We start from the raw sequence: 114063 nt of genomic DNA, 5'->3' as shown, positions 1-114063 counted from the left end.
CTGTAGGGCTGTGAGGGATCCATGCCTTGGGCCACAGCTCCACCCTGGCTGTCCTCACACAGGTGGCCACGTGCGGGGTCCGAGACAGCAGCATGGCGCAACATGGCACCACCACCTGCAGTCCCTATGGATCAGGAGGGCACAGCGGCACCAAACTGACCTCCACCACCCCATAGAGGGGTGATATCCCCCAAACCCTCCTCCTCCTTGTCTCCCCCATGATTTCCACAAGCATTCTGGCCCTGATATCTCACACAGATGGCTCTGGGGCACTCCATACACCAGGGACCACCCATACTCCCACCACCCCACATTGAGGCGCAGCAACCCCAAACCCCGGGGCGGCGCCCCCTACCCCCCTTGAAAACCCCCTGAAAACCCCTTGAGCACCACCCTCGCCCACCCCCTTCCCCCCAAGCCCCCAGTCCCCTCCCCTCCATCGCCCTTTTAAGACTCAGCAGCGGGGCGGGGCCGCGCCCGTCCCCGCGGAGCTCCGCGGGCGCCCCCTGGAGGCGGCGGCGGCGCCACCACCGCCCCTTTCCCCGGCCGCGGCCCCGGTCCCGGCGGTGGCAGCGGCGGCAGCGGCGGGGGCGCGGCCGTGCGCGTGCGCGCGCGCGGTGGCGGCGGCGGGGGCGCGCGCGCGCGGCGTTCCGTCGGGGCCCCGCGCCGCCGGCCCATTCATGCGGGGCAGCGGCGGCGGCGGAGGGAGGCAGGAGGGAGGGCGGCGGGCAGCGGGAGCAGGAGGAGGAGGAGGAGGAGGAGAGGAGGAAGAAGGAGGAGGAGGAGGAGGAGGAGGAGGAGGAGGAGGGCCCCGGCTGGAATGCGGTTATGGCTGGCGGCGGGGCTGAAGCCAGCGGGGACCCGAGGCGTGAGTAACGCGGCTGGCAACTTTCCTCTTCGTTTTTTTATTTTTTAATTTGATTTATTATTATTTTGGGGTGAAATCAGGCTTTCCACAACCCCCCCAATTTTTTTTTATTTTAAAGCGAAATGGGGAGGGGGTGCGGCTCCCCCCCCCCCCCCCCCCCCCAGCCCCGCATTGCGCCCCGCGGGGCCGGCAGGGGTCGGAGCCCCCCCCCCCCCCCCTTACAGCCGCGTTTTGGGGGGCTGGGTTCGGGTTTTTGGGATCCCCAAAGCCTGGGGGTGTTGGGGGGGGGCGGGTGGTTCCCCTCCACACCCCGGTCAGGGGGTAGACCCCCCCCCCGGGGGCTGCCACCGCCGTCCCCGCTCCCCTCCGTGGCGGTGCTGCCCCCGGTGTGTCCCCCCCGGTGCTGCGCTGCGAGAAAATCCCCTAAAAAAAAAAACCCAAATCCCAGCCTGTGAGGGCTGAGAGCTGCCCCTATGGAAGCGTTAAGGGGAGGGGGGGGGGGGGCTGGGGTGTAAGCAGGGCTTTAACATGAAGGTCACCGGGTAAGGAGGAGAGGGATGGCGAGGGGAAGGGAGGGGAGGGCAGGCAGGGACCTCGCTTCTGCGCTCCCCCCCCCCCCCCTTTCCCCAGCCCGGCCGGGTTTCGGGGAGGACGGAGACAAAAGCGGGACCTGGCGAGGCTGGGATGAATATTCATGGTGCTCCGTGCGGGCTGCGGGACGCGGAGGGGAGAAAAGTTGGCCGGCTGAGCTGCATTGTCGGGCTGCCTTCCCCCGCCTCGCCGCCAGATCCCTCTCCGCCGAGCGAGGGCTGTGGCGGAGCCAATTCCCAGCCTTTCGCCGGGATTTTTTTATTATTATTTTTTTTGATTTCATTTCGTTTTTTACCCCCCCCCCCTCCTCTTTCTTTTGTGCGAGGCCGAAAATAAAAAAAAAAAGAAAAAGGAGGAGACGAAGCTATTGACTACATCAAAGGTTATCCATTTGAAAACACCATTTTCCTCCGAGCAGCGGCTAATTGCTTCCTGAACAATCTCAGGGTCTTTTGTATCCGCTCAGTGGGCAAAGCCCAAAGCCGGGCGGCTCCATGGCTCTGGCTCAACGCACCGGCGGCCGAAATGCGGTAGAAACGTGGAGGAGCAGCGGGGCAGGAGCCTCTCGGATGATGTACAGATAATTTCCGAAGTGGCTGCGAGGAGGGGAGGCGGCGGCTGCTGCTGCTCGCGGGGCGCGGGTGCGTGCCGGAGGTGGCCGTGGCTGTGCGGGTGCCGAGGAATTTCGGGCTCCGGCTCCGTGCTCGGGGGGATGCAGGGACACCGGGGGCATCCCGCTCTGAGGGGCTCGCTTCCCCGCTGGGGCTGCGGGCGGATGCTCGGTGCACGTTCGGCGGCTGGGCTTTGTGGTGCAGCTCGGAAAATCAAAGTTTTGAGGGCGTTGGGTTTGGGAGCGCGGCGGTGCCGGTACCGGAGCTCTTGTGCAGCGAGCACGGATAGCCTGGAGGGCCTCAACTTTCCCCTCTTGGCTTTGCTTTTTTTTATTTTATTTTTTTATTTTTTTTTACGGATGTGTAAGGTTTGGAGCGGAGCACAGCGATCAGCCTCGGTGCGCGCTGGGGCTGCGCATGCAGCTAGGGCAGGCAGCCCTCGCCTCCGCCCGCAGACCCAAAACGCTTCCCCTGCCGAAGGCAGCGGGCCCTGCGGCACGAACCCAAACTCCTCCGAACTCCGGCGGGGCTGGGGCTGGCTGGCGAGAGGCTGAAATGGCAGAGGGCAGCAAGAGCCGTGCTGTGCCATGCTGTGCGCCGAGGCTGCCTCCCCTCCTCCCCGCCGCAGCGCCGGCAGAGCTCGGGGCCGGCCCCAGCCCCGCTCCCGGTGCGTCAGTGTGGTGCCAGGCAGCTGGGCTCCGTGGCCGTGCTGCGCCTTCCCCACCCCGTGCATGAAGGGGAAGGATCCGGCCATCGGATCGGGCTTAACGGGGGAAAGTTGTGCCTGTTTATTCTCTGGGCTCGGTGCGGGTCAGGGCCTTTGTTGCTGCTCGGCTGGCTGGAAGCGTTATCCGCCGGCGAGAGCTTCGCTCGGCCCCGAGCTGGGGATTCCTGGGCGGAGGAGCCCGGTGCTGCAGCGCTCGTGCCGCCGGGCTGCCTGCGAGCTGGGGAGCCGTGCCTGCAGGATCCGGCTGCCGCTGGGTCCCACCGGGCTTTGTCTGCATGAAGGTTCCCCCGGTGACAGCTTTGGCACCCTGGGGGACAGCTTCGGCACCCCTGGTGTGTCGGGGGAAGGAGGGAAGGGGGCAGAGGTGCTGCAATCCCTCTGTGCTGTGGGAAGGGGGCACGGGTCAGCCCAGTGCTGGGTCCTTCCCTTGCTGCCCGCAGGTTCCAGGTTTGTGTGGGCTTGGGACTGGGGCTGGTGGGGTTGTATTCGTGGAAACCTCGAGCTGCTGCCCTGTGGTTTGCTAATGTCTCCAAATTACGTCTCCAAATTGCGTCGTTAGGCACCGGCAGTGCCGTACAGAAGAGATCCAGGTGCTCCTGGCTGGGTTTTGGCTGGTGAGCAGCCCCGTGGCTGGGCACGGCAGGGGATGGGTGAGCGTGGCTCCTTGTGGCCCCGGTCCCTTCCCTCCTGTGGCCGTGGGCCCTTCTCCCGGCGGGGCGCTGAGCGCCATGACGCCGCGTGAAGCCGGGAGGAGCGAGCGTTTGCGTCAGTGCCGGGGCGGCCGGTTTGACTTGGGGCTGGAGACAACCCCCTTCTAGGCTGGCTGCAGCCCCCGACACGCTCAGGGCCGTGCTGCTGGAGCCTCCCGCTGCAGCCGTGGGTTTGTGCAGGGCACACGTGGGCTCCGGCACCGTCGGTGGCACGCGGCTCTGGCCGTGCCCCAGCTCAGCCCCGGGGAAGGGCGCAGCCGGGAAGCACAGGCAGGTACCCCAGCGCTTTCCTGGGCTGTGCTCACAAGCCAGCTCTGAGCAAACGTCTCAAGGGAGAAGCTCAGGCTTGGTTTTCGTGCCAGCCACAGGCAGATGTGGTTCGTTTTCCCTGTTTTTTGGTGTGTTGGCAGCCCAAACGTGTGCCTTCGACCTGCCGGAGCGCAGCCGGGAGCCGGGCGGTGCCTCCCTCTGTGCCTTGCCCGAGCATCCCGCAGCTGCCTCCAGCCTTTGTTCCAGGTGGAAGCCACCATTTCAAACCCTGAATTAGAAACATCTCGGAGTTTATTTTTCCCTTTAGCCAGGGTTTGGCAAGCCTCCTCCTTGTGGCCTGTGTGTCAAGATGTTCAAGTGTGTGAGCTTCAAGTCCAGGCTGTGCAGCCCAGCACGCAAACATTTTTGCTCCTTTCTGCCCTCAGGTCTCCTTGCGTGGCACGAGGGGGATGTTTTGGGTGACCCCTCTGTCCGTGTGGGTGCGAGGCCAGGGCTTTGCCGTGCAGCTGAGCTCCCCCCTGCCCCACGTGTTGGTCTCCGTGCCAAGAAGTTTTGTTACCTCTGGGAGAAAGTGCCCGGGTGAGCACGCTGCTCGCCCCGGGGCTCTGGGTGCCTGCGCCTGCCTTCCTTCTCCTCCCGCAGCCCGCCGGCCAACTTGGCACCGAGACCCGGAGCGCTCGTAATCCAATTTGGGCAGTTTAACCGCGCTTTGCTGTCCATGCTGCTGCCCGGGAGCTTTAATCTGGCTGTTGACCCAGGTTCTGGAGGTTGAGTAACCCACAACCAGGTGGATTTTTGGAAGCTGAGGCCGGGTCCGAGCCCTGCCGGTGGCATCGGGGCTGTTTCCCCGTGGAGGTACGAGCGGTGGAGGGCAGCGGGTACGGGTGCTGCGATTCCTGCTTTCCCTGCAGGGGATCCCTCCCACCCCTTCCCATTTTCCATCCACTCCCCCTCTTTTCTCCCGTGAAGATAAACCCTTCTGCCGGGGCTGCTCTGCAATCCACCGGTATTTTCGGAAATGCTAAGCCAAGGAAAATGAAGTCTCTCTCTTCCTTTTGGTTGCCTACTGTTTAATGTACAAAATACAGGGGTGGTAATTGCATTAAAACGTATATAATTATACTGGAGGGGGGGAAAAAAAAAATCTGGTTAATTGCTCGGGTGTTTTGAGCTGATAAATGTGGAGTGATTCATGCTTGCTTCGGAGTTCGCCGGAGCAGGGCTGCGGTCCGGCGTGCGAGGGGTTAGGAGGAGCCTTGTTTTCATGCCATTAGCAGGAAGTCAGCTCGGATTCCTCGCCGCCTGAACCGGCTCCAGGCTTCAGGCTTTCTCGGATCCCTCGCGTTTTTTGGTGTCCGGGGCCACTGATCCTCAGCCGTGCGGGGCCTCTGGCCCTGCTCCAGGCGGGCCTTGCGGCGGCGGTGTGAGGGCAGCAGCTCTCCGAGCCCCTCCGCTTTCCGTGCCAAAATATTCGAGCCCTTGCAGAACGAAATCCCCTGCGAGGGGAGAGGCAGACACCAGCCGGGCTGGAGGGGGGAGATCTCCTGCACGCCGCAGCCCCGTGCCCGGGTGCTCGCTGCCTTCTGCTCCCTGGGCACGGGCACCGGGGGTGCTGCCGGTGGCACCGGGTCCCATTTTGGGGCTGGCAGGAGGGATCACCTCCCGCTGGCGGTGGCACGGGGCGATGCGAAAGCCACATTTCCTTCAGCGAACGCCGACTCTGTCGGAGCCGCAGATAACATCGGAGGTAATTGCAGTGGCAATAAGTTGTTTGCTTTGTGTGCGCGGCCGCGCTGTGTATACAGGCAGTTGTTTCGCTCTTCCTGTGCAGACCGTGAGCTTCAACAAGGGAAGAGGAAAACCCAAAAATATTTTAGGAGTTTAAAAATAAGCTCGCGGCTTGGCTGGTGTGCAGGATGTTTCGCAGGGCCCTGTGTTCCCGCTTGGTCCCAATCCAGCTTTGCGGCCCTCCGGAGGTGTTGCTGGGTGGAAGGAGGGGTTGGAGGGTCCTGGGGGGCTCCGTCCTGCTCCCAGAGCGGCCGCGTCCTGCATGGAGCCAGGGGAGCAGAGCTCCCCGTGCTCGCTCGGGGTCCTGCCCCTCCGGGACCGGGGGGGCTTTCACCACGGCAGGGGGTCCGTGGGGGGCTTCACCCCTTCCAGCGGGATGGTGGTGGGGACATGGAGCTGTCCGATGGGCTGGTCGGCAGGGGAGAACCTGCTTTTCAGGCTGATGTCATCGGGAAGAAATGGGGGAGGAGAAAGGCAGGAAGGCAGGCGAAGAGATCGGCCTCCGCGGGTCGGCGAGAGCCTCCAGCAGCCCCGGGCTCCGATTGCCACCGGCTCTCCCTCCTTGCAGCCCCTACACTGGCGGTGCCTGCAGCCCTACAGGGGGATACCCTGGGGGGCACGGCCTCATGGGGTGAGGATTGGGGGCCTTGCCCTGCCTCTCCGCCGTGCTCCGTGTGCCGCGGTGTGGAGCCACGCGGCTCCCGGCCCCTCTGCAGCCTGACGTCACCGCGGGGCCACCGTGCAGCCGCTGTGGCTTGCAGGGGGCGAGCACCCTTCTGGCAGCACCTCGATCCCTCTTCACCCCACACAGCTTGCCAAGCTTGGGCAGGAGGCTGGCACCACTCGCTTCTGTGCCCAGCCTGGGGCCCTTTCCCTCTGGTTTTTCCCCCACAGCAAGGTGAGGGGCACAGCCTGCAGCAAGGAAAGTCTTGGGAGGGCTGGGGGTAAAAGGGGAATGGGCTGCAGCGTGGGTTTTGTCTGGGGAAACCTCCTTTCCCCGCCAGCAGACGCCTTGTGGTGCCCGCTGGCTTTATCCATACCCAGCAGGGCCGAGTGTGCCCTGCACCGCCTTGGCTCACCCTGTGACCGCAGCACGGGGCCGGGTGGAAAAAGAGGAATTTCGGCCCCGCCTGGATTTGTGCTGGATTAAAGCAGCCCCAGAGCCGGGAGCAGAAATCCTCCGGCTCTGCTCCGTCGGCACAAAGCAGAAGCTCCCAGGTGGGGTTTGGGGAAAGCTGTGGTGTCCTGGGGAGCCGGGCTGTTCCCAAACCCTGCCTGCTTGGGCAGGGGAGATCCTGGTCTGAAGGTCACCAGATGAGTGTGGGTGTGGGATATGAGGCCTTGAGCTGCCCTGGGTGCTGCTGGTAGGAGCCGCAGCCCCACCACAGGCCTGCACCGGGGGTCTGGGTGTGGGGTTTTGCGGCCTGTGGTGGTCCCTGGTGTCCAGGTGCTGTGGGTTAACCAGGTTCAGGCAGGACACCGGGGCCTTCTGGTGGCCCTGTGGAGCTTGAGGGAAGCGTGGGGGCACTTGGCAATACGTGTCTGGCTCGGGGCTGTGTGGGGAAGGCCTCTTGTAGGGCCCAGGTCTGCCTTTTGGATAACCACGTGTGCTGTGGGGGGGAGGGGAAGGGCAGCGTCAGGTTGTGCCTCAGGAGAGGTGTGTGAGGGGTGTGAGGCCCTGGTTTGTGTCTGGGGCCCTCGGAAGGGGTACGTGTGCCTGGTGGGGCCTGCTGAGGCTGTCCTCCTGCCTCTCTTTGCCTTGTGCTATTGGGGCTGGGAGAAACCTGGGAGAAACCATCCCAAAAACTCTGGTGAGACAGCTTTGGGTGGCTTTGTGCAGTGTGCGGCCTCTTGGTGGTGACATGGGCCGGGTACGGGGGGCTGTGCCCTGAGAAATGCCACCTCGTTTCCTTGCTGCTTCTCCTCCTGCATGCTGAGGGTCAAACTGCTCGGTGAGACCCTCCAGCAGTGGACGGGGGGGTGGGATAGGGGAGAGATCCCTGATCCAGGTCATTGTGCTCGAGGTTGGAGAGGGAGCTTCGGTCCTGATTTCATCAGGGTTTGGCTGCAGCCAGGGGTAAGGCCTGAAGCGATGGCGCTGTGGGGAGGGGACGGACCCGGCCCAGAGCTCTGTGAGAGGAGCAGGAAGGAGTTAAGGCAGCCCTGCCGCAGATGATGGCATATGTAGCGCAGCTCCCCGCTCGGTAACACCACCAGCCTTTTCTTATTGTTGCAAGGCTTTTCCCAGGCAGACGAACCTAAAAATACACCGAGCGTATTGTGAGACCGGCTCTCCTGTGGCCTGCGGGCTTTTCTCTCCTCCGTAGCATCTCCCCTCGCTCCCTTTCGCTAATTACTGGCAGCGAGGCAGCGCGAGCGGGTGAGAACAGAGCCGTTTCCCTCGGTCTGAAAGCTGCAAGCGGCTTGGATCAAGCACAGAAAAACCCCTCAGATCCCATTCCTCCTGCCCTCCCGGGGGTGATGCAGGAGGGTTTTCCCCCCCGTCGGGTTTCTCTCCCAGCCCCTGTTTCGCAGCGCTCCTGCAGAGCCGCTTCTCCCCGAGGAGGAGGGCTGAGGGCTGTGGGATGCTGTTCCCAGCACGAGCTGCGATGGGGGCTGCAGGGGGTGCTCAGCACCAGCCCTGCTGCTGCGAGGGATGCTCTTGGACCAGCTCAGGACCACGGCCCCATTAATTTCTGCAGGGGCTGCTGTTTCGTAGTTGGCACCAGGCAGTGTGCTGGCCTTGCTCCCCGAGCGAGCAGAGCTGGTCCTCGTGCTCTGTCCAGCCCTTGCCTTTCAAGGTGTGTTTTACCCACGGCCCCTTTGAGGTGTGTGTGTGTGAGCTCGGGGCTGCAGGCAGCGCAGCCGGGTCCTGTGTGAGCAGCACCTAAAGCCACACCGGCCTCCTGGCTGCTGCCGAGGCGAGGCTGTTACCAAATTTCCTTTCCGGCGTGGGATGAAAGGGGCCGGGGTGGATTTAGCGGGTGCGCAGTTGCTTTGTCAGCTTTGTTTCTGACGGCAGGTTTCCTGCTACGTGCGTGTGAGAGAGGAGAAACCCCACGTGTGTGCGCGAGCTGCTGGCTGCTTGGGGTTTCCATGATTTGGGACCGCTGTGGCTGTGTTTGGAGGGTGGGTCTTGCTTCCCACTGCGATCCCTGAGCCGCTTCTGGGACAAGATGCTGTTGGGAACATAGAAAAGAAGAAGGCAAGCTCACCTCTCCTGTAGTTTCTCTTTTATTTTATTTTAACCACCGCCGATTGCTTTAAGCAGGTCTTACTGTACAAAACCCCTGCTGGTGTCAGGGCACTAGGACGAGAAGTTGCTGCGAATGTATATTTAGGAGCAAGAAGTCTCCGAGGAGCTCTGCAGACTGTCATCTGTCTGCTCGCAGCTCGCCCCAGCTCTCCCTTGCTTTGCTCTCCTTCCAGCTCCCGAGGAACCGTTCCCTAAATTAATTTGGGAATCTCCTGTTGGGCTTTCTAGCCCTGATTTGTCACAGCAGCCTGACCTCTGGCGCATGTACCCGCTCCCGAAAATAGAAGCAATGAATAATGAGACATGTGCTGAGAAAACGACTTCCCCGTCCCGCTTGCCCGTCCCTGCGGAGCAGCGCGGGGTTTTGGGGTTCCCACGCCACCTCCACCGCCTGTCCCCGCTCCTCTTCCTCCCAGTGGCGTGCTGCTGGTGTCTGTCGGGTTTTGGTTAGATGGAAATCTCCTTGTGACAGAGCCCGGGGTGTTATTCCTCTCCTGGTGTCGGCGCAGATGAAGCAGCAGTCGTGCTGGGGTGTGTGTTTGGTTTGGGGCACCTGCGCTTGGAGGAGAAGGGAAAGTCATGGGCACAAAAAGAAATTTCGGGACAAAGGGCGGCGCAGTGTGGGGACACCCACGTCAAGCACCCAGGAAGCTGGCACCGCTGTTACTCCTCCTACCCCATCCGCACCGCGAGGAGAGCTGCAGGGCCCCACGACGAGCACAAACCCCGTGCTGTTGGCGCAGGGCATGGCACAAGGTGCTGTGCCTGGCTGCTGGGCGCTGCCAGCGGGGTGACGGAGGCCCTGGCCGTGCCCGTGGGCAGGAACCTTCCCCTGGCACCCCGCAGCCCCGGAGGAAACCGAGCTGCTCGCCGCCTCCTGCCCCAAGCAGCAGCTCTGTGCCGGCGGCGTGGCCGCATCCTGCGCCCCGCGGTGCGGTTAGGGGCTGGCGGGCGCCGCTCTGCTGGGCTTGTGGTTGTGGCCTTGCTGATAAGGTTCCTAAAACGAAGGTGCTGGGCGCTGGGGCTGCCTCCTGTCACCTCTTCCCCAGGAGGGACAGCTCTGTCCCGGCACGCCGTGCCCTGGGGTGTGGGCGCGCGCTCCCTGCTGGGAGCCTCTTGCCCTGACACAGCACCGCAGGGCTGTGAGCTTTGGACCACGTGAGTCACTCCCAGGGCCGGTGGCTCCACGTTCCCGTTCACTCCACACCCGCAGAGCTGGCTTAGCCTCCGAGGTGCTCACCCGGCGTTGCCCAAACCTCCCTCGAGGCTATAGCCTCGGAGGCTGCTGCGTGGGGAGGAGGGAGGCGCTGGGAGCGCTGCAGGAACGGGGAGCTTTCGGAGCTGGAGAGCTTTCGGAGCTGGAACGGAGCGCTTTGGGAGCTGGGCACGTCCACGAAGGGGATTTGGAAGCGGTGCAGGGACCTGCCCGGGGGCACGGAGGAGCCAGCAAAGCGGTTGCTGCCAGCCCTTGCTGCTATCGTGTGCGCTGCCGCTGGCACGGTGCCGGCTGCCCTCCGATGACACAGGTCCTGGCACTGCAGCCACAGTTCCTACCTGTGCCACTCCCTGCCGGGCATCCTGCTGTCGTGCTGGGCCCCGAGCGGGTTCTTCCCCGCACGAGCTGAGTCAGAGATGGGCGATAAGGAGGGGGAGGCTTTCCTCCGCCCGCTTTTGGAGCGTCTTATCTGCCAGGCTGGGCTGGGAAACAAAGGGCTGAGCTCACTTCCCGGCCGGGGAGCTTCACGGCGAGGTGTCCGGGCTGCTTGCTGGGGGGGAGCTGTGCCCCATTGCCAGATGAAGCAGAGAGCTGAGGCTGCACGGAGCACGTGGGGAGATGCAGAGCTCCCCATGCTCCCCGCAGCTCCTGATGGCAGCCCTGCATTTCGGAGCCCACTCTGCGCTCTGCTTTCTCGCTCCCCCTGCCCGCAGCCCTCCTGGGTTTTGTCAGGCAGGCAGGTGGCAGGGCTGGCAGGCAGCGTGCCAGGGCTCCCCGCGCTCCCAGCTCCTTTAAAAGGCGATTTTGAGATCCTCCTTTGGGCAGGGGCTGGGGCTGTGCCTCCTGCACCCCGTCCGGGCGATGGAGGAGCCCCGTGCTGGGAGGACGCAGCCCGCCTGGGCTCGAGTCCCAGCTCCCCTCCGCAGGCTCGGTCACACGCTGCTTGAGTAGTAAATTGGTGCCATTTGTGTCTGTCTTCATTCACAAAAGCCGTGCTTTTTCCTCTGCCTCTCCCCACCCCATTTGCCTCGCCTCTATAACAGCAGTGTCCTCTCGGCGCGCGGCGTGCCAGCAGCCAGTTCCACTGGGGGCGAGGCTGGGAGGGGGCTGGATATTTCGGAGATATTTCGGAGACATTTCTCGCTCGGCCAGGCACCAAGGACACCCCCGGCCTGACAATGGGGCCGTTTTCCCTTTGTGCTCACGAGCTGGGAGCAAACCCTGATTTTTTTTTCCACGTGCCGCGGTGGAACGGTGCAGGGCTGCGCGCCGCAACGCTCGTGGCTCGTTAGCAGCCGGTCCCTGATGGATGCTGGGGGGGATTTAGGAGCAGGCTGGGGCCAGCTACGCCCCGCTGGGCCATTTGTATGCGGGAGGTGTGCCGGAGCGCATCGCGAGGCCGCTGCCTGCCGGGGATGTGTCCGCCCTGCTCTGCTCTGCTGTGCCGCAGGCGTGCGGCCACCGCGCCTCCCGAGGGGGCTCGGTGAGGGGAGGCAGGGGCTGGCCCCTCTCCGGGGGCTTTGGGGCTCCCCGCATGGCAAGGCTTGTGCTTGGGGCCGGGATGGGGAGAATGAAGCACGTGGCTGCTCACGGGAAGGGATTTGTGGTGTGGAGCAGCGTGGGGAGGTTTCGGCATCCTGAGGGTCCTGGCACTTGGGGTCCCTGCTGGTTTTCCTCTGGGATGGGAGGTGGTGGGGTGATTTATGTTATCCTGCTAGGAGGATGTGAAGCAGCAAAGCCTTGCGGGGTGGGGTGGAGCAGGCTTGGTACCGCTGCAGGGAAGCCTCCTAACCCCGGTGTTCTCCTTTTCTCCTCTAGGGCTGAGCAGAGCGGTGGTGCCCGTGATGCCCTGAACGCCGAGTGCGGAGGAAGCAGAGGAGACTGTGTCCCGTTAGCTCCTCTTCCTTCCCTCACCCCCTTCGTTTGGGTTTGTTTCTATTTATTTTGCGGCCGGGCTTTGGGGGCATGGCCTCGGCCGGCCGCGGCACCGCCGCCATGCGGCTCCTTTGGCTCAAGCCCCGCTCGCCCCTCCACCTTTGGACCCTGCTGCTTTTGGGGAGCACCTGGCTACCGCTGGCGGAAGGCAGCCCCAAGCCTCCCTTTAGGACTTTCCCGGTTTCAGACTGGAGCTTGACGCACCTGGTGGTCCACAACAAGACCGGGGAGGTGTACGTGGGGGCCGTCAATCGGATCTACAAGCTCTCCAACAACCTGACGCTCCTGCGGACGCACGTGACGGGGCCGGTGGAGGACAACGAGAAGTGTTACCCCCCGCCCAGCGTCCAGTCGTGCCCGCACGGCCTGGTCAGCACCAACAACGTGAACAAGCTGCTGCTGGTGGACTACTCGGGGAACCGGCTCATCGCCTGCGGCAGCGCCTCGCAGGGGATCTGCCAGTTCCTGCGGCTCGACGACCTCTTCAAGCTGGGCGAGCCCCACCACCGCAAGGAGCACTACCTCTCCAGCGTCAACGAGTCCGGGACCATGTCCGGGGTCATCATCGAGGTGCTGAACGGGCAGAACAAGCTCTTCATCGGGACGCCCATCGACGGCAAGTCGGAGTACTTCCCCACGCTGTCCAGCCGCAAGCTGATGGCCAACGAGGAGAACGCGGAGATGTTCGGCTTCGTCTACCAGGACGAGTTCGTCTCGTCCCAGCTGAAGATCCCCTCGGACACGCTCTCCAAGTTCCCCACCTTCGACATCTACTACATCTACAGCTTCAGCAGCGAGCAGTTCGTCTACTACCTGACCCTGCAGCTGGACACCCAGCTCACCTCGCCTGACTCCACCGGGGAGCAGTTCTTCACCTCCAAAATCGTCCGCCTCTGCGTGGACGACCCCAAGTTCTACTCCTACGTGGAGTTCCCCATCGGCTGCGTGCAGGACGGCATCGAGTACCGCCTGATCCAGGACGCGTACCTCACCAAGCCCGGCAAGGCTCTGGCCAAGTACCTGGGCATCTCGGAGCAGGAGGATATCCTCTTCACCATCTTCTCCCAGGGCCAGAAAAACAGGGTGAAGCCTCCCAAGGAGTCTGTGCTCTGCCTCTTCACGTTGAAGAAGATCAAGGATAAGATCAAGGAGCGCATCCAGTCGTGCTACAGAGGGGAAGGGAAGCTCTCGCTGCCCTGGCTCTTGAACAAGGAGCTGGGCTGCATCAACTCGGTGAGTTGGCGCTCGGTTTTTGGCTGCTGGCCGTGCCCTGGGCCCCGTCCTGGTTACCTGCCCTGCCTCGTGCCCCCCCCTGGGGGGAGGATCCGTGCTCGCTCGGGGGCCCTGGTATGGCTGGGGCCGAGCGCTCGGCTTGCTGGGTCGCATTCCTTGTGGAGGCTGCGGCTTTGGTGTGGGAAGGCTGTGTCTGGGCTGGGGCTGAATCAGTGTCTGCCGAGAGCGGCTGGCCCCGAGCTGAGGCCGTGTGCTGGCATGGGGTGCTGGCGCCCCTGTGGGGTGCAGGAATAAAAAGGGAGGTGGTTTGGAGGGGCAGGACCTGGTTTCTCAGAGGGACAGAGGTTTGTCTGCTGCGTCTGTGCTGGGGGGACCTATGTAGGTGGCACATGTGAACCGGGGGGGCTGGCAGAGCTGCGGGGGCAGGAGGTGTGGGGAAGGGGGCGGACAGGTCGGTGCTCCCAGCAGGTCCCGTGGCGTGCAGGTAGGAGGAGAGGGGATCCAGGAGCACCTGGCTCCTTTTTCTTCCCGTCCCCGCAGTGCCAGCACCTGGCTGTGCTTGTTCCAGGCTGCGGGGCAGAGCCAGCAGCCAGCTCCCTGCCCATTTGGGGTCCCTTTGGGGGCTTTGGTTCCCTCCTGCTCACCACCTCCCCGCTCCCTGGGTGTGCTCGGGGGGCACCTCGCCAAACAGCAAGCAGGGTGCAGGTGCCGGATTGATTTTCTCCAGGCAAGAGGAGGCAGGAGGGGAGGGCGTGGGCACGGAGCCCACCGTGTCCTGGGTTTTGGGGTCAGCCCTGCTGCCGGGGGTGCCCGTGGAGCAGCCCAGCCTTCCTTCCCCGCCGCGCCGGAGGAGCCAGCTAACAGCTGCCTGACAAAGTAAAGGGTTTGCTGTCAAGAGCGCTGGGCTCGCAAATCAGATTTTGGCTTTGAACTAATTCAATTTTGGTGGAAAATGATGAAATCGTTACACTGCTGCCTGGTGGGTCGCGCAGCTGCTGGCTCAGGCGCAGGAGATGCCGGCTGCTTCCTCCCCGGGCACTCCCAGCTCCTCTCCCCCTGTGTTTGGGGAGGGGGCTCTGCCCAGTGTTTCCCCCCGTGCCCCATCCGAGGCTGGGCAGGCCGTGTCCCCCTGGGTTTTATTTTCTGCTCTATTTTCCCTGATGGGGAAATCGAGGCTGTTTGTGGCACCGCTGGGTGCTCAGCGGCTTCTCCGCGCGCCTCAGCTGCAAAAGGTGGGTTTTTGCAGGGAAACCAGGAAAAAAAGTTCTTGCATCCCACCGGGGGAAGGTGCTGGGATGGGGAGGGAAGTGCTGGCTCGGCAGCTGGTGCTGTGCCACGGGGACAGCGAGGGCTTGGCCGCGGTGCTGTGGTTACACGTGCGGTGACCTTGGGTTTTCCAACCTCACACCACGGTTGCTCAGCTGGAGGGAACGTCCTGGCCATGGAGGATTTGGGATCTAGCTGGAACATTCCCCTTTTGGGGACATCGTTCCCTCCTTGTTACCATTCCTCGTGAGTGCTGGAGCCCTTGGGGTGGGAAAAATGTGCAGGGTGCTGGCAGCTGCCTCCTGGGGGCTCGGAGCCCCTGAGGAAGATACGAGCAGGGCTGTGGGGCAGCTGAAGGATCTCAGGGTGATGGATGCTGGCCAGAAAACCAAGGGCATGGTGGGCTCTGTAAGGAGGCAGGACGGAATTGCTAGGTCAGGGCTTGCTCGGGATTTACGCCCGGTCTGTGTGGAAGACGTCCCGGGAGCTCTCCTCCTGCTCCTGCTCAGGATTTATGGCTTGAAGGCTCCCGGGAAGTGGAAGCCCGGCCCTTGGTGCTTCAGCACGGCCGTGGGAGTGCTCTGAGGGATGAGCTGTGCCAGCACGACGTGGGCATCACCCTCCGGAGCTCGGCTGGGAGGCTGAAATGAAATTTGGGGCGAGGAGCCCTGCTGCTGCCTGCTGCTTCCCCCAGCCCCGGAGCTTTGGGGTGCTCGTCCCCGGGTGCTTCCCCAGCAGGTGGGTGAAGGGTGTGGGAGGCCAGGGGTGCATGTGCTGCCATGAACTGCCCAATTACCAGCTAATTAATAACGCTGAGTGGCACAAGCTCGCCTCTGCTCCCCCATTGCCTCCCTAAGTGGGCCTGAAGAGAGGCAACGAGACAAGGCGGGTCGTGGAGACAGACGGCTCCTGGCTGGCTCTGTCTGCGCCCTGTCCTGCCTCTTTTGGGTGGGTTTCTGGGGAAAATGGGAGCTTTGTGCCCCGGCTCTGTGCCGGAGGAGGGGAGGAAGCTGCCTCGTGGGGTCCTGGGGGTGGCTGCAGTGGTGCCGGGGGTGCCCCAGCCCTCGCAGCGCCCGCTCGGCCCGACCTCGCCGCCGTGGTGCCTGCCTGCGCTTCCCTAACGAGGCAGCTTGCTGTTAATGAGCTAATTGTCGGCGTAATTATTTATCGAGGTGGTGGCGGCATCTTGGTGGCGGGCGGGTGCTCCTTGCGGCCCTGGAGTGCAGCTGTATTTGTCGTTTCCCAGAGAGTTTGTTGAGACAAAGCAGAGAGGAGTAAACACCATCAACATTTATCCTCTTGCATATTCAGCAGCTGATGAGGTTGGGGAAGCTGCAAATTGGAGTGCGGAGGGAACGGGAATTGCCTGGGCTGCCAGGGGCTGCCGGGGCTCAAATCCCTTCCTTGGGGCTCAAATCCCTTCATCGGTTGTGCTCGGGGTCGTGTTGGCCCCTCTGCTGCTGCTCGCCGGGCTCCGGCTTGCTCGAGGCTGTCGGGACCGAGGGGTGCGTTCCTCGTGTCTCATCTGAGGAGGGGGTTTTTGGGTGTCTGTGCCATGGGGATGTGGCCATCCAGGCCCTCCTGGGGTGCAGCCGGGAGGTTTGTGGCCGGTGCAAGGCAGGAGGAGGAGGCACGAGGTCTGACAGAGGTCCTCAAAGTCAGCCCAGCGTTGCTGGGAAGAGACCTTGCTCGGAGCCGCTCTTCTGCAGCCTGCACCTGGCACTGCGGGAGGGTCCCCAGTGAGGCTGACGGGCTGGAGAGCTGCAGATTCCCCTTCCCACATCCTTCTGGACAGAGAAGAGCGCGGTGCCCCTCATTCTTGATTTTGGGAATCTCCCCTGCCTGGCTGCACCCAAATGTTGCCCAGTTTGGGGAAGGCTGAGCAGGGGCCGGGCGCGGAAGGCAGTCGGTCTGCGCTCACATCCCAGCTCAGGCACCCCACAAAAACAGAAGTTAAAGAACTGAGCCAGCAAAACCCCATTTCCACACCACTTCGGGGGCTGAGCGTGGCCGGCTGGAGCCGTTCCCGTGGCTCAGCTGCAGAAGGGCTGGCACGGTGCTGGTGGCACCGCAGCCGGGAGCGGCACCGCTGGCTTTGGGTCAGTGGAGCGAGCCTGGGGGGTGACAGCGTGGCCATGTCCTTGTTCAACAGCCCCGTGGCTTTTCCTTGAGGGTTTTGGATGCTCAGGGCTGTGCTGGCCTCTGGTTTTGGGGCTGTTGTTGTCCCTGTTTGGGGTGGTGATGGCGGGGATGTTGTTTGCAGCCAGAGCCACTGGGTGCGGGTGCGCAGTGCACGGCGTTCCCCATGTTATGTGTGCATGGACCTCAACCCCCTTGGGGACTGGCACGCATTTGGAGGTGGTGGTTTGCCAAAAACCTCTCCCCTTTGAATTCCGAGTTACAGAAAGAACCTCATGGAGCAGAAAACCCCCTGGCCTGAGCAGGCTGCCTCTCCGGGCCTCCTCCCCAAACCACATCCCGGAGCGAGGTGTCTCGCTGCCAAAGGGAGATGTGAAATCATCACCTCCTCAGCTCCATCCTCCCATGGGGTGGGAGGTCGGCGTGATCCTTCCTTGTCCCTGGCTCTCACCAGAGCTCACCTCTCCCCTCTTTCCTTCCCGCAGCCCCTGCAGATCGACGACAATTTCTGCGGGCAGGATTTTAACCAGCCGCTGGGCGGGACCGTCACCATCGAGGGGACGCCGCTGTTCGTGGACAAGGAGGATGGGATGACCTCGGTGGCCGCCTACGACTACAGGGGCCAGACCGTCGTCTTCGCGGGCACGCGGAGTGGGAAGATCAAAAAGGTAGGGATGGAGCTGGCGGGGCCGGTGCCGTGCTGCTGGGGGGGATTTCTGCGCCTCCCCCGGCGGGATTTGGTGTGGTGTGGGGAGTGTGTGTCCCCGTTGTCGTTCTGTGCCAAAGAAATGCACAAAACCTCCGTGTCGGAGGGGTGTAACACAAAGGGATTGAGTATTTGGCTGCTGGTGGGTCAGAGTCCACCCTGTTGTCTCCCAGGGCTGCTGTTTTGCCCCATAGCCGTGATGGGGCAGGTTCTGCCTCCCCGTGTCCGTGTTGCTTGGTTATTGACGTGGAAAGGGCCCGGGAGGTGGGTGCTGGTGGCTTGGTGCTGGTGCTGCTGTTGGGGGAAGCTCCAGCTGGGGTGGCAGCGCTGCGTTGTGTGGAGTGGGCAGGACGGAGCCTCGCTGCTCCCCTTGGCTCTTTTTGGGATCGGAGATCCTGCATTCATTCCCTGCAGATCCTGGATCTGGCTGAAATGGGAGAGGTAGGGTCTGAAGCTGGTGTTTGTGCCAGGCAATGCTGTGCTCCTGCTGCCCTGGTGGGGATTTGGGATTTGTGGCCCATTTGGGGCTCGCCTCACACCTCCTGTCCCTTTGTGTGGGCACTGAGGTGCCGTGGCACGCAGGGCCCCATCCCGTATTTATCTCAAGGAGAGCATGGGAGCTGCCTTTACATGGAAGATTTGTTGCTTTCCCCTTTTTTCATTTTTTTTCCTAGCTCTTCTCAGTTTTTTTGGCACCGTCAGAGACACTCGCAGGTTGCTGAGGGCGCAGGCTGAGCTCTGGGTGCCCTGCGGAGCAAGGCTGGGGGTGCTGGAGACCCCAATTTTAGGGGAACCATCCCCTGCTGTGCCTTTGGGGGGTGCTCAGCCCTAATATCCTGCCCCCAGGGCTGCCCGGCGCACCGTCTGGGCCGGGGTGAGGTCAGGGCAGGGTCCTGGCGTCTGGATTTGCCTTGGATGGCAGCTCCCGTGCCCAGCACTTGGCCAGGCTGCTGCGTGCGCACAGAGCCTGCCTTTGTCCCCCGAAAAAGCCCCGCGGCCCTGCTGCCAGCAGGAGCGGCTGGGAGGCTGCCGGGCAGCACCTGCTGTACCCCACAGCTGTCCCCTGTCCCCCCCGTGTCCCCTCTGTCCCCCACTGGAGGGGTCGTGGTGCTGGGGACCGATGCAGATGGCATTTGGGGAGGGGACACGGTTATTCCAGGGGGAAAAATGGTATCAGGAGTGAAGGCAGGCGGGTCTCCTTGGCTGGCTGCCTGCTGCCAGCAGTCACGGGGCTGTGGGACGGGGTTTTGGGGATTTCTGCCCTGCCACAGGGTGAGTAAGGCGGGGGTGACTCTCACCGTGCTGCCGGCCCCGGGTGTGAGCCACGTCCGCGTGCTGCCTGTGGGCACCTCGGGGACCTCTCCTTCAGCCCCGGGGATGGGGAAGTGACACGGGGCTGTGGGCACGCTGCCGTGGGGACTGCCAGGGGGAAAATCTGTGCTCCCCGTGCCCGGCTGACACCGGGGAGGTCCCTTGGGTGATGGGGTTTTGAGCAGCCTCACAGGGAGGTGGCTTGGAGGAGCTGGGTGTGCCTGCAGCCCCTGCGTGCCCCTCGCAGCCAGCTGGGTCCTCACTTTCGGAGGCTGTCCCCGCAGCTCTGGCTGTCCCCGTGCCCCCGGAATCCCTTCAGCTCCGTCCCCAAAGCAGATGGCCTTGGGTGCGAGTGCTTCGGGGCGCGGCCCGGCCGGGAATCCGCTCCCCCTCTGCAGTTTGTGCTCTCCCTGGGCTTGTTTATCCTCTCCCACGGAAGGCCCAGCTCAGCCGGCCCCTTGTTTGGTTTCCTTGGCTCCTCCGCTCGGAGGATGATGATAATAATAAAAAAACTAAAACAAACTCTGCGTGCTAAGTGGGCTGGCCCTGGCCGGGCGCAAACACCGGGACCTCGCCGCTCCTCCTGGGGAGCATCGCGTGCAGAGGGAAGGCGAATTCCCAGCTCCTGTGTGACCCTAAAACGGGGCTGTGGGGCTGGTGCTGAGCTCCGTGCAGGGCTGTGTGCAGCAGGAGGAGGCCACGGCTGGCCGGGGTTTTGCAGGAATTTCCCCGTTCCCTGCTGGCCCCCGGCTGGGAGCTCGCCGGGACCTCGTTGTCTTGCCTGGGGCAGCACCGGTGCTTTCTGTGCTGCTTCATTTCCTTCCAAGGAACGATTTATTTTTATTTTTTTCCCCTCTCTGGGTGTTTTAACAGCCAAATCTCTTCCCCTCGTAAAAAGCCCCCTGCTTTCTTCCTCTCCCCCTTCCCCCAGCTGTGCAGTGAGTCAGGAATTCTCCCCTGCGGGCGGCAGGGAGCGGGGGCTCTGCCGGGCACGTGCTGGGGCTGCACCCCGCTGCGGGCAGGGCTGGGGCAGGGCATTGGGGTGTCTGTGCTCTGCTCTCAGGGCAGGATTGGGTGCAGGGGGAGGTTTTCCTGGCCTCCAGGAGCCCAGCTGGGGGTTGGAGACCTCCCTGCTGGCTTTTTGGGGAGGCTTCGCAGCCCTGCATGGGGCTGGCGTCCTCCCGGCGCTCCCCAGCGTGGTTCAGTGGTGTTGCTGTTTGTGCATGAAAGCAAAACTCGCCCAAACTGGCTTTCCAGCCCACAAATCCACTCCTCAGCCTCTCGGGTACGGGCTGGCATCACCCGGTGGAGGTCGGGGTCCACGTGAGCCTGGGAGGGGGAGGCACGAGGCCCCCGGCCCCCCGGCCACGCGGCTCCTTCCACACCGCCTCCGCTTAGCGCTAAGGCAGCTTTAAGCAGCTCTGGCTGAGAAGGGGCCCATTGTGTCTGCCCGAAATCCGGCTCCTGGGGAACAGGGAGGGCTCAGAACCCTCGTGACCCCCCCCTGTCCTCCCCCCTCCTTGCACGGAGCTCACCCCTTGTAGGGCAAGGTGCCCTCGCCCCGCTCCCGGGGGCAGCTTTGGTGCTCGTGGCCCAATTTGGGGACGGTGCCATGGGGCCGTGTGTGTGTTCAGCCACCTGGGGCAGATCCTGCAGCATCTCTGCCACAGCCCACCTGCCTCCCCTTGCACCATACAGTGGGGCAGCCTTCTATAGGGCACAGGGCATTTTAGGGGTGCTACGGGGCAGGACCTGTAGCCCCCAAGCCCTGCTGGATGGGCGAGCGTGATGGAGCCGGGGAAGGCAGCTGGCGGCACTGCACAAGGGCCTTTTGTTCCTGCTGCCTCGTCCCTCTGTGTCCCTGTCCCATCCCACGGGGACCTTGCTCCCCCTGCCCACCACTTATGGGGCTCCCTGAGGGATTCAGCCCCGTTCCTAGCAGGGAGACGGGCGCCCGCATCCTCCCTGGTCAGTGGCTTGGCACAACAAGGTGCCCAGTGGCTGCCACAGCGAATCCATCAAACACCTCTCAGTGTTCCCAGCCCCCTTGAGAGCTCTTCTTAAGTGCTGGCTGCTTTAATTGAGGTGGAGACGGCCCCGGTAAGTGGATGGGGTGAGGGGAGAGGGGGCTGCGGAGCCCCCCCCCGGTGTCCCCCGCTCGTGGCGGGCAGCGCGCGGCGTCGCCCCGGCAGGCTCAGGAGGAAGGGGCCCCGCTGGCTTTTTGTCGAGCTCCGAACAGGATGTCTCATTGTTGGAGGAAACAATTAGAAATTCATCGTGAACCCACGGCCTCTGGGACCGGCTTGGGGAGGGGTGGGGGGGCTGCTGCCGGCTCCGTCCTCGGGTGACTCTGGGGAGGGACGCGCTGCGCTCGGGCTCCCCGCCTCGAGCAGGATGGGGCTGAGCCCCCGCGGCTCTCCCAGCCCCTGCAGCTCCCAGCCTGGCTGCCCCAAGCTCTTCACCTCCATAACTCTTTTTTTATTTTCCTCCCCCATCTGCTCCGCAGTCAGCACAAAGCCGGCAGGTGAGGAGCTGGCGGAGAGGAGCCGGGCTGGCTGCCAGGCGGGGACGTGGCCGCCAGGCTCAGCCCTTCCCCGCACGCAGCGCTGACTCGGCGCCTCTCCCGGCTCCCCGCAGCCCTGCCAGCGGGGGCATCGCCCTGGGCACCCTCCCCAAGGTGACTTCGGGAACCTCCAGGACGTGCCCGTCTCCGGGATGTGCCCATCTCCGGTATTTTTTGGTGCTTTCTGCGTTTCCCTTCACTCAGGACCCTGCCCGTGGCACAGGGACGTGAGGTTTGGGGATGGAGCTGCAGATGCGCACTGCAAGGAGTGAGCTTTTAGGCTTCATTGAGCTGTGAAGCTTGGAGGGTGCTGAGCACCCCTGGGTGTCCCCATGCCTCTGACCTGGTGCAGTCACAGCCCCTCCATGCACAGAGCTGGGCACGGCGCTCGCTGCGGAGCTGGCGGTGGCAGGGCAGGGTGGAAACCACCCCGCTGAGATGGAAATGAGCTGGGAGGCCCCGGCGCTGTGGAGGCCCTCCTGTCAGAGCCATTGTGCCTATTGACGGGCTGGAAAGCTGGCTAATTTTGGCTTTTCAGGTGGGAGAATAGCCCCGGCCTCCCACCAAAGGCAGCGGAGAAAAGGGAGGGCACAGGGCAGTGCTGGCATCCCGCCTGCCTTCCTGCAGCCCGGGTGAGCAGTGCCTGAGGGGTTTGTCCTGGTCTGGTGGCCCCCGGGTGGCCCTGCATTTCTCCTTTCTCCTTCCAAGGTGCTTCTGAGCTGGGCACGGCCCTGAGCTCCCACCCCATGGCCTTGGGGTTGGGACTGGAGAGGCGGAGGCGACCCCATGGAGCAAAGAGGGTTTTATTTTTGCTGCTCTTGGTGCTCTCGAGGGCAGCAGCCATCAGTCACTCTGTGCATGGCACCGGGGGTCCCGAGGAACCTGAATGCAGCAGGGGGCTGGTGCTGGGGCAGCATCTTCCCCGTGGAGATCCCCACGAGAGCAGAAAGAGCCATGGGAGGCTGAAAAACCCATGTGTTTTTTAGTAGCTCCCACTGTAATGATGTATTTTGGATCGCTCTCCTGTGTTGGTAAAATTACCAGACCTTGAACAAAGGGAAGGAAAAAAAACCACAAAACAGTCTCTCTGACCTTGGAGCTGGTGGTTCGCTCGTCTTCATTTCATCCCCCTGGCTGGGGGTGCGGGGCAGTTTTGGGTGTTATTTATAGTCCGCTGGGCTCGGCGCTTTCCTTTACCAAGCAAAAGCTTCTCACCTTTGTTCCTGATACTGCAGAGAGGAGCTGCTTACGGGAAAAGGAAGAATCAGCGAGAAATTGTTGCGTGTTCCCCATTGTGGCAAAGCTTTGCGGTCTGGAAAGCCCCAGAGCAGCGTGCACATCTCCTTGGGTGAGCGTAAGCGGGGTGGGTGCTGCCCGGAGGGGCACGGCCTGGTGCTCTGCAGGGCTGGGCAAAGTCTGAGCCCGTACTGGTGAGGCTTTCCATGTCTGGCATGCTTGGCAGTGGGAGAAATATGGTGTTACCCTAATTCTTCCCCTCTCCATCCCCCTGGGAAATAGGGGCTGCGTTCGCCCCGCTGCCGGAGCCAGGAGTGCCATCACCTGCCCGCGTCCCCCTCCTCCGGCCTCGTTTGTAACTGACAGACTCGTTGAAACAACAAATGTTGCCGTAATTTAATTTTCAGACAAACAATAGTCCGGGGACAATGTTAAATTCATGAAACTGGCTTAATGTGATGAAATTTAATGAAGCAATTTGTGTGCTATCCTGGGCGCCGGCGCTGTGCAGGCCCCTGGCTCCGTGCGGCTTCCCCCTGCTCTGCCGGCAGCTCCGAGCATCCCTCACCTCCCTTGTGGCCACGGGGGAGTGAGTGTGCTGGGACAGCTTCTTTTGGGATTTTGGGGATGTCGCTGCGTCCCGCTGAGCAGTCTCTCTTTGGGGTATGAGACAGGGGAAGGGGGATCGGGTCGGTGCCATGTGGAGAGGGGAGAGGCCTCTGGGGTACTCACCGTGGGGCCGGTAACTTCTGGTGGTGCCTCTGTAGTAAGAGCAGCGCTTCGTAGGGAGAGCACATTTTGGATTTGGGAGGGTAAAAGTGGTTTGTGAAGCAACCGAGGAGGCGGTTTGGAGGGTGGAGAGCCCCGCTGCTTGCTCCGGAGGTGGGCTGGGTTTGTGCCACCTCGCCAGAGCCCCTCGGCGCAAAAAGCCTCGGAGGCTTTGCCCCTGCTCGTGTTTTTGGGGGCACAAGGAGTGTGTTGGATCTTTCTCACCTGCCCAAATCCTCCTAGCGGCAGCCCTGCTGCCACCTGAGTTCCCCCAAACTCATATTTACCCTGAAGGATGCCGCCAAATCCTTCCGGGGGTGGATTTTTGTTCTCAGCGGGGGCACTCGCAGGCAAGGTTGCGGTCAGCAAAGCCCCTTGCAGTCCTGGGGGCTGTGGCTGCAGCAGGTCCTGTGCTGTGGGGCTCGGCCTCCTCAGGGCTGGCTCAGTGCCTGGCCTCTCCTTGGCCTTCTGGTTTCCATCGGTGGTTGAAAATCTTCAAAAATCTTCCAAAATCCAGGCCTGTGTCTCAGCCCAGCTGTGTTTCCCTGCTCCTTGGGGTCGGTGTGCTGGGGCCTGGCTGGGCTCGCCACCGGGCCTCTCGGGGACGGTGCTGCACGCGGTGGTGTTTCTTGAAAAGTAAGCAAAGACCTTAAAAAAAAACAAACCCCAAAACAAATAAAACACCACAACCCCCCAAAACAAACAAAGCCGCACCTCGTCTGCGCGGCCGGTGCCAGCTACGGGGCTGTGGGGGTGATTTCCACCCGGCTTCGGGGATGGGAACTCCCCAAATTGAATTCTCTGTTTATTTCCCCAGGGTTTCTCTGTGTTACTCTCCCTCTCTTTCTGGTATGTTTATGAGCCTCAAGGGATCTGTTTTTACGCTCGACGTTTAAAATTAAAGACGTGTTTCTCTTCCAGCAGGTGAGATAAACACTCCGTGGCTTAGCGGAGGGTTTCCTTCCTGCCTCTCCTTCCCCCTCTTAAATCCGAAAACTCGAGGGCTGGGAGCTGCCTGGGCTGGGAGAGCTGCATCGCCGGGCTCTTTGGTGTGGGATCTTCGGCTTCTTGGTCCTTCTGGTTTTAAAAGAGGGCAAAAATTACAGCCTTGGGTGCAGGGACGGAGGGAATCGAGGCAAGCACCAAGGGAAGAAGCGCGCGTGGCCAGACTTGGGGAGAAAAATGCACTCCCACCGCCGCGCATCACCAAAACCCCGTGCGTCGTGAGCTCGGTGGCTCAGCCCCTTCCTCTCTCCTCTGCTGTCCTTTTGAACCTCTCTGCCTGACATCTGCTCGCGCAGGCTGTTGAAACAAGACCTCTGCTCCGGTTTGGAAATGGAAGCGATTAAGAAGCCTGCAGAGAGCTCTGCTCTGACACCGTATCCGCCCAGGTGCCGTTTGGTGCCTGGCTCCCGGGGACGGGAGCAGCCCCGCTCCTCCCCGCCCAGCTGCTCCTCGCGCCTGTCCCACGCGCTGCGAGCCTTGAGAGCTGAGCCCAACACACCAAAAAGGTGTTTTTCTAGATGAGATTTGGTCTGTTCGTTGTTGAATCAATGCTGTGTCTGCAGATGGGGTATGGGGTGCCTGGGGAGCAGGTTTTGGGTGCCAAATGTCACCTCCCACGTCCCGGCCAGCACCACGGCGAGCAGTGGCTCTCGCTGGACAAAGCGGTCAAGGCAAAACTGTTCCTGACCCCCTCTCCTCCTTAATTCTCTTTGTTTCTGAGCAGGGAGAAGCAGAGCGAGAGAGCGAGCATTTATTGTACTCGCTGTGTGTTTCTGGAGATGTTTTTCATCAGGACGATGATAGTTGCATAGAGGCAGCTAATTGGGGGAGAAGCTGATGGCAACAAATGTCAGGAATTCTTCGGGGATGGTTTGGATGGGATGCATTTTTAAAGCCTCCCAGCAAAAAAAATATTGAAACCTTGGCCTATTTTGAGCCTTGCCAAGAGAAGAAACTTGAAAACTGGAGTTTTCACACGTGTGTGTGTGTGTGTGTGTGTGTGTGAGTTAACCCCAAGCACGTGTTTTGCGCTGCGCGGCGGGGGCTGTGGAGCCGCACGGGGGGCAGGCACAGGAGCCCTGCAGGTCCTCGAGTTTTGGCAGAGCGATTTTGGGCACGGCTCAGCTCCCTGCTGCCTGTCTCTGAGCGGGGCTGGGGTCAGCTCCTCTGGGTTTCTCCTCCCCGTGACCTGCGGCTGGCGATGCCCGCAGCCAAAAGGCGGAGCGCGGCGTAAGGGCGTGGGGAGAGCTTTGATTTGATATCTGTGGGTGATAAAGGGAAGAATGAAGGCGTAAAGGTGATGGCAGCACCTCGGCTGCCTCTGACCTGTGCTGTTTGTGGTTCGTGGCACGTGGGCTGCTCGCAGCCTGCCCGGGTCGCTGCCTCTCCAGAGGGGCAGGAGCGAGAGGAGGTTTGGGGAGGTTTGGCGTGAAAAATGGGGATTTCTGGGAGGAAGGAACCATCTCGTGATTTCCTGGGGAGGATTTCTCTCTCTGAAACTTGCCCGGGACGTTGCAGCAGTGTGAATCCATCTGGGAGCTGCGCTCACCCCCCGTGAAGCCCAGCCCTCTTGTTTTCTGCCTCCCCCCCCACCCCCAGGCGCTGCGGTACCTCCAGCCCCAGCTGCAGCGCTCGGCGCTGGTGTGTTTTTCATAAAGGCTCTTAATCACGGGCAGGATGTTTCTGTTTATTCAAGAAACGAAATCACACAAACAACCCGCCCCCAATTTGGCTTTCGCGGAGCATCAGCTGCTTGACCCAGGCTCTGGGCAGAGCCACAGAAAATCCTCCCCTGGCCTCCCGCAGCCCAGCCGCCGGGAGCACGCCTCCGTGCCCTGGAGAGGTGCCCGGTGTGCCCGGCACCGGGGTGCTTCCTGCTCACGATCAGCCTGAGGGCTCGCAGCCAGGGCTGGCTGGTCCCTGGGGCTTGTTTTGACCCTGTCAGCATCCCACAGGAGGCTCGGGGACCTGGGCACAGGGGTTGGTCCCCGTGAGCCGTGCTGGCCCCGTGTGAGCGGCGGTGCCGGCTCCGCTAACGAGAGCGTGGTTGGTTTTTGGCTGAGCTGGCTCCTGGCGAGGGCTGGAGGTGAGCTGGAGCCCGGCAGCTCATTCCTGGGCGCTGAGGTTGTGCGTCCTCGTGTTTGGGATCCCAAACAACAGCACCCCAGGGCGCTCACCCCTGGCTGTGGCTGCGCTGTAGAGCCGCCGCCAGCGCCGGTACGGTGACGTCGGCTTTTGCTTGGGGCCCTGTCCTTTGGGAAAAGAGCACAGGAATGTGTCAGGGTGGGCAGAAATACAAACCTGCCTTCTCTCCTGCCTGTTGCATGCGTCGGTCCCGTCGCTGTCGTTTCCATGGCAAAGCAGCGGGCCCGAAACCCAGCGAGAGCGGAGCCCGCGCCGTGCCCCTCCGCGTTCGGAGGAGCGGAGTCCTCGGAGACGAGGAGAATAATTTAACGAGCCATTAACGAGAGCGGGGGGTGGGGGGAAAGCAGCGGAGGAGCCGGAGCAGGGTCGGGGAGGGGGCGCGGGGAAGCGGGGCTGGTTTTTTGGCAGGGAGCGGGTCACGTTGGCAGCCCGCTCGCCTCGCCTCCGCCGTGTTGTGAAGTTTTGGAGGTTGCTTGAAAAGTGTCTGGGGAGCGGTGGCGAGCCAAGCGGGCCGCGGGCCAGCTCTCAGCTAAACATGTTGTTGTGTAAAATTGCAGTCAATTAATTTGAGACCTGCCAATTTCAACTGCAGAGCGCTAGGAGGTTCTGTCAAGTCTTCAACGGGATGAAAAGGGGAGAGGGGAGGGGGATTCGTTTCCAGCGCTTGGAAGGGCAAAGAGCGGTCCCCTGCCCGAGCGCTGCAAAATGCTGCCTCTCTCTGTGACTTTGGGGTTTGGAAAACTCGCTGCCACCGATGGTAAAGGTCCTTCTGGTGCCTGCTGAGGCCACGGGGACAGCCCCGAGGGGAGCGAGGAGGCGGTGGAGACCCCGCGGTGCGTGGTGCGGGGACCCCAGCGTGTTTGGGGGGCCCTTTGTTAGCAACTGGTTTCCTGGGTTTTGCACAGCGTGCGCTTCTGTGTGCGTCTGTAAGCTGGTTTTGTCCCCTCCCTTGTTAGTTTAGCGTTTTACAGCCCAGTGAAATCTCTGAAAAAGCTCAGCTCTGTGACTGCAGTCACGGGACCAGCGGGGCGAGCGGTCGGGTGCAGCGAGCAGCCGGGGGAAAGGCAGCTCGTGCTTGGGGCTGCTGCCTCTGGCCCTTGGCCCCCCTCATGTTCCCCCACTTTGCTTTTCCATCTCCAAAAACCCTGCAGCTTGCATGTACCTGGGTGTGTGTCTGTCCTCCTGCTGTCTCAGCCCCTGCTGGCACAGCTCTGCGCACCCTGGGCACCTTCTCTTGCTCTCATTCCCCACCAAGGGGTGCAGAGCTTGGGCTCCTCAACCCCAGGGGTCACTTTGCCCCCCAAAACAGACCCGTCCCCAACCCAGGCTGTGTCCTGGCACTCTGTGCTTTTCTGCACGAGGGCTCTGCTCCAGCACCTACGTTCAAGAGGAGCAGCTCAGCATCCCCACGGGACTGTGAGCTCGTGCTCCTGGCTGCTGCCAGCAGTGGGCCCGGGGATGTGTCTCCAGAGGTGGGTTCGGGGCCTCGTGTCGTCACCACCCAGCTCATACTTCCCCGAATACTTTATGGGCAATTTCCTCTGACTCCGCTGGGAGCTTGTTAATGTTTCACTGGGACGCGGGAGCAGCTTTTGGTTTAGCTTTTGGTTTCGCCAGCTTTTGCCATCGCTTGTTCCGTGGTTTAAAAGCACGTAAAAGCACCCAGCGGCCAAGAAAGCCCATGGGGCCGGTGGGGAGCGCTGGCACCTGCAGCTCCGGGCTGGGCTGGCTGCTTGCTCTGTGCCACGGTGCTCTCCTGGCCGGACCCCGGCTGCTCTCACCCTTCCCATTATGGCCATGTGGCCCTGAAATGGTCTGGATGGGTTGGGTGCAGCCCCGCTGTGTCCCGTCACTGCTGTCTCCACGCCCAGGAAGGGCTCGAGGGCAGCTGCAGGTGGATTTTCCTTCGGAGCCATGAGCGGCACGCTCTTTGGGACTGACTTTTTGGGGTATTTTGGGGAACTGTTTTTGCCTGATCCCGGACTCCACAAATCAGAGGTTCTGAAAGGGCCAGGATTGGCCCTTCAGGAGCAATAACAGAAGAATTACTGCATTGCATGGGCGTCTTTATGTGTTTTTTAAACCGTGCCTCCTAATTATAAATAATGGCTGTGATATGAGATATGATTATGATGAATGGTGATTCCGTATTCCGTGCGCATTAGCGGCTTTAACCTTGCCGAGGTAATTATGTCTCATTTCAAATTCTGATACTATTTATTTGAGGTAGGGGACTGGGAATTTAATTTCTACAGCTTTGTCTTTTAGTATTATTATTATTTGAAAAAGATACCTTTGCAAAATTGTTTTTTAATAATTCCCTCCAGCGGCGGCACCGGTTCGTTAATATTGGAGGGGCCTGGGCGGGACGGGGCTGGGGGTGCTGCGGAAGGGGTACGGGGAGCTCTGGTGACCTGCTGGCCACGGGGCCGTGTCCCTGCACATCCTCTTCTGCTCGAAGCCTCGTGGCACATGGGTGTCGACCCATGGAGCTTCCCCGACCCGTGCTGGGAGCTGTGTCTGGCTCCCAGGGGGCCCCCTCCCAGGTTTTGGGGTCTGGACAGGGCCGAGCCCCCATCCCGCCCCGTCCCTCTGCCGGCACGTTTAATTAAAAATCAAATCAACCCAAAGATTGCGATGCACGTGATTCTTAATCAGCTTGAAGTCTCGGTGAGAATAAAGTAATTATGCTACTCGTTTGGTTACAGTAATTAAAACTTTAATTAACATCATTTCCCACCCCTTGGCCTCCCTCTCCAGTGCGGATACTCAGGCGTGCGCACCCTTGGGCCGGGCAAAGGTTGCTGCCAGGGCCCCATCTTGACGGCAGGAACACTTTTACTCAGGGTTTGCTCATCCCATCGCCATCTCTGCTCCCTCCCTGTCCACCTCGAAGCCCCCCAGAGGCGCTGAAGCCCCCTGCCCACCGTGGGTCACTGCTCCACGAGCCCTCTCCGCCAGGAACCCTCTCCACGGGTGCTTTTGGGGTACCTGACCCCATGGATGGGCAGGAGGCAGGGACACGGTGAGGGCTGTGGGTGGTGGCAGCGTGTAAGAGGGGGACAGCACGCGTTGCCACCAGCCTTTAGGGCCACCGAGGGCCGACAGCACTCGGCGTTGGCACGTCTCTCCCCCGTGCCGAGCTGTCAGGTGCCAAGCTGCGCTCCTGGCGCCTCGCTGGAGGCAGCTCCTTGGACATCGCGCCGGCGAGCTGCAGTGAGTGGCAGCCTCCTCTTGAGATCCCCTGGCAGCCGTCGCGGCTTTGGGGAGATGGAGATGGTGGCAGGTGGTCCTAAAAGCTGTGCCGAGAATTTCCCGGAGCGAGCGCACAAAGCGGCCCCAGCTGCGCGCCCGGCCCTCCTGCGTGCCGGCGGCTTGGCGAGGGGCTGCCCGGGCTCCTCCTGTGGCCCCTCAGCATCGTACGGGTGTGCAGGAGCCCAGTGTGTGCCTGTCTGTGGTGGTCTCCTCCTGCCTGGCCCCGCTTCCCCATGAACCCCAAGAAGAAGGGAGCGGCGGAGAGGAGGGCTCTGCACCCGCACGAGCGCTGCGGAGAGAAAATCTGCGCTGCGTAAAACCTGAGCTTTTAAACATCTCGAGCAGTATCCTTAGGGAAAGCAATCTCTATATTTAAATCTGCTCAATCTCTCCTTCAAAATTGCTCCTATGCTCAGGCTGAAGAGCCTAATTTCCATCCTGTTTGCCAGCGGAGAGCCCGCTGTGGGAAGCGCTCTCCGTCGCTCCTGGGTTCGGTGGGGTGGGGAGCTGCAGCCCCGCGCCTTTTCCTTGGGGCTGTGGGGAAGGTGTGAGCCGGAGAGGGGCACGTGGGGCTGGGGGTGCTGCTGGAGAGGCTCATGTGTGGGAACCCAGCCCTGAAACGCAAACAAACAGAGCAGGGAGTTCAGCAAACACTAAACTCGGGGTGGGGAGAGCGAGAGGGGTCTGAGTGTGTGTCAGCGAGGGTTGGGTTTGAAGGGAAATATTTGCACGTGCTCTCCTTTGCTCCCAGCCCGGAGCTGGATTCAGCTGGGTGTTGTTATCAGGAGCACCTCGTGTGGGGGTGTGGGGCAGGGAGAGGTTGTCCTCCAGCCCTGGAGGTGTTTGGGGGGGAGTGCCGAGCCTGCGATGTCCATCTCGGGGTACCGATAGCAGAGATGTTGGTTTAAAAAGAGTGGAAAAAAAAAAGCGTGGTTTTAACTTTTCTCCTCCCTCCTGATCAATGGATTACTTTCTCCTGAAGCACATTATGTGGTATAAAATGTAGTCACTGAGTTCATGAGACATTCTGCGTGTCCAGTTCTGCTGCCTGGGCAAGATGTTTAATATTTCATGGTGTCAGCGTGCCGTGCGTTATTTAGACCCCGGCTGTTCAGTGCTTAGCAGCCGCTCCTGGCCGCTCAGGTGTGATTTGGCCGTCGGGATAAAACCTCGGGGCAGCCCGGGTCTGTGGTAACGAGGGGCTGTCTGCAGGACGGGGGCAGCGCTGGCGTTAAATAGGTGAGGCTGGATGCGGTCAGCATTCCCTTCTCCCTGGGTGGACGTGAATGGCAGTGGGTTTTAGTTCGTGTTAAATGCGTCTGCTGCAAATTTGTGGTACTGCAGCGAGTGGCCTCGGGATGGGGCGGTGAGGAATTGGTGGCTGCTGGACTCGTGGCAGGAGCGGAGTGGTTTGGGAGCTGCTGAGGTGGGGTTGTGTGAGGTTTTGGAGTTTGTGGGGTTGTGATGCTTGGATGCAGGGCTGCAGAGAGAAGCCTGATGGATGAGTAAACCTGCCTGCAAGCCCGGGTGCCCGGTGCAGGGCTCCTCTTTGCAGCCTAAAGCCCGGCTCTGTCGGGGCGCTGCGCGGGGCGGTGGTTTTGGAGAGCTGTTGGTGTGGGGCGACACGTGCCGATTGCGCTCTGGGGATGTAAAGTTTGGGCTCTGGAGGTTCTGCGGAGTTGTTTCTGCTCTAGTGATGGAGTTGTGTGTCTGCAGAGAGGAAAAAGAAAAAGGAAACGAAACCCGGGGGTGGCTGAATGCAGCACAAGGGGGATGCACTGAGCGCACCCTGCGGTCCCCCCGCGGCACCAGCCCGGTGCAGAGCTTTGGGCTGCAGCGTTTGGGGGAGCGTGTTTGTCCCCGTGCTTCTGGGGAAGGGCTGGGAGCCCCTGGGATGGGCAATATGGGGGTTGTGGAGCACTGGGATGAGGAGAGGAGCACTGGGCCCCGCTGTCGTGGCCAGCCGAGGGCTGGAGCTGCTGCCGCAGCCTGTCCCCAACATGCTGGGGACACCCTGGGGACGGCCACCCCGGGACCATCCCTCCGCAGCCTCCCCTGTGTGGGCTTTTCCTGCCACCCAGCCCTGTGTGTGGTGAGATTGATGGCTCCTTCCGTGTCCTCAGGCAGCTTCTCTCGTGCTGCTTTGTTGTTTTAGGGAGCAGGAAGGAAGCAGCTATTTTCCTGGGGCCGGGAGGGGAGGGAGGATCAGCTGATCTCCGGCACGCTGCAGCTCTGGGAGCCTGGGCTTCCTCCTGGCAAAGCCCCGCTGCCTCCTCCCTGACTTTTTGGGCTCCCTGACAGCGGTCTGGAAAGGGACGAGTGCCCCATGTCCTCCTTGGCCGTTGTAGGGCCGGTCCTCACTCCCGAGCAGGCCAGGGGCGGTGGGACGCGGTGGGCTGGCGTTGGTGTCGCCTTGCTCTGGCTGCTCGGGCAGGGAAGAAGGGCTGGTGCTGCCTTGCTGAGCTAGGAGGGAAATAAACAAAATTTGGGTCCGTCTCCTCGGCACACAGGTATTTTGTGGCCACTGCTTGGCCGGGAACAGCCACAGCACAGCGGGGAGGGACGCCCCTGTCCTCCGCCCGCCCTTCCCTCGGCAGCCCCGGGCGGAGGCCGCGCATCGATTCGCCTGTCGGGGCCCCCCCGCCGACCGAGTCAGCCCTGAGCGATGCTGATTGGGAAATAATTGCAATAATAATAGAGATATTTTGCTCCCGAGGAACGAGACGATGCAAGCCGGGCGCCGAGCCAGGAGAGTTTTGAAGGGCAAAGCTGAGAAATCAATGGCTCGAGACCGCCCGAGCAGCTGGCGGGCTGGGGGGCACGGGGGCTGCTGCGGGGTGAGCAGCGAGGGTGCCTCGGTGCATCCCGTGCCAGAATGAGCACGGGGCTCCCGCGGGGCTCTGCAGCTCTCACCCTGCTCCGTCACCTCCCTCAGTCCCCTCCTTCACCCACGTTTGGCTCCGGTGAAGGCGCTGCCCCAGCTGATCCCGCACCACACTGCGGCTGCGGCGCCGTGGCGCTGGGCACTTCTCTCCAACACTTCGGTTTTACTACGGGAAGGTGCAAACGATTTTGCTGACAGCTTTTTAGCTCCGTCAGAAGCAGGGAAACCCTGAGCTGGGCGTGCTTCTCCATCCCCGCTGCCGATGGAGCCGTTTTGACCGATGCAATCTGCCTGGGGCAATTTGTGCACTTGCAGGGGGCAAGGTCCAGCCGCAGGGGTGCCGGCTGAGGGTTGGGGCAGGTTTGGGTTGGTTTGCAGCCACCTCTCCTGGGGCAAAGCCCAGAGCCTGCACAGAATTGTCACCCCGAGGCAGCAGAACTGCCAGCACGTGCCCGAGGTGCCGCGGCAGCGCGCTTCGAGGCCGGTTCAATTGCCCGGTGTCGGTGCCGCTGGAATCAGGGGTTGTTGGGAGCCGTGATCTCGATTAAGCATCTCCTTTTTTTTTTGCTTTATTATACTGATATAATTAAAGTTCCAGTGTTCTCTGGCTTGAGGCAATGTAGGGCCTGGGACGAAAGCCTGGTTTGTATTAATCTTTACAAATGGGTTTCGCTGGGTGGCAGCTCGTTGCCCCCTTCCCCTCAGTGCACAATCAGCGAGGAATCAGCGTCGTGGCCCCGCGCGAGGGCTGGGTGTCGGTGTCAGGTCTGTGCTGGTAAAACCTCCCCGAGCCTCTGCTCATGGGCAGGGGGGTACACACGGCACCCCCAGCCCATCCTCCTGCCACTGGGGTGCTGGGTCAGCCACCCAGGCCCCTGCTTTGGGATTATTTGTGGGGAGGGGACGCGTTCCTGTGTGGGGCAGCTGGCGGTGGCCGGACTCCTCGGTGGTGCCGGCTGCCTGCCCGTGCTGCATAGCTGGGATTTTTTGGCTGGAAGCCCTGCCACCCCGCAGCCGTCCAGGGCAGCACGTGTGGGGCCAAAAATGCATCTCCAAAATCCCTCCCTGCTCCCTGACCGTGCCGGCGGTGCGGAGCAGCCTGGCGCTGAGCGTGCCGAGCCGTCTTGGTAGAGATTTTCCCCACGTGAACAGGAAAGCTGCATTTCCCCCGAGGCTGAGCAAAACCAGAGGCTTATCCTCGCTGGATGTGAAGGTTTGGTAACCTGAGACGTGCCCCAAGCAGCTCTCCCTGCTGCTGTCCCCCCCGGCACGCTGGTGGCCCCCTCTCCAGCAGCACCCAGCGTCCCCAACCCCACCAACTGCAGCCCCCCCGCGGCAGCTGATGCCCCAGCCCCGCAGCTGCTCCTGCATTTCTCGGGGTGGCTGAGCAGCCCCTGCACCTTTCCAGGGAGCAGCTGATGCAGGGACCCCATTTTTAAAGCTCTCTCCCTCTTTTGGAAACCAGAGAGAGGCACGTGGGTGGCAGCTGCTGGTACAGGCACGTGGAGGGGGTGCTGGGGGGCCCAGCTCCCCCCGTGTGCTGACTGCTGCCTTGGGGTGAGCCCAGGCCACGTGCAGGCTGTCCCCCCATGGGGCTCGCTGTCCCCATGGGGCCCCCAGGCTGGATATGGGATACTCCATATGCTGCCCTGAGCACGTCTGAGCGGTGTTTGGTGACGCTCCTGGCAGCTGTCACCTCCACCCCGAGGTGGCTGGGGCCGAGCAGCTCCTGCCTGGCCTCGGGGAGGTGTTTTTGCACAGCACAGAGACCCCACGGTGCAGGGACCGTGGCATCCTCCAGCATCTCTCCATCGTATCCCTGGCAGAGCAGCTGCACGGGGCTGTCTGTGCAGGGCTCGCATCTCGCTGCCTCCCCCAGCAAGCGTCCGGAGCGCCGGGAGGGAAGGGGAAGGCTTTGAAATGCACTCCCGTAAATAAGCCTGGCTTTGGCGACGCCTGTCAGCGCCGCGCGAGCCCCGTGGAACTGGAAAGGGTCCCCGTGAAAAGGCTGCGGAGTGTGTTTGAGGCAGATAAGTCCCTGCCTTTGAAGTGTGGCAGGCGGGCGAAAGCGCCCTCCTCTTGTAGCTGCTGCCAGCCACTGAGAATTAATCACAGCCGCGTGCAGATAAGAGCACAAAGCGGCGCGGAGCACTTCTCGTGCCAAGAGGAGGGGTCGGCGGGGTACCGCTCGGCACCGAGCTCAGCGCTGGGAGCCTGGGGTGGGAGAGCCCCGCTCAGGAGCTGCCTCTTCCCTCTGGGTGGAGGGCTCGTGAGTTGTCCCCATGCCAGGGCACGGGTGGCACCAGCTCATCCCTGGGTCGCCATCTCCATGCGCCCCGAGCGGGCGCTGCATCCCGCAGCGCTTCACCGCCCGCGTGGGGCTCCTGCTGCTGCTCGTTAAATCCCAAAGCAGCTTTGGCATCTTCACGGCTGCTTTCCCTGCCCGGCTGTGCATTCTCCCTCTCCACCTGGCGTTCCCGAGCTGTGGAGCCCCGTCCTGCGCCGCCGTCCCCTCCTGACCTGCTGCTGGCACCGGGCGGCCGCCAGCCGGGGCTCGGCTGCTCGCAGCTGCTGCTCTTCATCCTTCTCATCGCCCCTCTTTCCAAAACGTGGACCAGGCAGACTCTCCTCTCCTCTCACCCACTGTCGGTGCCTGTAAGCACATCAGGAGGGTTTCCCCGTGTCACTTTGACAATGTTTATGGCCACTCTTGGGGCGTATTTGCCCCAGAGGGCACCTTGCCTGGGGAGCGGATGCGCCACCGTGGGCCAAGCCATCCCTCTGCCACCGTGACTCGTCTGGGTCGTTTCACCTCCCCACTGGTTTTGGGTCTCAGCCTGCGGTCTCATGGAGTTGTGCAGGACGAGGGACAGGCCACGTGGGCTGGGAAGAGGAAAAGTGGAAACAGATGAGGAAGTTCAGGGCGTTGAAGCGCAGCGCGTTTGGCCTCCGATGCGCGTTTCTTCTGCCCACAATTGAATTTTTGGTGGTGAGTACAAGGCAGTGACCTCGTTCTCGTGGTGTCCTCCACCCTCGAGTGGCTCGTTCCATCTGTTGGTAGCGCCTCGTCGTGTCAGACAGTGCCAGCTCCGTGGGGCAGAGGCTCTTGGCTCGTGCTTGACACGGGGTGGCCCTGGCAAAAGCATTTGGGCGCTCCAGCAGCGTGGTGGCAAGGGAGAGCTGAGCTCGAGGTGCAGCTTTGGACTCAAGGCAGGAGCTGGGCTGGCCGGTGCCGCTGTCCCTGCGCCTTGTAGCCAGGCAGTGAGACCTTGGTGAGACCTTCTTGTTCCCAAGCCAGCAGCTGGGTAGGGTCAGAGCTCCCTTTTCCAGCTGAGACCACCCCAGGGAGCCCTCTCTGCGTGGGCTCTTCTTGCCTCTGTAGGGTGCCCATTGCCACGGGGACTGCAAAAATCCCAGTCTGTGCCTCCTGCATCTGCATCTTGGTGGGGGGAGGCTCCACCACGCAGATCCTTCCAGCCCCATGGGAAAGAAAAGCCCCATCCCGAAGCCTTCTCGCCGCCGGCTCGGCCGCAATCGCGTGAGGAAGCCGAGCTAGGACAGGAATCCGGAGTGAGAAATTAGTGTGGGTAATTATTAGTATTGGGTAATTATATCAGCGTCAGGATGAGGAGAAAGGTTAATAGATTTTTATTTTTTTCCCCCGGTGGCTGTGTTTTCCCCTGGGTGGGAAGGGGAGCAGGGTGGGCAGGAAGGCACGTGCTTCCGAGGGGGCTGCTCTGATTACTGCACATCCTCTCCCCCGGCCCCGCAGGTGGGCACGGGTGTGCGGGGAGGAAAGGGGAAGCCACCCCTGTGCCGGAAAGAGATGTCACTGGGAAACCACTCTATTATGGCCCAAACAGCCATGCCAACCCTCCCGAATCCCATTTTCCTGACCCTCAGAGCTGCAGCAGGTGCTGGAGGGGAGGATTCCCATGCGTGCACGTTTGGGGTGGCCGCAAGGCCCCCTCCAGAGCACCCCAATGTGTTGGCCCCAGCCCCCTTTGACTACAGTCATTATTTGTAGGTCCTTCCTGGAGCCTCAAATTAACTGGAAGTGCTTCACGTCTGTTGTTCTTTTAATGCATCCCTTTCTCTTTCCCAGCACTGCGCAGCGCAATAATGTAATGGGGAAATTACCCCGCTAGTTAAAAATTACTGCCGGCGCAACATCCCCTTGTAGATCTATTTTAGGACCAGGGTAAAACTACATCGATTCCTCCCTGCTGCAGCTCCGGCCCGTAAAAGGGCTGGAGAGGTGCCTTTGTCACCTTGCCATGGCACCGTCCCTCCGGAGAGCTCGGGCAGGGTTTTGTGGTGGGGAGGCTGAGAGCTGGGAGGGGAGCGACCCTAAAGGGGGTGTGGGATTGGTGGGAAAATGCCCAACGGGGTCATGGTCGGGGGAACAGCAAGGACTGGGGGTTTGGGGCTGTGCCAAGGGCTCCAAAAAGTTGTGTCTGCCCCTGTGAGGCTGGCACCCGGGTCCCGCGGGGCGAGGGTGGCCTCTGCGCGCCCCGCCGCGCTCCCTGGCTGCTCAGGGGTCTCTTTCTTAATTAAATACATTTGTTTTGTAAAACTGCCTAAAAATAATCCGGGGCTGGTGCGTGCAGGAGGCTGGCGGTGAATCAAAGGCGCCGCTCTAATTAAACGGGCCCCGGTTTGTTTGTGAGCCGCATACATTTCCATGCTAATCAGCTGCGCGCCGCCATCCCCATCCTGCTCGCCCGGCCCCGCAGCCTCTGGTTGGGAACCCTGCAAACACCAGTGTCTGGCCCTGCCGGGGGGCTGCGGGGTCAGGATCAGGGTGGGATGTGTTTTGGGAAGGTTTGGGGTCTCTGAAGCAGCAGAGCTTTGTCGGGGCTCGGCTCCTGCTCGGTGCGTGCTGACGGCCCCATGGTGCCTCCCAACGCGGTTAGCGCCGGTGCAGCGAGGAACCGGCCCACTTGGGAAGCTCCTTAACATGATTGCGAGCCCTAATGGGATCAGAGCCCCTGCCACGCTCCTGCTCGAGGAACAAAGGCGCTTTCTGGACCTCTGCTGACCCTCGGCTTCCTCGAGACCCTTTGGACTTCCCCAGCCACGACCCTGAGTGTTTCCTTTGGTGGATGGGGAGATGTCAGCGCTCGGTGCGGTGCTGCCTGCCAGCTGCTGGCCTTATGGCTGAGCAAGGCTGGGCTCCTCTGGGAGGGCTCTTTAGGGTGGGGAGAGCGGGGTGGTGAGGAGTTGGGTGCAGTCATGTGCAGGGCGAGGATTTTGGATGTGTGCAAACATGGTGACGGTGGCGACGTGCACAAAGGAGAGCAGAAATCTGCCAGAGACCTCCTGGAGAGGGCTGAGGTGTTTGTGCTCTGTGCTGCTTTGTGATGCTGCGGTGGTCGTGGCTCACCCCTGTTATCCCTAGGGGGATGCATTCCTTGTTTCCCCACCTTGGGGTGGGTGCGAGGCGTGCACGGGGCCGTGCTCACCCCCTCTTTGTCTCCGCAGATCCTGGTGGACTTGCCGGCTGACAGGAAGCACCAGGCGCTGCAGTACGAGAACGTGGTGGCCCACGAGGGCAGCTCCATCCTGCGAGACCTGGTGCTGAGCCCCGACCGCCAGCACCTCTACGCCATGACCGAGAAGCAGGTAAGGGGAGGGGGCTGCAGCCCCTCAGCTCGCCGGACCCCACAGCCCAGGTTGCAGCCTGCGCCTGTCTGGGGGATGTTTTGGGGCAGCTCCCTGGTGAGGATCCGGCCCTTTTTGGAGTCAGTGGCTGCCCACGAGGCACCCGGTGGGGCAAAGCGGCACGGATGAGGGTGCCCTGAGCCTCAGGCAGGTGAGCATGGGGCAGTGGGTGCTGTCCCTAAAGCCACCCCATTGCCACGTGCTCCTGTCTGTTCCCTGTGCAGGTGGCAGCCCCCAGATGCGCTGTGCGTCTCTTCCCCATGCTCCTTTTGCCCTGACGGCTGGTGCTGTGCTTCCCTCTCCGTCCTTTGGTGTGTCTCTTGGGGACAGACCCCGCCAGCCCTGCCAGAAGGTCACTTTCCTTCCATTTCTTAATGGCTCTGCTCCCCAGTGCTCCCCAGGCTCTGGCCCCAGCTGCTGCCGAGCCACCCGGTCACCTTTGTCCCCACGCCGCCTGGGGATGTGCAGCTCCTCCCTGCTCCCCTGTGCAGAAACACTGCCCGGAGGCACCAGCTCCCAGACACTGCCCTGCTGCTCCTCTCCTCCCCGTGCTCTGTGCCCCAGGCACTCATCGTTAGCAGCAGCTGCCTGATATCCCCATCCCCTGGGGACCGAGGGCTGCCCGACCCTTCCAGCGAGCTGCTGCAAGGGCTGCGTTCCCTGCTGCGAGGCCATAAACCTCCTCTGCTCCATCCCTCCCTCCCCGAGCAGGGATTTGCAGGTTTGCTCCTTGCTCTGAGCAGCTTTTTCCCTTCTGGGCTCGCTGCTTTTGCACCTCAGGGCAGGGGGGGACGTTGGCTGGAGCCAGCAGAGCTGCCGTGCCCTCAAACCTCGGTGCGCACACCTCCGTCCGTGCCTCTGCCTCCCCAAATTCGCACCCATCCAGAGGTGCAGACCCGACCCAAGCAGCACGGTCGGGGCTCGTGATGGGTTTTAGCTGGCCGTACGGGGATGGCGTGATCCCAGGCTCGCCGGGGAGCTTGCTGCTACGAGTTAATCCATCAAAGGGCTGCCAGGCGCCGGGGCGGGGGAAGCGGGATCCTGCTGCGTCAGGGCTTTGTGCCGCGCGGCAGTGGCAGGTTTTGGGGCTGTGGGGCCGGGCTGGCTGGGCGCTCACAGCCTCACCAGCCACGCTCTGGTCCCGTCTCCCTCCCACACGCTGCCTGGGTGGCAGAGGAAGAGGAGGAGGAGGATGAGGATGGAGCTGAGACCAACGCTGGCAGCTCCCTGCTTGTCCTCCAAGGATCAGGGGACCCAAGGGGCTGTGTTTGTGGTCCCATCACCAACCTGTGCTCCTCAGCCCTTTTTTTTGGGCGTCCTTGCCAAGGAATCATTGCGGATGTCCAGGTAGCCACGAGTGCCATCAGCTCCATGCCTGCCTGCCCGGAGAGGGGCACAGGGGTGGGACGGTGGCTGGAGCACGGCAGGTCTCCTGGCTGCTCGCCCGGGGGTTGGGAGGGAGAAGGATGCTGGAGAGCGGCCTCGTGTTTGTCTAGACAGCCCCGCGGGGACAGCGGAGCCTTTCCCCTCCTCCTCACAGTTCCTGTCTCTGCTTTCTGCTCTGCTGCAGGCAGCCTGGGGCTTTGCAGGTGAGGCAGGGAGGGGATTTGGGCTCCGGAATTTGAGGCTAGGGCAGTGCCGGGCCACATCACGCCGAGCCCATCCCCTGGCCTGGCAGGACAAAGGAGGGGTCCCTGGCTGAGACCGTGCCCCTTTTTGTGGGTGGCAGAGGTTGTTTTAGGAATGCCACTGAGCAAATCCTGCCCCACGGGAGCAGTGGGGAAACTGAGGCACAGAAGGGGTGTGGGCAGCTTCCCGAGCCCCCACCCCGTCCCCCCGCTTCTCCTCCCTGCTCCTTAATAAAAGCTGCTCCTTTCCCTACAACAGCGTGGCGTTATCAGAGTGCTGCTGGAAAGTAATTAAATGAACAGTTGTAACAGAGCTCGAAGGGCTCGGAGAACGAGGGGATTTTAATCAAATGTGGAGGAGCAATTAATAAAGGAGCCGTAACCCTTTCGGAGCGGGGCTGCCAGCCACGGGGGTGTGCAGGAGGAGCTGGGAGCTGGGGCTGAGCCGTTCCCTAAACTCTGCAAAGAAAAGTTTCCCCATCCTGGCCTTACTGGGCCAGCCAGGAGGTGTTGTCCGTGCAGAGCTCCCAAACCCAACGGTGTCATGTCCAAGCCTTTCCCCGCTTGGATCTGCGCCCCGTTGAGCCCGGCGAGCAGGAGGGATGCCGGGCAGCATCACCCCTTGCTGTCCCTGCTGTCCCCAGCAGCCCGTCCCCTCCTTCACTCCCTGCCTTGTCCCGCAGGTGACGCGGGTGCCGGTGGAGAGCTGCGAGCAGTACGAGAGCTGCGAGCTGTGCCTGGGCTCCCGGGACCCCCACTGCGGCTGGTGCGTCCTCCACAACATGTGAGTACCATGGGCTGCTCCTACAGCCCCAGAGATTTGTAAACCGTGTCCAGCCCCACTGCTCTCCTCCTCGGGGAGGTCTGTCCTGGTCCTCGCACCTGGCCATGGGGTCTGGAGCCCCCCGAGGGGTTTCTTGTGGCCGTGCCAGCCCCTCGCCTCCTCCCGTTTCAGCCAGCACCGTACGGCGCACGCACGGTTCGCTCTCCCCTCTCTGCTCTGCCCGTCGTTTAATTAAAACGCCTCCCGTAATGAAATAATATTGCGGAAAGCACAAAGAGCAGCAGGAGGGGGTTGTTTGCTCCGTGAGGACAGGCGAGGCGCCCGGGGTGGGAGGTGATGGAGCATCGCGGGCTGTGAACGTGTGCGCTGGGCACGGCGGCTGCAGGGCGAGATGAGAGGGGGGTGGGCACGAGTGGAAAAAAGAGCTCCTAGTCCAGCCTTGAGCAGATAAAATCCCTCACTGGGCACGCTGTCCCGCAGCAGGGTGTCTCACAGCCTGTTTGCTGTCTGCTCACCGCGTTTTGTCCCCCCACAGATGCTCGCGCAAGGACCGCTGCGAGCGGGCGGACGAGCCGCAGCGCTTCGCCTCCGACCTGCGGCAGTGCGTGCAGCTCACCGTCCAGCCCAAAAACATCTCGGTCACCATGTCGGAGGTCCCGGTAAGCACCCCTGCTGCCCAGGCAGCAATTAAAATAAATAATGAGAGTACGGCAAAGAGGGAGAAAGGGGAAGAGGGGTGCGATGCTAATAAAGTGGAGCAAAGTGCAGGGGATTGATGAGGGCTGGCCTGGCGCTGGATGGAGGTAATAGAGCGGCTGATTATCATGCAGAAAAGACATAACGGAGCAATAAATATTTCTCCGTAATATAAATAACAACATGAGAAGTGCCGTGTGTAGGCCAGGGATCCATCTAGCTCGATATCCTGTCTCTGACAGCGGCCAGCAGTGGATATTTTGGGATGAGGCTGAGATGCGCGGCCCCGTCTGTGCAGACGGAGAGGATGATGTACTTCCACCAAGGATTTTCCAGGCCATTAGCACTGTAAAGAGAACGCGAAACAGCGAATACTAGCAATAAACCCTCACAAACTGCCAGGTCTGAATGTCTGGCACTCAGGAGTCCTGAAGGAGATGGCCAGAGCATTCCTTGGCTTGCAGAAGCGGCTTTGGGATAAATCAGGGAATGCTGAGAAAAAGCCCAGGCAGCAGAGGAGGGGCTCGTTTTCCTGCCCAGGTGCAGGGAGGGTGCAGGGGATGGCCAAATGGTTAGGGTTGGCTTGGTTTGACACCGGGTTGAGGAAAAACTAGTGGGAAAAAAAAAGATGCAGGGTACGAGTGATAAAGAATCAAAGATGGGAGCGTAATTAATGCCAGTCCATGTGGTTTTCTGTCAAACAAACCACATTTTGTTCTTTGATGAAATTATGCCTCGAATTAGAAGAGGGACTGCGGGGCTGTGATGTCTTTTAGCCTTCTACAAGGCGTTTGACTCGGTGCAACACAACATCCTGATTAAAAATTAGCATTATGCAATATTGATAAAGCACGTGTTAAGTGGATTAAGAACTGGCTCCGTGACAGATCTCCAAGTCGTCGTCAGAGGGGAATTGTCACCGAGCGGCAGCGCTCTGCAAGGGCTGCCGCGGGGATTGGAGCGCGGCTCGGCCGCCCTTCGCGGTGTCATTGCTAACGTGGAAATAAATGTGGGGTCGCTGCTGATGGGGTCTGCAGGGGACACCGGGACTGGAGGGAGCCGGGGATGTGATCCCCACGCCGAGCTATGGGGTTCGAGCGGGGCTGGTGTGGCAGAGGGAGGGGGTTTGGTGCCGGTACCTCAAAACCAGAGCGAGAGCTCGAGGAGGAAGGTCGGCTTTCAAGAGATGTCCTGGAAAGCGGTGCCTTTGGACGGGATCCCGGGGCCGTGCTGTGTCAGGAAGGGCTCCTGGGGGCAGGCTGTGAGCACAGAGGGGTTTTGAGCTCGTAGCTTTTTCGCTCTCTGTGGTTATTTCTGTGCCTCCCGGCTGGGTGCAGCACAGGGGTCTGGTGCCATCGACACTGGGACGCGGCACTGGGGCCGGAGTGAGTGCTTAGAGGAGCAGGCTGAACCCTTCGGTAAACATCATGTAAATGAGCTGCCGGCTGGCGAAAATGCCTTCCAGTGCGAGGCTTCCAGAGCTCAATCTGCTTAGCTTATCAAAAAGAAGATTAAGAGGTGACTTGATTACAGAGTATAAGTGCCTTTACAAGGAGCAAATATCAGGGACTAAAGGGCTTTTTAATCTATCAAGGAAAGGCATAACAAGAACTAATGGCTGGAAGCTGAGAAAAATTCAAATGAGAAATAAGGCGAGCGTTTTGTAAAGCGAGAACTGCTGACCCCGGCGATGAATTTGCAAAGGAAGAGGTGGATTCCTCCCCTCTTGATGTCTGCAGAAGTGGATGCCTTTCTCTGAAATACGCTTTAGCCAAACACCGGGCTTGGTCTCTGCGGGGAGGTGAGGTGTAATGGTTCGTGGTGCAGGAGAGGGCAGAGGATGTCAGGCAGTGATTTGTTCGCTCTTTAACCCGCGTCATTCCGTGCTCTTGGCTTGGCTGGGGAGGTCCTGGAGGTGGATGGTGCTCCCCTGGGGCAGGTCTCCCCACCACGTGTGGCTGAGGGCGGGGGGCTGGCACCCCCGTGGTCTTTCCTGTTGGCTGTGCTTGCTCCTAGCAGCCACGAAGGAGTCCTTTTGGTAGTTTCCTGGGGCAATGCTTTGCCTTCTCTCCCCCAGCTGGTCCTGCAGGCCTGGAACGTCCCAGACCTCTCAGCAGGAGTCAACTGCTCCTTCGAAGACTTCACCGAGTCCGAGAGCCGCATTGAGGACGGGAGGATCTACTGCAGCTCTCCCTCTGCCAAGGACGTCATCCCCATCACCAGGGGCCGCGGTGAGCTCGGGTCTCTTGGGCGTGGGGTTGGAAGAAAACCCAAGGCCAACCTTGTCCTGGTGGCTGTCCCATAGCCAGGCGCCGAGGAGGGCAGCCTCCTGTGACAGAGATCCCCAGGGTCTGAGCAGGGTTCTTGGGGTGTTGGAGGAAAAGGGCTTTGCTGCTGCTTCTTCTTGAGCTCCTTGCTCTCATCCAAGCCATGGCACAGCTACATGCTGGCACTGCCACAGTCTGCATGGCAGTCCTACTAATTATGGGGCACGCTGGCCTCATTCCCCAGCTGTGGACCATTTCTGGGCAGAGCTACTGCACATATCCACAGACTTTAGGATGCTGCTGCCCCCAAAACTGTTAAGTTCCCCTCCAGCAGCACTGGCACACCCCCAGGCAGCTGCCTCCGTGCTGACAGCTGCAGTTAGCTGGAGGGGCTTGGTGCTGTGCCTGCGCCTTGCTGACCCGTTTGGTGGCTGGTTGGGTATGGATGGGCTCCCTCCTTGTATTTCCAGGTGTGGAGGTTTTGTTAGTTGGCTGGGATGAGTGGAGTTGTTGCCCAGATCCTTCCAGCCTTGTGCTGCGCGCCGTGTCCTTTCTGACGCCCTTCTCTGCCTCGCTCTCTCCCAGGGGACAAGCGAGTGGTGAAGCTCTACCTGAAATCCAAGGAGACGGGGAAGAAGTTTGCCTCGGTGGATTTTGTGTTCTACAACTGCAGCGTCCATCAGTCGTAAGTGACCTGGGCTTTGTGAGTGCGCTCTGGTTTGGGCACGTGGGAACACGCAGCATCAGGGCTGAACCTCGCTTAAGAGCGGGGGTTTTGGGTTTGAGAAAAGCTTCGGGGGAAAAAGCGAGTTTACTGCATTGCAGGCGGCAGCAGTCCATGTGACTGCAAATGCCAGGCGGCTCGTTATCCCTGCAAACAGTTAACAGGAGAGACTTGGCCATGCAAAAGGAGAGCCATGCTCTCCTGTGGGGGTACCTCCTGCCCAGCTGTGTGGGGAGGGAGCTGGGATGTCCCAGCAGAGCTGCGTGTCCTGGGGTCTTCACCCGAGCGCTGCCTCGCTGGAAGTGATTGTGAATCTGCTTTCTCGGCAGGCTGCCTTGAAACCTACTTCAAATATGTGTTTTTAGGCGGTCTGAGATGTGCATGGGATAAAGCAGAGGGGGTGTGGGTTATTGACGTGCTGTCTAAGCACGGTGGCTGGGGTTTCTAGGAGCGAGGAGCTGTGGGCAGCGTGCTCAGGGAGAGAGCTGCGCCGGGGGAACGCCGGAGGAGACGCCGGGATGTGTTTGGGCAAAGGATTTGGAGCTGGAGAATGCGAGCAATTTCCTTCTCCTGCCAGCAGCCTCCCACGGATGGTGGCACTCGGGCTGATCAGTAATTATAGATAAGCAAGCGCGGAGGGATCTCTTTGGGACAGCTTTTTGCCGTGGATCCAGCCTGGCTCGGGGGTTTGGCGAGCGAGCTGCGGTTCCTGCGTGGGTCAGGGGAAGGCAGCTGAGATGTGCAGGCACCCGGCTGGGGGCGTGCAGCGAGGGCTGCCTCCAAAAGGCCCGGGGACATCGAGGTGAGAGAGCAAAATGAAGCTGTCACCACTGCAGTGGGGCCCTGCAAGCCTTGTGCATCGCAGCCCCGGGGTTTCTGCCCTGCCTGCGCTGGCACGAGGAGCAGGATTTACTCCGGGGAGCGAGGGGGGAGGGAGTTTGCAAACTTGACTTTCGCACTCACCTTGCCTCCCGAGATGAGCTTTGTCTCCCTTCACGTCGTGCGGTTTCAATAACATGAGCTCAGCTTTGGCTCAGGGTGGCTGCATGTCATTATTTTGCAAATCAGAAAGCAGACGCGACTTTTATTTTTCTAAACGCGAGAAACGAGACTTCTAAGTACGAGGAGGATCGGATTAGCCCAACGAGGGCCACAGCGTTTTGGTCCAGCGGGAAGGGCTGGGGAGGGAATTGGCATTTTATTTTATGTGCCTGACATAGGAGCAAAAAAACCCACCCCCCTCTTCCCCAACAAACCTACAACAAAGAGCCCTGACTGATTTATTACCGCGTTGATGTTTAATTTTGGATGCATTATTTAAAAAGGCTAATTATGGATGCATTAATATTTATGGGCTCCGGTTGGAGCTGATAGAAAAGTCCACGTTCTAGGCTGGTGAACATTATTATTATTTTCTTTACGTCAAGAATTTTAGGGTTTGGAGGCAGTTCTAACGATGTGACCTGCAGCCGAATCATACCCACAGAGCACGACAATCTCGGGGGTGATGCAATACTTTTAAATACCATTTGCAGACAGGCGTCTTTAATGGATCTCCTCGGAGTTAATAGCCTTTCAGATCCAGGTTTCATATTTTGCAGAGGAAAATCTATAAGTCAGCCTGATAAATTCTGTATTAGGAGCAATGTGCTTTTCCACGAGGCTAATGTTTTTCCTGTGGAGTTCTCTGATGACCGTGCATTATGTTTTCGTTTTACATTTGGGCAGCTTGGCTTGGCTTGGGAGCCAGAGGCCGGCACGTCGACTCATTCCTCAGCCGGGGATGAAATGTTTGGGTGAGGTTTTCAAACTGCTGGGGAAAGATAGAGGAATTGCAAGGCAGCTCTTCTGCTGGAGCAGCTCCTGGGGAGCTGATGCTCCTCCACCTGCCTGGCTTTGGAGCTCTCCCCGTGTGTTTCCAAGGCAGAAAGTCCTTGGAAAGGGTTTGTTCCAGGCTCCTTCCCGCAACTCCCAGTGCCTTTCAGGCTCTCATCAGGTGCCTCTTCTTTCTCTGATTTCCCCTTTCCAACACCTGCAGCCTGAAATACTTAGTAGAGACTCAGATTCTCAGGATAGCTCTTGTTTTGGGACTGATGTGCCCCGTGGTTTTCAGGGGGTGAGCAGCGCTGTGCCCGTTTACAGGACGCTTCCAGCTGGCAGCTTGCAACAAGGGATCCCTTTGGCACCAGCCCCTTTTTGCAGGGAGATGATGCTGTGACTTTGGGCTGTTTCCAGTCCCCTTTTCCTGGCGGGCCTGCCTGATGTGGGTGATCCCCAGGTGACATAGACTGGGCGTAAATCACAATAAATGGTGTAACAGCACGGACAGGGGTGCGCTGGGGGTACCAGGCACTGCACCAGGGCTGCTCCAGCTCCTCCTGCAGAAAAACCCCGCAGCAGGGCCTCGTCCTTGCTCTGCTGGATCCGAAGGGTGAGCGGGGAGGCAGAGCCTGCCGTGATTGAAAAATGAGCGAGGTTTGTTTGCGATGAAAACAAATCGTTTCCCGTTCAGAGCGACGAGGATGAGCCCTGCGCCCGGCTCCTGCCGCAGCCTGCGAGGAGGCGGAGATGCAGCCAAGGAAGCAGGGGGGGGGTTTGTCTCACCGAGCCTTTCCTCGTAGCAGGCAGGAATTTCAGCAGGCTTTTGAGGCCACGAGGTGTTTGAGGATGGGTAAAACTGTTGTATAATGCTTCGGTGAGCTCCTCTGTCCCGGGGCTGTGTCGGTGTTTGCCGTGAGGCAGGGAGGGATCTGGTTGCAAACTGTTTGCTCCATGTGCAGGGGGTGTTCCTGGGTCAGGGGCATTGGCTGGTTGGGGTCGGATGCCTCTGAATTCCTCAACAGGGGGCTTTTTGCTAAGGGTTGGCAGGATGATGTGAAGTGCAGAGTGCTGGGTCTGCACCGAGACCCCTGTCACCAGCTCGTGCCCTACAGAGCACGTGGAGTGCTCCTGTGCATGGAAGGATGGCTCATCCTGTCCTTGGGGAGGGCTTTCCTCCTGCTCTGGGTCACCTGGAAAGCTCCTTTGGGACTCAGGATTTTTTCCAGGTTGTGGCATTTGGGGTATTTTTCTCCAGGTTTTGGGTCTTTTTCTCCTGGAGGTCTGTGGGTTGGGGAGGAGGTTGCTGGCGGAGCCACCGTCTGCATTGAGTGAAGAAGAGGAAACCTGGAGTTGGCTGCAGAAAACAGGGGTCCCTCGCAGAGAGGGATGCAGGAGGGTATCCGCCAGCTCACGGGGCTGCCCCTGTGGGCTCAGGGGATGGGGAGCACTGCGGGCTGGAGGCCTGCGTGGTTCCCTCAGGGGGTTTCCTATGGGGCATTGATCAGGCACACTCGATTGAAGACCACTTGGAGGCTTTGATAGTCTAATGAATCAGCCTGTGTCCAGAGTGCCTGTGTGCAGATGTGGAGGTTGTCTTTGTAAGCATTAAGCTCCCTCTTCAAAGCATTCTCTGGGAAATGAGTCCCCTTTCAAGATAAAGACGCGATGCCAGGCTCCCCGCCTGCCTCCAGCGCAGGGAGGTGGGTGAATGGGAAATCCCCCTGCAAAGCCAGAGAACAATGCAGGGCGAGGGTGGGGAGCACTTGGAGAGGGGAATTCCTCGGGATAGGAGAGCAGCAGAGCTGGGGGCCTGGAGAGAGCCCACGTGGGGCTGGCACAGAGCCCCCTCATCCAGTCCCTGCCTCCGACAGGCTCCAAACCCAGCTGTTCCCAAGGACAACCGAGACGTGGTTCTTCCCACTGCTCCCATGCCTGCTGCCTGGATTTCCCTTAGGGAAATTTGAGTTCTTAACCGCTGTCGGGGTTCCTCTTTTTGGTCCTGGGGGCTGGCAAGTGGAGCTGGTGAGGAGGAGGATGCGAGTGTTGGCACTTGTGTGATGCTGTGGCATGCCTGGCACATCACCAAAATGCCCCCGGCATGTGGGCAGAGGCAAAGCCGTGGCCATGAGTGGTGTGGAAGCAAAACCCAGGTGGTGGCACAGGAAAAGGAGAAAAATCCCAGGTCAGGGGGACTGATGCTGAGAGAGGGGAGCCGGGCAGACTGAAATTGGTGCCGATGGATGCCTGTGCTGTGCTCGTGCACATCCATGGGGTAATGGTGGTACCGCCCTTGTGGCTGTGCCAGTTGTGGTGCCGGGGTGCTGAACGTCCCCGAGGGTGCTGAACATCTCGAGCAGCGTGCAGGCATCTCTCCTGGCTGGAGAGATGCGACTGCTGCGTTCGAGTAGGGCAGCCCTGTCGCACAGGTCGGGCTGGCCCTATAAGTCCCCATTAGGCAAATGGGATTTTAATGCCTTGCTCAGGGGCTGGGAGCAGCGGGGCTGCTCTCCTCGCCTGCCTGCCGTGTCCCAGAGCCCGCCGGCCGCTTGCTTTGTCCCTTGGTGGCAGCGTGGGACGGTGCCAGCCTTGTTACCAGGCTCCTGTCCGGCCGGGCTGCCCGCGGCACGCTCGGTAGCAGCTTGCAAAGCCGGGGCTGCTGATTTCCAGATGCTTGCAGATGCTTTCTCCTCCACGGCACGGACAGATGGCTGCGGGCGGCTCACGAAGTGTGTCTGTGTTTTACCACCTCTGAGCTGCGAGGCGGTAACAGATCTGCGCCTGTTCCGAGCCTAGGGCAGGTGGGAAACCCTGCGGGATCGCACCAGAGGCTGCTCGGGATAACCTCTGCTAGGTCACCTCTGCTGTGAGCGAGGAGGAGGGCTGGTGCAGCCTGGCGGTGTGTTTCAAACAAATTGCTTCTGAAGAGTTTAAAACTCAGGGCCTGATTCTGCAAGCTCTAGGCAGAGAGGTGTGGACGCAGGGGGTTTTCTGTGCCCAACCCCTGTACCCGTGAGCAGGACCCCAGGAAAACCCTTCACAGCAGGGATGGAAAAGGTCCCTAAAAACGAGAGGGCAGAAAGCTGATGGTTTGAGGTAGGCAGAGAGGGCTGGAGGTAGGTGAGAGCAGATCTGCTGTGGGTGTGCCTCGTGCCAGGGGTTTGGGTAGGGGCTGGGGGCACTGCCTGCCCTCTCCCGCTGCTCTTCCAGCTTCCCCCATCCCTGGGCCAAAGCGATGGATATAGAGCCCCAAGTGCTGCAGCTCGGCCCCTCACCCCGTGCAGCTGCTGCTCCAGATGCAGGCTGTGCTGGAGCTGGCTATCCACTGAGGACACATCCTCCTTGCCAGGAGAAGGTCTGAGCAGCAGCCTGGGGGCTCGTGGGCGGTGTGCGGCGAGCGCACGCAGATGCTGTTTGCACCAGCGCCGTGTTCGTCGTTCCCCTCTCCGTGACCCTCCCTCGTTCTGCACTGGGTGTCGTTGAACTCAGCCCATCTCATTTTTCTCTCAGTTTGTGCCGTGTCCTTCCCCCAAAAACACGCTGCTCCTGTTCAGCATGGGATTATTCCCCTGCCTTGCTGCTTCTCCGAAGCCCACTCCTGGGGTGGATGGAGCTGGTGGGTTCACCTTTAGCCAGCCTCTCCTTCCCCTCTCTCCCTCCCTCTCTTGTTTGCTCACCCTGCCTTATCTCGCTCCTGCGGATGCCGGTTTTGTTTTCTGCCTTTCCCTCTCCGCTCGGAGCACTGGAGAGAGCTCTCAGCTCTTTCAGGCCGGAGATAAGAGAAGCGAGCGGCCGCGTTCCCAGGCCGCCTGGATGCCGATGCGGCGGCGAGGCACGCGTGGCACGCCTGGGGCTGGCAGCTGGGAAGGGCAGGGGGCGGTGAGCCCGCTCCCCGCTGGCTTCTCCGACCGAAAGAGAGCTGGGGCTGCCAGAGGTTGGTTTGGAAACCCGAGGGGAGCAGCACCAGGAGGCCTCGAGGCAGCCTGGCAGTGAGCCGGGGGGTGAGCACCAGCCCCCAGCCTGCCCAGAGCTGTGTCTGTCCCCATGCTGCTGGTGGGGAGCCGCCTGCCGGCTCGTTCTGGGGGCGGATTTATGGCAGGCGGCAAGCCCAGGCTTGTTTTAGGACGGGGAATGTGTGCACAGAGCGAGCCTGAAATCCTGGAGAGGTTACAGCTCCTCGTGCACAGGGGTGTCAGGAGGGAGGGGAGCACAGCCGAGGTTCCCTCCTTTTATCCTGCCCTCCCTGGAGACTTTGCCTCTCCCCAGTCCCTGTAAGGGCTCCGGGGAAGGAATTGGGGATGAGGGGAGCAAACCGAGGGTCCCCAAGGGTCCGTGTGTCGGTGCTGTGCCTGGCTGGGTTCACCCTGCCTCGCTTCTGGGAGTGGGGGGGGGCTTCAGCACAGGCGGCAGAAACTCCCCCTAATTATCAGGAGTGATGAAAGCCTCTTAGGCGAGGAGTGACGAGGGAGAAGAGCCTGACCGTGGGAAGGAGAGAGACAGCACAGATGGCACCGTGCTGCCGAGCAGCCTGCTCCTGTGTGGGGAACAGCCCGCGGGGACAAACGGCCGCCCCGGGACATCCCCGGCCCCTCCACGGGGCCCGACCTTGGAGCTCAGCCTTTCCTGCTCACAGTCCCTAAATTTTTTTTTGTTGGCTTCTGGGGTTTAATGAACCATGTGCCTGGCACCTGGGTGCTTGAGGTGAGCCTTGGTCTCCAGGCTGTGCTCCCTGGGACAGGCCTGAGGTGCTGTGGGGCCAGAGGTGTGTGTGAGCGCATTTATGGGGGCACTTTGAAAATCATCCCTGAAAATGATTGCTTTAAAAGCGACCCAGTTGGTTAAAAGCAGCCAGCAGGGAGCGAGTTAGGAGGTGGAGGTGTCCCCCATTTACCTGCCCCCCAGGTTGTGTGCTTGAGCCCTTCAGGGCGAGGACCCAGGGGTAGGAGCGGTCCTTTTGTGTCCCCTGTGCCCCCCCCTGCACCTCTCTCCATCAAAGCAACCGGAGCTCGGAGGCCTCGGCTGTGCTTTTAAGTCGAATCTCTGCAGCTGAAATAAAATCGCATATATTTGCATAAGGAGCATCTCAATTAGCATATTTGTGGGTAAAGCTAAAAGGGCTGTTCATTTGGAAGTGAAAATGTGAGCGAAACATGGAAATGACTTCCAGCCCCCTTTACAAGCAGCTTAATTAAATATTTCCTTAGCGTGTGCGCATGGATTTAGGAAGCTATCGCTGTGGATGTAACGGGGTGTGAAGCCCCCGGGCGGGGAGCTGCGGCCCCACAAAGCCCCACGGGTGCCTGGGCACCCTGAGCTGTCCCCACACCTCTGAAGGATGCAGGGGCAGGGATTTGGGGTGCCCATCCCGGGGTTTCTATGCGGGAAGAGGGAAGCATTTGGGGTGGGAGCGGGTCACACGCGGCGCATTGTGCGCGGCTGAAAGGCACCACAGTCCCCACGGGTTAATCTGCCCCAACCTTTAGCCACTTCTCATTCTCCTCTCAATGAGCGTGCCTTAAGCTGGCTCTTCCACCCCCTCTCCCCGCAGCCGAGAGCCCTTGTGCTAAGGTTGCCTTTCAGCACACCACAGCCCAGCTCCCGGAGCTGCAGCGCGGCCCCCTCCAGGGCTGGCGGGGAGGGCTGGGCTCAGCTCCTCCAAGCACGGCGAGCGTGGCGGGCGCTGGGGGAAGGACGAAGCACCCCTTTGGTGCTGCCCAGCCTGGGCAGCAAAGCCCTGGGTGCACAGCTCTGCCATCCCTTGGGGTTTTGGGGAAAGAGGCCTCGAACCCGCTCCTTTACGCACCGGGCGACCTCGTGGTGCTGTGTAGCCCCCACACAGCCCCACAGGATCGGCCCCGGTGCTGCTGTGGGGTTCGACCCCTGCTGCCAGCACCTAACGCTGCTGCTTTGCTCTCTCCACAGCTGCCTGTCCTGCGTGAACGGCTCCTTCCCCTGCCACTGGTGCAAATACCGGCACATCTGCACCCACAACGCTGCCGACTGCTCCTTCCTGGAGGGGCGCGTCAAGCTCTCTGAGGTAAGGCGAGCCACCTCTGCTCTCCTCCCCTTGTCCCATCGTGGCCCTTTGCCCCACAGGGATGGGTTTAGCCAGAGGAGAAGCGTTTTCCCAATCTTTCCCACCGCCTCATTTCCCACGCAGGCCGTGCCCGCGGTGCTGGGAAGCGAGGAGGGAGTTGTGGGAAGAGCTGGGGGGCTGCCTGCCGGCGGGGAGAGGCTGTACGAGCTGGGAAGTGTCACTGCAGAGGCTGTTTGGGAATCTGGGCTAAGTCAGAAAGCACTTTAGGCTGAATGAAGCGAAAAACAAAGGCAGAGATGCTTAAGCATTTTCCTTTGATGTTTTTGAAGGGAGCAAGCTTGAATTGTCATTGCAGAACAACTTGTTTTCAGAGAGGGGAAGGTTTAAATCCGTAAAACAAACCATCTTGCTGCACCTCACGCCTTCTTCGTCTCTAATACTTTGCAAAGAAGCATGTTACTTTGTGGGGGTTTATCCTGCACAGCATCTGTGCCACCAGCTGGGGAAATCCATGGCTCACGGGGCACCTCCAGGAGCTCCCTGCCTCTGCAACCTGCCAGGGCATCGCTGGCTGCTTGGGTTGGATCTGGCGGGGTCTGGCAAAGCAACCTGTGTCTCTGAGGGTCTTGAAGGGAGAGTTTTGGGGAGGACGGTCTCTCCTGAGGCTGCCAAACCCACAGGAGGTGTCTCAGGCTGAGCCTACCTGGGTTTCCAGTCCTGCTGCCTGAGCCGTGCTGCTGGGAGCGGGGCGGCAGTGCCCTGCTGAGCGGTGCGAGGGGATGGTGGCCTGGGGAGAGCGTTTGCTGAATTGGCTCAGAGAAACCTCCCCCACGCTGGCTGTTCGGGCTCTGAGCTCCCTCAGAGCTTGTGTGGTGGTGGCCGCCAAGCCAGGGCTGGTTCCTGGGAACAAAGAACAAAAGAGCCCTGTCTGAGGAGCCTCACAAGACTTCGCCGTCCTGGCTGGCACGAGAGCAAGCCTCCCGCTGTGTCTGTCTGCTCGGGAGGAGCAGCAGCCACATATCCGAGTGGATCTCGTGTGATTTGTGCCTTACGATGCCTCCCTTCATCCTCGGTGAGGACCTGTGGCCTCGTGGGTCCCCTTCTGGATCGGGGTTGCTGTCCTGTGTCCCCATGCTTCAGTGCTGGGCTTCGAGTTGGATGGGACCGCCTGTGGCCGAGGAGCCCTCAGCCATATTACTCACGTGCTGTCTTTCTCCTCCTGACCCTGCCTCTGGAGCTGCTCTGGGCTCCTCACTGGAACAGATCAAGCTCCCAGCAGGGAACAATCAATTTTCCCCCTTCATCCTGCCTGCCTCTGCCATTACTTGAGGAGCTCGAGCCCTCCAGGAGGGGACGGGAGAGCTGGGCCATCACTCAGCCAGTGCGTGGCCACCAGCAGCACAATTCCTCGTGTGCTGGGACCCGATGGATGGAGCAGCATCTTCACCCGTGCTGGGGCTGGCCCTGTGTGTCTTCTCCATTCCCTGTGGAAAACCAGGGTGCCTGGACCTGCTGCATCCCTGCGTGGAGCTGCTGTGTCTACAGGAGAAGATTTGGGCTCCCTGCACCTCTTCGGGCTTCAGGAGCGAAGGATGCGGGTGGCCTTCCAGCAGACGGTGGCATGACCTGCTGTGCTGGATCCAACATCATTCCTCTGGGCATGGAGCTGAGCAAAGCCTCCTGGAGAGCTGCAGGAGCCCAACCACCGCTCTCGTGTGTGGGTAGGTGGGCTCGGCACTTGCCATTTCTGCACAGCAGCAGGAGGATGTCGGAAAGGGGACGCCGCTTGTTGAACAGCCCCTTCTGTCCCCTCACTGCCCATGGGATGTCACCTCTGCGTGCCCAGCTCCTCGGACTCGCTGGGACGCGAGAACAGCGCTGGCTTTTCGCCGTCCCTTCCACCCAGACAACCCAACTCCCAAGTTTTGGCACCTTCTCTCGCTTCCCTCGTGGTTTTATCCCAGCGCCAGGGGCTTGCGTTGCGCTCATCGATGCTCGAGCGTGTCCCGCACAGCCCGCGTGATGCACGGGCCAGAAGGAGCCCAGCTCGGCAACCCCACACAAAGGGGAATTGTGTAACACGAGAAGATTAGAAAAAGCTGTTTTCTCCCAGCTTGTGCCCTGAAGAAATCTGGCGAGGGATCAGCCTGTCCTCGAGGTTGCCTTCCCAGCCAGCTTCTGCAAACAGAGGATGCTCAGCGCCAGCGGTTCCCAGCAGTGCTGGTGCGCACGGGGGGCAGTGCTGGCGCTCTTCCCCCGTCCCTTCCAAGCCAACGCAGCTGGTAACACCCCCGGTGTGCTGTCTTTGGGACACGGGCACCTTTCCCAGGGGACTCGTGTCACTTCCAGGGCAAGCTGTCCCCCAGCAGACCTCTCGGTCACCCTGGGACCTGGAGCGGCGCCTGCCTTGAGGTCTGGCGAGCCTGGCGCAGCTCGTTTGCACTTTGGTGCGGCCTCAGCAGTTCCTGGCAGGGGTGGCCGGACACCCTCGGCCCAGCCACATCTGTGGGCTGCCCGTCTGTGCTGAGATCCGAAATCCTGCCCCCATCCCCAGCCCTGCAGCCCAGCGGTGGGCAGGGGTGACTCGGTGCCAGACCGCGGCAGCGCTGCACAAACCCACGGTGGACGGTCAGCCTGAGCCTCGCCGGGAGGATGTGTAACTCCCAGAGTTATTTTAAGCAGGATTTGGTCTGTCTGCAGCTCGCTTGGTTTGAGTGTGGTGGGCACGGGTCAGGAAAGGCACGAAAATCTGTTAATAGTGGAGCTTAACCCGGGAGCTGCTGCTTCCCACTGGCAGCGTCATTCCTTTCCTTCCCGGGTGGGAGGTGGGTGTTCTGCTGGGAAATGCAAACCCGCAGCACCGTCCTGGGCATGCCTGGGACGTTCCCCTGAAAGTCTGGGGTAACTGGGCTCTTTTGGGGTGTGGGCAGGAGCCACCAGGCGTATAAATCTGCCTGGGAACGGCAGCAGCAGGAAGGATGTCCCTGCCTGCTGGCTTCTGTGGCTTCCAACCCTCAGCTCCGCAGCCTTTGATTACGTCTCCTTCCCAGAGCTCTCGGTCCTCTGCGGCTTCCTCCGGGGGGTGAAGGGGTGGGAAGGGATGATGAAGCAGCACGGGCTGCTCTTCGCTTGTCCCTGCTTGCAGCACCCGGTGGTGGCTGTGGGTGTGATCAGGGGTTGGAGCCCAATTCCCCTTTCCCCAGCAGTCGCTCTCCGGAGACGTTCCCCGGTGTCTGCCCGACATGGAGCAACCACTGGGGGCGAAAGGCTTGTGACCTGTGGGGACCGAGCGCGTTTGCTCAGGCTCGTGGTTGTTCTTCGTTCCCCTGGCTGATGGGAACGGCCGAGCACGGGAGGACTCGGCGGGGGACCCCAAAAACCTCAGAGAAAGCTGTGCCTTGTTGGGAAGAGGTCGGGTCCTCCGGGTGCTCGGGCAGCTGGAGGAGAAGGCGATGGTGGCAAGTGCCCTTCCCCACCCAGCTTCACCTCTCCGTAGCTGTCCTGCCTCACTGCTGCAGCTGATCCACGTGTGCCCAGCTCCTGGGAATGTCCCCGTGGTGCCCCTGCTGTGCCCCTGACCAACCCTGGTCACCGGGGACTTGGGCAGGGGGAAGCCAGGGTCACGGCCAGCCCCAGACTGCCCTCATCGCACCCCTGCTGGTGATACAGCCTTGCAGCTGGAGCCAGGAGCTGCCAGAGAAACTCAAACCGCAGCTTTGCAGCGTGGCTCAGTCTCAGCTCTCCAAGCAAACTTGGGCACGCTCATAATGTCCTGAACCAGCTGGGAAAACATCTTTAATGGGAGCAAATCTGCCTTGTGCAGCGCTCGGGAAGGCGGGGGCAGGGTGCCTTGCTGTCTGCTCATCCCATCATGTTGTAGCTCCCCGATCCTGGAAGCAAGGGATGTGCAGAGAGGCCTGGTTCCTGCAGGACGGGGGAGTATCGGACATTTCCAAGGGATTTAAGTGACAGGCAGTGCTGGGGCGAGCGTCGTCAGCTGCTTGAAGGGCTCGGAGGGGAAATGAGCTGTCCGAGTGCCCCCACCCCTCCTGCCACCCCGAGGGCTGGGTAGCGCTGCCCCAGCACCCACCAGCACCAGGTGCTTCCTGTTTTGGAGCCGGCTGAAATTTTTGCTGGATGAGACACTTGGCTTCAGCCGGCAGATGCAGAGCGAGTGACGTAGCCGGGGGGACTCGGCTCCGGCTCAGAGCGCCGGGCAGCAAATCCTCCCCGCGTGCCTGCATCGGGGACGGGGAGGGGGGACGCCTGTGCCTGCCCCCTTCCCTGCATCTCCCGGGGGTCTTGGGAGCAGCCGTGGTGGGCACGAGGGCGGGTGGAGGTACCCAGTACCCTGGCAGGACCGGGAACAGCAGTGATGGGGAATTGAGGAGGTGGTGGGGTCAGAGAGCAAGCCGTGTTTCTGCAATCGAGGGCACCTTCAGTGCTGCTTTGTGGAGGATCAGTCGTGACAGGGACAGTGCTGAGGGTCCCCAGCCTGGCCCTGCTTTTGTTTTGTGTAGCACGATTTGAGGACAAGTGTTTTTTCCCCTTAAAAATCATGCTTTTGGGGAATACAGGCTGGAGAGGAACAGCGAACTGGAAAAGTGAAATGAGTTGGGGTTTGCTGTCGATACTCGCCAAGCAAAACAATTGCTTTTTATTTCTCTGCCACGTTTGATGGATTTATCTCAGCCTGCGGCTCTGCGGGGTCCAGCACGGTGCCGGTGGCTGCAGGAGGCACCTGGGCAGCCTCAACCACACGTGGTTTCTGGTGGCACGGGCTGGACCTGCCCTGGGCAGCAGCAGCACTTTCTGTTTCGGGACCAGCTGATTTTAACACGAGCTGTTCCCTGTTGCCCCATTATTTAAAGCTGCCCCTTCCCGGAGTCGCTGCCATGGGTGCGAGACCTCCGCCAGGCTCTGCAAGGCCGACGTGGGATTGCATCAGGCTGTTGTTGCCGAAGTGGCATCCATCGGGGACGCGGAGCTGTTTTTTTTCTGCCTGAGCTCATTTATTTTTGCTCCCTCCTGCTCCCCTGTGCTTTGCGCACGCAGCTCGCGGCTCCCCCGGAGCAGCTGGGCGCCAGTGGCTATTAAAAGCCGAGCGCTTCGCTTTGCCCTCCCGATGGCTCCTTCCCCGGGGAGCCGGGGACCACTCCCTGCCCTCGCCTTCCTCCCTGGCTCGGAGTCATCATCGTCCCCTTGCTGTTGGCGCTGGTTTTTGGGGCCCCCCGCGGTCAGGCTGCTTGGGGTGAGGCTGCTTCGAGCTGGCCACGGTTCGAAGCGGCAGCAAAACGCAGTGCAGAGCGCTGTGTGGTGTTGCAGAGGGACAGGGGGGAAAGCCTTGTCCGTCCCTTCATGGAGAAAGGGGAGTGGAGGCTGCGTGATGTCTGAGAGGGAAGCCTGATGGGGTGTACCCAGTGGGTGTTTACCCTGAAACCTACTGACTGCAGTGCCAGCATCAAAGCCTGTCTAGTTACCAGCCATTTTGCCCCAAAACGCCCAGTTCCGTGCCGCAAGGCTCCTCTCCAGTCTCCTTTTCTGTGTCGAGGCCAGAGCAGCCACGAGGAGCCCGTTTGGGGTTGGGTGCACACGGGGTTTTGCTCGGGGTGGCCGGTCGGGGCGTTCTGGCAGCGCACGGCACTGCCTGGCCAAGGGGGGGGGTCCCGCTGCTAGGGGAGGCCGTGCAGCTTTCCCACTTCATCTCTGCCCCTCTCTTTCCTCGCAGGACTGCCCGCAGATCCTGCCCTCCACCCAGATCTACATCCCCGTGGGCGTGGTGAAGCCCATCACCCTGACGGCCAAGAACCTGCCGCAGCCGCAGTCGGGGCAGCGCAACTACGAGTGCATCTTCCACATCCCCGGCAGCACCACCCGCGTCACCGCCCTGCGCTTCAACAGCACCAGCATCCAGTGCCAGAACACCTCGGTGAGTGACCCACAGCATGAGATCCTATGGTGTTTCCTTGCCCCGTACATGCCTCGTTGGCAGGCTGCTCCCTCCGGGGTAGCTGACGGAGATTTTGGGGGCTCCAAGGGGGAGCTCGCAGCCCTTGCCGTCTGCTGCCCTGCTCCCAGGTGCGCGGGGAGGATGCTGCCTGCTGTTGGTTGTTCTATATGGGGTTGACACCCTTGCCACTGAGACCTGGGACCCGCCAGGCTTTAGGGATGCTTCCAGGGAAATTTGTTTTGGGAAGCTGAGGGAAGTTGCTTGGACCAGGGCCAGCTTTGCCTGCCCCCTTCCCTCTGCATCCCGGCTTGTTGGTGCATCGCTCGCTCCCTGCTGTTAGAGTTTGCTCCCTGATGCCTGTACAGCTTGGTTGTTGTGTCCCTAAATGAAATGGGGTTTTGCAGCCCCTCAGTGAGCACTGTGGGCATGCCCCTGCTGCGTGTTGGTCCCATTCGGGGAGCACCAAGCCCCTGGGCAAAAAGATCCGGGGTATTAATGGCTCTGCCCTCCGGGAGGTGGCATTGCTCAGTGCCCCGCTGGGCTCTGCACCGACCTTTCCTCCTCCGCGTGGAGCCAGCCCCTCCCTCCTCCCTCCGATTTAATCCCTTTAAAATTTGTTTTCCATCACTCACACTGTGAAAGCTCATTTGCAGCTTAACGCCGGCACCAATCCCCGCTCCCCTGGCCTTCGGTGGCACCGGTGACATTTCGGAGCCATCGCAGGAGCCTCCCCGGGGTGCAGCATTTGGGCATGAGGAGCATCCTGAGCCTGCTGCCTCAGCCCCATGCCCCGTGCGGTAATGCCTGGGGGGTGAAATGTCCCCACCCTGAGCTGCCAGCTGGGAATTTTGTTGGTGGATCTGCGCTCAGCCAGGAGCTGGATGCACAAAGTGCAGCCGCCTTCTCCTGGGCTAACAGGGCTGGACGTTTGACCTCAAAAATGCAGGTTAGGTCCCAAAAGCGGGGCGAAATGGCTGGAAAAAGGGGTCTGCATTATTGCAGGCTGCGTGTCCTCGTGATGGGCAGCAGCAGCTCGGCAGGGCTGAGGTCTCGGGCAGCAGGCTTTGTTTGCAGGCCCAGGGCAGCTTCACAGAAGGCAGAAAAAAAAAAAATTTAAAAAAAAGTTCTGGCTTGAAAGAAGCTGTCTTTCTTTCGGGGTCTGCCCGCCTGCTTTAATGTTTGAGGGCATTTAGCCAGGCTGCTTTATGGTGTGGGTGATTCAAATTCACACTTCTGTGAAACTCGTCTCCTCCCTGTCTTTTTTGCAGTCCATCTGGCTTGTCGATAGCGCGTCGTGCGTCGCGCGCCGTCACCCGGCGGTGACCCTCCGGAGCGGGTGGCCCTGGGGGGCTCCCTCGCCTCCAGGCTGGGAGAAACCCTGCGGGTTTCTGCCCTTTGGGATCTGGTATTCAGGCCGGGTTTTGGGTCTTGGCGTGGTGTGGAGGATGCTGGTGAGGGGAGGAATAGCGGGGCCGTGCTGTCCTCCCGGAGTGGAAGTTGAGAAATGGATGGGTGCCTTTCGGGGAGGCATTTAGGCAGGCTTTGTTTCCAGGAGTTCAATGGGTCCTAAACAAGAGGTTAATTACTTTGCTGAATTAGGGATGCTTTCCTGAATTGCGGATGAATGGAGGGGATAATAAGTCAAGTCCACTTAAAACTCTTTGTCTTTTGTTTGGTTTTAGTGCTTGTCAAACTCCAATGACTTTTTAGCACTTTGAAGAAAGGACATCTTTGTTAAATATTCAACAGTCCATTCATTAAGGTTTGAGTGCCGACTATAAACATCATTGGAGGCACCCGATAGATCTTCAGCAATCCCAAGGGGACGGGGCTTGGTGTTCCCCATACATCCCAGGTCAAAAAGTGAGCAGAAAAACCCCTTTTGTGCCTCCTCACTGCAGTCTCTTTCTCCTCTTCAAAAAGAAAGCAACCCTAAGGGTTTTCTGCGTGCACTGCAATGAAGCAGAAAGAAAAGGAAAACCCAACTAAGAAAATAAATTCTTCAGCAGCAAACCAGGTTTTTTGTTAATTGGCTGCTTTAAATCTTCCGGAGGCAGGCGCTTTCAAGTTTGCTTTCTTGCAGCGGAGGATGGGAAAAGGGCCACCTATCCCTCGGTCTGTGCAGATAACGCCGCCGAATTTCGCTTTCCAGGCAACCCTCACCTCTGCCCGTTCTTTCTGCTGTCCCTAAGCAGGCCTCGTCCTTGCAATGGTTGCATAAAATGAACAGTTGCACTGGTGGAAGAGCGCCTGAGCTGAGAATCCGTGCTACTGCCTGTAGCAGGCATTCAGTCGACTTCATCAAATTTAGCCTTGGTGTTGGCACAATGACTACAGGTGTGCTCCCTGGCAGGGATTTACCTTCCTGAGGATGTTCCTCGGAAGGCTAGCGGAGCCCCAGAGCTGCTCTTTCCCTTTAAAAGTAAAAATAGGAAGGAACCCTGCGCTCCTGTTGGAGAGGATCCGAGTTCGCTGTCTGGGCGCTTCCAGTTCAGCCTCACGCCTCACTTATTTCCCTTCCCCTTCGACAAAAGCCCCACGTGGCGCTGAGCAGCTGGGGCACCTCCGCATCTCCCTTTCGGCTCCTTCCTCGCAGTCCCCCCGGCACGTGCCGCACGCTCAGCTGTGGCTCCTGCTGTCACCCCACTGTCACCCCGGTGTCACCCCCTGGCGCAGGCACGGGTCGGGACCTTCGCCCTGGAGCTGCGTGGGGTGCTCAGAGCGACCTCGCTGCCCTTGTCCCTGTGACAAAATGACACAGCCCTGCAACATTTCTGCCACGTGCCTGCGACGAGTGATGGGAGGACGTGTGCGTGGGCGCAGAGCGAGCTGGTTCCTGCACACGGGTGGTGCCCAGCTCCAGGCACGGGTGCCGGGAGGGCAGGCAAGCCCCGCAGATTCATGCTTTTTGGGTGTTTTTTTTACCATGACGGAGCCCAGGCATTGGCCTGCTTTATTCCCAGATCTCGGGTTCTTCGGCGAATTTGGGGCAGGACAAATCCGGGGGCAGCAACTTGGGTGTGATGGGAAGGGAAGGGAGGAGACGGATGCGGGAAGAGCGAAGGGAGATCCAGAACCAGAGGGCGAGCGCTCCCGTCAAGTCATGCTCAAGTCATGCGGGTGATGGTGTTTTACTGGGCCCGGGGTGTATTTATAGAGGCTCATAAATCACACACACATGCCCCGTTTGAGCACCACGCACCTCCAGCGTGTGTCTCTCTAATTAACCAGCCGTGGAGAGAGGAGCAGGATTGGAGCCCCCAACCCCAGAACCGTTCGCCGACAAAGCCGCGCTCCCTGTCCTAGCGGTGCCTGCATTTATCTTTCCTGCAGCAGTGTTTAAAGTGAAAAGGGAGTATCAGGAGAGTTTGATAGGATCCAATTAAATTCCAGCAGATAAAATAATGATGAATTGCAGTTGAGCCCTGGCGAGACGCGATGTACATTACTGCCGTCCCCGTAGCGCGGGGAAGGAGTTGAGGTCATCAACTACAGAAAAATAGGACACAGCTGCAGCCGAGCCGCTCCTCCAGAAACGCAGCCCAGGGGGATGGTGCCTGCGAGAGGGAGGGGGGGACCTCGGGGGGAGTGGAGGAAGATTGGGATGCGTGGGTTTGCTCACAGAGCTCGCAGGGGGCAGGGGAACAACCCTTCCGATGCATGACGCCTTCCTTGGGAAGCGGTGTCCCTGTCCCTGCGGTCCTTCAAGCGTGGCTTTGCTGGGGTTGTGGCTGGAGCAGGGGGGATGCCCCATGGCAAGGGGTCCCAGGGAGCCTCTACCTGGGTGGGGAAGGGCTGGTGCCTTCAGCTAGTTGCTCTGGGGCTGGAGGTGCTGGCAGGAGCATCCTGAAGCCCATCTCGGTGCAATCATCTGCCCCTTAATTTCGGGTGCACCCTTTCTGGCTGTGGCTCCCCACAGGTACCCCCGGCAGCTCCCCAGGGGGAGCCGAGCAGCTCCCGTTGCTCATCTCCTCCAGCAGGGCTCTTACCAGGACCAAACACTTGAGCTTTTTGGGGAGGTGGCAGCAGTGTGCTGTGCCCACGGGTATCCCTTGCCTGGGGTGTGCGGTGGGGATGGGGTGAGCATGGCAAGCAGAGCTCAGGAGGTTGCAGAGCTTGCTGAGGAAGATGCCTGAGCTAAGTTCTGGGTGAAGAGCCTTGAGCAGGGCTTGGCGAGGAGTCCCGTTGACTGAGTCAGCTCCCTAAAGGAGACTGTGCTGGGAACAGCTGCATTCGGGCTGGCGCGGCCCCGTCAGCCCTTCCACGTCCCTTGGTTCCTCCAGAGGCACCAAAATGCTGCCCCGGGCTAGGTGAGGAGCCAAGTTTGTGCCACCGGCTTGGTGACGTGTTCTCCTGTCCCCTTCTGCGGGCAGTACCATGGCATATGAGCCCGCTTTTCTCTCTCTGCACCATCCCTTTACTCTCCGGGCTGTGCCTGCTGTATTTTGGCTCCCAGAGCAAGCTGCCCTCGCCCACAACCCGTCCTGGGCACGCACCGTGCTCCTGGGGACGTTGGTGCCGCAGAACGCGGTGGCACAGCGCAGGTACGTCTGACACAGCTCATCCCAGCCTCCCCTCCCGCAGCCCATCCCAGACCGCTGGCAGCCGCGGCGATTGATTAACCGGGGAGTTAATAACAGCTAAGTGCTTAATGGATGTTCAGCCCTGTGTTAGCTGGAAGCGGGGAGGAGCCGCTGTGACAGGACCTGCTGGCTGTCCCCGGGCGCTGGTTTGGATCCCGAGGCACGGGAGGGCCTTGGAGGTGTCCCCGGGGGATCTGCAGCACGTGTCCTGGGCTGAGCTTGGTACGGCAGAGGTTTCCTGGGTAGCCAGGAGAGTGCTGGAGCTGTTGGGTAACCTCTTACCAAGCCCAAAAGCAAACATTGCAGTGCGTAAAGAGGGTTAACGTGCGGCAGGGTACGCAGAGGCACAGGGGAGCGAGAGCAGGAGGGCGGTTTTGGCCGTGCCGCTAGCACGTGGCCCCAGCCCTGGCTGCTTTCCCTGCCGCCGCCTTCCCCCGCTCCCCACCCTGTCCCCGGGACTGGGGAAGCCGTTTGTGCCCTGCTTTCTCTGCGTGCCCTTCCTGGTGTTCAGGGGTGCCTCTGGAGCAGCCCCAAAGCCGGCTGGGTCCCTGCGCAAGGAGTCACGGGGAGCTGGGGTGCGTGCCAGGCCAGCTGGAGGAGAGCCGGGAAAGCAGCCCGGGGAGTGAACCTTGTGAACGTGTCCTTCAAAACAAGAGGTGCTTTGGAAATCAGAGACACACCTGGCAGACCTTGCCTTCCTAGGAGGTGGAAACCCGAGCCCCTGTGGCTGCAGCTCCTGCCCGCACCCTGGCTCCAGCATCCGATAGGGACGGGTGGCGGCATCCGAGCCGTGGGCCCGCTGCCCGTCTTTGTAGGGCAGGTGAAACGCTGCTGGTGGTGACAGGAATGCTGAGGACACGGTTTTCATCATCAGCTGTGTTCCCTCAGCTGTCCCCTGCCGTGGCTGCCAGCTGGGGCAGCGACTCCTGCTCCCTCCTGCCACTTGCAGCGACCCGCTGTTGCCCCAAACTCAGCGCGCTCGGCACAGGGGAGCCCTGGCTGTGCCCAGATGGGCAGCAGCTCCCGTGCAAACCTCCTGGGCAAACCTGTTGCTGTCTCAGGACCGGTGCACGAAGAGTTAATGCTCTCCCTCCTTCTCCTCCTATTCTTCTTCCTCCACCCTCCATCCCACCTCCCAGAAGAACTAATTTCCAAAAGCAGCCGGGGCAGGGAGATGCAAATAAGTGTTTTGGACAGCTGCAGGCTGGATGCCTTCCCGAGATGCCAGGGCCCCAAATGAGACATGTCAGAGTACAAATTGAAAATGCCAATTTCACTTACGCTGCCACGTGGCTCGTCACAGCAAAACCCTGCTCCAGCACCGCTGCCGCTGCCCTCCCCAGCACGTGCGCGCCCGCGGTGCCAGGGGACAGGGGACAGCCGCCTCTCGCCGCCCTGCTGGGACACCCTCAGCCTCTGCATGGTTAAGAGCATGGGTATGGGATAGAGGAGGGTGAATTTCGGTTCCCAACCCAGTTCTGGTGATGGGGATGTGGCGGAGAGGTGCTGGATGGCGGGGATGTTTCTGCAGCAGCGCCGTGTCCGGGAGCAGCCCGATGGAGCTGTCCCTGGGGAGGGCAGGCGGTGGTGGAGCAGCTGAGTTTGCAGCTGGATGTTTTGTGCCCTAAAAGCACTGTGTATGGGTGCCCTTGGCAGCCTTGTTCCCCAGGAGGGGCGTGTTTTGGGGGCTTCCAGCCTCCCCTTCGGTGGAATGACCCCTGGGTGTAGGACCATTGGCCAACAACTGTGGGTGCGCAGCGTGGGACCAGAGATGGCTTCTGGTTGGAGTCAGGGGGGAGGCCGGGATATGGGATTTCGGAGGCTGGGGTGGGCTGGGGAGGCCAGGGGCAGCCCCGGGCTTGCTGGAGGTGGCACGGCCGTGTCCAGCTCGCAGCCGGGTCCCCGCCTGGGCGAGCTGCTGCCCGCGTGTCCGCGGCTCCCTAACAAACTCCAGCAACCCATGAATCATTCATTTAATCTCTCCTGACACGCCTGTCATTTTCTCCAGAGAGGAGCGGGGAATCTCTTGCCGAAGGAGGTCATTAGCTGTCAGGGACGGTTCCGACTGCCTTCCTGTCTCCGTATCGATTAAAGCTCTCCGCCTGTGCGCTGGGGCTGTGCGGGGAATATTGATGGGGCTGCCGGGGCTGCGGCTCGACTGGCGAAGAGGGGGAGAGAGGCTTTGGGTGGGAGGAGGTGCCGGGCTGGGAGCTGTTATCTGCTGGCGTGCTCGCGCTCACCCGGGCTTGACGGAGCAGCGGAGGTGGGGACATCCCGGCCGGGTGCTGGAGCCTGAGTTTGGGCATCGTGCACCAGGCCCTGGGGATCTGGGAGGTTGGATCCTGCTCTGTCACGTCCCTGTGCGGGGAATCGGGGTGGCGGTGCTGGTCCTGAGGATGTAGGGAAGGGCACAGCCCCCTCGCAGCACTCGTGTTTCTGGCACGGAGAGGTGCACGTGTGCTCCAGGCACGCTGGTTGTTTCCTCCTCTCCCAGCAGCGGATTCGGACCTTTGGGTTAACGGGATTTTGGTCTGTCTAGAAACCCTCGGTTTTGCTCCTTTGTTTTTTTTTGGCAGCCCAGCCTGCTGGTTTGCCTGTGCTGTGTCCGATGCTTTGTCTGTTCTGTTAGACCTCTCTCTCCCTTCTCCATCCCTCTCCTCGTGGTCGAGGGGCAGCATCCTGGTGGTGATGCCCCGCAACTCCCGGCGTGTGTCACCTCTCCGGTAACGGCCTCTGCCTCCCTCTGTCCCCTCCTGCAGTATTTCTACGAAGGGAACGACATCAGCGACCTGCCGGTCAACTTGTCCGTGGTCTGGAACGGGAACTTTGTCATTGACAACCCCCAGAACATCCAAGGTGAGTGAGGGATGGGACCGGGGTGGGAAAACAGCCCCGTGCGCCCCCGGCCCCCATCCCACCTGGCTCCGTGCACCGCCGAGGCACCGATGCTCCCAGCCACATCCCCCAGCGGGTGCCCTTCTCCCCATGCCCCCATTTTGGGGCTGGGGGGGCCATGCTGACCCCTGTGCCCTTCCTGCCGTTGCAGCCCACCTGTACAAGTGCTCGGCCCTGCGGGAGAGCTGCGGGCTGTGCCTCAAGGCCGACCCACGCTTCGAGTGCGGCTGGTGCGTGTCAGAGAAGCGCTGCTCGCTGCGGCAGCACTGCCTGGCCCCCGAGAGCAGCTGGATGCACGCCAGCAGCGGCAACAGCCGCTGCACCGACCCCAAGATCACCAAGGTACGCGGGGACGGGATGGGAGTGGGGACGGAGCTCTCTGCTGGCACGTCGGAGCAGCCAGATCTGCTCGGGGGTTGGCTTTGGGGCCATCCCCAAGGTTCCCCTTGTTCCTTCTGCGTGTGGATGGAGGATCCGGGGAAAATCGTGGATCTGGGCTGCTCCTCCCCTTGTTGCTGGGTCTTGCAGTTCCTCATCCCCCTTCTCTGGCAGCTTTTACGGCCCTTGTTCAGTCAGATTGCAAACGTTAATGTTCACATGTCTGTAGGGCCGGGCTCCAGGCGCTTTAGGAGGGCTCGGTGCGTAATTCCATGTGCTGCTTTCTGCTTACCCACGGCTCGCGGGGCAGGCAGGCACTGCCGGTGTTAATTACTGCAGGCTTAGCACCGTATCTGATCTGTTTGGGTTTCTGTGTCTTATCTGATGGAAGCTGGAAACGAGAAGGGGCTGCCCGCGGGTCCCTTCCTTTTGGGAACGGGGCTGAATCCCAGCGCCTGCATCGAGCCCAGGGCAGCCTGGTCCTGGCTGGGGTTAACGGGGCTTCTGGAAATCACCCTGGAGGCTGCTTGCTGCTGCTGCCATCCTGCTGATGGGGCTTCCTGTGACAGCTCCAGCCCCGAGGTGTCCCGGGGCACCCCAGAAGGTGGCCGGGGCTGAGCTGTGAGCATCCTCACGCACCCTGCAGCTTCCAAGCAGCAGCTGGCTGCTGGCCTCAGCAGCGGGCTCTCCAGCCCTGCATCGTTACCCGGGTTTGCACTAATTGCAGATGGGGCATAAACGAGGCTGTTAGCAGGTGGGCTTGACCTTGGTGCTGCTCCAGGCTGTGTCCTGGGGCCGATGCGAGTTGGTGGCCGGTGCAGATGCGTGCGGCTGTTGGTGTGGTGCTCCTCCAGCAGCCTCCTCCTGCTGCTGCTGCTTTCCACAGCCTGGTTGTGGGCAGGCAGCAGCCGGGCCGGCATGGGGTGTGAGGAAATGAGAGTCCTACAGAGGTTTCGGAAGGACCTGGAGCCTGCCTCCAGCCCAGCGAGCAGGGGAGCAGCTGTGCTCACAGCTGGTGGAGCTGGGCTGGGAGACGACCGCAATTCTTCATCCGTGGTCTTGCTCATCGCTCGGTGGGAGGACGAGCAGCCCTGCAAACCTGCCTGGTGCTGGCTGTGACCCGCAGGGTGATGTCCCTTCTCAGGGCCATCCGTGTCCCCGGCTCCCCCTGTCCATGCAGCAGCTGCTCAAGCTGGGAGTGAGCAACTCGTGCCCGCTGGAGCCATTTACCTGTTGATTTAAAAGGACCCTGTGAAACCAATTAGCAGCAGAGCGGTGCTGTTTGTGGGGCTGGGGGCTTGGAGCTGGAGATGGGGACTCGGGGCAGGCTCTGCCCTCCTTGCCAGTGCCCCGCTCCCAGGCGGCTTGTTTAGCTGTGACCTTCCTGTGCTGCACAGCCAAGGGGTCATCCCTTTCCCGGGCTCGTTTCTCCCCAAACGCGTGGCCCTTGTCAGGTTTGCCGCGGAGAAAGAGGAATCTAACACGCCGGAGCAGCTTTTAACACTCGTTTAGGAATACCAAACAAACAGCCGCTCCTCGCCAGCTGCCCCGGCGGAGGAGGAAGAGTGAATCTGATCGCTGGCTGCAGCTGCTGTGCCGAGCCCTGAGCCTGGGCTTTCATGGGGGCTCTGCTGGCTTCAGGCAAACCGCAGCGCCCCAAAGCCCAGGAGGGTTTCGCCTCTGTGTAAAATGGGAGATGTGGGTGCCTTGGGTTTGCTGCGCGCCCCAGGGTGCTGCTGCCAGCTCCGCCACTGCCCTTGGACACGTCCCCACGCTGGGCTTGGTGCAGAGCAGCTTTGGGGTGTGCTGAAGGTGAGGAGCCTGGTGCAAGCCTGGAGGCGTTGGTGTGGTTAACCCCAGAAGTGATCTCTGCAGCTGAGCCCTGCAGAAGTGACCCCTGGCTCCGTGCTGCCCATCGGGGCAGGGGATGCGGATGGCGGCCGCTGCCGCACGCATCCCTCCCTCCGCTCATCCGCCTTCTCTCGCCGTGGGCTGTGTGCGAGGAGCAGGAGCATCCAGCTGGCACTGGCCTTGGGCTTGCAGCTGCCCGGAGCTGCCAGGAATGCAGCGAGCTGGTGCCTGCTTGCTTGTCGCGTGAGCGCAGCCGTAGGGTAAGGCTGGCCAGGTGCCGGCCTGAGCGCAAGCGGAGAGATTTCCCCGTGCTCAGGGAGACCTCTGCTCATGCTGTCCTCCAGCTCTGCCAGAGAAGGCATCACCCCTCCAAAGGGTCCCTTCTCCTCGATCAAAATGCACATTCCTCCTGGACCAACCCAGCCTGCATTCCTCTCTTCCTTGTCTCCTTGCTTGCAGCTGCTTTTCCCCTGCTCCCTCTCCATCTCCGTGCCACCAGCCCCATCTCCTGTCCCAGCCCGGGCACATGCAGCCGTGCCATTAATTCTGTTTAGCGCTGCAGGTGTGCGTCGGGCCCTGGGGCCAGCGAGCGCTGGTGTAAAATCGCCCATAATTGCCTTGTTGGAGGCAGCGGTGGGCTCGTGCCTCTCCGTTCATCCGTCATCCCGCTGCCTGTTGTCAGGCCACACCTGTCTGCTTTATTGGGAATCATCCTGGTAAATGAGGCATGGCATGGGGCGGAGGCTCTCCAGCAGCCAGCCAGCCTTGGCACGGGGTTTGCTGGCAGAGAGAAGCCCGACGGGGGCGAGCAGGACCTGGGTTCCCCCTTCTGCCCCCCGCCTGCTGCGTGGTGAAGGAGGAGAGGGCTTCCTGCAGGGCCACCGCTGGCTCTGCTGCTCCAGCAGGGACGTGGTGGGGATGGTTTCTCCTTTGGGGACATCTTGGGACCTTCATTGCCTTGTGTAAGAGACCTGCCCGAAGGCAAATCCACGTGTCTGTGCTGTTTGGCTTGGTTGGAGACGTGTTGGTGCTACCACGTCACCTTCCTGTCCCTGTCCTTGTCACCTGTGGGGTGGCTCCATCTGCAGCAGGGTGTCCAGGTCCTAGCCCACTGCATCTGGCACCTCCTGCCTTGTTCCTTGGTGGCTGTGTGAACACGGCTGTCATTTGGGAAGTCTCTCCTGCGGATGCTCTGCTGTTTAGCACCGCTCATCTGCTCCTCGCTGCACGTCCTGGTGCCCTGTGGCCGTAGCCGGTGGCACCTGCCAGCTCCGGTCCCTCGGCTGACGTGCTGTGCTGTCCCCTAGCTGTCACCTGAGACGGGCCCCAGGCAAGGAGGGACCCGCCTGACCATCACCGGAGAGAATCTGGGCCTCAAGTTTGAAGACGTGCGCTGGGGAGTCCGAGTGGGCAAAGTGATGTGCATCCCCATCGAGAGCGAGTACATCAGCGCTGAGCAGTAAGTGCCCAACGAGGGCTGGGCGCACTCCGCGTCACCTCGGTGCATGGGGACGGGGGTCTTGGGGTTCAAACGCTGCCCGTGCCCACAGAAAACGTGGCACTGCCAGAGGGACAAGGACCTGCTGGGCACGGTTGCTCTGGGCCGTGGCGAGGAGCCTGAAGATGCTGGGGAAGCTCTCATGGGGGCTGGCAGTAACCGACAGCCACCGCTGTGTTTTTTTAGTGACCCTGTTGGCATCTGGGACCTTTGCGTGGTGCCAGAGTGGTTCTGGTTTTGGGGCTGGTCTTCTCCTACAGCACATCGGGAGTATTTCAGTGCCAGGGCACTGGAGGTTTTTTCCCCGTGTCTTTTAGGATCGTGTGTGAAATTGGAGACGCCAGCCCGAGCAAGGTCCACGACGCGCGGGTGGAGGTGTGCATCCAGGACTGCTCCCCCAGCTACCGCGCCACCTCGCCCAAGAGCTTCACCTTTGTGGTAAGGTGTCCCCCCGTGCTGGGGACAGGGCTGGCACCGTGTGGGGGGCTGCTGTGGGATGGGGGCGATGCTGGGTGTGTGGGGGCTGCCTCTGGGCAGAAAACTGGCCCCGGTTCCCCTGGGGTGCTCTGGGCAGGAGTTAGGCCGTGCTGGTTGTGTTTCTCCATGGCTGTCCCTGCAGTCCTGCTGGCACCGTCCTCCCGTGACACCGTGCCCTATTGCTGTCCCATGGGTCCCTCTCCTTTGTGGCAAGCTGCATCCCTGTCCCCTGCTTGGGGCTGCTTTGAGAGTGGGGTTTTGGACCCGATCCTTGAGCCCCCGGGGCTGTTCCTTTCCCTCGGCAGACGCCCACCTTCTCCCGAGTGATCCCCGCCCGGGGCCCTCTCTCCGGTGGCACCTGGATCGCCATCGAAGGAAACCACCTGAACGCTGGCAGCAACGTCACTGTCACCATCGGGGGACGGCCCTGTGCCTTTTCATGGTGAGGGGGCACGCCGGGTGGAGGGGGACAGGAGGTGGGAGCTCCGGAGGCGGTGGGACCCCCAAATAAAGCAGCCACATCCCGTGGGCACCTGGAGGAGCCTCTTCCTCCGAAACCTCTTTGTGTCAGAGGCTCCAGGAAGAGCCCAAAGAACAGGGATTTTTCTCTAAAAGCACAAAGCCCTGAGGCATGAAGTGGATAATTTTTAGATTAGGGATGATAATGGAGCGGCTCTTTAAATATTTTCCTGCGGTAATTACTGGTTATCAGCCCTAATCGCTGCTGTTTGCAGCAGCCGCGCAATGGGAACACTCAGGAGCTGCTCAGCCTTTCCCGGCTGCCTTTTGTTTCATTTCTTGAGTTTCTTTTTCTCTCCTCCTTCCTTTCCCCTTCCGACACTTTCACGAGGGAGAGGGGGCTGGGGTGAGGGCACCAGGTGGGGCCTGGGCACCCCTGGGTGCCGTCACCTCCCCCCTTCCCAGTGCCTGACTCTTGCCACGTTTCTGCCCCAGGAGAAGCGCCCGCGAGATCCGCTGCAGGACGCCCCCCGGGCAAAGCCCCGGCGGGTCCCCCATCCTCATCAACATCAACCGGGCAGAGCTGAGCAACCCGGAGGTGAAGTACAACTACACCGAGGACCCCACTATCCAAAAAATTGATCCCGAGTGGAGCATCAACAGGTGAGAGGTGCCCGCGGGGAGCCTGCAGGCAGGCGGTGGGATGTGGGCAGGGCTCCGCTCTGCACGGATCCTTACTCCTGTCGGGTGTTTCTCGGTGCTGCCACAATATCCAGCTGGCCGTGCTCCAGAGATGTGGCGAGAGGAGTGCGAGGAATGGCTTGGCACCGGGTGCCTGCGAGCTTCTGGCCCGCAGCGCTCAGCCTGGCAGGGGGCAAGAGCGGAGAGCGCTTCGGATCTGCTTAATTTCAGCTTGACATTTGGCGGCAGCGAATAAAATTAAAGTATTTCCCATCGGGGGCTTTTTGAAATGTTTACATATTTTTCTAAAAGGTTTGAATTGGCTGGAGAGGAGGCAAAGGAATCCATTAAGTGCTTGCGCCGAGGGAAAGCTTCCCCAGGGTGCTGATGAGGCACGAGCTCCCCGGGGGCATGGCCGAGCTCTGCGGGACTTGTGGGGCTTTTAATTCCCAGTGGTGGAGAAAACCCCGCAGGGATCAGCCTGCCCTGGCACCCTCTCCCTGGCACCATGGAGGAAGGGGGTGGCGGAGAGGACCTCTTGCTGGTGACACTTCCCAATCGGAGATGCTTGGGTTTCTTTACTGGAAGCTGCATTCAGACTGTGACATAATGGCACAGGGGGGGATATTAGTGGTATTGAGCAGGTTTCCTATCTCTGCTTGTCCCCTGGGTCAGCTGAGTTGCTTTGGTGCTGGTAAATGCCAGATCCTGCTGGCCACGGTGGCATCTGGGTGGGATAACAGGTCCCTGGAGGGGGATAACAGGTCCCTGGAGGTAGCGCAGTGCAGGCAGGCTGCAGCAGATGGACATTTGGCTGGTGTTTCATTTGAGGGTGGGTGTTTCTCTCCCAGAAGCAGGGACCCCAGGGTCACAGTTGCTTCTCCTAACCCGCTGTCTCTGTCTCTAGTGGTGGGACGCTGCTGACTGTGACTGGCACCAACCTGGCTACCATCAAGGAGCCCAAGATCCGGGCCAAGTACTGCAGCTCTGAAAGGGAGAATGTGAGTGGTGCTGGCTGACGGGGAGGGCAGGGCACAAGGACGAGGGATGCCATCTCTGCAGCACGTGGCACGAAGCACATCCCCTCCTCTCACGTGTGATGCCATGGAAGGGGTGGTGGCCAGGGACTGCACCCACAAGAAGCACAGCGATATCTCTTCAGGGCCACAAGGGAATTGCCAGGGTGGGATATTAACATGCAGGAGTGGTGGGAGGTTTGTGGGATGTCTGCAGGACAAAGAGCCCATCCCCAGCTAGCTCCCACCCACCACCCATCACACATCGATTGCAAATGTCCCTCCCTGCCCCTGAGACGCAGCTGCTGGGGTGGCACGTGGCCCTGTCGACATTACGGCACAGGGAAGGAGAACCCAAAAATCACTCCTCTTGCCAGAGGGAAGGCAGAGCCAGTGCTTGCAGGTTTCTGAGGGGTCAGATCCTGACCTCGCTGCCAGGATCATGTCTGATCCGGGTCTGTGCCTCCCGCAGAACTGCACGGTGTACAACGACACCACCATGGTGTGCTATGCGCCCTCCATCGACAACCCCGAGCGGAGCCCTCCAGAGGTGGGCGACCGCCCGGATGAGATCGGCTTCATCATGGATAACGTCCAGGCCCTGCTGATCGTCAACACCACCAACTTCGTCTACTACCCAGACCCTGTCTTCGAACCGCTCAGCCCCACGGGGATGCTGGAGCTGAAGCCCAGCTCTCCCCTCATCCTCAAGGTAAGGCAGCGGGCACCTGGGGCGTGTTCCCCCACCTAGGGGGCTCTCGTCTCTCCTGGGGCAAAATCTTTTGCTAAAAGGACACAGATTGGCTCTGTAACGAGGCTTTGGAGCATTCCGCATTGCATGAGAGCTGACTGTGTCCTCCTTCGTTCCCTCAAAGGGCAGGAACCTGCTCCCTCCGGGTGCTGGGAACTCCCGCTTGAACTACACGGTGCTGATCGGGGACACTCCCTGCACCCTGACCGTGTCCGAGACCCAGCTCCTCTGCGAGTCACCCAACCTCACGGGCCAGCACAAAGTCACGGTAAGCAGGACCCGTCCTGGGCACCGGGCAGGAAGTGGGGAGGAGAAAACAAAGGGTTTTGCTCTGGGGATGCGGCTGTGGCTGGAAAACCGCAGGCGTTTGGGGCACTGGTGCCTTTTTTCTCCTGGCCCTGGCTGGGTGCCCCACGTGTCTGTGTCCCAGCACTGCCCACGCTGGGTGCTCGTCCTCAGGTGAGGCAGGATGCTCAGTGTGCGTGGGCACAGCCCTCGGGAGCCTTGATCCTGCTCCCCAGGCATGGCTCTCCCTCCCCAACTGTGTGTTTGATAGGACCAAATACTTCGTCCTCTCCCTGCCACGCTCAGCCAGGAATCCTGCGCCCCTGCTGGCCCTGCCAACATCCCCCATTCCTCTCTGGCTGCCAAGGCTCAGCCGGTGCCGTGCAGGGGGGGTTCCCACCCCTTCCCCAGTCCCTACCCGTGCCGTAAGGGGACTCGGTGCGTGTCAGGTTGTCGCACAGCAGTGCTGGCGCTCCAGCTCCGCGCGGCCTCTGCCTGCTTGAAAGGGACCCGGTGCCGTCCCCCCAGGCTCCCCATCCGTCAGGGAGCTCGCTTCACATCCCATCTGTTCTCCTAACGCTGGCTGAATGAGACATCAAACTCCCTGCCTGCTCCGTGTGCGCGGTGACAGCGCAGCAGCGTGCGTCCTGCATCCCATCACAGCGCGCCGTGCTGCTCCGAGCTGCCGTGTGCCCCGTGCCCCGTAGGGTTTAGGGGGATTTTCCTCATTTCCCCACACCCCCAGGCTCCTCGTGGCTCCCAAGGCAGCAAGCACGGCAGGAGGGCACGTGCACCCTTGACTCGGGGCCCTTTATCTTTTTCCCCGTGGCACAGATTAAGGCCGGGGGGTTCGAGTTCTCCCCGGGGACGCTGCAGATCTACTCGGACAGCCTGCTCACCCTGCCCGCCATCATCGGCATCGGCGGCGGGGGCGGCCTGCTGCTCCTCATCATCATCATCGTCCTCATCGCCTACAAGCGCAAATCCCGGGACGCCGACCGCACCCTGAAGCGCCTCCAGCTGCAGATGGACAACCTGGAGTCCCGGGTGGCCCTCGAGTGCAAAGAGGGTGAGCGGTCCCAGTTCTTGGGTGCAATTTGGGGATTTTTCCAGTTCAGGAGTTCCCCTTTTCCCTCATTTCTCGCATTCCCCTCCAAACACAAGAAAAGGGGAGCAGGGAAGGTAGCGGGGGCTGCCCGTGAGCAGGCAATTGGTCTCTCATTACGTGACAGACGGATGCTGAGAAATTGGACAGAATTCCCTGTATGATCCTGCTGATAAAACCTAATTGCCCATTATCCCCCTGAGCTGGCTCCCCAGGCCCCGACCTTGCCAACCGCAGCTCCAACCAGCCCAGAGGCTGCCGATGGAGCAGGCACCTAAAACAAGATGATAAAAAAAAAAGGGGAAGAAAGAAAGAAAAAAACCCTTTGCTTCCCCAAATCCCCGTCCCCAAACAGGCGTGCGGATGGCGGTGGTGACAGGGAGAGGGGAGGGAGCTGGTGGAGGGGCTGGTGTCTTGTCTTCCACAGCTGGCAGATAAAAGGATCTGCTTTTAATTAAAAGGCACAATCTCTTCCCTGCCTTTTCTCTTTTCTAGTCCCACTAGTTACAGATAAGATAGCACGCCTTTCAAGCTGACGGTTTGTTTTTTCTCATCAGGCTGACGAGCCTGCAGTCCTGTGCTGTGCTTTCAGCTCCCTTTAAAGTGCCATTAATTTGATTTTTCTGAGGGTTTTCTCCCCCCACCCCCAGCTCCCCCCCTCCACCTTCCCCCGGTGCATCTCCCGGCCTCCTCTCTGTCAGCTTTTCCCTGTAGGTGCAATTAAAGGTTCAGGACCCCCCCCTCCCGCTGCTTTCCCCTGGGAATCGGAGCTGGCTCTGCTCGGCTCGGGAGGTGCTGGGGTGGGTGTGTTCAGCTCTTCTCTCCAGTAGTATTTAGGTCAAAACAAAATGAGGACATTCTTGTGGTTTCGGCTAACGTTTCCCCCAGAAGGTCTGGCTTTCCTCAAGCCCGGGCTGCCCGCAGGATCCCTGGGAGCGAGCGAGTGCTGAGCAAGGGGGATTGGAGCCCCCTGGGGGGCCCGGTGGTCCTGATCTCAGCTCTACCACTTGATTTATTCTGGGGAGAGCATCCCCTCTGTCTCCAGCTCGGTTTCTCTTTCTCCATCTGTAAATGGGGGCAAATTTAATAGCCTTGCCCGAGGAGGGGGATGCGGATCTGACTCGAGCTGTTGGGTGTCGGGGGTGTAGCAGGGGCTGGGTGGCAAAGCCGTGTGCTGGGGCTCGGGGCCGCCTTGCTCAATTCTCCTTTTTCCCCTCCAGCTTTTGCCGAGCTGCAGACTGACATCAACGAGCTGACAAATGACCTGGACGGGGCTGGCATCCCCTTCCTGGATTACCGCACGTACGCCATGCGGGTTCTCTTCCCCGGGATTGAAGACCACCCCGTGCTGAAGGAGATGGAGGTGGGGTGCCGTGCGTCTGTCTGTCTGTCTCTGCGGTGGTTCGTGCTGGGGGATGTGCCCATAATATCCAATATCCTGGTTCCATAGCTAACCTTTGCCAGAAACAGGGATTGAGCCCACCCCGATGCAATGGAGTGGACAAGCAGCAAAGAGCAGGGAGAGCAAAGCTTTTTGGAGATGTGGGATCGGAATACCAAAGGGAGGCAATTGCTGCTGCTTCTGTGCTCGCAAGGGTGGTGGTTGCTCCTTAGGATGGGCAGAGGAAACTTTGTGGGTCAAGTATTGGGGGTGTACATCCAAAACCACCACCTGTGGGTGGTGGAGACCCACGTCCCCTTGTGTTTGGGGCTGTGCAAGCCCTGTACCAACTCGTGCTTCCCACTGACCTGGTCCCTGCAGCTCATCCACTGGTGCTGGAGCCCCGTGATAAAGCCTGAGGCTCCTGCTGGTGTGGTCACAGTGGAGCTGGAGGGCCACCCGATGGGCTTGGCCACTGCCCCAGCCTCACACGGCAAAGAACATCTCGCCACGTGGCAGCCACCGTGCGCGCAGCCCGGCCGCTGAGCGGTTACTGCACTCCCTGACATTAATATCAATATTTATTTTAATATCATTGCTGCTGTCATTTTCTACGGCACTTGCTTTATTCAGTTGGATTGGTTTGATGCCTGGCTGGCCACTCTTTGCCAACAGACTTGTCCTACATCACCTGCTGCCCTGGCTCCGTTTCCCCATGCAGGGCCCTACCCGGGTGTCCTGCCCCCGTGCCCTAACCCAGCTCCCTCTCCTCTCTCCACGCCTGGTGAATTTGGGGCACAGCACCTGGTTCTCCTTCGCAGGGCTGCTGAGGCTGCTCCTGCTTGGAGAAACGAGGGGAGTTAAACCTTAGCTTTCCCTTCCCTGGCGAGGTAATTAATGCTGACGTGGGCTTTGCGAGGTGTTTAGGAAAAGCAGCCGGCCCTGGTGCAGGATGCATGGTTACGATGCAACGCGCTCTTACCACCTGCGAGTGCACGTGCTGGTGTTGTCAGCCAGCATGGCCACGGCCTGGGGAGCTGGCCCCGTGCCTGCTCCCTAATCCCAGCTCCGGAGGCGGCGGGGACCCTGCTTCCGTGGATTTCCCCCTGCAGCTCAGGTTTCCCAGCTGCTCGGAGCCATTGCGCCCGCGGGGAGCAGCGCAGGGGGTGTGAAAGCAGCCCTCCCTCGGGCACGGCCCTTCCTGTCCATGTGGAAGCCTGGTGTTCAGCTCTGCTCTGCTCTTGCTCTGAAGGTTTTTCCCTAAAGGGTCGGGATGAGGTGGGGGCGGTGGTGCTGGGCTGTGCAGAGCCCCCGCAGCAGGCACGTGGAGGGGGCACCTCGGAGGGAGGGGGAGCAGAAACCTCTCCTGGCAGCGTCTGTCAGATGCTGCAATCCCTTCCAGAGGGGAGAGGGGTGGAAATGGTATCAAACCGGAGCTCTGGAAAGGAAATCGCAGGGGAGTAATTGTACATCAGCTGCGGGGGGGCTGGGCAGGAGTTGCTCCACTCCCAGCTCCTAATTCAAAACATCCCACCGGAGAGCATCCAGGCTCAGCATTGCCGGGGAAACAAGGGGTTAAAGTTGCATAGGAGCCAAAAAAAAAAAAAAAAGATTAAATAAAGCAACTACAGTTGTGCAAGCTTCATATAATTTAATCAGGTTTGCTTTTATTTGTCTCTTTACTCCGAGTGTAACATTAGCTGTTGCGAGTGCTGGGAGGGAGACGGCGCTTGCTCACGCACCCGCTAATCCACAGCCAAGTATTACACTGTCATTACCAGTTCCCTTTCTCTTTAGGTTTGTTGGGGGGAGGTTTGTTGCTTTGTGTGAATTTAAGCCTGATTAAATATTTAATTCGGTATTGTTCATTTATTTCTGCTAATGATCAGCAAGTTAAACACGGCAGCCCAGCCAGGCAGCGGGGCGGCGCGCGTGTGTGCAGCGCTGGGCGCGGGCTGCGTGCGATGCTGGGCTTTGCTCGTCCCCTTGTGCTCTTCCCAAAGTCCCCGTCCGATGGCTGCTGTTGGACGGGGCCCATTTCCCAGCTTGTTGAGCCCCAGCTGCTCCTCTCACGGAGATGCAGCCCTGATCGGATCTGGCTGTCTCCTGCTGGAGCGGTCGCTGCTCAGGGCACTGACGCTCCTCGTGCAGCCCTCAGCTGGCTGCTGGAGGGAGACAATCCCTCACCCTGCTGGCTCTGAGCTGGCTTTTAGGGTCACTGCCCTGAGAGACACCAGTGGGGTCTTCCTGTGCTGAGGAAGCCTTTGTGTGTGTCTGCAGGGAGCCACTGGTGCTGCTGAACCTCAGGCACCCGCCTGGGTTAGCGGTGTCGTTGCGCCGAGGTCCCTGTGTAGTCTGGAGGGAGAGGCTTGGGGAGAAGGTAAATTAAAGCACGTGTTCCTAGCGGGATATAAAGCCTCTGAGATGTGATAAAATAAGCCAAACCATGTGCTTGCTCATAGGAAGAACCCCAAGGCTTGGGGTCACTCCCCTGTCCCCATTCTGGGATGCCCAGGGACAGGCACCCCCTCACCTAGGTACTGAGGGACACGTGTCACCTGAGGGTTGTGTGACAAAAAGGCAAGGAAATGGGATTTATTTTATTTTATTTTTTTCCCTGTGGGAACGTCAGCAGTTTGGAGGGGGAAGAAGCAGCCACGAGAAGCTTCGCTGAACCAAAGAGCAGTGATCCAAAGTTGTGATTGAAGTGAAATGATTTGATGTGTCAAAACCCTCTTCTTCATTTTGAGTTGATGTTTTGAAATGAAGAGCGTTGTTTTGTCTCCAAATATCGACATGAAATGAAATTTTTCACTTATTCTCCCAATCAGGAAGACAAGGGGAAAAAAAAATCATTAAAATTGACGTTTTACCGCAGCAAGGCTTTTATTCAGAGGAAACCATCTTTTCTAATGGGAAGATGTTGTGTGTAAAAATGCTTATTTCTGATGAGAAATATGGTCGGTGCTGACCAGAGCAGCGCTAACGAAGGCAGTGTGGAGATGAAAGCAACCCAGCCCAGTCCCTGCTGGGCACTGCGGAGCCAGGAACGGCCCGAGATGCAGCTTCAAACGCTTTCAGAGCAAAGGGAATATTTCAGGCCGTGTCTGGAGAGGGGCAGACGCAGGTTTCCACTGTTTGCTTGTATGTCTGAAACCCATCCACCTAAAACCAGGCGAGTTTGCTGTCTGCAGAGCTCAGTGCCGAGGCTTTCTGTGCTTTGTGGGTGTTAGAAGGGGCAGGAACTCGTCTGTGAGATACCCACGGCACGTGCTGCAGAGGTTTGGGTGGGACCTGACCTTCTCGTTGGATGGAATTGAAATTGTGATGGGTGTTTTTGGGGTCAAGGCGAGTTTATGTGAGCGAAGTGCATGTATGTGCGTGGGGAGAGTCTTTGTGTTTGTGTACTGATGCCCCAAGATGGTGCTCCCTTGACGCGCAGCCCACCTGCCTTCCCATCGCCCTCCTTCTTGTGCCCATCTCCCAGCTTTGCTCTACCCTTGCAGGTCCAGGCGAACGTGGAGAAGTCCTTGACCCTCTTCGGGCAGCTGCTGAACAAGAAGCACTTCTTGCTGACCTTCATCCGCACCCTGGAGGCCCAGCGGAGCTTCTCCATGCGGGACCGCGGCAACGTGGCCTCCCTCATCATGACGGCGCTGCAGGGGGAGATGGAGTACGCCACGGGCGTGCTGAAGCAGCTCCTCTCCGACCTCATCGAGAAGAACCTGGAGAGTAAGAACCACCCCAAGCTGCTCTTGCGGAGGTGAGTTTCCATCCAAGAGCTGGGCGGTGGTGCCCAGGCAACTTCTGTGTGCGTGGGGACACGGGGTGGTGTCACTTAGGGGTGCCACCAGTGATGGCATTGGCTGTGCCTTGCTGTTGGTACTCCTCTTGGTGCCCCTATGTGCTGGCAGCTGGCAGGAGTCCTCCCTTGCCTGCTGCCTCTCTAGGGCTTGCCCACCTCGCCAGGCTCCTGGGGGTTTTCGGGGGAAAGCCAAGTGGATCTTCTCAAGCCAAGAGTCTTGCCCGGGGCCAGGGGAGAGCGCGAGCAGGAGGCAGCGTGCCAAGCCCTGCTGTGAGTCTGCCTGGCCCATCAATATTTAATGATAGCTCTGAGCTCTCCTTCATCACGGGCTGATGAATATTGAAAGATACACCAAGTGTGGAACAAAAACAATTAATAAGCTCCACCAGCCCACCTCGAGGCCCTCCGTGCCAACCCTCCCTCTGCACGCTGTGCCGCGCCTCCCCATCTCCGCGTGAGCCCGCAGCAGAGATGGAGCAGAACCTGCAGACTTTCTCCCTCCAGGAGGGACAGCTGTGGGGTTGGCAGGTTACCAGAAGGGCTGGAGGAAACCAGAGCATCTTCCAGACATCAGCCAATGTTCATGGTGTGGCCAGGCTGGGCAGCTCGTTGGGCTGCGTGTGCCTGGCCATGGGGAGGTGCCTGGAGCAGAGGCAAGCTGGTCCCAGCTGCATCCCACCTACCTTCCCGTGGCTGGTCTCTCTACTTCACTTCTCGCCTCCAAGTGAAATACAGGGAGCCTGTAATTTCTCCAAAGACCTCATAAAAAATGTGCCAGAGAGGGAGTGGTGCAGACGTGTGGCTGGCTGGGAGAGGTGGGTCACGAAGGTGCCACCCCGCGTGTCCCCCGTCCCTGAGCGCGTCCTTGGGCTCTCTCCTTGCTGTCCCTCCCCAGCATCAGGCTTCACTGAAATATTTAAACTGCGTTTCCAGCTCGTGGTTCACTCAGGGCATCTCGAAGCTGCTGCCATCGGAGCAAAGCTCCGGAAGGAAGTAGATCAATAAAATATAACTAAAAGGCAGCGCAGGGAGGCCAGCAGCTGCAGTACCTGCGTCATGGGAGCAGTCTGGGGACAGAGCTCAGCCCCTGTTGGTACTGTCAGCCCCCAGCGATGGGATTTGGGGACCCCACTGCAAGGAGCTGAAGGAGACTTATACCTGGCCAATACCCTGCTTGTGCCTCCCAAAGGAAAATGTAAAGAGATTTTGTTCTTCCTGCAGCCGCTACACGGGGCAAGCAGCATTTGGGTTTGGGGCTGTGCCTCCTCTGTTTTTTTGATTAGCCCTGCTGTTGGGTGAGAGGATGTTCTTACTGCCCAGGGCAAGTGGATTAACATCGATCTAACCCGGGAGAGCTGTTACTTCGTTATTTGGTTATTGGATAATCCCCCCGTTGCTGTGGCATCTGGCTCTGTCGCAGATGAAGGCAGCCATCGGCTGGAGCCCGGTCTGGGGCACTGCCGACGAGTGTTTGGGGCTGCTTGGTGAGGGACCTGCTCCAGGGGCTGGGGAGGATGTCTGCTGGTAGCATCAGCCCAGCCCTTTCCTTGCCTTTCTCCCCACATCGCTTTCCTTGTCTCTTTTTTGCTCCCCTTGCTGGATTAATCTTCCCTGATAGGGCTCAGGCAGGCGTCCCTCCTGGAGCCTGAGGTCTTACCATCCCCTAATGCCTTAAGGAGGGCTGTGCTATTCCAGGGAGGGCAGAAAGGGCTAAACCCCATTAGCACAAGAGAAAGGCTTGGAGGGGACCATACGACCCCGAGTCAGCTTGAATAAACTCCAGGAAAGTGGATTTCCTACCCCAGCCATCTGGCTGTGGGTTCCTGCCCCAGCTCCCCTGCATGGCACTGCCCCTGGGCAGCGGGGCTCATCCTGGGGGGCTCCAGGGTTCAGGCTCCTCCTGATTTGGGGTTTTTTGAGTCAACCTGCTCGCGTCTGATCCCTTGGGGTAACAGGAAGGCGGCTTCGTTTGCGAGGCTATTAGTATTGCTTGTGCTTTCAGGAGCATCTGCCTTTCCGAGTGGCTGATGTGATGATTAATGGGCGGATGGGCTGAGGAGCGTAGCCGGAGAGCTTCAGGAGGCTGCTTTGCCTTTTTACCTCAGAGGAAGCGAAAGTGACTTTAAAAATAATGGGCACGTTAAGGTGAATTTTAATCTCCTGGCAGCCTGTGGTGCCGAGGCAGGCACGGTGAGCTGTGAGCGGGGTGGGGATGTTCCACAACAAGCGCAGGCACTCTCCTAAACTGTCCTTGCCACGGCACTTTGCAGCATGACAGAGTCTGGACTTGAACTGTGCCTTAGGAGACAAGGGTTTCTGAGGTTTTCTGAAGGCAGCTCCAACTGCTGCTTCCACCAGCTGGGAAGCACGGCTCCATTTTTAAGCTCGTTTTGGAGCTGCTGGTTGCAGCACTGCAAGCTCCTTCTGCATCACCACCCTGCTCTGAGGGGACACACCGGGACCTGGCGTTTCACAGAATGGTTCAGGTTGGAAGGGACCTTTGAGATCATCCAGTTCCAACCCCCTGCCATGGGCAGGGACACCTCCCACCCGCCCAGGTTGCTCAAGGCCACATCCAACCCGGCCTTGAACACCTCCAGGGCTGGGGCATCCACAACTTCTCTGGGCAACCTGTGCCAGTGCCTCACCACCCTGTAGTGAAGAATTCCCTCCTTATATCTAATCTAAACCTGTCCTCTTGCAGTTTAAAATCACTACCCCTTGTCCTGCTATGCCTGCCCTTGTAAAAAGGCCCCTTTAGGTTCTGGGGGGTTCCTATAAGCTCTCCGTGGAGCTCATGGCTTCTGCTGGACTCGCTGCAATGGGTCCGTGTCCTTTTTGTGCTGGGGGCCCCAGAGCTGAAGGACTGCTCGGGGTGCTGCTGGGGGCCCAGTAGCACTGGGCTGGTTTCAGAACAGCAGCAGCATTGAGTGCACTGAAGTACAAGTCACAGCAGCAGCTCCTGGGGGGCAGAGGGGCTTCCAGCTGGATCCAACCCTTGGCAGTGCTGCAGGAAGGAGGTGCTCATCTCATGGAACGTGAGGTTTGGTGAGGCTTTACCCGTGTGTCTCATACAGCCCTCTGTCCCTGGAGGGAGCTGCCTGGTTCCAGTGGGACATGGCAGCAGAAACAAACTTCATTTAAGCAGAAGGTACAAGGGAGAAGTAGGAGGCTGGTCGTCCCCTGGGCGAGACTCCTCGCGGGACAAGATCATCCGTGGCTCTCTCCAGCTCCGCAGATACGCTGGAGACTCGTTTGCTTCTCCCTCTTGGAGGGCTGCTGTGGCTCAGCCCGCCAGATGGGAGGCATCTCACTGGAGCTTTGGATGTCTGCTTGTGCCCCTTTGCTTTGAGTCTCCTGCCTTTCTAGATGTGACCTTTGAAAGCCAAAAATAATTCAGCCACAGTCTGAGGGTGAGGTGGCAGCGGGTAGGGTCGGAGACCTTTAATATCCTCTCCTGATGGTTTTGCTCTCTGCCTTTCCCTACAGAACGGAGTCGGTGGCAGAGAAGATGCTGACAAATTGGTTCACGTTTCTGCTGTACAAGTTCCTGAAGGTGAGTTTGGGAGGGATCGCCGACCCTGAACAGGATGGGAGGTGGGATCCTGCCTTGTCACCCAGAGCCAGGGCTCCTCGGTTTGTGACCCCCTCCTGGGGCACCGATTGCTTCCTGGGCCCAGGTTTCCCATCCTGCATTTCTTAGCTGTGATTGCTGGTCCTGGGTTCCCTTTTGGGGAAATAGCTGAGATTGAGAAATGAAATGCAGACAGGGATTGCTTAATGCATCCTGGCTTTGAGATCTTCATAAAAACAATGCCTGGAGAAAGGATAAATCTGTAAGAACCCAGCTGAGCCTCGAATCCCTTATGAGCGGTTCCCATTCCTGCCTCCTTGCCTCTCCCTGTGCGGCTCAGGAGGATGAAGCCCCAGGAGCTGGTCCTACAGACACGGCTGTGCTCAGGGGATATTTCTGCACGTCTGAGCTGCAGCTTGATGTGCTGCGCTCCTCACGTAACACTGCTGCTTTTCCCTCCTCTGCCTTTTGAAACAGAGGCTCCTTGCTAGGGGGACGCTTTCTCCCAGCAGCTCCGCTTTTGCTCTTGCTTCCCCTCCGAAAGGTGCCCCTTTTGGGGACTTGACACCCCGTGGGTCCCACCGGGGGACAGCAGCTCTCCCCACCGTGTTTGTATGAACGAATCAAAGACATTTCCCCTGCCAGGATTGCTGCTTTCACCTGCTAGGGCTGCACCAAGAGCTGTGCGGGTTATATGGCCGTACCTCCAGGGGGACATCCTGCCGGGGCTGCTGCGGTCCCACTGCCGGCGTGTCGATCAGCGGGGCTGTTTCCTGGGATCCTGCCTGGCGTCAGCTCAGCCAGGCTGGGTGGCACACAGCCGTTTTTTTGTGGGATTTCATCCCTCATTAAGATAAAGAGGGTTTGAACCATTTCCAGCCAAGAGATGAGAGCGAGCAGGAGTCTGTGCAGAACTCAAGTGATCGTCAACGAGAGGTGATTTATAATATCACTTACATGCGCTTGGCTTTTCGCCTCCGTGGAGGGATAGCCTGTATCTATAAAAATCTAGCTGTAGCATGCAGCGGAGATTGCTTTCCAGGGGTGGGAGAGGAGAAAAGCTGCGCTGTTTGCAGGGAGATGTCAAACTTCCCACGGCCTCTTCATGCTGCAGCTTTGCTGGGTTTTGCCCCCCCCCGTCCTTTGCTGTGGCAGTGCCAGGTGGGACCAGGTGGGAAGGGTGGACAGGTTGGACCTTGCAGCCCCCTGCCAGGGCACAAAAGGGCACAAAAAGGGGTCAGATCTCCCCTTGAAGGTCAGATCCTAATTGAAGGATCAGAATAATTCAAGTAGGTATGATTATTCTTCAGCCCAGCAAAGCAGAGCACGCATCCTTCCAACACCCACGGTGGCATTTGGGGACATTCTGGTTTGGTGTGTTTGTTTGGTCCTGTCCCTGGCTGCACTGGGCAGCTCACAGGGGCACAGCCACCTCCTTCAGAAGATCCTTTGGACCAATTTGTTTGCCACCACTGTCCTGTGTCTGTCCCAGCACAAGCCAGTCCTTCTTCGGAGAGGCCACTGTGCGCTTTGCTGGTGCTGGCTTGAGCCTGAGGATACGGAGTAGCAGGAAGAGAGGGACGTGGGGATGGGGTCAGGGCAATGCCTTTTTCTAAAGCCCTTGGGTAAGACATGGTGATGGCAGAAGATATCGCAGCAGGAGAGAGCAATCTGATCTAGGTGCATGGTAACAGGCCGGATTTATGCACAGGGCTTGGATAAGCACACTGGTGTGAGATTTGTCGTGCTGGGGAAGCGGTGGAAACTTAAATGCTTGGGTCACTCACGCTAGAGGGGAAGAGGGCTGAGGATGCATCCGTGGCCCCTCCTGTATCAGCCCCACCGAAGGAGACCCGCGGGGCCTTTCCTGCCTGTCTCCCGGCAGCGAGGATCACAGGTGGCACGGGAAGCAGGAGAAACCCGCCGAGTAGATGGAGAGGTATCACAGCAGACAGTTTGCCAGCAGGAAAACATATGCCTTGCACCAAACCGCGGTAATTGTGCATGTAAATGAGGCAGGCGGATGTGTGCCCAGCTGCCAGGGCTGCTCTCAGCAAAGCTGCCTGGAGCGGGGCTGGGCGCACGGCCGTGCTGTGGGACAGGGGATGGGGACAGGGATGGGGACAGGCACAGGACAGCCTCCTCCTGCCCGGGGCCAGGGGTGAGATGGCAGAGTTTGGAGTCAGCCAGGGCTGGTGCTTTCCCAGGGCCCTGCGGTAGCATTTATCAGAGTCTTAATGAGGCACCCCGGGGAAAGGGAGAGGGATAAATTGAGACAAGCACTGAAAAATGCGCGATATTAGGTGCCTGATGAGCTAAATCTAGTCCATAAAAGAGTCTGAGCCTTAGCTGGCTTGCCTCAGCCTGCACCCCACGTACCGACACGTGTGTGGATGTGCCGTTCGCGGGCTGTTTGCTCAGCTTGCAGGGAGAGCATCCCTCATCCCTCAGCCTGTCCTTCTCTGTTCCCCTGGCCATGACCGAGCTGTGCTGGGGCTGGCAGAGCACGGACACAGCCCCGTCCTCCAGCAGCCTGCGGGGTGGCCTGTCCCCATCGAGCCATCTCACCCTATGGACATCATCCCGGGGCACCTGCCCAGTGCCTGGCTCTGTGGGCCACGTTCGTTTTGGTGGTTTCTGTCAGGGACAAGCCCTGGATGATCCTCACCTCCCGTGGAGAAGCGAGGTACCCATCCCCAGAACTGCTCCGTCCCCCTGGGGTGGCTGTAGGGCCAGCTCTAGCCCATGAATCCAAAAAGAGGTCAATTCCCCGCCAGCCAGGCTGGTGTCTGAACAGCAGAGGAGGCGATGCCACGATGCCAGGACCACAGCCGGGTGCCAGCTGCAGCAGGGCTGGAGCAACAGCCGTGGTCCAGACCTTGCCTCCTGCCCTGACATCTGTCCCTGCCCGGGCACTCACACTGAGCCTCCTCTGTGGCTTTATCCTTCCCTGGTGGTGCTTGGTTCCAAAGGGGAGCTGTCAGGCTGCGTGCTGCGATGTGCAGGATGGTTTTTGGGGACAACTGCGGGTCCCTTCAGACAGCGGGCTGGGGGCTTCCCTGCTGCAGAGGGGAAATTGGGGGCTGAGGACGGAGCTGGCACACACGCCGTGGCCACGAACACCGCTCCATCCACATCAGCCTGGAGGTTTTACAGGAAATTTCTATAAGCAGTGGGCAGAAGCACCTTCTGGGCTTCCTCCTGCCGGAGGGCTCAGCTCGGGGTGCCGTGGGAGCACCGTGAGGCTCCCAATTTTTCGGCCAGGCTGGCGCGCTCGCCTCCCGAGGCAGCCATTAGCACGCAGCGTAGCACCCACCTCGGGTCTCTCACTTTTCCGCGCTGACTTAATGAAGCCAAGTTTGCAAATGAAACATAATTTCAAAGACAGGCGTGTTGTCGGAAGGTCTGGGGATGATGTATGCCTGTTCCTGCTCGTTAGCAGCTGTCTCTTTAATTACCGCAGATGCTAACGAGATGCTAACAGCATATGGTGACAGGGAGAGCAGCCGCACTTTGCACCAAAGTACAATTTATTTGCGAGGCGGCCGGGAGGGAGGGGCAAGGGCTGGGGGGGTAAAATCTGTTGGGATTTTTCTTGGTCCCCTCCGCTCCCATCCTATCCCGTTTTCCCCTTTAGGGCTGACGTCTGCATCTGGAAGGGCACATTGGGATGCCTTGGGTGGTAAAGGGGTGTCCTCTTGCAACCGCCCTTCACCAGCTCGTGGCTCCAGGCTGGTTGGTGCCTCCAACCTTGGCACGTCCTGGGTTGCCACAGTTTTAATATCCAGCATCTTCGGGAGAAGTCCTTGATCCAGTTTTCTTCTCCCTTCCTCCTACTTGGGGGATTTGCTTCTCTCACGTGAGCCTGTCCTCCTGGCAGATGCCAGGGCTGCTACCAGGGGAGAGCCCCCAGGCTGTCCTTCTGCAGCAGTCGCTTTCCACTCCTCACGTGCTTTCCTTGGCTGGCCCAGATGCTCAGATGCTAGCTCGTATCCCATGCACAGACGGCTCTACCAAGACATATCTGTGGTGTGTTGTGCCCAGAGCAGCTCTGCTTTTCGCTAGTCCTGAATTTAACCTTTTTAGCTCATCCTTTCCTACAGAATGGGCAGAATTTAAACCACGAGTGTCTGGAAACTCTGGGAAACTGAGGCTAGGGGTTGATAAATATGGGAACAACCTCCAGCAGGTTTTCAGGGAGAATGAATTGCTCCAGGGGATATACTGGGGGCACACGAGGGCAAGGACTGGAAACTGCTTATAAAGACACAGATGGGGCTTAATGCTGCAGGGACAGAGCAAGACAAGCTGGTGCCCGGCACCTTCTCACCCCCTCTTTTCTTCCTCTCTGTCCCTGTCCCACAGGAGTGTGCTGGGGAACCTCTCTTCATGCTCTACTGTGCCATCAAGCAGCAGATGGAGAAGGGACCCATCGATGCCATCACAGGAGAGGCTCGCTACTCCCTCAGTGAAGACAAGCTCATCCGCCAACAGATTGACTACAAGATGCTGGTTAGTGCAGGCAGGAGCCTCACTGGTACTGGTTCTTGCCAGGACCCCCAGGTCCAGCTATTTAACGAGGTCTTGGAGATACCCAAAGTGCTTCTCATGGAGCGTTTTTTCTCTTGTTCCTCTCTTCAGCATCCTTGGGCGCCTCATGCCCTGTCTGTGTGATACACATCTCACCAGGGTGCATGGCGAGGTTTGCTTTGGGGAAGCCAAACGTGAACTGAATCCCCCTCTGCACCAGCAAACCCCATGGCCCTGACACACGGGGATGGAGGTGCTGCAGAGCACGTGTTGGCTGGAGCAGCCAGCCAGTGGCTCAGGTTGGGTGCGAATCAAAGCCTTGAGATTTCCATGGGAGATGGAGAAATGATTCTCTTCCTCCCATACGAGCTGTCTCCCCTGTCTAGCTGCATGGTAAAGCTGGACCTTTCCCAGGCTGAGCCTGTAGCTGCTTCCTTACTGCCTCCATCTCCACCTGAGTGGAGCAGGGAGTGGAGTGTGTGCGTGGGCATTGCTCAAGCTCTATAGGTTTTTGTGAGCTGGGCATTGTTTGCTGGCTCAGGATTCCTGCATGCTGCCTGCTGGAAATAGCTGGAGATTTGGGGGTGGAAGGGGGAGAAGAGGGAAGCAGGAATATGCCATGAGGCTGCACCTCCAGAGCAGCCCGGGGTTGAGAAGATGTGACCATAGGCATCTGCAGCCCCGTGTCCTTGGATCAGCCCTTGCAGCCAGTGTCACATCAACTCACTTGAATCTTTTTGCCTCTCCGTGCTGTGCAGACCCTCAACTGTGTGAACCCTGAGAACGAGAATGCCCCGGAGATTCCTGTCAAGGTGCTCAACTGTGACACCATCACGCAGGTGAAGGAGAAGCTGCTGGATGCTGTCTACAAAGGGGTGCCCTATTCCCAGCGTCCCAAAGCTGGAGACATGGACCTGGGTAAGAGAGAGGCCAAGCACTCCTCTTGGAATAGCCAAGAGCAGGAGTGCCAAAAAAACAAACATTTGAGGCAGGTGAATGCAAATCAGGACAGGGGACCTGTCAGGATGCTTGCATTTGTGTTTGTCCAGTCCGTTTTGGCTCAGACTGCTGTGCTGGTGGCACTGGCTGTGCATGGGGATGAAAAAGGGAGCCTTGCAAGCAGAGAGGAGAGGAGCCCTCTCTGTCCTGGCTGTGGTCTGGGTTGCAGGCATGAGCTAGCTGAGGGCCAGGGAGGCCAGAAATAGTTGAGAACAGGGCTAATAGTCCTGTTCTTAAAGGAGTAGCAGGAGGATGGAGAGGAGAAGAGCCAAAGAAGGGTTGCCAGGCTGGTGCTGTCTTTTGTTGAACACTTAGAAACAGCTTTTGCCCAACACCATGTTGACAGTCGTCGGTCCTTAGGTTTAAAGGTGATGGCAGGGCTCTTTCGTTTATGCCCAGACCTTGCTCCTCTGCTCTCCTTGGCTTTGTCCTCCAAGCTGCCCGCTAACCATGAGCCCTTCTCCCTCACTGGGACAGAGTGGCGGCAGGGCAGGATGGCCCGGATCATACTGCAGGACGAGGATGTCACCACAAAGATCGACAATGACTGGAAGAGGCTCAACACCCTGGCCCACTACCAGGTAAGGCACCGGGCAGTCCCCAGCTGCCGAGAGCTTCAGCATCTCTTCTCCCCCATATCTTGGTCAGGGCCTGATTTCGGTGGTCCAGCTGCTCACAAAGGGACGTGGCCAGGAGGTCTGCAGTCAGTTCTTGCACAGTCCCTGTGTTTGTGGTCCTTCCTGGACCAAATGGGGCATCCTCAGGACTCAGAGGCTGTTCCTTGCTCTGACCTGGCTTTGCCATTTTCACGTCAAAGTTTCTGCTGCATTCCCATTGTGCCCTGTGCCCCCAGGGTGCTGCAGAGGTAGATGTTTAGGTCTCCTTTGCTGGAGATGGGTGTCCCTGGGATGCGGTGCAGTGTACTTCATCCCTCCTGGGCTGGCTTTTCCCTGCGGTGAGCCCGTTCCTCGTGTGCATGCCCCCGTGTCACAGCCTGCCCGTGCCACCTCTGCCTGCAGGTGACGGATGGCTCCTCGGTAGCCCTGGTGCCCAAGCAGAACTCGGCGTACAACATCTCCAACTCCTCCACTTTCACCAAGTCCCTCAGCAGATACGGTGAGTGTGCAGCGGGACCCAAAGCTTGCTCTGGGCTGCGCTGGCAGGGAAGGCAGCTCCAGGCTGGGTTTGCAGAGCGAGGCACAGGACAGGTGCCCATAATTTCGGCTTGCTGGAACAAGGTCCTCTAAGTCCCTGTTTCTCCTGCACTGTGCTATTCTGGTGTCTCAGGGGGAGCAGAGCCCCACAGAGTCATCTCTTTGGACTCAGGAGGGAAAGACAGGTGTCAGATGGCTGCAGCTAAGGGATCCACTCCCTTTTATTCCCCTGAAATCTCATTAAAATAGGCACAGAGGCACTAAGCACTTAAATAGGCATAGCCAAGGGCCCCAGCGAATGTGCTGGCAAGCGTGCCTTGGCCTTGGGTTGGGAGGGAGTTGTGTGGTCAGCTCAGACTGACACAGGAGGCCAGGCTGTGATCCTGGCATCTGTGAGCTGGGAGCCAGACCTCTGCAGAGCCCCTTTCAAGCAGTATCAGATTGTGCTGGTCTGCACATCAGCCAGGGGCTCATTTAGCTGGGCAGGCTGCGAGGAGAGTCCTCGGTGATGCCCAGTGCAGCCGACGGGAGAGGCTGAATCCCAAGCTCCTATTTAACAGGGAACACACATTGAAATCAGACCAGAGGACAGGGATGGAGGGGCTGGTGGTGAGGTGGAGGTCAGGTCGAGTTTCCCTCTGTGTTGGGTGCCTGCAGAGAGCATGCTGCGCACAGCCAGCAGCCCCGACAGCCTGCGCTCACGGACCCCAATGATCACCCCCGACCTGGAGAGCGGCACCAAACTCTGGCACCTGGTGAAAAACCACGACCACATGGACCAGCGGGAGGGCGACCGGGGCAGCAAGATGGTCTCCGAGATCTATCTGACCCGCCTGCTAGCCACCAAGGTATGGCACGGAGACACTGAGCTGCCACCTGGCTTTGAAACCTGGATGGGGAGGGATAAGGATTTGGGATAAGCACAGGTTTTTATTAGGCTGCTCCTTCAGTGCAGGAGGAACTACTCTCCTGATTTTGGGTCCTGACCTGGAGGTGATGTTTTGTGTGCCACAACCCTAAATGAGAGTCCCTTGAGTGGATTTTTGTATTTCCTTTTTACACCCTTTGGCACTTTTACTGTTTCCTGTATCACCGAGCAGCTGCTGGACTGTAAAGCAGAGGTGCTCTGGAGCAGGCATTTCATCCCATTTGTCTGGTGTTTGGGGTAAAGCTGCAAAATCAGTGATGTCAGAAGGGTAATCACCTGGGGCATTGGGCATCACAGGAGGTTCCCCTTCCCTCAGCACACCCAAAACCTTCTCTAAAGCAGAGCGGGTGCTGTTTGTCTAAGATGTCCTCAGAGAGGACCAGGAGCCCATGCTGAAGATCTTAGCTCAGAGCAGCAGAGATTGGGGTCAGCCATCTCCTGTGATTTGGCTCCCTGCATGGTGGGACTTAAAGGTTTGTTCAGTGACATTTGTGGTCTGGTCTTGGGTGCCTTAATGTAACCCAAATAAAGACCATGACACAATGTACAACCCTTCGTCTTTTGTTCTATATGGTATTTTTATTTCTATGCCAGTTAATGCAGTGAAGGAGAAATCTCATTGATAGGATACTTGTTTTTCTGTCAAACCCACTGAGAACCAGTATGGTTACACAGACTGTACTGGGCTTCTCTTCCAGGTGGTAGGAATAGGAGTGAAGTTAGTTTAAAGGCTCGTCTCTCTGGTGGTGCTCAATAGTCCTTCTCTCCTTCTATTCAGGGCACCCTGCAGAAGTTCGTGGATGACCTGTTTGAGACCATCTTCAGCACAGCACATCGTGGGAGCGCGCTGCCTCTCGCCATCAAATACATGTTTGATTTCCTGGATGAACAAGCTGATAAGCATCAGATCAATGACTATGATGTCAGGCACACCTGGAAGAGTAACTGGTAATGGAGAGAGGGGCAGTGGGGCAGGGGCTAACGGTGTCACAGCACCTCATACCTCCTACCCTTCCCACAGGGAGCAGAAATATGCCTCTGGTTGTCTCTGGAAGTGATCCAGGACATGAGAGAGGCCCATATCTCTGTGATTTGGGTGTGGGTAAATCCCTTGCATGCCTTCTGCAGCAGAAAAAATCCCAGGAATGCAATGCTCCCTCAACCCTCACATCCCCAGATCCAAGGCAGCACGCTCCCCCTGACGGCTGGAGCTGGCTGAGTGCAGTCCTGCTCCCACCTCACCTTGAGCAAACCTTGCTCGGACTTCTCTGTCCTCGGGGCTCCTCCAGAGATGCCAGCCCGGATTCTCATCTTGGCTGTCCTGGAGGTGTGCACCGTGTCCCTCCCATCACGCAGCCGAGCGTGCCCTAACAGAGTCAGCGTAAAGCCGTGTAGTATCCTCCATAACCTGGCCTGCAGACCCAACCCATCAGCTCTGCTAATTGCTCCCTGAAAAGTGGGGAGGAGCTGCTGATGAGACCTCAGTAAGTGCTGTGCTGGGGCCGGGGCTCGAGCACACGTTGTCGGCTCCTTCTCTGCAACCCCCGCCTCGGCGTTCTTCTTTTCTGCTGCCTCACTGATTTCATCTCTCTGATCTTGCCGTTACTGGAGACGGGTACGTACGTTCCCATGTCTGGCATTTGTTAAATGGCAGCCAAATTGCTTTTGTATAGTTCAGTAACTGTTGGCAATTAGCGGGGCAGGAAAAGAAACATTTTTAAATGGAGATGTGAGAGTGCGGAAGTGCTTGGAACTGATTTATAACTCTGCTTTCTATATTAAAAGAAGGAGCAAAAGGCAAAGGAGGAAAAAAAAAAAAAGCCCCGCTCCGCAGGGGCTGGGCATGCAGGCTCCTGCATACTAATGCCTGTGCTTATCTCTGGGCGCTAATTCGATGTGTGGAGCTAATTTCTTGAGGCCATTCCCTTCACAAATGAAATATGTACATGCACCCAGTACCCTCATTAGGAAAGTCCTGGGGAATGAAGTGTGTTTTGTCTAAGATAAAAGCATTCGGTGGGTGTCACTGCTGAGGGATGACAGACCCAAGAGGCATTCTGATAGGGGGAGACCCCGAAATGCTCCTGGGAGAGGAGAGGGGCAGGAGAGTGGGAAATGGAGCAACGGAGAGTGGCTCGTGTGTAAGTATGCAGCAAACATCCAGCCCACGGCTGGGAAACCCACTGCCTCTACAACTAGAGGTGTGTTTCCAGCATCTGAGGCTGCCTAGATTGTCCTCTTGTGTTCAGCCTGCTAATGAGCCCCTCGGGGAGTCCATTAGTACCTCCTTCAGCAGGAGAGATGGATGGATTGCCCCAAGGTGCCTCAGGCAGGGTTATCGATGTGAAAGGAGGGAACCATGCGTGGTGACCCATGGGCTCAGCCATGGCTGCTCTGTGTGAGTGGATCCTTGGAGAGAGAAACTGCAGCTCCTTGGTGCCCTGGTTTGCCTTTGGAGATGTTGACAATGCTGAGGAATTTCTCCATGGAGAGCTGAGGCCGTGCTGGGATGGGCAGAGGATGTGGTATTGCGCTGGGACAGAGGCGAATGGCTTTTTGCATCCCTGGGGCTTGGGAAAAGCAAATCCTGGGTCGTGGGGGGCTCCTTCTCTACAAATGTGTGTGCTGGCTGCCCTGTAGGGCTTGGTTCGGGTGCTGACTCCTGTTTCTTTCTTCCCTCAGTCTACCTCTACGTTTTTGGGTGAATGTGATTAAGAACCCCCAGTTTGTGTTCGACATTCACAAGAACAGTATTACTGATGCCTGCCTATCCGTGGTGGCTCAGACATTCATGGACTCCTGCTCAACTTCTGAGCACAAATTAGGAAAAGACTCTCCCTCCAACAAACTACTGTACGCCAAGGACATCCCCAACTACAAGAGCTGGGTAGAAAGGTGAGTAGGCTTGGCAGGAGCTCCTTACTTCACCTGGAGGATTTAACGTGAATGTTTGTGGCTGCGGGGGCTTCACACAGAGGGCTTGGTTGTTGAGGAGACTCCTCTTGTCAGCCCTCTGAAGAGGGCCTCTGCTAATGCTGGTGGAAGGTAATCCTTGTTGGAGAGATGGTGCTTTCTTGTGATTGTCCCTGGGAATGAGTTTGCAACGACTGTTCCACAGAGCTGTTTATGCCTTGCTTAAGGGGTGCTAAAAGCAACCTCCACTTTTGGGTTTTCGGATGTTGTCTGTTGTAAAAACTTGGTCTGTGCTAGGGAATTGCTAACATCTCCCTTGATTGCTTTTGAAGAACAGTAAGAAGTAAGTCATGGACGAGAGAAGTGCCTTTTTTGTACCGTGCCAATACATGCAGGAGATTCTGCTGAAATGGTTGGAAATTACCATTTCCCATCTCTCATCCATCTGTACATCTCGCCTGGGATCCTGATGAGATCAACATGCTCCGAGGCAGTGCTTGGGCTGCTGTCGTGGTGCTGAGGAGCAGGGCAAGGAGCAGGTCCCCTGACTTCTTCTGACACCCTTCATTCACTGTTAGCTGATGAGAGACATCCTTCTGTCCCGCTGAATTAATGCAGTGTTAAAGGTTCAGGGTTTGAGCGCTGCTGATTGCAAATTGATGCTCTTGGGCATAATGCTGTGCTCACTTTTATCCTTAGGGAGAGAAACCTGGGAAATGTCCTACAGAGCCCTCCAAATAGACCTACTGTAAAAATGTTGCTGGGTTGCAAACCGGGACTTTATAAAGCTTAAAAAATGCCAGATTTCACGTTTCTGATGCAACTTTTCCCTTGTGCTGATAAGCTGTTTTAAAGATTATGTTCTGTATTTTGCTGAGGACCCTTCCCTGTTTTGGTGTCTGACTTAGACATGGGATGAGCCAAATGAAAGGTGTCCAGGCAACAATAAGCATCGTATTCTGTCTTTTGCAAGTGTGGGACTTGGTAGCCTAAATAATCCTTTGGATGTTTGCTTGTACACAGTTATTTTTGCCGCACCGTTGGCATGCCTGGTGCTTTGCAGGCAGGTACAGAGACAAGATTCTTCCCTCGAGGAAGGTATGGCTTGGATCAGAAGAAAAGATGTCCCTGAAATACGATGGCTAAGATGAGAGATGAGCCGCATTGTAATAGGAAAAAGTTCTTCACAGGGAGCTACAGGGGGCTTTGGAGTGGGGTCCCTCAGGAGCATCACAAACTTCACTGCCTTTAAGCGCAGGGTGAATTTCTCCGACCTTGCCATCTCTGTGACAAAAATACTCAACACTGCGTGCGCCTGGAGAGAAAAGGTATAAAACCGTTCCGGGGAGAAGCAGTGGTGTAGACGTGCTTGGTCCCCGGGGAGAAGACGGGAGATGTAGCTGCTGACAGATGCTCCTGCCGCCGCTTACTGTGGAGCAGGAGGGTGCTTGGCCACGCCGCCTCGGAGCACAGGGTGCGGTCCCAGCGGCAGCCGAGCAGGGCACGATGCTTTTCCCACTGCTTGTCTATTACAAGTTTTTTTTTTTTTCCCTGAAAAAATGGGTGTTTCTGGGTTTTGGCACGGTTATCATTGCGAAGCTCTGCGGAGGCAGGAGTGGAGTGTTGGGGGGTGGTGGAGTGGGACTGATAGTGCCCGTAGCATGTCTGTCTGCCACCTGGGGTCAGGCATCCTGAAAAAAAGGTGTCCTGCCAGTCTGGGGAAGAAATAACACATTGAAGGGTTTAGGGGAGCCCTGAGCAGCATGAGGGGACTGCTGCCAGGGTCCTGGCTACGGCAGGTGAAATGGTAGTCCTGCCTGGGACCCCCACCCATGCAATGTATTGAAAAATAGTATTTCCTGTCATCCTTTGTTTCACAATAAAACCTGGAACGTAGAACTGCTTCGTTTTACCTGGACATCTCGTTATGGCAGCCGCAGAAGCTCTCTTCTTCAGTGGGTCTCCTTTCTACATTCACCTCCCAGGAGCCCCTCCCCTCATGGGCCTCCACTGACGGGTGTGCGGGAGGTTTCTCTGTGAGGTTTCTGTGCTAACCAACGCTGACTGGAACTCAGAAAACTTGGCCTTTTTGTCCCTAATATTCCTCTGCATGGAAGGAAGCAGTGCCAGCTTTGGGGGACATCACATCTAGCAGTGGCATGGATCTCTCGATGCCTGGTTGAAGAGGCCCTCACCTCAGACCTCTCTTCTCCTGTCTTCCTGTCAGTGTTCAGGAAATCTCTCCTCACCCTCTGGGTGCGGGTGAGCCTCCTTATAAAAACGGCCCCAATATTTCACCACTGGCTGAGTCGAGCACCACGGGATGGAGCAGATCCTCGTATTCGTCTCCTCAAGCGCTCTCGCTGCCATCTGCTCCTAGCCAAATGCTTCAGCCGCGTTCCACCTCAGCGTTCGGCTGATGGTGCTAACGATGCTAATCACCGTACCAGAAACTTTACTGAGCTGTTTGAAGAGTCACGAGGAGTAAAGCAAACATGGGAGGGCCTTGGGATCTCTGCTTCCAGGTGGTGGCAGCGGGCAGGGTTTGCTTGCTGTGGGTAGGGTTTCTTTCTCAGTAGAGGCCTGTAGGCCCCATGGTTTCCTCAAGGACCTTAGGCCGTCTTTTGACTTCACACCTGTGAACGCAGAGACTGCATCTTGGCCATAAAATGTCTGCTGGTGTCCTTGAGAAGCAGGCCTGTCATGTCCAGCTGAACTGTCCCAGGAGTGGCTTTTCCTCAGGGGACGGAGAAGCCTTGGGGCCATGGGGTGGGCCCCTCACCAGCCCACTGAGGTGGCCGCTTGGTGTAACCCCCTGCTGCCACGGGATGCTGCTGCTTTCACCCCCTCTGATTTTCCTGAGGCAATATGTGCTGGTTTCCTGCTACAACTCTGGATGACACGAGGCATGTCTGGATTTCCATCTATTTGTTGAGCACGTCACATCTGTAAGATGGGATGGTGAATCTGCAGGTGTCCTAGGAAACGTGAGGGTGTATCTCGCTGGTAGCTGGCACCTGAGAATGGAGCTGCACAGAGGGCAGGAGGCTGTGTAGCTGTGAGGGCTTGGGGTGAGGGTATCCTGAGTGCACGCCCTGAATATTTCACTGAAAGCTGAGTGTCATCCTTGGCTTTGGCGACACGCCGAATTCAGGAGAATGGTAACAAATCCTTACGTACTGCTGCAGGCCTGAAGGATTCTGGCAGATGGCTTTCGTTGGCAAAACAGAGGAGCAATGGGACAGCAAGGAGAAAAAATACATGGTTTGGGAGAGGGTGGGAGGCCCCTGGGAGCAGTGGGTCCTGGCTCCCCAGCGTGATCGGTGGGGCTGGGCTCAGGCAGCGCGCTGCGGCTCGGAGCTGCTCCATCGGAGGCGTGTTGCTAATGATGCTGACCCCTCCGTGAAGCGCCAGGAGACCTCTCGGTGAGCAGCAGCATTGTAATGAGCACGGTGGTGTGGTGCCGTGCTGAGGAAAGGTGCTCCTCGTGCTGCCTCCCCAGAAGCCGTTCCCAGCAAACATCACGGGGGGAGCTCGTCCCTTTCGGCCTCTCCCTCTTTCTGACCCGCTCTTGCGTTTCTCCTGCCTCTCCCTTGCAGATATTATGCAGATATTGCTAAAATGCCAGCGATCAGCGATCAGGACATGAGCGCGTACCTGGCGGAGCAGTCACGTTTACACCTCAGCCAGTTCAACAGCATGAGCGCGCTGCACGAGATCTACTCCTACATCACCAAGTACAAGGACGAGGTAAGATGAGGCATCGAACCTGTGCTGCCGTGTCTCCTACCCCTCATTTCTGCTTTCTCCCTTTTTCCTATGGATAAATACCCTGTGAAAACGGGGAGGGCTACTCAGTCTGTGCCCGTGCCCAGAGGTTTACGGTTACTCTTACGGCATTGCGTGAGTGCAATGGGATCGTGGGGTTATTCCCTTCTCAGTGTGGCTTCACCCTGGCTCGGAGCAGGCTCTGGGGAAGGGTGGAGGTGCTGCACGGGGCTGAAGGCAGTGAGAGCGGAGGCGGGGGCCAGGCATGGAGCCAGGAGCTGGTCGACAGCCCTGGCCTTGCTGCTGCTGTGTCAGCTTTTATCCGTGGCCCTTCCTGAGCGCCTGTGCTGACAGGCAGCGCTTCATTCCCCTGTTTTCTGCAGGGAGCAATGTAAGAAACACCTATTTTTCTTTTGCTGCGTGTGCACTTGGCACGTGGGCTCCGCGGAGCTGCAGAGCTGGCAGCATTATCTCAGTGTGCCTCCTCTCTCTGCCCTGCCTGCCACGATGCCATGGTGGCACCAGGACTGTGCTGCCATCAGCCAGCTCTGCTCCCCGGGGACACTGGAGGATGTGGTGGCCTCTTCAGTGCTTTCTCTGTGAGCGGTAGTAAGGATGGTTAAAAACCCTCCTGTCGTAATTTATACAAATTAACTTCGCCAAGCTCCGCTCAAATCCACACCCTGCATCTTTTTATTAAAGCAATAAAATACGTAACTACAGTAAAATGTAGATCCGTACATGTAACGGGATAACACAGGCTTTATTCTCCCAATAAAGCAGGCTGACGACTGGGTGAGTGGTGGCTTATCTAGGTGACAGAGTGCTGGCACGGCCCCTTGCTCAGGGAGACAGGGCCCTGCTGCTGCCCTGACCCTGGATTTAAGGGCAGTGGTGGGACCGTGGTGGCCAAAATCCCTGTGTGGCCACCGTGCACTGGTGACAATGCCGTGGGACCTCTGTGCTGCTCCCCCAAGGCCATGGGGTGGCAGGTCCATGAGGCCCCCGTACCTCTGGGTGATGGGATGGCCACCAAGGGCTTGTACAACAGCTCCGTGGCCACCGTGAGAGGGGATGCAGAGCAATTTGGAGGATCTAGATCAGCCATCATCCCTCAGCCATCAGGTGCTCGCTTCCTCTAGGCTAAAATTCCCCAATCCTTAAACAAATCTTAGGTGAAAGCAGGGAGGGGACCGCGTGGCACTAAGGAGCTGCTCTTTAGGGACACAGGTCCTCCTTCTGCCCGCTAACTGCAGCCTGACATCTGTTGAGTGTCTTGCTCTCCGAGCATCACAAGTGTGTTCACAGCTCTCAGGAACTTCTTTTATTATTTGTAATGGGATTAATAAATCGCAGCTGTTCCCTTTGTTTGTTTTCATTCATTAAGCACAATTATATGCAGCCCGATTGCACCCTCTTTGATGCAAAATGGGAGAGAATAATTTTTCCTGTTGTTCAGTGCAATAATATGCTGTCATTGGCTGTGAATGAAAATCATAATTAATTTTCATTTGGGTACTTGCATCTTGGTAATCAGTGGTCCTGGCTCCTTGCAGCAGGTGACAAACCTGGGTCTTGTCTCTCTGCTCGGTGTTTCCTTTTGCTGTACTGATTCCCTCAGGGTGGAATAAAAGAGGAGCAGGTAGCTGCAGGGGCAGGCAGTGAATCCTCCAGCACCTTAGGATCTCATGGCACAAAGCTGTCTTGTCGGGAGAGGCAGAAAATGGGAATAAACCCCTGTTGAGCTTCTTCGACCAACCTCATCCGATGCCAGCTCAGCCGCCTTTAAGGCAGGTGGGGTTTGGGTTTCTGCAGGAGGCTGTCACCGTGTCGGTGTCCCCGATGGCAGGATTTGTGGCAGCCTGGGAGCTCTCGCAGGGCCGCCAGCCCGCGGGCGCTGCAGCGGCGCTCAATCAAAGGGAGCTGATTCCCCATTAAGCAGGTACCTGTAGGGCTCCTGATGGACTTTGCCTGCCTCCTAGTAAGTCTATTAATTATCCAACAGTTTGTTTCCAATTATGCGGCCAATGAAATGGTTAATCAAGTCCCCTTTGACGGATGCCTTGATATTTAATTGCAAAAAAAAAAACTTGCTCTCTCAACTGGCTCACCCGAGGAGATGAGATCTCTGTCAGCTTTCGTGTTTTTTTTTTTTTTTTTCCATCGGCTTTTCTGCTCTGCTGGCGTGGTGTTAGTGAGACGAGACTCGTGACGGCTGTGGGGCTGCTGCCCTCAGCGTTACGCTCCGAGCCCTCCTCTCCACCTTCTCCACCAGCCCTCCATGGACCTGCGGGCATGGCCGTGTCCCTGGGGGCGAGGGGACCGTCACCACCACCCTGTGATCTGCAGGAGGTTGTTCAGAGGAAGGGCTTTTGGTCGGTGAAGCCATCCTCTCGTGGTCCTGCCATAGTGAGACAGGACCATCCCAGCGAGGCAGGCTTTGCTCCGGCCACTCCATCACCGCAGCGTCCATCCCACACCGCTGCCAGCCCTGGGGAAACATCAGCGGAGGTTTTTGGAGGCAACCAGAGCTTCCTTGGTGTGGCATCTCCAGCCCTGTTAGGCACGGGAACCAACCCGTGCTGCCTCTCGTGGTTCCCCATCCCTGTGCGCCCTTCCCCGTGCCGCAGACGGGGAGCGCGGAGCCACTCGGGGTGCGAGGGCCTCTCCTCACCCTCTCCTCTCCCCTCTTCTCCCGCAGATTTTAGCCGCGTTAGAGAAGGACGAGCAGGCCAGGAGGCAGCGGCTGAGGAGCAAGCTGGAGCAGGCGATCGACACAATGGCCTTAAGCAGCTGAAGAGGCGGCGGCACGGTGCCAGCTTCCCGAGCGGCGGCGGCGGCGGCAGGAGTGGGGCCAGCGAGCGGCAGCCGCGGGCAGGACACTTCGGGGCTGGGGACCGGGCGCTTCCCACCGCCCAACAAGGAAACCTCGCCCGCCAGCAGGGGAAAATAAAAAAAAATAAATCAAAAAGCATCCCGACGACAGCAGCCACAAGGATAAAACACCCCCTCCCTCTACGCACACCCCGATGCAACCGGGACGCGGCAGAGACCTTGCAAAGGGGGCGGCCGAGGAGGAGGAGGAGGAGGGAGCCGCGTGCCCCATGGACCCGCTGGGACCCCCGGGGACCCCCTGCCCCGGGCAGAGCCCCCCTGAGCCCGCGGGGAAGGAGGGTCGGGACCGTGGGGCTTTCTAGGACGGCGTTTGGATGTTGTTGTTACTTCGGTGGAGGGAGGGGGGTGGGCTCCTGTTTGTACTGTACTTGACTTGCTCTCCCCCCCTCGCCCCCCAGCTGTCTGCCCCCTCTCCTCCTCCCCCTGTCTCTTTTTCTGTCTCTTCCCCCCCCCCCCTTCTCTCTCTCTCTCTTTCTCTCTCTCTCTGGCCTTCTGCCACTAGTGTTAACTGCTATATTTGCACAATTTACACGAGACAAAATTTTTAATTTAAAGAAAGGAAAAAAAAAATATAACAAAAAATGGGAGGGGAAAAAAAAAAGATTCTAAATTTTGCAACAAACTAACAAAAAAAAAACGGTTTTAAAAAATAAGCTAAAGGACTGATGCTGGGGAGATTTGGGGGTGGGGGCAATAGGGGTGGGCAGGAAAGGGAGAAATCCTGAGCTTTGATATTTCTTAAAATACGTCCTGTGCCATGTTTTATTTGAATGTTGTTTAGTGCAAAAAAAAAAAAAGAGAAAAAAAATGAAAAAAAAATGAAAAAAAAAAAAAATGAAAACAAGAAAAAAAGTGGGAGTTTCGTTAGCTGAGTAGGCGCTCTTATTTAAATGCTGCTTGAGTGGTTCCGGAGGCTACGACCTGGCTGAGGGAGACCAGAGAGGAGGGAAGGTGCCGAGGTCGGTGTTTCTGTTCCTGGGGATGGCTGAGGGATGACCTGTGCTGTCTCAGTGTCTGCAAGGGGCTCCGGGTGCTTTTCGGATGGCGGATGGCTGCGGGTGATCCGGGGCACTCGGGAGGGGACCTGGAGAACCAACCAGCCTGGGTGTTTGTTTTTTTCTCCGGGTGTTTGGCTTTTCCCTGGGTGTTTGGCTTTTTCCTATTGCCTTCCTGCGAGCCACCCACAGCATCAGCGGCTTGGCTTCAGGGTTGGCTCCTCGGAGGGAGAAGGCAGGGACAGGACTGAAATTTTGACTGCATGGTTAACAACTTTTCCTTTTTTTTTTAATATATTATTATTATTTTATGCGGGGGGTTCATGTCGTTTTTTTGTGCTGCCCCAAGGAAGGCGCCGGGGTTGGATCATGGCAATCTGTAGGAGCTCTGTGGGGCTTGCCCCTGCTGGAGCAGCAGCCTGGGCAGGCAGGATGCGACCCTGGGGCAGGGACAGCCGAAGAAGCTGGGTCCCAGGGGGCTGTGTCTGGGTGAGGAGGAGGAGGCAGGGCGGGGAGGAAGCTCCTCTGCTTCTGGCCTTGCTTCAAGCCAGGCTTGTGGCTGGAGCTGGGCACCAGCCCATGGAGGGACCAAACCGGGGTTGTCCTCTGCTCCCCTGCCCTGGGCAGCCCAGGCTGGTGCAGGGTTCCCCACCCCACGTTTACCTTCTTCTCTCTCTCTTTTTTCCTTCTTTCTCCCCCATTCTCACCCCGTCTCCCCTCCGCCGCCTCCGCCCTACCCTCGGTTCGTGCCTGCTGGCGTTTCACGGGGACAGCCGGGCTCTCGCCCCTTCCGGACGCCAGATCCGCACGCTTCTCTGCTTTCCTCAAACAAAAAGGTGCCCAGCGCTGCCCCAACTCAGAGCAGGCGACCGAAACCTTCCAAAAACCGAGCAAAAACCATCTCCTTTTCTGTCCCGAGAGCTCCCGCTGCTGCCCGGGCCGAGCGGAGGGGACTGCGCTCGGCCAGAAGTGGGTGAGCGCAGAAATCAAACCGGGCAGGGGCCCGCCTGGTTTCTGCCCATTCCCATAAACCGCAAGTTAGGGGGTGGGGGGGGAGAGGGAGAAATAATGAAGTTTTTAATTAAAACAAAAAAAAAAAAATAAAAGTGTGTATATATATATATGTGGTTACAATCTAATTCTCGTGCCCCAGTGGGGTGCTGTATAGTTAACTGAAGGAGAATCAAACTGATATAAATATGAAATGAATTTACACAGCCAGTTAAAAAAAAAAAAAAAAAGGATAAAAAAAAAAAGGATACCAAATGGTCTGGAAGAAATTTCCAAGCATTTCTCACCATGCAGTACAATCGTTTGAAGCCTGCACATCTCTCATTATGTTGTAATTTTGTTTGGTTTGGTTTTGTTTTAATAAGGAGGGAAAGGAGAAGATGCTGATTAAAACCAACAACAACAACAAAAAAAAAAACCAACCACAACAGCAAAAATATTTTAAAAAGAAGTAATAATTGTTTCCCAAACCTACGAACCCCGAGCTGTCGCTGGATTTCTGAGAGCTGTGGGCTGTTGCATGACTGTGCTAGATTTTAGTCTGAGTTGATCTTTTTAAGAAACCGAAAAAAAAAAGAAAAACATAAAAAAACTGCAAGTGTTGAATACTAGAGGTTTGTTTAGACCTGTTACCTATTTTTTTCTTCTTTAAATTTGAAGTTAATTTGTCACTTTCTTGTCCAAAAGAAAACAAACAAAAGACTTCAGTGGTTTACACCTCCGGTGTGGTACGCGGAGAGCCTTAAAGGACAGCTGTGAGCCAGCTTCCCCGGGCACCTCAGTGGGACAAAACCCCTGGGGGTTCCCTGGGAGGTCCGTGGCAGAAATCTCTGTCTGAATGGTGCTGTGATGAGCAGGTGGTGCCACGGCCGGGCTGGGTGCAGGAGCCCTGCGAGGTTGGCCAAAGGCTCTCACCTGTGCCACAAGGATGGCACCCAGCGGTGGTGTCCCCGTGATCCCATGGGAGGGGAGCGGCTGCTTGGACGTCTCCATCCGAAAGTGGCTCGGGTCCTGCTGCTGCAGTGGTAAGAGCATCTGGGGGTGCTTCGGTGGCTGCTACGGAGCCGAGCGCGTAGAGTTTTGGTACTTATTAGGCGGTGGTGGGACCCTCGCTGTTGCTGGTTGGAGAGGATGGAGGTTTTTGTTTCTGAGAGCATCCCCAGGTGGCTTTCTTGGCCCTGGTTTGGACCTGGGAGCTTGCTGGGGGGCTGTGCCGGGCAGGGTGGCAGTGTCACAGCATCACCAGCCTCTCGGGGCTCCTCTTGCTGCCTGGTGGCTCCCCGCACCTTCCCCAGGGCTGCAGGAGGGAGCCGGGCTCCCCTCGCCCAGCCCGGTGTCCCCAACCCCATGGCAATGAGGCAGAGCCTGCGGTGTGTTCCTGGGGATGGGCTCTCCTTGTCTTCCTCCCGGGGGTTTTGCTTCACCCGAGGAACCCCTCCGAGGGGCAGCGGGTCCCTCGGGGTCCCCTTGCTGCCGGTTCCGGGTGCCTCCGTCGCGGAGGGCCGCGTTTGGGGGCGCGTTGCAGTGCCACCCGCAGCCCCCGGCGCTCCTTGGTGCTACCTTTGCCTTTCGCGTGATGCCCAGCGTCCTTAATCCTGCAGGCAGCCTGCCCTCGCTTCTTGCCCCTGCCCGGGGAAGAGAAAGATGGGGAGAGGCCAGGAAGCATCCTCCGTGGGGTGTTCCTCACTGGTGGCACCCCGTGTGCCCCCTGGCCTGCGTTTTGGGGAGGGAGCCGGGAGGAGGCGAGACCCTGCCCGCAGCCAGCAGGTCCCTGCCCGCCCCTGCTTCCCACATTGCCTTTTCAGTCTGAGGTTCCCAAAAAACGCAGCCCAGCCTGGAAGTGTCCCCGGGCCGCTTGTCCCCATGCTGTCCCTCAGAACAGGGAGCAGGGGACGGGTGGTGGGGTCCCCAGAGCCTCACCCGGCCCTGACCAAAGCGCACAACGAGCTGTCCTTTAAGAAAGCGGGGCAGGGGGTGGAGGGAACTAATGTGAACCCAGCGAAAGGCAGAGGATTTTAATAGTTTTAAACAATTAAATGGGCAGAGAAAAAATAAATAAATCCGGAGTCCTGATTAATTTTCTGTGATTGTTTCAGACTTGAAGCAACAGGCCAGCGCGGCTGGTCACACGCCCTTTGATCGTGTAAATATCCTGCTATTTCCTATTTTAATGTTCTTCAGATTTAGTACTTGTAAATAAACACACGCATCAAGGAGAGATTAAACATTTTTGCTAACGCCGGTGTCTGGCCTGTGTTTCTGGGGCGGTGCAGACGGGAGGAGTGTGCCCCAAAACGGCACAGGGCCGTGCTGCTATCGTGGGGTGCGCCCTGGGGACCGGGTCCCCGAGTGGCTCAAAGCCCAAAGGGGGGATCTGGCACTGGGGGTACACAGGTCGGGGGGCTGGGATGTGCGGCCCTGCTGTGTGGGGTCAGGGCCGTGGCTTTGCCCAGCATGAGAACCAAAATCCCACCAACTAAGCTGCTTTTTTCCTGTTTTCTTTGAGCTGTCCCCTCCTGGGACCAATCTCTGGAGAAGTTTGGGTGGCTGCAAGATCACAAACGCGTCTTTTGTCTGCGTTTACCGTGTGTATAAACTGGATGGGTTTTGTTTGTCTCTTGTGGTTTTCCTGCTCTCCAGCATCGAGGCCGTTGGCAGCAAGCATTGGACCTGCGCTGTTTTAGCTGTGCTGCCACTGAAGCAATGACTGTTTTGATCTTTTTCCCATCTTAAAAAAAAAAAAAAAAAAAAAAAAAAAAGGTTTTCTTTAACCAATCTTTCACAATCTTTCAAATACTTAAGGAAATCCTGTTTGTATTGACCTTTGTTCAAATTTGGATGGGTTTAACTGCAGGCTGGGAGCTGCTGCTGGAAGCTGCACATCGGGCAGGTGGGTGCCTCTGCACAGGAGCTGGGCTGAAGTCACACCCTCTAAATGTTTCCATTCCAACGTGCATCTTGGATGATTTGAGCCCACTTGGAGGTGACGTTTGGCAGATCCACAAGCGATTTCTGCGGGGTTTGGTGCTTTAATCCTATGCTTTTTTCCCCCTTCCTTTTTATTATTTCCTCTGCTGTTTTACTGGGGAAAAAAAAAACAAACAAACAAAGAAACAAAAAAACTTTAAAAACCTTACTGGTTGGCAAAATAAATGAATAGCTAATATTTCACCATCTCTGGGATGTTCTTCAATACCAATCGCTCTGTTTTTTTTCCAAGGAGCAAGAGCTGCTGGCACGAAGCCAGGGCCTCCACCGACAGCTACGAATGTCTTTGTTTGCCTCCCGAGTTCCAGTGCCGAGCTAAGCAGAAAAAGATTATCAGGGCCTGCGAATGATTGTGTAATCCACAAATGCACTTTATTTGATTAAATGATAAAAGGCGAACCTCCCTGTGCCGCCCTGCTGCCAGAGGCAGCGGCAATCTGGCAAAGCCTTGGCCTTCATCCACCGCACGTGGCTGCCCCTCGAGGGCTGGAGGCCCCGAGCTGTGCGGTGCCACCTCGCCCTGGGTGGCTCCAGGTGAGTGGCACATCCCCAGCCCCTCGTGGTTTGGGACCTTGAAACCCTACACACACCTTTTTGGGGTCGGAAGGGCTCAGCTGAGGCTTTCTGCACAAGTCCTTTTTCTCTGCAGCATCGCCGCTGTCTTGCACTTTCCCCTTGGACCTCGTTGTCTTCTCTAGCTCCACGGGGATGCTCTCCTGCCTTTGTGTGTCTCACCCTGGACCCCTTCATTTCTCTAAGTGTGGTGAGGGCCAGGACACGCAAATGGAAGAGCTGATGCTATGGAAAGCACTGGGCTCGGTGCTGCACATCACCTTGGGACGCACCTCTTGGGCCCCATGATCTGCAGCATGGGGATGTGTCATACCCATATCCTGGAGAATACGCTCTTAGATCTCAGGGGATGTCAGGTTGGATGGGGTTTTGGGCAGCCTGGTCTACTGGGAGCTGTCCCTGCTCAGGGCAAGGGGTTGGCACCTGCTGATCAACCCAAACCATTGTATGGGCCATGTGCCCATGGGGCAAGGTCCGTCCCAAACAATGCTCCTCCTGCCTTGGTGGATTTGCCTCCAGAAAGTTGAGAGGGTTTGACCTGGAGATTAACTCCTCCTAACCTGCCATCCCCCTCCACACACTTGTTTTCTTCTTCTGAGCACTGATGTGATCAGATCTATCTATCTATATATATGCACATAAGAGATATATATGTATATAATATATATATAAAATGTATAATTATGCACATAATGTAGCATCAATTAAAACCCAGCTAAAGCATTAGCATGGGACGCGGGTGGCAGGCAGTGTGCAGGGCTCACACGTCCCATGGGGAAGATCAGAGCAGCTTCACGTGGCCCTGGGAGGAGAAGGATGCGCTGGGGGGTTGCTTCCTGCACGGAGGTGATGATTAAGTTTCTTCTGAGCTGCTGGGGAAAAATAAAAATAAAATCCATAAATTGAGAAGGCAGTGAGGGCTGAGCAGAGCAATACCCCACCTCCTCACCCTGCCTGGACTAATGAAAATCGCAGCCATGCTGGGAAGTGATTGGTTTATGTTTGTTCTTTGCTTTAAATGTAGTGGTAAAAAGCCCACAGTTTGGGGCTTGGATTGGAGGTGAGATTATTAGGAGGTAGCAGGTGATGGCTGATGCGCGTTAATGTGCCAAGAGCTGCCAGAGCTTCTCTTAAAAAAAAAATATTAAAAGAATAAAAAAGGCAAATTATTGCTTCAGGAAAATGACCATCTCCCCCGGTGGAAACAGAGCAGGGGGAGGGGGAAAATTGATTTACCCTGAATTTTATGGCATTGGATTGACAGCTCTGGAAACACGAGCTGTGCCCCTGCGGAGCAGGGGGGGGCTGGCCGGGTGACACGCTCCTGGGCACTGCCGGCTGCCTCTTTTCGGGGGCTGCCCCTTTGTTGAGGTTGGAGACCGTGACCGTGGCTCTCGGCCGTGACTGTCAAGAGCGATTTGTCCATGTGGTGAAGTGGTCGGGAAACGTGGCTGTTGGCATCTCCCCGTCCCTCCGGTCCCTGATGGCTTCAGCCTCCACAATGTGGCTGGCACGGGTGGCCACCAAGGTCACCCCAGGGTGCTGAGGGCGCCCCACTCCTCAGGGGGCTCTGAAGATGGTGGCCGTGTGCCTTTGCGCATCCTATTTCTAGGTGTCTTTCCCAGCATTAATGCTGTCGCGGCGGGCTTGGACCGGCCTTCCCCTCCCTCTGCTGGAAAGAAGCAGAAATGTCCAATGTCCTCCCCAGGACATGGATAGGGCCGGGGGACTCGTGGTGTACCCCGGGTGCTGGTGGTGTCCCCGGCTCTGCTCTGCAGCCGTGGTGCCACCACCAAGGAGGCTCCTGGTAAGTGATGGGGAGCAGTGTAGGGTTATTTCTTGCCTCTCTCCTATCACAAGGGATCCCGATGCACATTGCAAAAGGGACCAGTAGCTCACAGCCCCCACAAACCATCCCAGTGAGGGAAACTGAAGCACGAGACCTTGTTTTGCCCAGGGTCATGCAGAAGGGTGCGGCAGGGAAGAAATCAGTCATGACCCATGCTGAAATCTCTCAGAACCAGGCTTTCATTGCAGTCCCAGATGCCGGGGCCACTTTGGCTGTCACAGCATCCTGAGCTCGAGTTTTATTTCTTCCACAACTGGATTTATTTATTTATATATTTTTTTTATGAACGAAATTCTCCCTTTGCAGCTCCTATTCTCTCAGGGGCTCTTCCACTCAGCGGTAGCCCAATTTCCTTTTATAGCTCGTACAATGACTGTCCTAATTACAATTAAGACCGGGAACGCTCTAATCAAATCTTTTACTATTCTAGACAAACTCAGAAAATGAGTAAAATTAGTGACACATGGCAAAAAAAAAAATAAAAAAAAAAAAATTGGGGGGGGGGGAAGTGCGTGAGCTGGTGGGAATGCAGATTGGGCATTGAAGAGGGCAGCAGGATTTCGATGCTCGTCTGCAGCCACTGAATCAGCCCCCAAACCAAAATGGGGTTAAGGCAGAGCAGTGAGGAGTGAACAGTGGGGTCACTGGGGCAGAAGGAAGGCGGTGAGTAAATAACAAGCACGGAGAGGAGCTGGCGCCTGCCACGGCTTGAGTGCGGGGCTGGAGGGGTTTTGCTGCAATGGGAAGTCACGGGGTGGTTATTTTGTGTTTTCTGAAGGGCTGGATGCTCTATCAGGTCTCACAGCTCTGATTTAGCTGGGGAAACCAGGGGTGTTGAGGCACCGAGGTTTGGCCTCCCATGTGTTTGTGTTTGGGAAATGATGGCGAAGGAGGACTCATGGCTCTACTTTGTGGCACCATGCTCCCAGACCTCCTGCAGAGGTAGGGAGGCAGAACCAAGGAGTTAAGCCCTTTTTGTATCTCGCCACTTATTTGGGGTTACAGCTCCTGTTACGGGTCGTGCCCAAACAGCCTTACACCACGGGGCCGATCCTGTGTCCCCACTCGATTCGGTTCAGTGGCAGCACCACAAAGGAGCCGGTTGCTCTTCCCCCTCCTCTCCCCCACTCTCCGTCTTTATTACTTTGTCAAAGTACTTTCGAGCATAATACTTATGTTTTATAGGTCTGAAGCACGAGATTATTCAATTTGCTTTATAGGCCCAGTTTGATAAATCCACTTGGATGTGGTAATTGAACTGCGCAGCCCGGAGAGGAGGGAGCTTCTGCAGGGGCGTCAGCCTCTGGCTGCTGCCGATGGGAGCCCGGGCAGGAGGCAGGGAATCCTGGTGGGATTTGCAGGGCAGGAGCCACGTGGGGGCCAGGCAGTTCTGTGGACAGAACATGGGGAAAATGTTAATTCCTCGTTGCTCTTCTTCTTCTGTTCTTTCTGGCCCACCCAAGCCCCAGGGGCCGTTGAGCTGTCAGGGCCCAAATTGAAATTACAAATTGCACTGAGAGCGGGAGGGTGGCCAGGAGTTCAGCGTGACCATGACCAGGAAATTTTAAATGCCTTCAGGAGCAGCATTTGATAATTTGTCCCTGCCCTGTCTGAGCCAGTGGCAGCAGGATTTCTTAATAACCTCCAAAGGAGCTGGGGCTGTAAGCAGGCTCCCTGGGCAGAGGAAGCCTCCTGGAAGGGCTTTGGCACCTTTCTGTGGCAAGGGGGCACCTCCACCCTCACTGCAGAGGCAGAAGAAAGTGCCTTGAGGAAAGTATTGATGCTTGAGGACTGCTCCAAGGCAGGAAGAGGGTCTTGGTCATGAACCACAGGTTTGCAAGGCTTTTGGAAGCCCAAACATCTCCCTCTCACCCATCCCACCCTCCTTTGGGAAGATTTGAATCAAAGTTTTGAGCTTTATACTTATTGAAAAGTCATACATCACAGTGCCTGTGACAGCAGGGACTTGGTATGAGGACCCAAGAAGCCATTCCCAGCCTCCTGCTACTTGATGTCTGGCTCCTCTTCTGAAGTTTGCTAATTGGGCTTGTTCCTGGCATCAGATGAACCTGCCTTGGCAGACCAGGTGTCTTCCAACCCAGCAGTGGCACCAGCTCTCAGAGGGGCAGCTTTCCCCAAAAGCATATGGTAGGAAAGCTGGAACCAGTCCCTCTATTTGAAGAAGAGCTCATCTGCTGGTAAACACCTCCTAAGATACTGCTCTTACACTGCAGGAATGCTCAGGGCTCATTGAAGTGCCACAAGTGCAGGGACCGTGCTCACATCTGGGCCTCATCTCTGGGGGCACCTTGGCTAGGTTGAAGGCTGCTGTGCTGGCCTTGAATTGGGCTCTTTAATCCGAAAGCTGTTAGTATTTTCCTCTTGATGTTCAGTCAAGAAAATATATATATATATATATACACTTAATGTTCCACTGGAAGTGATATTGATCCTATGTGACACCGAATGTTTTGCAAAGCCTCGGAAAATGTTGGGAATGTCAATAATTCTTTGTTTTGCTGCTTGAGAGATTTGGTTTGGGGTAAAAAGATGCTAGTTTTTCAGATGAGAACTTTGAAAAGTGTTGCAGCCAAGTCCAGCAAGGACCTCGCTAGACAGAGCTGATCAGGTGCGGAGAGGCACCGGTCTCCTGATTTCTGCCTCCTCTGAGAATCTGCACCCTGCTTTTTGCCCCCATAAAGTGTGTTTGGAAGGCAGGGTTTAGGAGACAGCCCTGTCTGTTGGTCTTCTGACTGGCATGGAGGCCAGCCCTTTCTGCTTGTACCTGCTGGCTGTGGTGAGGGGAGGTGACACGAGGAGCAGCTGGGACGTGCACCCACAGCTTTATATCCTCACTTGCCCACCGTAGCCTGGCTTTCCGTGGCATCTGGAGGATGGATGAGACTGTCAGCCCATTGCTTCTGCTGGAGAAGTTGCCCTTCTTTTCCTCTTTTAGACTTCATCCCCCAGGGCTGTTAATGCAGCTTTTCCCAGAAGGGCTAAATTTAAAGCAAATGGAAGCATATTGTATTTTTGGCTCTGGTAGGTAGAGCTGTATAACACCCTGCGCTCATTACTGCTTTCTCTCTCTCTCTTTCTGTGCAGAGTGTATATCATAGGCTGTCATTGTATTTAAATAATAAAGCAGAACCAGGATTATTTTGTACACTTTTTTCTCCTCTCTGATCTCCCCATTGAAAAATGCATGGAAAGCAACAGATGTTTCGACTTTGTAGCTTGAACCTTCTCAGCTGTTTGAAGATTTGATGTAAAGGTCTTTGAACATCAGTTTCAGAGGAGACTCTCTTAGTAACAGTTGCCATGCAAAATTCATAATTAATGAAGATTTCAGGGTTATGGTGAGTTTTTAAAATGTTATTTCGTTATTATTATTATTTTGCACAGTTCTTAATAAGCTTGGAGAAGCAGCACCATCCAACTGGAAGAAGCAGCCCCAGCAGCAGCCTGGTGCGGTGGCATTGCTCGGGGTGCCTCCTCCAGGCGGCTTGGCTCGGTGGCAGCCAGCCCAGCTCTCTGCTTGGCCAGGAGCGATGTGGGTGCTGATTTGGGCAGGATCTGCTGAAAGGCACCCTGTAATTGGGGTTCAGGCATTTACCTGGGCCTGCTGTATCAAAGCAAGGCGCTGATGTGACTCGGAGGGCTGGATTACCCTCTAGTGGCTGCAGTTTACATCAGAGGAGGGAAGCGTGCTCCTTGCAGATGTGCTTGTGATGCGCTTGATGCTCCTGGCTGCAGGGCAGAGGGTGAGCCAGGGGCTGTAGGGGAGCAGGCACAAGTCCTGTAGGAAATCTGAGGTGCAGAGCAATGCAGATGCCTGGGCTAGCTGCAATGCAACACCTGCTGCGTGACTGCTGGCACTGGGCAGGATGCTTTTGGGAGCACTTGCTGGTGGGATGGGGTGAGCAGTCACGCTCCTGTGGCCACCACACCAGAGCAACTCTTCTGAGTAACCTTTGGGTGTGTTGGGTATAGACATCTGTGTCACCATGTGCAAAAAATGGGGCTCGGGCTGTGATTTGGCTTCCTCTTGGACTCTTTTGGCTTTCCCACATTGCCACCAGGCAGCTGCTCCAGGCGCCTCTGCGGTGGGGCGATCCCTTCCCTGCCATGCCATGGGATGCAGCACCCACCCCAAACTTTTCCACTGAGTCCACCCTCTATTAATGCTCTAGGGACATTTGGGCTTATGACCAAGTGGCAATTCCCTGGTTTCAAGGCAGGACAGGAAGGATTTTGTGGTGTACTTCACATCAAGCTAGCTGGTCCACGGGCGTGCGCAGGCAGCTCTGGTTGTGCTGGTGACACTGACTGTCCCCAACATCCCCTGGGAGAGGCAGAGGCTCGGTAGTGTCAGCACTGGCCAGTGACACTCAGCTGCCACCAGCAAGCCACCACTGGCTGCCGTAGCAGAGGCATCAAGTCATGCATTTAATTGGTGTCTATTGGATTTTTTTTCCTGCAGCTACAGCTCGTGCCACTTCTTGTGACATCCACGAGAAGCGGCGATGTGGGTTTGTTTGTGCGTCTGACTCGGGGGGAGTTCTCCACGCTGGCATCTGACCCCTTCCCCCCATCCTGACGGCTGTTTTTCTGTGTCACTGGGCTGCAGTAAGAGGACGCTTTCGGGTCGTGGGGTTGCGGGTTGGGCAGAGGAAGGAGAGCCCAGCCTGTGGGGCAGCCTGAGGGATGTGCCACTCTCCTTGCTGCTGGTGCCCCAGGATGTCGTGGCAAAGCTGTCCTCCAGCACAGGAGCTGCAGCTGGGCCTCCGCCGTGTCACCGCCGTGTCACCGTGTGCCCCAGCTGCTGGATGAGCTTCAGTGGCTGCAGGGGCAGAGAGGGCAGGCTGGGTGGCACTTGTCTAGGTGCATTGTGATGGATTTTCTGCCTGTTGCTGGAAGGGGCAAAGTGTTGGAGGCTCTGGGTATGGGTAGACAAGCTGGGACCTAACGGAGCTTCTCCCTCCAGCATTGATAATCCATTTCTCCATCCTATCAGAGAGGACTGGGCTGGAAATGTCTGAATTGAACACCTGAGGTTTTGAGGCATTTCAGAAGCTAAATCCACATTTCTCAGCTGGCCCTGGTCTCTAGAGTAAGTGGAATCAGCCCCCACAACAAGAACCCCATGGCTGTGAGTTGGGGGGTTGGTTACTGCTGCTCAGCTCCTGCACTGGGCTTCCCAGCCCCGTATTTCCAGAAGAAAAGGGAGAGAGGCTTGAATTGGAGAGGCTGGGGCTGACTCCTTGCTGTGCCTGTGTGCCTGCTAGCCTGCTCATCAGGGCTCTGGGCATTGTGCTCGCCCTGCTGTCCTTCAGGGAACACAACGCAATAGATGGTGACAGCCCACAGAGCTGTCAGACCCAGCCCGTCACCCTCAGCCAACGCAGTGCAGGCCTCTGGGGCTCGCTGCCCACCTGCCTGACCCCCTGGCTGGGCTGTGTGCATGTGAGGGGCATCCTGGTAGCTTGTCCTGCTCCTCTCCCAGCTGGTAATTCACCTCCTTGTGCAGACATCTCATTATCCTCCTGGGAACCTCCTCCCTTTCCTCCTGTCCTTCCCTTGGATTCATCTCTGCTGTGGTGCTGGGCTCCAGCCTGAGCAGAAAGTGCTGGTGGCATGGGCTGAGGTGTGGTGAAGGTGAAGGGGGCTTCCTGCAGGAGCTCAGTTCCACTCCAGGCACTTTTGGGGGATGTCAGAGGCCAGGAACTGCTCCCAGGGAGCAGCTGGAGTGAAGCTGATCCGATTTGGGGAATGGAGAGAAGAGTGCACTTGTGTTTAGAAAGTTTTGTTGGGGGAAGGAAAGAAAAAAGGAAAAAAAGCCACGTTGCATTTTATACACTTCATTTTTATTGACATTTATTTGTAATACCATGAAGAAACACTTCTGTAAACCAAAACGGCCCACATTCCTGGAGCTGGGGCAGCCACCTCCAGCCACATATGGCAAGAAAGCCCCGCTCCTCTTGCACCCCTTCCCCCTTTCCATCCCATCTCTGCCTCTCAGACAAACCCAGCTCCATGGGAAGGGAAAGGGGGATCCTCTCCGTCCTGGCAGCGGCCACCCACCCCTCTGCAGCGCTGCGCCAGCCCTGTCTGACCCCGTCTCCCATAACCTGCCGTGGCAGACGCGGCCTCGCAGCCCCGACGGGCTCCGTGCTCGGCAGAGGGGAACGGCTCCGGACTCTAATCCGAGCCGACAGATTGAGGGCACACGCGCCCGTGGTGCAAGTGGCGGAGAAGGGCAGGGGAAGGGGAGGGAGCGTGGGTAGGGTGGGCAGGAGGGAGGTGAGGGACCAGTGGGGATGTGTGGGGACTGTCCCCTCTCTGTGGGGCTGCCGGAGGTGCTGGGGATGGTGAGGGATGTCACCCAGCGCGATGGGTGGGCTGGCTGTGGGCTGGGACGTGGTGTTGTGGGGCTGCATCCTGTGCAGTTCACTCAGCTGTTGTGGTTTAGGGTCCTGAGACCCTGCCAGAGCTGAGGGAGGTGGAAGGGACTCTCCTTTGGGTGAGGAGCAAGGGGTGTGAGTGCTGGCAGCCCTAGGGGTCAGAGCACTGGGGCTAACCTGTCTGATCCCACACCGAGCTACTGAAGTGTGCAGGCAGCAAGCAGGGGAGTGGGACCTTCTATGGCTAAATTTCCCCTGCAGCC

The 114063-nt window shown here is 58.6% G+C and overlaps 1 protein-coding gene across 5 annotated transcripts; it reads left to right on the top strand.

Moving 5' to 3' along the window:
* The first annotated feature begins 654 nt into the window (after nt 1–654).
* On the top strand, nt 655–104220 carry PLXNA1 (plexin A1). Of its 5 annotated transcripts, none has more exons than XM_068695082.1 (32): nt 709–868; nt 11856–13205; nt 17096–17278; nt 37968–38108; nt 40459–40559; nt 41095–41218; nt 43333–43486; nt 44108–44207; nt 51987–52101; nt 57830–58030; nt 65394–65490; nt 65681–65871; nt 69066–69217; nt 69574–69694; nt 70039–70175; nt 70688–70855; nt 71781–71874; nt 72362–72601; nt 72765–72908; nt 73760–73994; nt 75251–75393; nt 78918–79174; nt 82706–82772; nt 87156–87302; nt 88079–88238; nt 88797–88900; nt 89339–89435; nt 90131–90321; nt 91180–91349; nt 93084–93296; nt 96914–97064; nt 99784–104220. In XM_068695082.1, exons 2-32 carry the CDS (start codon nt 12003–12005, stop codon nt 99877–99879), a joined length of 5697 nt encoding a protein of 1898 aa, XP_068551183.1. In that variant the 5' UTR covers nt 709–868; nt 11856–12002; the 3' UTR covers nt 99880–104220. The 5 variants fall into 5 exon arrangements, with proteins under 5 accessions (XP_068551184.1, XP_068551183.1, XP_068551180.1 ...); XM_068695079.1 differs by having other exon boundaries at nt 88719–88900; XM_068695081.1 differs by lacking the exon at nt 709–868 and adding an exon at nt 1950–2100 and having other exon boundaries at nt 88719–88900.
* Nucleotides 104221–114063: the final 9843 nt, after the last annotated feature.

This window comes from Anas acuta, chromosome 11 (genome assembly GCF_963932015.1).
Source record: "Anas acuta chromosome 11, bAnaAcu1.1, whole genome shotgun sequence".
In the NCBI taxonomy this organism is placed as follows: Eukaryota; Metazoa; Chordata; class Aves; order Anseriformes; family Anatidae; genus Anas; species Anas acuta.
The sequence above is the reverse complement of the archived record's forward strand: the minus strand, read 5'-3'. Positions and strand labels throughout refer to the sequence as shown.

Bases quoted from the DNA above. Each gene is read 5' to 3' on its own strand.
- PLXNA1 (XM_068695079.1), top strand. From the start codon at position 12,003: ATGGCCTCGGCCGGCCGCGGCACCGCCGCCATGCGGCTCCTTTGGCTC. The intron at 41,219-43,332 runs GTAAGCACCCCT...TCTCTCCCCCAG, and splicing joins TCACCATGTCGGAGGTCCCG to CTGGTCCTGCAGGCCTGGAA. The intron at 58,031-65,393 runs GTGAGTGACCCA...CCCCTCCTGCAG, and splicing joins TCCAGTGCCAGAACACCTCG to TATTTCTACGAAGGGAACGA.